This window comes from Oncorhynchus clarkii, chromosome 10 (genome assembly GCF_045791955.1).
Source record: "Oncorhynchus clarkii lewisi isolate Uvic-CL-2024 chromosome 10, UVic_Ocla_1.0, whole genome shotgun sequence".
Lineage (NCBI taxonomy): Eukaryota > Metazoa > Chordata > Actinopteri > Salmoniformes > Salmonidae > Oncorhynchus > Oncorhynchus clarkii.
In genome coordinates, this window is record NC_092156.1 from 59,934,285 (window position 1) to 60,078,463 (window position 144,179).

The following is a 144,179-nucleotide window of genomic DNA, read 5'->3' on the forward strand; positions in this document are numbered from 1 at the left end:
GGTCTGATCCCGGCCACTGAGCTCGACCCCCTCGATCTTGCTATTCTTCTGACCGCAGGTGTTACCGTAGCTGTCGTAGCCAGAGATGAGCCTGGAAGCAGCTCCCGTGGAAATGGAGAAACCAGCGATAAAGGCCTACAGGGGAAGCAGCTTCCATTAATAACGATATCATCACCATCATGACAATGCACACAAAAAAAATATTAAGGTAGCACTGAACTATGCTGGTAAATACAATAATCAGTATGTAGTGCCTTTTGCTTTAAAAAAAAACAGAAGCTTGTCTCCCACAATGCTTTGATTCCGAATTCAAGTTGCAGTTGGTGAGGACAGAGAGGAAGAGGCGAAGCGAGGGGGACCCAAAGTCTGTCTTCTCCAGCATGTAACTTGTGTCAAATGTCATTAACAAAAAATGTTATGGCTTATTTGCTACATGTGGCTTATTTGCTCAAATATACGTTTTGTAATAACTAGGTTGTTATGAATGTACTTCTATAATGAGGCCACGTTACATCCCGGCAACTATTAAGAGTTGTGCCTGGTAGTCACTAATTAACACAGACACAAAGTCATAAACCCTGCCTATTTCTACAATTTATCTTCTTCAAATGTGATTTTAAACCTCATCCTTAACCACACTGCTAACCTTATGCCCAACCCTAATCCTTAAATTAAGACCAAAATACAAAATGTTTGTTTTCATGAATTTTTACGATACACTTTGTGGCTGTGGTAACTTGTGCCCATTCACACGCGTATCTGCCCCCTCATTGGCTAGAATGGTCCCACCTGATCTCGCCTCCTCTTGACTGCTTTCCATTTTTGAAGACAAGTATTTTCATTAGAGCTGCCACTGGAGTATCTGGTCAATATAATGGATAATCTGTGGTGAGGAGAAACTGAAAAAATGGCCAGTCGACTGTAGTCGAAAGTTCATGACCTTTGATGACATGGTTGTTGTAAAAGTCATGCAGTCTACATGCAGTCCCAAATCGGACACTTTTTATAACAACGTGACCAGGGTTAGTTAACGTCTTGACAAAAGCGATCCGCTCAAACGCGCCCATGGTCATCTACAAAGAAATCACAGTCAAACTCACCATTCCGATACAGAACAATGCGAATATGATGAGCCATGGAATATCCGTGCAGCTTCGATCCTCCAATGGTTTCCACTCACGCTGCTTTTGCTAACAAATAAAAATGACAAACAATCAAAAATTGTCATCTGTGAACACCTGGTGCATGCGCGAAACTGTTTTAACCTGGCGTTCTTTCTAAAAAAATTTTTAAAAAAAACTCATCAGTTTCACACACAGCAACTACTGTACTGTAATTGAGTAAATCATTTACTTTCACCCAAATTAACACGCACGCATCTTTTTACACACGGAAGTAACCCGTTGTTTAAAACGTAAACAACTATGGCTAACTACATATAGTACAGACAACGCCTCTAACGATCTGCAGACGACAACAACGTGTACGTGTTCGTAGCTAAATTGATATCCCAAACAGATAATGTTAGCAACTTATCTGGTAAATCCAAAAATGTCTAGCTAGTTAGTTTTGGCTTAAATATCCCGAACCCCGATTACCTCTGAACTGCCACAGCATCCCATTGTTAACAGGCGATTTAGGGAGTGACTGGAACTCTCAAAACACAACAATCGTTTAAGTTTCAAGTGCCCGCCTCACTTCCTTGCCTGTATTTTACACTGCGCTTCTAAACAGATTAATTGTTTAGCAAACTCTTCCCCTCAGCTGCATCAATGGCCTCTATTGATAATATGGAATAGTTCGCAAGGATGTATATGCATATCCTACTTTTTTACTGCAGGTAAAAAAAAGCAGGAAGAGTTCAACTTTCCTTGCGACCGAGGCGGAAGTGTCGCTGCAATCACACGTTTTTTATAATATTATTTTGTGGCACTGGATACTCTTTCACTGTAGGCTATAAATTGGACGCAATGGTACCCCCACTGAAAACCCATAGACATTAAAACCGTGAAAACCCCAAAGAGCTTATTGCAGACATTCACCTTATGGAAATAAATGTTTCTATTCAAATTCATGCTCTTTTGACATGAATACAAGTTGCAGAATTTGCTAACGTGTTTTTTTAAAGTTTTTTTTTTAATGTTAGGGTGTTGGTGGCCACAGACTTTTGTTATCCAAGAAACAAATGTGCTTTTGTTAATTTTGGCAAATAAAATCTTTCAGCTACTACAGGGCATAACAAAAGCACCATAAACTTCCACCAGAACCTCAGTGACAATGGCACTGACCATCCAGAGCCATTTGTATTGAGCATATCAAAGTCAACTGACAATTCAGTGTGAAAGGGAATTCTAATCCCACTGCCCTGAGTGATGACAGCATCTCATGATTTCATTCTGAAGCATAACACTAATCGCTGATGATTCACACAGAAACATCGCCTGGTTGCTGTCTCCGTTCTGCTATTAGATAGAATGTTGATATTTGAAGATTTCCGAAAGGCCAGTCTCTTTGGCAAATGGCAGGAATGTCAAGGAGTGGAATGTTAGCTAAAAAGACTGGTATTCAGACTAAAACAAACATGGTGACATTTTTTTTTTCATTTACAACTGCAACCTGGCCAAGATAAAGCAAAGCAGTGCAACACAAACAACAATACATAGAATAAACAAACGTACAGTCGATAACACAATAGAAAAAAATGATATACAGCGTGTGCAAATGAGGTAAGATTAGGGAGGTAAGGCAATAAATAGGCTGTAGTGGCGAAGTAATTCCAATTTAGCAATTAAACACTGGAGTGATAGATGTGCATCAGATTAATGTGCAAGTAGAGATACTGGGGTGCAAAGGAGCAAAAAAATAAATAACAATATGAGGTAGTTGGATAGGCTATTTACCGATGGGCTATGTACAGGTGCAATGATCTGTGAGCTGCTCTGACAGCTGATGCTTGAAGTTAGTGAGGGAGATATGAGTCTCCAGCTTTAGTGATTTTTGCAATGGTGGGTAGTATATGGGGCTTTGGTGGCAAAACTGATGGCACTGTGATCGACTGCATCCAATTTGCTGAGTAGAGTGTTGGAGACTATTTTGTAAATTACATCGCCGAAGTCAAGAATCGGTAGGACAGTCCGTTTTATGAGGGTATGTTAAGCAGTATGAGTGAAGGATGCTTTGTCACCAAATAGAATACAAACTAACACTCAATCTACTAGCTCAATTTATCAACCTCTTATTCACAGATCTAGGACAACATATCATATTTTGCAATGACCTGTAGGCTAGTGGTAAGGCCCGCAAAATGTTTCGATTGTTTAGAAAAACAAAACACAACCACGTTTTTCACATCTATAATGTCTCTCATTTTTGAAATGGATGGTTGTATAAAAATATTAGAATGCAAGTTGTTAAATTGATAGACACTGTGAGACAGCCCTTAAACTCAAAAAGTGCAGAAAATGCCTTCCTGGGGGGGGAATGGGCCACATAAACTGATGTAATCCAATATTGCAACAAAAATGTGGAATACAAGTAGTCAGTTGTCTGCCCTACACACACAAACAAATATCATTACAATATCATAATGCATCTTGGAGACTTGTAAAGACTATACTATGGGCGTGAATAAATACTATGAATATCTATGATAAATGTACTTTCCTGGCCATAATAATGCTTTTGATGTATATAATTTGAGTAATACCTCCCCCGAGTGGTTAATTTGGAGAGCACCCCGACACCAGATAAGTTGGCTACATTTATGAGATTGTGGGTCTATTTCCCACCCAGATCAAGCCCACTCAGTAGTTTGTGTCCGGGAAACCAGCAGCAAGTAAGACTTACTCTTGACGCAAAGTCGCAGTTTAGCTGATGTTTTAAGTTTTAGTGAACTTTAAAATGCATTTTGCAACTGTCATCTGAATACAAAAAAATGTAATAAAAAAAGTACTTTTTATTCTATATGATAGTGTTGTGTAGTTGTTCCTTTCTGTTGTGTAGTTGTTCCTGCTTGGAGAGTTCTTCCCGTTGTATGGTTATATACAGTAGTGCTGTGTAGCTGTACCTGTTGGTTCTATAGCTTTCTCTGTTTTTGTTGTGGCAGCTGTTTAGCTCCTGTTATCATCCTGAAAACCTTGTGAAGACTTACAGAAAATGTTTGACCTCTGTCATTGCTAACAAAGGGTATATAACAAAGTATTGAGAAACTTTTGTTATTGACCAAATACTTATTTTCTACCATAATTTACAAATAAATTCATTTAAAATCCTACAATGCGATTTTCTGGATTTTTCTTCCTCATTTTGTCTGTCATAGTTGAAGTGTACCTATGATGAAAATTACAGGTCTCTCTCATCTTTTTAAGTGGGAGAACTTGCACAATTGGTGGCTGACTAAATACTTTTTTGCCCCACTGTATGCAAGAACACATACACAGTTCTGACCTTCACAAAACCTCACCATTCCATTGTACAATGAGCCCGTCCTCGTATAGCTCCAGCCACCATCCTCCTATGACGTACACACACGCACATACAGCACATACATACACATACGACTTTAATCAAGACATGATCAATCCAAAAAATAATATACATTTGAGTGAATTTAGGATTCTTATTGGTATGTTTATTCTCATAAACTGTACACTGTAAAGTTATTCTGAGAGAGAATAATTGACAGGTTGTATAGCAAAGTATAGCGCTTTTCAAGATGCTCAAATCACTTTACATAGTAAAATGGCAAAAGTAGTGCACTAAATAGGGAATAGGGTGCCTTTTGGGAGTCTACTCTGACTACAGTGACTTTTATTCAGGTAGGCCTAAACACTATACTGCGTCCCAAATGGCCATATTCCCATAGGGCTCTGGCCAAAAGTAGTACACTATATAGGGAATATAGTGCCATTTGGGATGCGTATTGACTGAGTGTACAAAACATTATGAACACCTGCTCTTTCCGGTGAAGCCAGGTGAAAGCTCTGATCCTGTCACTTGTTAAATCCACTTCAATCAGTGTTGATGAATGGGACGAGACAAGTTAAATAATTATTTTTAATGGAGACAGTTGAGACATGGATTGTGTATGCGTTCCATTCAGAGGGTGAATAGGCAAGACAAAAGATTTAAGTGCCTTTGAACAGTGTATGGTAGGTAGTAGGTGCCTGGCGCACTGCATTGAGTGTATCAAGAACTGCAATGCTGCAGGGTTTTTCATTCTCAACAGTTTCCTGTGTGTATCAATGGTCCACTCCCCAAAGGACATCCAGCTAACTTGACACAACTGTGGGAAGCATTGGAGTCAACATGGGCCAGCATACCTGTGGAATACTTTCGACACCTTGGGGGGGGGGGGGGGGGGGGGGGGGTGTATATCCAGTCACTGTGACAGGCTGTACTTGAAAACACACAGTCTTTTATATGAAATACTAATTCAATAGCCTAATGTATTCAAGCGGGTCGAGGCCCAGAATGGGACATTTACACTAGGAAACAGCATTGCTCTGTGAAACATCGGAAGCAAATCATATTCAATGGAGGGAAAGTGAGAGAAGTGGAATGGGCCGCTGCGAGCATGGGCAAGGGAGCAGAACAGGGCGGGGCTAAAGTTGGGGAAAGCTGAACTTTATTCGAATCCTCTGCGATTTTGTGACACGAGTGACAAATCGAAGCTCACCATAGCAGAAGACAGAGGGCACAAACATGTCATTGAAAAATACTGTCGGCTGCAACTGTGTTAAAACCCGGTTTCAAAAAGTGTACAGTAAGTGTATATTTTGCATTTGTGAAATGATTTTGATGTGATGTGAAAGTAGAGGGCTTTATGTTTCTACAACCGTACTGCATTTGGCTTTTTTTGGCTTCCAGAGCCAATTCACCTCAAAACAGAACATGCAAGGTCCTTGGACTATAAGGATTAACGTTAGGCTCCCTTAGTCCATTATTGGGCTAACAAACTCCCGGTATGAGCCGTAATAAAATGTACCTCTGCCCCGTGATGGTTGTTATGTCAGCCACGGTTCTTAGTGAATAATCAGAAAAGCTGTCTATGAACTGTTTATAATCATCTCTAAGGATAATGACAACATCAAATCAAATCATGAACACAGGCTCCTTTATGAAGGCTATCCGGAATTCCCTTTGGTGTCTCCATACAGTCAGATATCTTTCGAAAAAGCTGAGACGACATTAACTTGATGAGTTCCCTGAAACTGCACAGTGCTACAATTACATAGCAATGTTGTTACATTGCAGCAGAAAGCCTTCTGTAGCGGTCGTGGCCACGATTCTGTTTTGAACCACAAGACTGCAGCAAACATCTCTGAAACGGGAATCCAACGCTCGAGCAGGCACCTGCACTGACACCGTGATCCAAACCACGGGTCTGTGTTTCTTCAAAAGTGGAATAGATAACAGACATTGTAGCGTTTTTACATGCATGTCTTCTTCATGCATATTGTTTATCTTCTAATATAAAGTTATGTATTGGGGCAATTGGTGAACACACCTAGTGTGTGTGTCTGTGTATTAATTTGTTTACTAACACACACACGTTTATCGCTTTCCTTCGCCGGCATGCGGAAGCATTGCTTAGGCATGTTCATCCTGGAGATCCATTTTGTTATCCGTTTTCTCCCCTCTTTTGGATTTACTCTCTGTGCCAACTCAACTACCAAAGAGTTTACGGTACACACACACAGTCCCCCCCCCCCTCTCTCCCCCCCCCGCTCTCACACACACACACACACACACACTCACTCCCTCTCCTTGTCTCACACTAATGCACACCACTAGAAATCACTTGTTAGCCATCTATCCTAGTGTTTCCCCTATATTCAATTAGCAGTTTTTTTTTTTTACATATATAATTTTGGGGATAGTAAAACGTATTATGTGTCAACTTAAATGACTAATGTCAGATATAAATGACGTAGAAAAGATAAAGGAGCTATATACAGTTGAAGTTGGAAGTTTACATACACCGTAGCCAAATACATTTCAACTCGGTTTTTCACAATTCCTGACATTTAATCCTAGTAAATATTCCCTGTTTTAGGTCAGTTAGGTTCACCACTTTATTTTAAGAATGTGCAATGTCAGAATAATAGTAGAGAGAATGATTTATGTCAGCTTTTGTTTCTTTCATCACATTCCCAATGGGTCAGAAGTTTACATACACTCAATTAGTATTTGGTAGCATTGCCTTTAAATTGTTTAACTTGGGTCAAACGTTTCGGGTAGACTTCCACAAGCTTCCCACAATAACTTGGGTGAATGTTGGCCCATTCCTCGTGACAGAGCTGGTGTAACTGAGTCAGTTATGTAGGCCTCCTTGCTCCCACACACATTTTCAGTTCTGCCCACAAATTTCCGATAGGATTGAGGTCAGGGCTTTGTGATGGCCACTCCAATACCTTGACTTTGTTGTCCTTAAGCCATTTTGCCACAACTTTGGAAGTGTGTTTGGGGTTATTGTCCATTTGGAAGATCCATTTGCGACCAAGCTTTAACTTCCTTACTGAGGTCTTGAGATATTGCTTCAAAATATCCACATCATTTTCCTCCCTCATGATGCCATCTATTTTATGAAGTGCACCAGTCCCTCCTGCAGCAAAGCACCCCCACAACATGATGCTGCCACCCCCGTGCTTCCCGGTTGGGATGGTGTTCTTCGGCTTGCAAGCCTCCCCCTTTTTCCTCCAAACATAACGATGGTCATTATGGTCAAACAGTTCTATTTTTGTTTCATCAGACTAGAGGACATTTCTCCAAAAAGTACAATCTTTGTCCCTATGTGCAGTTGCAAACCGTAGTCTGGCTTTTTTTATGGCGGTTTTGGAGCAGTGGCTTCTTCCTTGCTGAGTGGCCTTTCAGGATATGTTGATTATAGGACTTGTTTTACTGTGGATATAGATACTTTTGTACCCGTTTCCGCCAGCATCTTCACAAGGTCCTTTGCTGTTGTTCTGGGATTGATTTGTACTTTTCGCACCAAAGTACGTTAATATCTAGGAGACAGAATGCGTCTACTTCCTGAGCAGTGTGACGGCTGTGCGGCTGCATGGTGTTTATACTTGCCTACTATTGTTTGTACAGATGAACGTGGTACCTTCAGGTGTTTGGATATTGCTCCCAAGGATGAACCAGACTTTTGGAGGTCTGCAATTTTTTTCTGAGTTCTTGGCTTATTTCTTTTGATTTTCCCATGATGTCAAGCAAAGAGGCACTGAGTTTGAAGGTAGGCCTTGAAATACATCCACAGGTACACCTCCAATTGACTCAAATGATGTCAATTAGCCTATCAGAAGCTTCTAAAGCCATGACATAATTTTCTGGAATTTTCCAAGCTGTTTAAAGGCACAGTCAACTATGTAAACTTCCAACCCACTGGAATTGTGGTACAGTGAATTATAAGGTAAATCATCTGTCTGTAAACAATTGTTGGAAAAAATATATGTGTCATGCACAAAGTAGATGTCCTAACCGACTTTCCAAAACTATAGTTTGTAACAAGACATTTGTGGAGTTGTTGAAAAACCAATTTTAATGACTCCAACCTAAGTGTATGTAAACTTCTGACTTCAACTGTATGTTTTAATAAGATCATATTTGATAATTAACATCCACCAAAATAAAAACTAGGCAGTCAGGGAGAATCTAAAATTCTAAAAATGTCACGGCATGGGGTCCACATTAATTTTTCCAACGTTTGAGTCACTCAGATGGCTTATGTGATGTTCTTATGCTATTGCAAAATGTGTAGAATTGCAGGAAATCGGTTTTAAAACTGCAATTTTTTTCTCTCAGCCCCATGACAAAATGTATAGAATTGCAGGAAACTAGGTTTGAAAGTAACAGTAAAGTCAAAATCACACTTTTAAAAGTTAATATTCTGTTAACTCATACAAAAATGTTGTTGTCTAGTTCTATACTTGTTTTGTGGCCAAAGCATACATTTGAGAAAAATTACTTCAAAAACCTCACATCAATTTTTTTTTAAAGTTTGCTATTTCTTCAGAGTATGATGTAATACCCCTTGACATTAAAACCAGTAGATAGTGACAGCGCTGACATCATCCACATATTCCTATGGAAAACTCCCGATGGCGCGTGAAGCTGGAAGTATTTTAATTTTAAGCGTGCCATATTGCTGAATGGGGCTGAACGGCACCAAAGCATCACTAAGGATCATGGTGAAAGTGTCCGTAACTAGCAAAGTATCATAGTTGATGTAGTCGTTTTCATCCTGCTTGAGACAGTCTTTTATTTATTTATTTTTTGCAAGTTTTTATTTATTTGTATTAATAACAAATCAATACATAAAGCACATGAGGGAACACGAGCATACATAGATTACAAACACTGCTTGAGACAGTCAACCCAATGCTGCTAGATGACATCGGTGTCAATACCGGATACCACGTGAATACCAAGTGCAAAGAGCGTGCATGAGGGTGCGAGCCTCCTCGTAGCCTGCCCATCCGTGATTGGTCTGTGTCAGGACGTGGTCCTGTAGTAGTCAGAATTATCACTATTTAATTAATTATCTCGGTTTGTAGCAAACTTTTAAATAACTCATCATGGTGATCAAATAAACACTTATTAGAGCCCAAAACAGCTGTCTAAAAAAATGTTGGGCCGATCATAATTACATAGGCCTTCTAGGGCAAACCAGGGCTTTTGGCACCGCTAGGTTGTAAGCAGTTGCTGACCAGCGGAGCTCGTGACTTCAAACTACAGACAGGACACTGGGGGCCTGGTAATCAGCATAGAGGAGGATGAGCTAGCCAATCAGCAGTCTACTTGCATTAACAGTTTTTATGATGGTATAGTCCACACCATTCTGTTGTTGGGATATGCCAACACCATTCCAACACAGAAAAGCTGCTTTTTAACTTTTCATTCCAAAAAATGGGAATTATTTGACTCTTATTGTAAGTAATTATAGGTCATATTTCATAGAAATCTGGAAACACTGGGAAGTTACTTTAAAAAAGCAATATTTTGTCTCTAAGGCAAAGAGGAGGGACCCCCCACACTAACCATGCCACCACTGCATACAAAATCCTAGGGGAAACACTGTATGCCATTGTGTGTGATTTCATTAGTGCGATTCAGATTTGTTTCATTATGTCTGGTGGTGCTGCAGCAGATGTTGGTCAACTTAGTGTATGTATGTATGTGAGCTTTGTGGGAATATGTGTGTGTGGAGAGGAGGGGTAGGGTGGGCTTATCCAAAACTCCTGCTGTCGCTTTAATCCCCCTGGCGTGTGTGTGTTTACGGGCCCTCACACACGCTGAGACAGTACACACACGCAAAACACACAGTATTTAGTATGTCAGTGTGTCAGAGGGTTTTTAAACACCCCCCTTTCAGTCAAGGCCTACCTGTCAATCATGGAGTAGGAATAGCCAGGCTGAAACCACCTACCCAATACATACCGGATTGTATTCGAGTGTTGGGAGTCAAAATATGGTTATTTATTTTGGAAGAGTATCTTGTATGGACATTGACTGACCATCATGATCAACGAAGTAAAAGCACATGACATGATGTATTGGTCTTGAGCTCTACTGATGAGTGGGCAAGTTTGTTTTGCATGGCCCGGTGTCCCCTGTGTGGAGATTTAATTTAAGGAAATGGTCTAATTAATCAATCATTTTAGGAGGTGTGGTATTTGGCCAATATGCCACTAGTGCCTGGATACAGCCCTTAGACGTGGTACATTGGCAATATACCGCAAACACCTGTGGTGCCTTACTGCTATTATAAACTAGTTACCAACATAATTAGAGCAGTAAAAATACATGTTTTGTCATACCCATGGTATAGGATCTAGCATTAAGGCACCTCTCGGGTTTGTGGTATATGGCCAATAAACCACAGCTAAGGGCTGTGTCCAGGCACTCTGCGATGCTTCGCGCCTGGATACAGCTCTTAACTGTGGCCAATGTGCCAAGAGTGCCTGGCTACAGCCCTTAGCCGCAGTGCATTGGCAATATACCACAAACACCTGAGGTGCCTTATTGCTGTTACAAACTGGTTACCAACGTAATAAGAGCAGTAAAAAATACATGTTTTGTCATACCCATGGTATAGGGTCCGTTATAAACTGGGTGGTTCGAGCCCTGCATGCTGATTGGCACACAGCTGTGGTATATCAGACCGTATACCATGGGTGTGACAAAACATTTATTTTTACTGCTCTATTTACATTGGTAACTCGTTTAAAATAGCAATAAGGCACCTCGGGGGTTTGTGGTATGGCCAATAAAGCACGGCTAAGGGCTGCGTCCAGGCACTCTGCGATGCGTCGTGCGTAAGAACAGCCCTAGCTGTATGTCGTATATTGGCCACATACCACATAATGTACACGAGAAACTCCACTTCTTGGTTGACAGATAAACTTTCCAATAGCAAGGAAGGAGGCGGGACTTCAATATCTTCTCGGAGAGAGGTTCGTGGACATCTGCGCTTGGTTGGTCCTGAAAATATGTATCGGCTTCGGGCATCTCAGTATAATCTACCTGCTGCAATCGTTCGTGTCTTCGATTAAAAAAACGCCTAGACGTTATGTAAACACATGCACCGAAGCCATCGACCAGTGTTAACGAACAGCTTTAGATACTTATCTTTTAGGCGTGTACTGTACCGTAATGGAGAAGGAAAATGTAGCTATCTAGCCAAATTGCTAACACAGTGGACCCAACACCAAACCTTCGTATGGAGATTAAAACGGGTATCATCAATCTAATCTATCAACGGGGGACATTCAACCGTTTTGGGATTTATTCACTCAAGGAGCCGGTGTGAATCCACATAGCTACAGGTAAATGGTTAGCCAGGTTTGTCAAAATGCTGTTGTGAAAATGAAACCTAGAAGCTAACTTAATGTTACTGTAGCTTTGCAGGCTAAAGGTGGTATCCAAACGTTAGCTGGCTAGGTAGCTCAAACGCTCAGGTGTTGCCACCAAGCTAGCACAGTTTCCAAGCTAGCTAGCTAGGAGATAGCCATTTCTGGTGGCTAACTGGCTTGCAAAATATCTACTCCATTCCGTACCACTGAAGCGAGCTACATTTTACGGGGGGGGGGGGGGGGGGGGCTTTAGCTAGTCATAGACTAGTAACCTTAGTCAATTCATAGTTCGCTAATGTTCCCATAACCGACTCTCACCTAGCCAGTGCTGACAGTAACGTTAATGTCTGTATTATTTTCGGGGCAAAGTTGTTGAATCGGAGTCAACGTCCATACAGCCAACCATGCCTCGCTCGATATGAGTCGAACTCATATTTATTACGCTAACCTGTAACGAGTGTGGTTTAGTGTGTCATCTCGATTCGAGCAAGGCCGGGCCGTCAGAACACATCGGGCTGTGCCGCTGCGTCGACCCCAGTTTTGAAGGTATCTTTTCTCAACGTAGACAAGAGAGTGAGTTCGGGGATGAGTTTTGAGGCCTATACAGAAGAGTGACAGAGTGGAACCGCAGCGATACACACCCAAAAATATTACAGGCGGAATGGGGTTTGTCAAAGAGAATGAGAAAGGGTTCAAATCATAACGCTTTTTTTTCACTGTACGTGACCGCAAACTAACCTTTTCGATCGATTGACCATTCTTCGGTATTACAGATTTAGTATAAAGGTAGAATTGTATATAGCCTACCTGACCATTTTAGATTATCCAACCATTTGTCAGACTACATGAATGATGTCCCCCCATAATGTCAAATCACATGCTGCACTAAGGCCTATTCCTTGGCAGACCAGACACCAACCTGTAGTTTTGGGTGAGGGTGTTGACTAGCCCTAGCAGCACATGCTTGTGTGGTAACACTTGACAGGTGATCCTGTTGAGGACTGAACACATGATTGTCATCTCAGCTTCAGCTATTTAGATGGTGTGTTTCTGCAGGCAGGGTCCACCTTGAAACCTGTGAAGTTTGCAGGATGAAGAGTGGGTGGTGAATAAGATGCAAATGAGCAGTGAGGTCACATTTAAGATCCTCCCTGTAAGGGAAGGAAAGATAATTCAGAGAGGGAATATAGAAGGTACATGAATCAAACAAAAGGAGATGATGAGAGGAAGCTATTCAGGAATATTTGGTTTCCACTAGCAGTCAGATTCCACAGCCACAACATCAAAATTGGCTACACAAATGTGTCTTAATTTAAGGTTGGGGTTAAGCATAATGTTAGCAGTGGGGTTAGGTTTAAAATATCATTTGAAGAAGATAAATTGTAGGAATGGGTGGGGTTTATGACTATGGATATAGAAGCTAATGACTTCCCTACAGCTCTGCTCATGTGTCGAACAAAAGGAAAATGGGACACATCTGATCCTCACCTCCGTTCTGATGAATGGGGACTGAATGATACACTCTCAGGGAGAGACCTCTCTGCCACCTCATTGATCATGATACGCACGCAGAGTCCATGCAGAGTCCATTTTAATGCAAATGTATGCACTCCTCCTCAGCTGTCCCCTGGTCCAGGAGAAGTTGTTAGTGGTGGTGATTTTAATGTATTACGGTAACCAGGTTTTCATCCAACCTTTTTATGCGAGTGAAGTACATGTTGGATAAAACATGTCACCACAGGCCTGATGGGAACAGCAAATATGTCTAAACTTTCCAAATGCAGACCAAAATATAATTTTGTGTAGGTAAAATGTATTATGTACGAAATGGCGGTGGAAATGCATTTACGCAGAACTATTCATATATCCATATGGAAGTAAATCTGGAGTCACGTGGTGATATTTTGTTTGATCCTCTTGCTAGGACTCGGGGAAGAATGCAGTTTATTAGGTTACAGATGAAATGAGTTATGAACTTCACAGGGTGTTGCACGTGATGAGCTTGATGCTCCTTTCCAAACTATTTTTTTTTGCTGTCTTATTCTGCTGACTTGATTGATGCTTCACTACCGTTGGAAAAATATCAATAATCTCACTATTTTGTCCAAAATAATCTCATCATGTAGACCAAGTGGTTCCCAAACTTTTTATAGTCCCGTACCCATTCAAACATTCAACCTCCAGCTGCGTACCCCCTCTAGCACCAGGGTCAGCGCACTCTCAAATGTTGTTTTTTTTGCCATCATTGTAAGCCTGCCACACACACACACACACACACACACACGATACAATACATTTATTAAACATAAGAATGAGTGTGAGGTTTTGTCACAACCCGGATCGAGGGAAGTGACAAAGAGCTCTTATAGGAACAGGGCACAAGTAATAATACAATAATAATAGTAATAATAATAATCAATCATTTTGGTCTTTATTGAACCATCTTACATATTAGTTCCTCAAAAATTGTGAATACCTCACCACAGGTTAATGAGAAGGGTGTGCTTGAAAGAATGCACATAACTCTGCATTGTTGGGTTGTATTGGAGAGTCTCCATCTGAAATCATTTTCCGCACAGTCTGTGCCTGTATTCAGCTTTCATGTTTGTGAGGGCCGAGAATCCACTCTCACATAGGTACGTGGTTGCAAAGGGAATCAGTGTCTTAACAGCACGATTTGCCAAGGCAAGAAACTTTGAGCCCAGCCCAATCCAGAAATTTGGCAGTGGCTTCTGATTAAATTCAATGTTCACAGAACCGCTTGCCTTGTTGCAATTTCGATGAGGCTCTCTTGTCTTGTAAGTGGACTGGAGGCAGGGCATGAAAGGGATAATGAATCCAGTTGTTTGTTTTGTCCGTTTCGGGAAAGTACCTGTGTAATTGCGCACCCAACTCACTCAGGTGCTTCGTTATATCACATTTGACATGATCTGTAAGCTTGAGTTCATTTGCACACAACAAAAATCATTAAATGACGGAAAGACCTGTGTGTTGTCCTTGTTAATGCAGACAGAGAAGAGCTGCAACTTCTTAATCATAGCCTCAATTTTGTCCCGCACATTGAATATAGTTGTGGAGAGTCCCTGTAATCCTAGATTCAGATCATTTAGGTGAGAAAAAACATCACCCAGATTGGCGAGTCGGGTGAAAAACACGTCATCAGGCAAGCGGTCAAACGTGAAAATTATGGTCAGTAAAGAAAACTTTAAGCTCGTCTCTCAATTCAAAAAAACGTGTCAATACTTGCCTCTTGATAACAGCGCACTTCTGTATGTTGTAAAAGCGTTACATGGTCACTGCCCATATCATTTGCGTAATGCAGAAAATACACGAGAGTTCAGGGGCCTTACTTTAACAAAGTTAACCATTATCACCGTAGTGTCCAAAACATATTTCAAGCTGTCAGGCATTCCCTTGGCAGCAAGAGCCTCTCCGTGGATGCTGCAGTGTACCCAAGTGGCGTCGGGAGCAACTGCTTGCACGCGCGTTACCACTCCACTGTGTCTTCCTGTCATGGCTTTTGCGCCATCAGTACAGATACATCTTGACCCCAAGTCCATTTGATGTCACAAAGCTGTCCAGTAATATCCTCTCATGTTGTCCTGGTTTGCAGAAGAGGATGTCTTCCTTAATTGACCCCCCCCATAAACGTAACGGACATATACCAGGAGCTGTGCCATTCCCATCACGTCTGTTGACCCTTCCAGCTGTAATGCATATAATTCACTGGCTTGTATGCAAAGCAGTAATTTCTTCAAAACATCTCCTGCCATGTCACTGATGCGTCGTGAAACAATGTTATTTGATGAAGGCATTGTCTGTATTGTTTTTTTGGGGGGGCCTTTTCCCCCCAGCCATATCTGTGGCAGCAGGAAGAATTAAGTCCTCCACAATAGTATGGGGATTGCCTGTCCTAGCCACTCGGTAGCTCACCATATACTGTTGCTTTTATACATGTCTTACTACTCGAAAGTCGTCTTTATTCTCCACAAAAAAAACTCCCGTGGCTTATTTTTCAAATTGTCATGTTTTGTTTCTAAGTGTCTGCGCAAGAGTGAAGGTTTCCCGCAAGAGAGTTACGGTTAATGTGATTGGATGTCAATTATTTGACTAGGCTACCTGTTGTTATTTTGCTGAATACTTGATGGTTTAATTTTATTTTTTGGCAGTGAAACGAGGCTACTCAGGCGCAGGGGGGGAACCTCACCCAAATGCATAGCCCCGTTGGAAAATATAAATGGACTGTTTGAAAATGTGAAGGGGAAAATACAAAATATTAACCACATTTTTATTTAGCGTACCCCCGACGTCATTGCGCGGACCCCAGTTTGGGAATACATGGGCTAATAGACAAAACCATGAGTAGAGTTGAAAATGTGATTGGAAACCCATTTCACTTGTACTTTTTATTCAGTACATGAGAATTTGACCGAAAAGTTATTTTAATGTGCACTATGGCTGGTGGGGGAAAATACGCATGTTGTTTCTATGCATATTTTTGAATATTCACATCGGTTGCCAATTGGATGGAAACCTAGCTAGTGAAGAGAGTAGCCTGTGCCAATGGTCGTGGCCAGCCGGGCGCTACTGCGGCTGATGAGGGAAGGAGGAAACACTCATTGTGTTCATGAGTGTACTCAACTGCCTTCTTTATTAGGTCTATGTGGGATACAATACACATTATACACTCATTCTTTCCACCTAACCTCAGTGTTTTGTTTGTCATCGGTCAACTTTTGTGTCGAGGCTCCCTTTCTACAGCATCCGGGTCAGCTGAGGGCAGACATCTCCATGGAAACCAATTGAAGCCAAGTTCTTTTGGGCAGGGTGGTGATCTCACTCACACCTAAGAAGTGATAGGGGAAGTAATACCTTTCTGAATGTGTTGTAGATGCAGGATAATCTCACTGTAAAATAAATATATATATATATATATATATATATATATATATATATTACAAACAGCTGACTGGAGACGAGACGGCCGGGTAGCCGTGCGACTGTCCTTTTCCTGCGGGTCACATGGACTCTTAACAACGTGATGAATCTTTGTTGCTCCTTGCTGAAACAAGCAAGAGGTGTTGTAGCAAATGAGTACACGTGGAAAGGCGCAGCAGCACACAGCAATATAACCAACGACAGTGCATGCAGTCAGGAGGAGAGGGGAAAATGTGTGTCCAAAATAATAGACATTTTAATTGTGTTATATTATTTGCTATTGGAACTGTTTTACAGAGACTGCGGTCATTTGGCTGGCCAATTACCACCATGCAAAATTCCATCACAGCCCCACTCCGATCATAAGCCTATTCTATTGCAGGAAGGAACTGTAAGGACTTTGGTTTGTCAGTTGTGTAGATGGTTTTAAGCGCCAGATGTAGTGTGAGTGTCGGTGGTGTTTTCTGAATGAATGAATGTACTTTATTGATCCCCATGGAGGGGGGGGGGTCATGTAAATGGAAAGGAATGATGGCTGAAAATGTACAGACGGAGAGCGAGGGAGTTCAATGCCTTTGAGCAATTGGGGCATGTAGCCCAGAGACAGACGCACAGCCGTTGTGCGCAAACACCTTACGGGGTGACCACACACCGCCGTAGCATCCAGTTACGTTGTTCCCCGTTGAGTGTGATGTAGGTGAGCATGCCCAACGAGGTAGGTGTCAGCTTGTTTTACCCAGCAGCCTACTGAAAAGAAGAGGAAGTGATGATGATCATCAGCTAATCCTCGTGGAATTTGACTGCGTCAGAATAGGCTCTCTCTCGCTTTCTCCCTCTCAGCTGTCATCTGTGTCTGTCTTCAGCGCATGGGATAGTCCCTCCCAGGCTCTTTCCCCAATTCGTCTTGTGTCCTCTCTCCTCAAAGAGCATTGGCGGAGAAGGCCTGAGGGGCGGTACCTTGGATCTTCTCCCCTCCTATGTGATTTGAGAGGTGAGGGAAGACGAATTTGAGGAAAAATTCCCAGATCAAGCAGCTAGTTTGTTGGTTGAGTCGGTGGGAGGTCCTCCACAGCTAGGTCAATGGTCCAGAAGTCAAGACTTCTCCTGGACAGTGGAAACCAAAGAGGGAGACTAGAGACTTGAACACAGGCCCAGTGAGGATACTACTTGTAAAATGCATCCTTCCTTCCTCCCTTGAAGTTTAATGATGACAGGTTTAACACGATTAAGGTAGAAAGATAGATAGGTGTACGCCAAGGTGTGTGTGTGTGTGTGTGTGTGTGTATATATATATATATATAGTTCCAGTCAAAAGTTTGACACACATTCTCATTCAAGGGGTTTTCTTTATTTTTACTATTTTCTACATTGTAGAATAATAGTGAAGACATCAAAACGATTATAATTACACATGGAATCATGTACTAACCAAAAAAAGTGTTCAACAAATCAAAATAATTTTATATTTGAGATTCTTCAAAGTAGCCACCCTTTGCCTTGATGACAGCTTTGCACACTGTTGGCTCAACCAGCTTCACGAGGAATGCTTTTCCAACAGTCAAAGGACTTTCCACATACTGTATGCTGAGTACTTGTTGGCTGCTTTTCCTTCACTTTGAGGTCCAACTCATCCCAAACCATCTCAATTGGGTTGAGGTTGGGTGATTGTGGAGGCCAGGTCATCTGATGCATCACTCCATCACTCTCCTTCTTGGTCAAATAGCCCTTGAGGTGTGTTTGGGATCATTGTACTGTTGAAAAACAAATGATAGTCCCACTAAGCCCAAACCAGATGGGATGGCGTATCGCTGCAGAATGCTGTGGTAGCCATGCCGGTTAAGTGTGCCTTGAATTCTAAATATCACTGACAGTGTCACCAGCAATGCACCATCACCATGATCTGAAATTTGGACTCATCATACCAAAGGACAGATTTCCACCGGTCTAATGTCCATTGCTCGTGTTTCTTGGCCCAAACAAGTCTCGTCTTCTTATTGCTGTTCTTTAGTAGTGGTTTCTTTGTAGCAGTTTGACCATGAAGGCCTGATTCACCCAGTCTCCTCTGAACAGTTGATGTTGAGATATGTCTGTTACTTGAACTCTGTGAATCATTTATTTGGGCTGCAATCTGAGGTGCAGTTAACTCTAATGAACTTATCCTCTGCAGCAGAAGTTACTCTAGGTCTTCCTTTTCCTGTTGTGGTCCTCAACCAGTTTCATCATAGGTATTTGCGGATATTTTCCATATTGACTGACCTTCATGTCTTAAAGTAATACCACCCCTACCTTGTCAACACATGATTGGCTCAAATGCATTAAGTGGGAAGAAATTCCACAAATTAACTTTTTACAAGGCACACCTGTTAATTGAAATGCAATTGAAATTGAAATGCATTTCCTCACTACCTCATGAAGCTGGTTGAGAGAATGCCAAGAGTGTGCAAAGGTGTCATCAAGGCAAAAGGTGGCTACTTTGAAGAATTTCAGATATCAAATATATTTTGATTCGTTTAACGCTTTTTTTGGTTACTACATGATTCCATATGTGTTATTTCATAGTTTAGATTTTTTCCACTATTATTCTACAATGTAGAAAATAGTAAAAATAAAGAAAAACCATGGAATGAGAAGATGTGTACTAACGTTTGACTGGTACTGAGTGTGTGTGTGTGTGTGTGTGTGTGTGTGTGTGTGTGTGTGTGTGTGTGTGTGTGTGTGTGTGTGTGTGTGTGTGTGTGTGTGTGTGTGTGTGTGTGTGTGTGTGTGTGTGTGTGTGTGTGTGTGTGTGTGTGTGTGTGTGTGTGTGTGTGTATATATATATATATAAAAAGTCCATCTGTGGTCACCTTTGAGTATCTAATCATCTCTCAGTACCTGGTACCCGCTAGTCCTTTTCAGATGATCACATACCTTTAGGCTGTAGAGGGGGAGGGGACGGATACGTATTGTTGGTCATACGTGAAATGGTTGTGATTGCATATCTCCTCGACAACCCTAAAAATGAGGTGGACGCAGGGAGGGCGTAGCACTGCGGTGAGTCATATTGTGTGTCTGTGCTTCTGTTTCCTCCCCACAGCAGTAAGACATACTCCACTGATTAGGCAATCATCCGCACTCATGTTACACACACACACACCGAGAGTGAGTGAATGTGTGTGTGCCCCCGCCCATTTTGCTCAATATGTGTAATCTCTATCTAGATCTCAGTACTATGACAGCCTAGGCAGAGACACCCTTTTCCTGGCAAGATTCTACTGCTGCAGGCTAACCATCTATTTTGCGTCCCAAATGGCTCCCTATGTAGTGCACTGCTTTTGACCAGGGCCCATAGGGCTCTGCTTTCGACCAGAGCCCATAGGGTAGTGCGCTTTCTAGGGAATAGGTTTGCCATTTGGGACACAAGCCTATATCAGTATCATGCTGTGTCCCAATACTATTAGATAGCATCTGTTTCACTCCGATAGCCATTGGTCTGAGTGATACAAGCCAGTCTTCTCTCTTACAAGTAAAGCCAGAAGTGTTCCCGACCATGTGAACTGACTAGGAAAAACGCTGGGCCTCTTTTTACATGGCTATAACTAGCTAGCACCGTGGGTTTTCCTTGGTCTGCCTAGCTACCTCCATTAGGATGAAGGAAAGGAGATGAGGATACTAGGAGGTTGCTGAATCTGATTGGGACGTAGCCCAGAGCAGAGGTCTATGTATTTCACACATTCGATTGGAACTTAGCCCAAAGCAGAAGTGTATATGTTCCAGACATACCAGGGATTGTTCTATTGTTACCATTCTGTCTTTCCCTTTTCCTTATGCTGGAGATGTAGATTCCAGAAGGAAAGGGAGAGAGGGGTCAGTCATAGGTGATAGTCGTAGACTCAAAGTCCAAAATGACCATTTTAGGGTTAGGCCAAGGAGACAGATCGGGGCTGAGGCCTTGCGACAGACCAGCGTCCTGTCTAGGGGGGTTTCTTTATTCCTCCAAGCTGCCTCCCACTACAGAGACAGGAGACAGGCCTAGGTACTATCGCCGTTCTGGCTCGGGAAGAGGCTTACTTGGGCTGTGTCCCAAATTACACCCTAGTTCCTTTATAGTGCACTACCTTGATCCAGGGCCCTATAGTAAATGGTGTGGGCCCAGGTCAAAGGTAGTGCAGAAAAAAGCAAGCGGGGTGCCAGTTGGGACGTAGACTTAGAAGAACATGGGAGATCATGTTACAAATCAAATGTTATTGGTCACATACACGTAATGTCTAACAATGAATATCTAAACAGTTTCACAACATATACCCAAAATACACAGAAACCTAAGTAAGGATTGGATTAAGAATATATACATACCCGTAAAAGCGGCATTGGACTAAGGTACAGTGCCGTGGTATGGAGTACAGTATATACATATGAGGTGGGTGATGCAATATTTACAAACAATTGAAGTGACTAAGACGCCGTGGAATGTGAGACGCTAAATACGGGTACATTACTAAAGTGGCCAGTGGTTCCTGATCTATGTCTATAGGCAGCCGCCACTGATGTGCTCCATGCTCTATTAGTGTTTGAATGATTCAGGTCACCGTCACTTCCAGTCTCTGCATAGCTGAGCCTGATACCTATAGGCATGTCCCCTGTTAGTCAGCCCGTTTTAGAACTACATCACCCTAATTACGGACCTGTCCGGCGTAAGAGGCGGCACATGGGAGAAACACTTTTTTTTTTAAAAGCGTTGTGTTTTAGAAACGTTTTTATTGGACTAGCTCAGCTAGGCCCCTCCCTCCCTCCCCCTGTCTGTCTGTTTTTCTTCTGCTTGGTGCCTGATGAATACGACCCTGGGAAGGATGTAAGGTGTTTGAGTTGACTACTTCAACTGTCGAAGGGGAGATGGCGCCTAATTGGTTGAGGAACGGACAATTCAACCCAATACAATTTTAAAGCACTTTGAGATTGAGGAAAAAGCACTAAGCCACTATAAATGCAGATTCTGTTCACGAATCATAATAACTTGCTGATGTTTGCACTCTAGTAAAGGACTTAGGAGTGAAATTCCTGAGTCTGAATGGAGCGAGACCTCAGGTGCTGCATCTTATCGCTGTCTTCTCACCTCATGTGGCGGACAATGGGCCGTGTTCTGGACAATACCTCTTTCGACAGAGGATGTAGGCCTCCTGGGGAAAAACGGCAAAATGAGCGTCGTTATTGTGCAAGTTCAGGTTGTACCCCCGGTCCCGACGAGCGCACTCTCATTTCGTGCCAACCTTGTCCTTCGCAGGCCCAGACACACAGTCACAGTCACTCACATTCACTCAGTCTCACTCGTACGTTCACGGTTCACGCCCTCTAGCATTGGTTGTGTCTGAATGGCACATGGGGCCCTGGTTATAGGGCCCAACTCCCATTTTTGAGTTGGCTAATTATGAAAAGCGTCATCTCTCAACACCTTGTCATACACTGTTTGGAGACGAGGGACAGGACACTTTGATTTGTCTTTTTTTTGTTGTTGTTCTCACACTCTTTCAGATGAATCCCTGGAGGGCTAACGGAATATCTGCCAGACCCAATCACACCTTTGTTTTTATGGATTCGTTTTTTAGGAACCAGAATGATTGCTGGCCGAGATAAAAAATATATATATATATTGCCCACAGACACACTCCCGGTTGACGGACTCACTCGCGCGTCGTACACACACACACACACACACACAGAGTGACAACAGCAGATCACTTCCACAGCAGAAGCAGGGTGAACAACCGACGCTTTCCTGCTAGACTAGTTGGTGCTCGACATTGAATGCTGTTTTGTTTACGATGACGTCCCATACATAGAGTTGGCTGTGGTTCATGATGGAGCTAAAGCTGTGTATCTCTCTCCCACGCTTTTCCTCTCCCTCGCTTTCCCCTCTCTCTTATTCCCACCCTCCCCTTTCTCTATCCCATCTGTCTCTCTCCCCACTCTCCTGCTCCTCCCTCCCTATAGGAGCTGTGTCCCAGCAGACGTCTAGAGGCCGTGCCAGACGTATCTGACTACAGAGAGGACGATCACCAGTGACACGCCAGCGGGGGGTGGAGAGAGAGACCGTGCCTGTTGGAAAACCTGTTGGATCTTTTATTACAGATTATCACACTGCTCTCCTAACTACCACTCTCCCCCTTTACACACACACACACACACACACACAGAATCACACACACTCCTCTAGAAGTAGCCCTAGAGAGTCACATAAACGTCTCGCAGTCACTCAGACACGCCCTCCGAGACCCAGAGTTGCTTCCCAGGGGTCGTAGTGGGAGGGTGTGCCCCCCCCCCCCTCTCGGTGCACTCCGCTGGGGGACGGAAGTAGAGGAATGGCCCTGGGGGAATGGGAATGGCTGGCTGGCTGCCTCGCTCAGTGAGACGGCGGCTTATGTAACTAACGGCCCTCCTCATCGTCCTCTCCTTGGCTAGCTAACGCAGCTGGGCCTTGGATGTCCACAGGCACTGGGGAGGAGCTCTTCATCAATCTCCACTAGGGAGATCCAGCTTCTAATTTTCAGGCCTCTCTTCCTCTCTGGGTTCAACTTCACATTGTTTGTTGTTGTTTTTTTATCCTTTTTTTGTTTGTTTTTCTTTAACCATTTTCCAGGAGGATCTTTCAGGGTGTTTCGGATATGTGCCCCCTCATGGACTCCTGCAGGTTACAGGGAGACACACAATTTGACCTGTGTACACGTCTTCTTCCACCCACACCTGTAGCAGGTGGGATCGACCTCTGAGACCTCCCGCTTGTCTCCCGTTGGCTCAGGGATGCCCCGACCGCCTACGAGCACATTGGCGTTTTGAAAATGCTGTTTGGACTGAAGGGACAGCCATTTTTATTTAGTGAGGAAACTAGCTGACTTCCAGTGCAACTACAGGACTGACTGCCTGATATTAGTCTCCGCTGATTTTTCGCTCTTGTTTTGATGTTGTTTTGTTTTCCCCCATCTCATCTGAGGATTGAGCCAACCAGGGAGCAAAATACACAGACACAAGAATCCCACTTGGACACAATCAAAGACCGTTTTGCTTTCCTTTTCTCTCCTCTCTCTCTCTTTCTCTCTCTGTTTACACAGTAGCCCAGCTACAGTGAGACCTTTCTACCGAGGCAGAAAATAAACTGCTATGTTGCGATCTTTTTACGTCTTGACCCGCATCAAATCAAACACCTTGCAATCAATCTCTACCTCTCGATCGCTCCATCCCCCTTTTTAAAACATCTGTGTCAGAGCCACATTCATACTCAGTCGGTCACAGACAAGAGCAGCGTACAGACGGAACCATACAATCTGCAGACGGAAGCAATCTGTCATCTTCGTCTGGAAGGGGAGAAGGTTATTGGGTCTGAATGTCATTGAACTGAACCAGAGGTCGTTAAAATATTAAGTTATTGATCCGGGCTTTCATTGAACAGGGAATGTATAGCAGGTCAACCAAAGCGATCTGCCTCATCCGCTGTACCTAACTGACCTTCTGACCCCTCAAAGTTGAGTTGTTGTTTAAAAAAAAAAAAAAAAGTTTGAGTCTTAAGGACTAGATGAGAGTGAGCTTGTAATGAATAAAGAGGAAATTTACGTTTTTAAAACGGCTTCACCAAATCATATACATTATGCTTTACTGAGACATCCTACTTCTTTTCTTTAGAAAAGGGAGGGCCCAAGATTTTTCGAAACCCCACCGAAACGATCAAGCCATATCACAGCTTTTACATTTTTTTTTTTATTGCACAATTTTATTTTTGTATCGTACAATCACTAAGCCTTCAATTAAGTTATTTACCTCTCGCACGCGCACATTTCTTGATATTCCTTTTAAAAACGTCAAGATATTTACCCAAATCCACTGTAAGGAACCATTTTTAAAGACTAAAGTGGAGAAACCAAGCAATTTAAAAGCATCAGCCTTGAGATTGACCCACATTTGAGCAGAGCTTGTCGTTGTCGTCCTCCTGTATAAAGCCAGTACTTCAAGCATAGAGCGGCAACGCCTCAATCTTACGAGAACACGTCTTTTTTTTAAATAGCGGCTCTTGTTTAGCTTCATGTTCCAGTCTACTTTTTATGTTGACCTGTGTGTTGAAACAAAAGGCCTTCTAGTGGAGTTTCTTTAAGCCTTTAGCTGTCAGAGTCCAACTCAATCAACCCCCCCCCCCCCCCCTATCTCTGTCTTATCTCCCCCGTTTCAAATACCCTCTGTCTTATCTTACCCCCTCCTCTCAGACAAGGCCGAAGGTCAACTTGAATAGACGCCCGACAACTTTAAGCAGAGGGACAGAGTTGTTTTATGAACACGCGGTTTAGGGAGGGCCGATCTATCTCCCTTTCTCTTCATCCCCCTCTTTCCGGTGAACATGCAGAGACGTGGGTCTTCTCTCGTCCTGGTCCGATTGAGAAGGGGACTCCTCTACCTCCCTCTCTAACCCCGTCAATCCCTCTCCCTCTCTCTCTCTGTGCCCTTTCTCTTAATCTCTCCCTCGCTCTTTATCTATAATCCATCCCTCCATCCACACACCCCAGACAAATCCCCCTCCCTCCCTCCCTGGGTATTCCCCTCCCCTCTCCCCCTGTGTGATGCCGGGCAGCAGTAAGAGTGGAGGTGTGGGTGGCCTCCCCTCGCCCCCCCACACCGCCTCCCCGTCCCGGCCACTTCGCCCGTCCCGCTACGTGCCCGTGTCAGCGGCGACAGCCTTCCTGGTGGGATCCACCACGCTCTTCTTCTGCTTCACGTGAGTACGACCAAACCACACACTCATACACGCGTCATACACAGACACTCAAACGCACAGCGTGTACACGTCCTACACAAGTCTGACACACACACACACAAACACACGAGACCGTCTCCTCAAACACACCCACACCTTTACATACCTTAAGGGAACATTTCGGCATTTCGTGTATGATCAGTGAGAAAGTCCATATTGCAAATGTACGGTCCCTTACTAGACGTCCGAAATCGTTTGTAAAATTCGCGGTCGGCGTCGGGCCGTGCGGTAGGGCCAGACCTACCGGGAAGTCATCAAATGAACTTTGTCGGACATTTGGTTTCCGTTTTATAAAATAAACAAGTTTTTGACCGTTTTTCCGCTATCCCGGAATTTCCCACAAGAGGGCATACGGAATCATATGGCAATTTGGCAAAACATCACGAATCACGACGGGGCCTTATCTCGAAAACGGAAAATATTTCGAAGCCGGAACTTGGTGAGCGTAGGTTTGGCATAATGGGCAGTTGGCCCCGAACAAGATGGCGTCTAGGCCTCAACGGTTTTTGAGTTATGGCCGTTTTTCTGGGATTAAAGGTCCAAAATGGAAATAGAGAAATTATTTTTCCACTTCAGGTCAAAGTCAAGGAGCCTCCGGTGTCAATAAAAAAAGAACCAGCCATTTATCTATCGTCATTTAAGAGAAACGGAACAATGACAACTTGGCGATGGTCACAAATAGGCGTTTTTTTTTTTCAACGGTTACAGATCCAGTTGCAGGGTGTTCATACGAATCTTTTTAAAGTGTGCTGCGGAGCTCTGCGAGATTTCTGTGATTTTCTATGATTTTCTGAAATAACACACACATACTAAACCCTCCGTAAATAACTCAGTTCTTAACGTAAAGACTTAAAACTCAGGATTATGTAAAAGCATACCCCAATGAGGATATGTGGTGAATTATAGCTTCCTGTGCCAACCGGAAGTGCCTTAAATGGTGTCTCAGGGGCTGTTTCGAAGGGTTAAAAAAGTCAGATCTGTCCAAAACTTCATATATGTGATTAGGCAACCCCCATGAACTGTAAATCAGTCATTTTTTCCCCAGAAAAATCAAAGGAAAAAAAAATCACACTAAAACACAAATTGGATGGAGGGACGTATTGGGGTGCGTAGAGACAGACAGTGGCTGCAATAGTTAGCTTTGTTGGAGCTAAAAAAGAACCGTCAGACCTAGAGTTCCGAAACTTTAGAAACCTGTTCTAGACCTCCGGTCGATGGTGCGTGGTGAGTTACGTGGCTCTAGACGGTTCTCGGACCGAGAAACAGCCTCGTACATTTGCAATACCTTCAATTCATTTTGACCATTACAAAAATGACGACGTTTAGAAAAGTCTCAGAGACGCAAGGCTAGGTGCATTGAAACCGGCTCGGCCCATAGAGACGGACCCCAACGTTTCTGTCCGATAGCTCGTTCAAGGACCCCGTAGCAAGGCATGGAAAAAAGTGGATTTTCAGCACCAATTAGGGTTTTTCTCGGACACCAAATGACCTATCGAGCCGAAACTCGGGATTCGGGGTCGCCTCACATAGGACTTCACATAATGTCCGAACTGGACCCGCAGCTAGAACGTAACTATGTGTTTTACCTTTTTATTATGTTTTAAACTAAAGGCGCTGTGAATTATGGGACTGCTCTGACATATGTGATAGTTGGCTTCTAAATGAGTAGGAAAAAGTGGGTTTGGTGTCATAATGACATCTAATTGACTGATGGACACTGACTTGCTAGTTGACTTTTGTGCATTTGCAATATGTTTAAACGGAGAGGGACCATCACCAAAATGGCATCTTGAAATCAACACAAAAAATGGCATCACCATAGTCTCCAGACTGTGCTGAGTTCAACGAGCTATCCCGCTTGACCGTAGCTCGCTCGGTCTAAGCGCAACGACCATTAGAAAAGTAGGCCCAAAATGAAGCCTGCCCCACAATGTCATTTGCTTTTGAGTGACAGTGAGAGAACCGTTAGGGTGAGAAGAAAAATTACACCACATGAATGTTCCTAAGGTCCTCCCGATCCGTACAAGCCTAACCTTGACCGTGTGGCATTAACCCTTAACAATAAAACAGTGTTTTTTGATCTCACAGATTAGTGTCATCTCTCCCCATAGGAATACATTGCCTGCACCCCTAATTTCAACCTGAAGTCTATATGGGTTATGAATGCCGTATGAACCTGTCTTCGGTACCAGTCCATCAGGCCACTATGAGGTCTACCTGTGTTGATTCTGAGCTTCCTGGACCAACCGGAAGTGGTTAAAATGCCCCTAAAAGTGTTTACCCATACCCTGCCTGCAGTTTGATAGACATAGTGCATTCAACCCTGTGTAGATCAGTCAATTCTTAACGTAAAGACTTAAAACTCAGGATTCTGTAAGTGGCTATGTCAATCAAGATATGTGTTGACTTATAGCTTCCTGTGCCAACCGGAAGTGCCATAATTGGTGTTTCAGGAGCTGTTTCGAGGTGTTAAAAAAGTCTGATCTCTCCAAAATGTCATATGTGTGACTAGGTAACCCTTCTGAACTGTAAATCAGTAATTTCTCCCAACAGATGTCAAAGAAAAGCTCCCTCACACACACACAGGAAGGATGGAGTGATAAAGTGCGGTGCTTAAAGACACAGAGAGCAGGAAATGGCATCACCATAGTCTCCAGACTGTGCTGAGTTCAACGAGCTATCCCGCTTGACCGTAGCCCGCTCGGTCTAGGCGCAGCGACCATTAGAATAGTAGGCCCAAAATGAAGCCTGCCCCACAACGTAATTTGATTTTGGGTGAGAGTGAGAGAACCGTTAGGGTGAGAAGAAAAATTCCACCGCAGGAATGTTCCTAAGGTCCTCCCGATCCGTGCAAGCCTAACCTTGACCGTGTGGCATTAACCCTTAACAGTAAAACAGTGTTTTTTGATCTCACAGAATGCAGTGTCATCTCTCCCCATAGGAATACATTGCCTGCACCCCTAATTTCAACCTGAAGTCTATATGGGTTATGAATGCCGTATGAACCTGTCTTCGGTACCAGTCCATCAGGCCACTATGAGGTCTACCTGTGTTGATTCTAAGCTTCCTGGACCAACCGGAAGTGGTTAAAATGCCCCTAAAAGTGTTTACCCATACCCTGCCTGCAGTTTGATAGACATAGTGCATTCAACCCTGTGTAAATCAGTCAATTCTTAACGTAAGGACTTAAAACTCAGGATTCTGTAACAGCATACCCCAATGAGGATATGTGTTGATTTGTAGCTTCCTGTGCCAACCGGAAGTGCCATAATTGGTGTCTCAGGGGCTGTTTCGAAGGGTTAAAAATGTCAGATCTGTCCAAAACTTCATATATGTGATTAGGCAACCCCCATGAACTGTAAATCAGTCATTTTTCCCCAAAAAATTCAAAGGAAAAAAAAATCACACTAAAACACAACTTGGAAGGAGGGACGTATTGGGGTGCGTAGAGACAGACAGTGGCTGCAATAGTTAGCTTTGTTCGAGCTAAAAAAGAACCGTCAGACCTAGAGTTCCGAAACTTTAGAAACCTGTTCTAGACCTCCGGTCGATGGTGCGTGGTGAGTTACGTGGCTCTAGACGGTTCTCGGACCGAGAAACAGCCTCGTACATTTGCAATACCTTCAATTCATTTTGACCATCACGAAAATGACGACGTTTAGAAAAGTCTCAGAGACGCAAGGCTAGGTGCATTGAAACCGGCTCGGCCCATAGAGACGGACCCCAACGTTTCTGTCCGATAGCTCGTTCAAGGACCCCGTAGCAAGTAATGGAAAATAGTGGATTTTCAGCACCAATTAGGGTTTTTCTCGGACACCAAATGACCTATCGAGCCGAAACTTGGGATTCGGGGTCGCCTCAGCTAGGCCAACACATAACTTAAGAAATGGACCCGCAGCTAGAACGTAACTACGTGTTTTATGGTTTTTTTATGGTTTGAACCCAAGGCGTTGTGAATTTTGGGCCAGCTCTGAAGTATGTAATAGTTGGCTACTAAACGAGTTGGAAAAAGTGGGTTTGGTGTCAGTTTGTATCAGTTTGGTGTCAGAATGATATCTAATTGACTGATGGACTCTTGTCCACTTGACTCTTGTACATTTGCAATATGTTTAAACAGTGAGGTACCATCACCAAAAGCGACATTCTGAAATCAACCCTAACGAGCGATTGAGATGAACCAGAATCACTGCAAAGCCATCCCGAGTTCATCGGGCCAGTCAATTTCACATTCCTGCAGGATTTTTATAGCATGACCAATTCGTGATGGTACCTGCCCATTGAAACATATTGCAAATGCACAGTGACTTTGAAAAAGTAAGGAAACATAAACAAAAAAAATCCAAAATTTTTATTTTTGGGTGACCAGTTGCACGTGCATTTGCAATATGATTCTATAGTGAAAAAACATCACCAAAAGCGACATTCTGAAATCAACCCAAACGAGCGATTGAGATGACCCAGAATCACTGCAAAGCCATCCCGAGTTCATCGGGCCAGTCAATTTCACATTCCTGCAGGATTTTTATAGCATGACAAATTCGTGATGGTACCTGCCCATTAAAACATATTGCAAATGCACAGTGACTTTGAAAAAGTAAGGAAACATAGAATAAAATATTTTTTTTTTGGGTTACCAGTTGCACATTTCAGATCACCAGTTGCACATTTCAGATCACCAGTTGCACATTTCAGATCACCAGTTGCACGGAGGAAAATCGTTACTTTTGACTTTGACTTTTGACTTCCTATGACATCATATTGCAAATGGACAAAACAAATGCCTTATGCACAAGTAAAACAAAAACAAATTATGATAATACAAGTTGACAAAGGTATAGTTTGAGCAAAGTATAGTTTGAATTTTGAGCATGACAAATTCGTGATGGTAAAACATATTGCAAATGCACAGTGACTTTGAAAAAGTAAGGAAACATAAACAAATGGACATAATGAAATCATCATTATTTTTTTCCCGGTTACCAGTTGCACGCGCATTTGCAATATGATTCTATAGTGAAAAAACATATTGCAAATGGACATGATGAAATCAACACAACGAGTGATGGAAATGAACAACTATCACTGCCCGGCCGTCCCGAGTTCATCAGTTCAGTCAATTTTGGCCCCCAAAAAAATTGACCTTTGACTTTGACTTCCTATGAAATCATATTGCAAATGGACAAATCATATTCCTTATGCACAAGTAAAAAAAAAAAAATTATGATAATAACATTTTACAAAAGTATATTCATACACTTCTTACACATGATTAATTGTCTTAAAATCGAAACAATTTCGAAAAACGGTCCAGAAAGCACTTTTTTTAGTTTTTAAAGTTTTAAAAAAAAATCAAATTTTCGACTTTTGACATCCTATTAAATCATATTGCAAATGGACAAAACATATGCCTTATGCACAAGTAAAAAAAAAAAAAAATTATGATAATAAAATACGAATAAAGTATGTTGATATAGTTCTTATACGTGTGTAATTGACACAAAATTCGAAAGAATTTTGAAAAACGGTCCAGAAAGCACTTTTTTAAGGGTGTGTGAAGTTTTTTATAAAATTGACATTTTTGACTTTTGACTTTTGACTTCCTATGAAATCATATTCCAAATGGAGAAAACATATGCCTTATGCACTAGTAAAAAAACAAAAAAAATGATAATAAAGTATGACTAAAGTATGTTGATAAAGTTCTTATACATGTGTAATTGACATAAAAATTGAAAGAATTTTGAAAAACGGTCCAGAAAGCACTTTTTTAAGGATGTGTGAAGTTTTTTACCAAATTTTGACATTTTTGACTTTTGACTTTTGACTTCCTATGAAATCATATTGCAAATGTACAAAACATATGCCTTATGCGCATGTAATTAAAAAAAAAAAAATTGATATCAAAATTGGACAAAAGTATATTCATACAGTTCTTACACATGTGTAATTGACAAAAAAAGCTAAAGAATTTCGAAAAAAGGCCCAGAAAGCACTTTTTTAAGGGGTGAAAAGTTTTTGAAAAAAATATCCTATTTTCAAAATTTTTCTTTTGGATGTTGACTTGGGTTGCATTTCCAATATGAAAAACCCCGGTGGAGCGCACTCGCCCCCTGTTGGATTTTTGAGGTGTTACAATTGGCAATTGCCATATGGCATTTGCCATATACTTTCCACGAATCAACTCCGCTTTGGGTGGTATTGGACATTGTGTACATGGTTTGTCCAATGCCAATATCTTGCCATTCATTTTTGTACAATTCAGGGGGGTATTCCCTCATAAACACTGCTATCACCACACACACCCTCACTTGGTTTGTTCTCTGCCTTTCTAGAAAGACACTCGCATGCACATCAGTCCTCACACACCAGTCCCCTACGGCCTGTAGTGTGACAGTTATTGAGTAGTGCACCATCAGTCAACCCCTGACAATGGGACAGAGCAGAGCAACGTCAGATGTAAAGACATGTACTCAACATGCTCCTCAGCTCTCTCTCTCTCTCTACTCAACATGCTCCTCAGCTCTCTCTCTCTCTCTCTCTACTCAACATGCTCCTCAGCTCTCTCTCTCTCTCTACTCAACATGCTCCTCAGCTCTCTCTCTCTCTCTCTCTCTACTCAACATGCTCCTCAGCTCTCTCTCTCTTTCTCTCTACTCAACATGCTCCTCAGCTCTCTCTCTCTCTCTCTTCAACATGCTCCTCAGCTCTCTCTCTCTCTTCAACATGCTCCTCAGCTCTCTCTCTCTCTCTCTCTCTCTCTCTCTCTCTACTCAACATGCTCCTCAGCTCTCTCTCTCTACTCAACATGCTCCTCAGCTCTCTCTCTACTTAATATGCTCCTTAGCTCTCTCTCTCTCTACTCAACATGCTCCTCAGCTCTCTCTCTACTCAACATGCCCCTCAGCTCTCTCTCTACTCAACATGCTCCTCAGCTCTCTTTCTCTCGCTACTCAACATGCTCCTCAGCTCTCTCTCTCTCTCTACTCAACATGCTCCTCAGCTCTCTCTCTCTCTCTCTCTCTCTCTCTCTACTCAACATGCTCCTCAGCTCTCTCTCTCTACTCAATATGCTCCTCAGCTCTCTCTCTTTCTACTCAACATGCTTCTCAGCTCTCTCTCTACTCAACATGCCCCTCAGCTCGCTCTCCTTTTCTCTCTCTACTCAACATGCTCCTCAGCTCTCTCTCTCTCTCTACTCAACATGCTCCTCAGCTCACTCTCTCTCTCTACTCAACATGCTCCTCAGCTCGCTCTCTCTCTCTACTCAACATGCTCCTCAGCTCGCTCTCTCTCTACTCAACATGTTCCTCAGCTCTCTCTACTCAACATGCTCCTCAGCTTGCTCTCTCTCTACTCAGCATGCTCCTCAGCTCGCTCGCTCTCTCTCCCTCTACTCCACATGCTCCTCAGCTTGCTCGCTCTCTCTCTCTCTACTCAACATGCTCCTCAGCTCGCTCGCTCTCTCTCTCTATACTCAGCATGCTCCTCAGCTCTCTCTCTCTCTCTACTCAACATGCTCCTCAGCTCTCTCTCTCTCTCTACTCAACATGCTCCTCAGCTCTCTCTACTCAACATGCTCCTCAGCTCTCTCTACTCAACATGCTCCTCAGCTCGCCCTCTCTCTCTACTCAACATGCTCCTCAGCGCTCTCTCTCTCTCTCTACTCAACATGTTCCTCAGCTCTCTCTACTCAACATGCTCCTCAGCTTGCTCTCTCTCTACTCAGCATGCTCCTCAGCTCGCTCGCTCTCTCTCCCTCTACTCCACATGCTCCTCAGCTCGCTCGCTCTCTCTCTCTACTCACATGCTCCTCAGCTCGCTCGCTCTCTCTCTCTACTCACATGCTCCTCAGCTCGCTCGCTCTCTCTCTCTACTCACATGCTCCTCAGCTCGCTCGCTCTCGCTCTAATCAACATGCTCCTCAGCTCGCTCGCTCGCTCTCTGTCTCTCTAATCAACATGCTCCTCAGCTCGCTCTCTCTCTCTACTCAACATGCTCCTCAGCTCTCTCTCTCTCTACTTAACATGCTCCTCAGCTCTCTCTCTCTCTACTCAACATGCTCCTCAGCTCGCTCGCTCGCTCTACAACATGCACTTCAGCGCGCTCTCTCTCTCTCCCTCTACTCCACATGCTCCTCAGCTCGCTCGCTCTCTCTCTACTCAACATGCTCCTCAGCTCGCTCGCTCTCTCTCTACTCAACATGCTCCTCAGCTCGCTCGCTCGCTCTCTCTCTCTAATCAACATGCTCCTCAGCTCGCTCTCTCTCTACTCAACATGCTTCTCAGCTCGCTCGCTCTCTCTCTCTCTCTCTACTCAACATGCTCCTCAGCTCTCTCTCTCTCTCTCTCTCTCTCTCTCTACTCAACATGCTCCTCAGCTCTCTCGCTCTACTCAATATGCTCCTCAGCTCTCTCTCTTTCTACTCAACATGCTCCTCAGCTCTCTCTCTACTCAACATGCCCCTCAGCTCGCTCTCCTTTTCTCTCTCTACTCACATGCTCCTCAGCTCGCTCGCTCTCTCTCTCTACTCACATGCTCCTCAGCTCGCTCGCTCTCGCTCTAATCAACATGCTCCTCAGCTCGCTCGCTCGCTCTCTGTCTCTCTAATCAACATGCTCCTCAGCTCGCTCTCTCTCTCTACTCAACATGCTCCTCAGCTCGCTCTCTCTCTACTTAACATGCTCCTCAGCTCTCTCTCTCTCTACTCAACATGCTCCTCAGCTCGCTCGCTCGCTCTACAACATGCACTTCAGCGCGCTCTCTCTCTCTCCCTCTACTCCACATGCTCCTCAGCTCGCTCGCTCTCTCTCTACTTAACATGCTCCTCAGCTCGCTCGCTCTCTCTCTACTCAACATGCTCCTCAGCCTGCTCGCTCGCTCTCTCTCTCTAATCAACATGCTCCTCAGCTCGCTCTCTCTCTACTCAACATGCTTCTCAGCTCGCTCGCTCTCTCTCTCTCTCTACTCAACATGCTCCTCAGCTCGCTCGCTCTCTCTACTCAACATGCACCTCAGCGCACTCTCTCTCTCTCTCTCTCTCTCTCTCTCTCTACTCAACATGCACCTCAGCGCGCTCTCTCTCTCTCAATTCAATTCAATTTGCTTTATTGGCATGACGTAACAATGTACATATTGCCAAAGTTTATTTAGGATATTTACAATATAAAAATGAGAATCAAAATTGTCAACGGGACAACAGTAACAACAATAACCAAGTGTCAAAATAACCATACATTCAACAATAACAATAAGTATACAGTAGAGGACATGTGCAGGTTGATTGGTCTGCCAGACACTGTCGCTCAACTTATGGCAGGCAGTAATGTAGTGTGCTGCCAACCCACAGCTCTCTGCGTCCTCCCCCAACAGGACGGGTAGCCTACTCTCATCAGAGAGGTCTTTGAAACCTTGAATAAGGGTTTCAAATTTGGGGAAATGACACACTCTAATTGTTTTATATTTTTGACATTTTGTCAGGAAATGCAGCTCCGTCTCAGGTTCTGCTGTTCTGCAGTGGTTGCACAGCCTTTCCTCTACAGGGAGCCAGGTTTTCCTGTGTCTACCCTTCTCAATGGCAAGGCTGTGCTCACTGAGCCTGTACTTTGTCAAGGTTTTTCTAAGGTTTTGATCAGTAACCATGGTCAAATATTTAGCCACAGTGTACTGTCGATTTAGGGCCAGATAGCACTGCATTTTGCTTTGTGTTTGTGCTTGTGTTTCCCAATAAGCAATATAGTTTTGTTTTGACTGTGTTGTAATTTGGTTTATCCTGATTGATTGGATGTTCTGGTCCTGAGTCTTCAGTGCGTTCAGTGCGCCCCAGGACCAGCTGGATGAGGGGACTCTTTTCTTTGCTCAGCTCTTGGCATTGCAGGGCTTGGTAGTGATATGAGAGGGGGTCACTGTATTTTAGATGTTTCCAAAACTTAATTTCTCTGTTTTTAGTTTTTATTATTAGTGGATATTGGCCTAATTCTGCCCTGCATGCATTGTTTGTAGTTTTCCTCTGGACATGTAGGAGAATCTTACAGAATTCTGCATGCTGGGTTTCAATGGGGTGTTTGTCCCATTTGATGAAATCTTGTTTTGCAAGTGGACCCCACACCTCGCTGCCATAGAGTGCAATTGGTTCAATGACATATTCAATTAGTTTTAGCCACATTTTAATAGGTATTTAAATTTGAATGCGCTTATTAATGGCGTAGAATGCCCTGCGTACTTTCTCTCTCAGTTCATTCACTGCCTCATTAAGGTGTCCAGTTGAGCTTATTTTTAAACCTAAGTAATTGTAGTGTGTGCAGTACTCTATATATTTTGTACCAATTGAGAACTTTGGTCTAATTTCCTGAGATCTGGATCTTCTCTGGAAAAATCATTATTTTAGTATATTTGGGGTTTACTGCCAGGGCCCAGGTCTGGCAGTACTGCGCTAGCAGGTCCAGGTTCTGCTGTAGGCCATGTGCTATGGGTGACAGCAGGCATAGGTCATCTGCAAGGAGTAGGCATTTGACTTCTGAATTGTGGAGACTAACACCAGGGGCTGAGGATTTTTCTAGAATAGTGGCCAATTCGTTGATGTAAATATTGAAGAGTGCAGGGCTCAGATTACAACCCTGACGAAGGCCCCGTCCCTGGTTAAAGAATAATGTTATTTTCTTGATAACATAATTTTAATGCTGCACATATTGCCAGTATACATTTGATTTAATTATGTCATATGTTTTACCCCCTACACCACTTTCAATAACTTTGTAGAACAGTCCTGTATGCCAAATAGAATCAAATGCTTTTTGGAAGTCGACAAAGCAAGCGTATATTTTGGTATTATTTTGGTGGACATGTTTATCTATCAGGGTGCGTAGGGTGTAAATATGATCAGTTGTGCGATGTTTTGGTATAAATCCAATTAGGCTTTTACTCAAGACATTGTGCTTATTAAGGAAGTTTAGAACTACAGAAAACCTTCCCCAGCTTACTGTTCACACAAATTCCTCTGTAATTGTTAGGGTCAAATTTGTCTCCGTTTTTAAAAATTGGGGTTATGGGTCCTTGATTCCAGATGTCAGGAAAATAACCTACACTCAGGATCAAATTAAACAGTTTTAATATAGCCAATTGAGATTTTGCACTAGTGAGTTTGAGCATCTCATTTAGGACGCCATCAGGTCCACATTGCTTTTTTAAATTTGAGAGCCTGAAGTTTCTTAGCGCTCCTGGTCAGTAATTGGGGAGTCCAATGGATTTTGATTGTCCTTTATAGCTTTTTGTAATCCATTCAACTTCTCATGAATTTGGCGTTGTTCTGCGTTTGTGTCAATTTGAACGGTGTTGTAGAGTGTTTTAAAATGAGTTGTCCATATGTCACCATTTTGTATCGCTAATTCCTCTTGTTTAGATTTTTTAAACGTTTTTTTCCAATTTTGCCAGAAGTTGTGTGTGTTTATGGACTCCTCAATTAGTGTCAGCTGCTTGCTGTTGAACTGTGCTTTTTTGGTTCTGGGTGTACGTTTTATAGTGTTTTAAAGTCTCACAGTAATGAAGGCGTAATTCACCATTATTTGGGTCTCTGTGCTTTTGGTTGGATAGTTTTTTCCTTATAATTTTACAATCTGCATCAAACCACTTGTCATCTGTGATCTTTTTTTGTTTTGTTTTTTATCCATTTCAATTGTGCTTCTTTTGCCGTTTGCCTGAATATATAGTTGATGTTTTGTACTGCCAGATTGATGCCTTCTTTACTGTGAGTGAATGTGGTATCCAGAAAGTTATCTAAGAGTGTTTGGATGTTTTGGTTCCAGGTTGCTTTCTGGTATTATTCTGTGCTGTTTTGGGCCCATCTGTATGAATTTCTGATGTTGTACAGCTTATTGGGCTGTGAATGTCTGGTTGTTTCCATGTCTGTTTTTTTGAGGAACAATGTAATTTGGCTGTGATCAGACAGAGGTGCTAGCGGCTTGACAGTGAATGAGCTGAGAGAGAAAGGGTCAATGTCTGTGATCATAGTCTACTGTACTGTGGCCAAGAGGTGAGCAGTAGGTGAATCTCCCCAAAGAGTCCCCCCCCCGTAACCTACCATTGACAAAGTACAGACCCAGGCTTCTACAGAGCTGCAACAGATCCCTTCCGTTGTTGTTGACGGTGCTGTCACTGTTGTTTCTATGGGGGAGATGAAGACAGTTAGACACTATGGCCTGTAATAAAGCTGTCCCCTCGTGTGCTCGTTAGATCATGTAGTGTTCCTGTGCGCGCATTTGTGTCCCCACAGATGAGCACATTTCTATCTCTGTCTACTCAACATATTCCTCAGCGCTCTCTCACTCACTCACTCACTCTCACACACATATTGAGTGTGTGACAGTAGTAGTGCAGAGTAGGATAGACAGGACAGATCAACGTCAGGGTGTGTGTGTGGAGGTCGTCTCCTGTCAGTTCATAGCTCTACTCCAGACAACAACAACAACCACCACCACCACCACCACCACCATGCTGGAACCGAGGGAAATAGGCCAGCATCTGTCACCCTTAATAAAGAGCTGTCCTTCTCTCTCTCTGTCCCTGTCCTTCTATATCTATCTCATCCTCTCGCTCTTTTTTCCCCCTATCCGTCTCCCTCTGAATTTGCTCAACTCAGTTTAATCCGAAAGTGCTTTATTCACTAGACAAATGCAGTCTTTGCTAAACCTAGCATGAACTCTCTCTCTCTCTTTCAGGGTGTTGTCCCGTTGTCCATGCGACATGTGGGTCACCCCATTCCCATGGCAATGAGACAAGCTGTCCTGTAGTGCCACTGCCCCCCCTGTCAAAAACACTGCTTTTAAGGGCCCACTCCTTCATTAAAACATTTCCAGAAAAGCACACCAAAAGGGCAGCCCTGCCACTTGGTTTGCTACGAAGCTGAAAGATGGGGGCAGGACAAATGTAACCCCTCTGAAATTCATAGATGGGAGCTTACTGTCAACAATGCTACCGTGATATTCCTTCCTTTAATTGAGGTGTTCAGAGGCAGCGGGGGCATTGCTGTGGTTCTTGTTATGAATAACGACAGTTGATCGAACTTCTTTAAACCCTCTCTTCTTCTTCCTCCCTCTCTCTTTCAGGTGTCCATGGCTGTCGGAGCAGTTCTCGGTTGCCGTGCCGATCTACAACGGTGTCATCTTCCTGTTCGTCCTGGCCAACTTCTGCATGGCCACCTTCATGGACCCGGGCATCTTCCCCAGAGGTGTGTGTGTGTGTGTTGCACAGGTGTATAACAACACCAGCCTCTTCCATCTCATGCTCTCTGCAAACTCTCTGTATGACTGTCTCCTGCCAATGCAGTGTAATATAGTATAATGGTGTGTGTTCATGCTGGTCTAGTAAGGGTGTGTGTGTGTTCATGCTGGTCTAGTAAGGGTGTGTGTGTGTTCATGCTGGTCTAGTAAGGGGGTGTGTGTGTGTTCATGCTGGTCTAGTAAGGGTGTGTGTGTGTGTTCATGCTGGTCTAGTTAGGGTGTGTGTGTGTGTTCATGCTGGTCTAGTTAGGGTGTGTGTGTGTGTTCATGCTGGTCTAGTAAGGGTGTGTGTGTGTGTGTGTTCATGCTGGTCTAGTAAGGGTGTGTGTGTGTTCATGCTGGTCTAGTAAGGGTGTGTGTGTGTGTTCATGCTGGTCTAGTAAGGGTGTGTGTGTGTTCATGCTGGTCTAGTAAGGGTGTGTGTGTGTGTTCATGCTGGTCTAGTAAGGGTGTGTGTGTGTGTTCATGCTGGTCTAGTAAGGGTGTGTGTGTGTGTTCATGCTGGTCTAGTAAGGGTGTGTGTGTGTGTTCATGCTGGTCTAGTAAGGGTGTGTGTGTGTGTTCATGCTGGTCTAGTAAGGGTGTGTGTGTGGGTGTTTATGCTGATCTAGTAAGGGCATGTGTGGGTGTGTTTATGCTGATCTAGTAAGGGGATGTGTGTGTGGTTTATGCTGATCTAGTAAGGGGATGTGTGTGTGTTTATGCTGATCTAGTAAGGGTGTGTGTGTGTTTATGCTGATCTAGTAAGGGGATGTGTGTGTGTTCATGCTGATCTAGTAAGGGGTGTGTGTGTTTATGCTGATCTAGTAAGGGGGGGATGTTTATGCTGATCTAGTAAGGGGGGATGTTTATGCTGATCTAGTAAGGGGGGATGTTTATACTGATCTAGTAAGGGGGGATGTTTATACTGATCTAGTAAGGGGGGATGTTTATACTGATCTAGTAAGGGGGGGGGTGTTTATACTGATCTAGTAAGGGGGGATGTTTATACTGATCTAGTAAGGGGGGATGTTTATGCTGATCTAGTAAGGGGGGGATGTTTATGCTGATCTAGTAAGGGGGGGATGTTTATGCTGATCTAGTAAGGGGGGGATGTTTATGCTGATCTAGTAAGGGGGATGTTTATGCTGATCTAGTAAGGGGGATGTTTATGCTGATCTAGTAAGGGGGATGTTCATGCTAGTGTACTAACAGTGTGTGTGTGTGGGTTGCTCCAGCGGATGAGGATGAGGACAAGGAGGATGATTTCCGCGCTCCGCTTTACAAGACGGTGGAGATCCGAGGCATCCAGGTCAGGATGAAATGGTGTTCCACCTGCCGCTTCTACAGACCGCCCCGCTGCTCACACTGCTCTGTGTGTGACAACTGTGTGGAGGTACACACACACACATTAACCTACAGGGTAGTTCTCCAGGAGCAGGGTTGGAGTTAACCTACAGGATGGTAGTTCTCCAGGAACAGGGTTGGAGTTAACCTACAGGATGGTAGTTCTCCAGGAACAGGGTTGGAGTTAACCTACAGGATGGTAGTTCTCCAGGAACAGGGTTGGAGTTAACCTACAGGAGGGTAGTTCTCCAGGAACAGGGTTGGAGTTAACCTACAGGATGGTAGTTCTCCAGGAACAGGGTTGGAGTTAACCTACAGGATGGTAGTTCTCCAGGAAATGGGTTGGAGTTAACCTACAGGAGGGTAGTTCTCCAGGAACAGGGTTGGAGTTAACCTACAGGAGGGTAGTTCTCCAGGAACAGGGTTGGAGTTAAACCTACAGGAGGGTAGTTCTCCAGGAACAGGGTTGGAGTTAACCTACAGGACGGTAGTTCTCCAGGAACAGAGTTGGAGTTAACCTACAGGAAGGTAGTTTTCCAGGAACAGGGTTGGAGTTAACCTACAGGAGGGTAGTTCTCCAGGGACAGGGTTGGAGAGATGCCTTTGAACAAACCTCTGTTGGAATGAGCCCTCAGCTCAATTCTCCTGTCAGTGTCACACACAAACATACACCAGCACCAAATCTCCCACTGTCCCTTTAACTTTGTACAAACGGCTCTAACTCGCCCTTTACTCCTGTCCCCCCCCCCCCCCCCTCCAGGACTTTGACCACCACTGCCCGTGGGTGAACAACTGTATCGGCCGGAGGAACTACCGCTACTTCTTCCTGTTCCTGCTGTCCCTGACGGTCCACATCATGGGAGTGTTTGGTTTTGGCCTGCTCTACATCCTCTACCACACACAGCAGCTGGACAGGGTCCACTCTGCCGTCACGTATCCTGTACTTAGGTGTTGGAATGTCCTGAAAGCCAGGAGTCTGGGTTCTTAGGGGGGGGGGGGGGGGGGGGGGGTTAGTGAGTGTGTGTGTGTTTTAGGAGGGGTAGGGTGTGTGTGTTTTGTTGCGAGAGGGTGTGGTTGGATGTGTAGGTTGGTTGGGATGTGTGTGTTGTTGCGAGAGGGTGTGGTTGGATGTGTAGGTTGGTTGGGGTGTGTGTGTTTTGGGGCGAGAGGGTGTGGTTGGATGTGTAGGTTGGTTGGGATGTGTGTGTTGTTGCGAGAGGGTGTGGTTGGATGTGTAGGTTGGTTGGGGTGTGTGTGTTTTGTTGCGAGAGGGTGTGGTTGGATGTGTAGGTTGGTTGGGGTGTGTGTGTTTTGTTGCAAGAGGGTGTGGTTGGATGTGTAGGTTGGTTGGTGTGTGTGTGTTTTGTTGCGAGAGGGTGTGGTTGGATGTGTAGGTTGGTTGGGGTGTGTGTGTTGTTGCGAGAGGGTGTGGTTGGATGTGTAGGTCGGTTGGGGTGTGTGTGTGTTTTGTTGCGAGAGGGTGTGGTTGGATGTGTAGGTTGGTTGGGGTGTGTGTGTTTTGGGGCCAGAGGGTGTGGGTGTGGTTGGATGTGTAGGTTGGTTGGGGTGTGTGTGTTTTGGGGCGAGAGGGTGTGGTTGGATGTGTAGGTTGGTTGGTGTGTGGTTGGATGTGTAGGTTGGTTGGTGTGTGGTTGGATGTGTAGGTCGGTTGGGGTGTGTGTGTTTTGGGGCGAGAGGGTGTGGTTGGATGTGTAGGTTGGTTGGGATGTGTGTGTTGTTGCGAGAGGGTGTGGTTGGATGTGTAGGTTGGTTGGGGTGTGTGTGTTTTGGGGCGAGAGGGTGTGGTTGGATGTGTAGGTTGGTTGGGATGTGTGTGTTGTTGCGAGAGGGTGTGGTTGGATGTGTAGGTTGGTTGGGGTGTGTGTGTTTTGGGGCCAGAGGGTGTGGGTGTGGTTGGATGTGTAGGTTGGTTGGGGTGTGTGTTTTGGGGCGAGAGGGTGTGGTTGGATGTGTAGGTTGGTTGGTGTGTGGTTGGATGTGTAGGTTGGTTGGTGTGTGGTTGGATGTGTAGGTTGGTTGGGGTGTGTGTGTTTTGTTGCAAGAGGGTGTGGTTGGATGTGTAGGTTGGTTGGTGTGTGTGTGTTTTGTTGCGAGAGGGTGTGGTTGGATGTGTAGGTTGGTTGGGGTGTGTGTGTTTTGTTGCGAGAGGGTGTGGTTGGATGTGTAGGTTGGTTGGGGTGTGTGTGTTTTGGGGCGAGAGGGTGTGGTTGGATGTGTAGGTTGGTTGGGGTGTGTGTGTTGTTGCGAGAGGGTGTGGTTGGATGTGTAGGTCGGTTGGGGTGTGTGTGTGTTTTGTTGCGAGAGGGTGTGGTTGGATGTGTAGGTTGGTTGGGGTGTGTGTGTTTTGGGGCCAGAGGGTGTGGGTGTGGTTGGATGTGTAGGTTGGTTGGGGTGTGTGTGTTTTGGGGCGAGAGGGTGTGGTTGGATGTGTAGGTTGGTTGGGGTGTGTGTGTTTTGTTGCGAGAGGGTGTGGTTGGATCTGTAGGTTGGTTGGGGTGTGTGTGTGTTGTGAGAGGGTGTGGTTGGATGTGTAGGTTGGTTGGGGTGTGTGTGTTGTTGTGAGAGGGTGTGGTTGGATGTGTAGGTTGGTTGGGGTGTGTGTGTTTTGTTGCGAGAGGGTGTGGTTGGATGTGTAGGTTGGTTGGGGTGTGTGTGTTTTGGGGCGGTAGATGACTGTGTTTCCATCTGTCGGACGGCGTGCTTCTATAGGTGTTTTAATTTTCAACACATTTGGGAAGTGTTAGCCTGGTGCACTATGTAAGGAATAGCATGCCATTTGGCACGCAGCCCCTAAGAGTGTGTTAGTTGGTTTCTCTGTTCTCTCCTCAACCGCTGGTCTCTCAGTATGGCAGTGATGTGTGTGGCTGGTCTCTTCTTCATCCCGGTGGCTGGTCTCACTGGCTTCCACATGGTACTGGTGGCCCGGGGTCGGACCACCAACGAACAGGTACCACACACACACACCAGGAATGAACCACCAACTAACAGGTACAAAACACACACACTCCAGGAATGAACTACCAACTAACAGGTACAACACACACACACACACACACACACACACACACACACACACACCAGGAATGAACCACCAACTAACAGGTACAACACACACACACACCAGGAAAGAACCACCAACTAACAGGTACAACACACACACACACACCAGGAATGAACCACCAACTAATAGGTGTAGTTGTAGTTTTCAAAGTGCTTTTACCTCTGTCAGAAATGTCCTAATGGCCAAGATGCTGGAACAAAAGCTGGCAGCCAGTGCTTAATTTGAGCCGGGTTCCTGCCGGGAAACGGGATCCAACACCTCTCTGTTTTGGACTGTTTCGGTCCGGGAACCTAATTTGGCCGGATCCGGTATCTCTTTGTGGCTCAAAAAAATAAAAGTTGCTTTTTTTTTCAATGTAAAAATGTGAATAAAAGCGGCCAAAGTGTCATTTGGAGTTGCCTCTTGGTGAATTGTCCTCCTGTAACCCGCGTTTGAGACCCAACGCGTGGCTGTATGAGTAGCACGCTTGTAACTCTCACAAGAACTAGAATGACATTCCTCTTTCCAAGATCTCTCTCTGCTCTGCTAGACGTGAGCCTGCGACTCTCGTCTCTCCAGAGTTGCACTTCATCATTCATTTATAGAACCATAGCAAAGGGTTCCGGAGGAGCTGCAACACCCTTCATAGATTGAAATACATTAGCCAAAGTTATAGTGTTACTGCTGTCTGTCAGAAATCAATGAAATCATTCAGAATAGACTACTACACCATGTTTAGGCCTAGAATTTAGCCACTGAGGGTCAGTAGCTTCTTTGAAACAATTACCTAGCTGTGGATTGAGTGTATCCCAATAACAAGACACAGCCTACAGTCGGGAACGCGCGGCAAATCGGTCGGTGAGCAGCATGCCAGACAAAACGGGTTGGAAAGCAAATGGTTCCTGCTGAAAAGACAATACTCTTGATCTCGCTTCTCTAGGCGAATAAAATGTTTGATCGGCTTCCAAATATTGTTTTACAAAACAAAACGAGTGAGATATATAGGCTTTTGGCACCAACGCATCGGCCGTCGCCGGCGAGCGAGCTGCGCGTCATCGGGTGACCACTGGAAAGCATTTTTAATATTTTTAGCATTTTTAGGTAATTTCCTCCTACAATATGCGTCTCCACACATAGACCTCTAGGCTATTGATGGATTCAAGACCAGGTTGTTTTTTATTGATCTTTAAGAGTCTCAGTTTGTGAGTGTCAAAGTAAGCCTGTCATTTCATTTGAGCGGGGTTAAAACAAATTCTGCCGGTCTCCAGTCATGTCAGATGACAGTAGAATTGCATGAAATGCGTTTTTACAAAAGGCCACATTTTCCCCCGGACCCTAGGCTACTAAATAAATGTACCCCAAAGTGGTGCACCTTCTGTAAGTGCCTCTACTCTACTGCTCTGTGCCACGGCGCAAATCAAATCACATTTTATTGGTCACATACACGTGTCTAGCAGATGTTATCGCGAGCGTAGTGAAATTCTTGTGTTTCTAGCTCCAACGGCGCAGTAATATCTAACAAGTAATGTTGTAACAATTCCACAACAATGCGACGATATGCATGCAATGCTTTTAAAAAAAAGTAGATTAATTTTGTTATCATGCTGATCTCCCCAGGTCGTCACCCCCCCCCCTCTCGCGCTCACTTTTTGTTTTGGCACCTCCCGATTTACAAATTTAAGCACGGCTGGCAGACTCCTGGACTAGAATTTGCCCTGCAATTGCAAATATTAGCTGTCATCACGTAAATAATGAGAGATGCTTACCACAAAAAAAATACTGCACACCCCTTGAGAACAGAGACTGAGCTCAACGTTAAATCAAATCAAAGTTTATTTGTCATGTACACAGGATACAGCGGGCGTAAACAGTGCAATGACATGCTTACAGAAAATGAGTTGTCTCCTTATTCCTGCCCATTCTTCTCCCTGGAGAGCCATGTAGACCCCTTGCTAGCATCAGATCCAACACTCCGCCCAACCCGTCCCAAACAATCACACCCTCTTATCTGACGTTGTTGTTGTTGTTGTTGTCTGAGATCTAAACCGTTGGCTTGTGTTGACGTCGTTCTTAAAGGCCCAAAACATTTAATCTCAACAACAGCCCCATGATCATCCTCGAAAATGTGACCCCTTCGTCCCGGTATGAAAACATACAGGTCATAATCTCATCACGGAGAGAGAATAATCCTCTGTCGTCCTCTCCCTCATCCCTCCCTCCATTTATCTCCCTCTTTTATATGACTCTCCATGTCGGATGTTTTCACTTTAAATATGTTATGTTGATGAATGGAGGATGTCTTGAGGGGAATGAATAACCTTCTCTATCGTTCTCTCTCGCTCTTTCTTTCTCCATTTGTGCTCTTTCTCTCTCTCTCTCTCTCTCTCTCTCTCTCTCCCCCCCCCCCCAGGTGACGGGGAAGTTTAGGGGAGGAGTGAACCCTTTCACTAATGGCTGTTGGAAGAACGTTTCTCACGTGCTCTGCAGCTCCCAAGCGCCCAGGTCTCTCTCTCTTTCTCTCTCTCTCATCATTGTCTATGGTTTTACAGTATGTTATTAGTGTTGCATTACTATCAGTTCAAACAGTGTTTTGAGCTGCTGTCATCCCTACATGCTATTAGGGGTTTGATTGATGACCGAGACTAGGTCCGCTTAGAGCTGGATAGAGGACTCTAGATGGATACAACCCGTTTTTAGCCTGGACATTTCCATTGAGGGCTTCTGCCTTTTTTTAAAGTAGTCAACTGGGTGGGATTTGCTATGGGTTGGGAGCAATCAGCCAAGGACCAGAGCGTTGTTTTCTTCAAATTGGGTTGCCTTTGGTTGAAAATGGGGTTAAAGATAGAACACTGCAATCTAGTGGCCACAATAACAGATTTTTTTTTCAAATCACTAATTAAGAAAAGTGACTACTTTTAAATGGAGATGCTGTCACAGGTGCCATAATGGCACAGATCCAAAGATGAGTCCTCGAACTCAATGGGTCCTCTTCATCCTCCTCATCTTCTTCTTGCTCTCCCTCATCCGTTCCTTCGCTTACTACTCTTTCTCCCTCCTGTCCCTCCCCCTCTCCATCAGCTACCCTCTTCTCCTCTTCCTCCTTGTGCTTTTAAATAACACGATTTGATTTGGTCTTCATCAGGTACCTGGGGAGGAAGAGGAAGCCTCACAGTGTGGTTGTCCAGCCTCCGTTCCTCCGGCCACAGCTCACTGACACCCAGCTGGCAGCCAAGGTCCTCGACAACGGTATCCACGGAGACCTCCACCGGGTATGACGCGACAAAGACCCATGTAGACGCATTTACACGCGTACACACACACACACACACACACGATCTGTTTGTTCATGGCTCCTTCTTGCTCTCAGCATTGTGTATAGTTAATGCTCTCCAGTTTCCACTCTGCCACTACACTGGGTTGTATAGACTTTGACATTTATTCTATTTAATGTCATTAATTTTCTCTGTTTGCTTCTCTCCCTCTTTCTCTCCCTCTCAGTCTAAGAGTAGTCTGGAGATGATGGAGAGTCAGTCGTGCGATGCGGAGCCCCCTCCTCCTCCCAAACCAGAGCTCCGGTACCCCGCCCTGTCCAGAGGCCACCAGGGACAACACACAGAGGGTACGTTCACCAGAGTTGTACTCATTACTACACACCGTAGGAAAACGTTTTGCAATGGAAAAAGGTAAGCGAGCGGTTTTCTGTTGGACATGGTCAGGTTGTCCCTCCCTGTTTGTTTCCTTCCGTTTGGTGCCTAATGAACATGACCCAGGTTGTGGCTGTGAATAAGTGTGTTATCAGTCAACTTAGCTGATAAAAGAAAATCAAGTTTTACCTATGATAACAATTATGTACCTGAGTTAATTTATTTGTCCCTCTCCCTCTCTCCCCACAGAGAGTAGTCTTCTGAACAAAGCCCCGCCCACACCCACCATGTATAAATACAGGCCGACCTATAGCAGTCCAGGAAAGAACCACACTGCCCTTACCCATGCCTACGCCAACCAGGTAACAAACACACACTGTCTTTGATGCCAACCAACCAGCTCGCGCATAAAGTGACCGTGGAAGACTGTGTGTCTCTGTGTGAAAGACTGTGTAAATGCTGTGCGAGGTAGGATGCATATCACACTACTTCGGGTGGCACACACATTGTTCTCTCTGACTCAGATTTATATTTTACATCTCCGTTGGCTGCTTGCCTGTCTGTCCTTAATCGTTTGATTTGTTATGATTTGTTAATGCATCTCTGTTTTTACTCGTGGCTTCTTTTCCTGCCTTTTGATTGGTTGTTCAGTGGCTTTCAGTTGAACAGTATCAGTAAGTGAATGTTGGACTATTTTTCTTTATTTTCTTTAGTTTGAGTGTCTGTGCTTTTTTCTTGTTACCCAACCTTGTGTGTCGTCTTTTAGCCGAACGCTTTCCCCACAGTGTTGTGTAAAAGATTCTCCCCTAGCAATTTCTTGTTGTAGAAAGGTTTTGTGGAAGTTAATTAGCATATTATTACATTTGTATTTGACCTATTTTACATGTACGGTATGCTTCCTATATGTCACACAATCTGATCATAATTCACTTAAATCAATTCTGGAATCACACAGTGGACCGTCAATGGCCCAGCTGCTGTTTGACGTTTTCTCCACAAGAGGGCATCAAGGTGCACAGTCGAACAGGCAGGGTCGCACGAGCCTCCTTTGGGCTCAATACAACCAAAACTGTGCTTGTGTCAAAAAATGGCACCCTATCCCCTATAACGGGAAAGAGCAACTGGCAGCCGCAGGCCTTTTTGAAGGGAACAATAAAATAAATATTTGTATTTGTTTTTTTGGGGAACTCTGTCTGGGTCTCAACCTACTGTTGAGAGTTAGAATAGTAAACTCAGCAAAAAAAGAAACGTCCTCTCACTGTAAACTGTGTTTATTTTCAGCAAACTTAATGTGTAGATATTTGTATGAACATAACAAGATTCAACACCTGAGACATAAACTGAACAAGTTCCACAGACATGTGATTAACAGAAATGGAATAATGTGTCCCTGAACCAAGGGGGGGTCAAAATCAAAAGTAACAGTCAGTATCTGGTGTGGCCACCAGCTGCATTAAGTACTAGAGTGCGTCTTCTCCTCATGGACTGCACCAGATTTGCCAGTTCTTGCTGTGAGATGTTACCCCACTCTTCCACCAAGGCACCTGCAAGTTCCCAGAAATTTCTGGCGGAATGGCCCTAGCCCTCACCCTCCGATCCAACAGGTCCCAGATGTGCTCAATGGGATTGAGATCCGGGCTCTTCGCTGGCCATGGCAGAACACTGACCTTCCTGTCTTGCAGGAAATCACGCACAGAACGAGCAGTATGGCTGGTGGCATTGTCATGCTGGAGGGTCATGTCAGGATGAGCCTGCAGGAAGGGTACCACATGAGGGAGGAGGATGTCTTCCCTGTAACGCCCAGTGTTGAGATTGCCTGCAATGACAACAAGCTCAGTCCGATGATGCTGTGACACACCGCCCCAGACCATGACGGACCCTCCAAATCAATCCCGCTCCAGAGTACGGGCCTCGGTGTAAAGCTCATTCCTTTGACGATGAACGCAAATCCGACCATCACCCCTGGTGAGACAAAACCGCGACTCGTCAGTGAAGAGCACTTTTTGCCAGTCCTGTCTGGTCCAGCGACGGTGGGTTTGCGCCCATAGGTGACGTTGTTGCCGGTGATGTCTGGTGAGGACCTGCCTTACAACAGGCCTACAAGCCCTCAGTCCAGCCTCTCTCAGCCTATTGCGGACAGTCTGAGCACTGATGGAGGGATTGTGTGTTCCTTGTGTAACTCGGGCAGTTGTTGTTGCCATCCTGTACAACACCTGCAATCCTGTACAGGTGTTGTTACAGTGGTCTGCCACTGCGAGGACGATCAGCTGTCCGTCCTGTCTCCCTGTAGTGCTGTCTTAGGCGTCTCACAGTACGGACATTGCAATTTATTGCCCTGGCCACATCTGCAGTCCTCATGCCTCCTTGCAGCATGCATAAGGCACGTTCACGCAGATGAGCAGGGACCCTGGGCATCTTTCTTTTGGTGTTTTTCAGAGTCAGTAGAAAGGCCTCTTTAGTGTTCTAAGTTTTTATAACTGTGACCTTAATTGTCTACCGTCTGTAATCTGTTAGTGTCTTAACTGTCGTTCACAGGTGCATGTTCATTAATTGTTTGTGGTTCATTGAACAAGCATGGGAAATGGTGTTTAAATCCTTTACAATGAAGATCTGTGAAGTTATTTGGATTTTTACGATAGGGTCCTGAAAAAGGGAGGTTTCTTTTTTGTTGTTGCTGAGTTTAGAATGCACAAGGTGCAGTTTCTAAATGTGGTTGTGCATCATCAGTTTCTCTTGTTAAGTCGGGTCACAGAGTCAGTCAATTAGCCCAACAAAAATGTTTTAGATTGCTACGTAAGTCATGCGGCCAGGTATCTAAACTTGTTATCATAGTCGAATTACCGACCGGTGGGCCCCATTTGCTTTTTGTTACTCAGATATCATATTTAAAATAGCAAAAACCTCTCTCTGCCCCATGGCAAAATAAGTAGAATTCAGTGGAGGCTGCTGAGGGGAGGACGGCTCCTAATAATGTCTGGAACGGAGCAAACGGGATGGCATAAACCACATGGAAACCATGTATTTAATACCGTTCCACTGATTCTGCACCAGTCATTACCATGAGCCCGTCCTCCCCAATTAAGGTACCACCAGCCTCCTTTAAAACTCAAGTGGGGGGGATACTAAAATGTTTTGCTCGCAACGTGGGGGGATACGCAGACCCGCGAGCCTTAGGGATGAGTTTACATTTTCTTGTGGCCCCCTCCCCCATCAAAGTTGCCCATCCCTGCCTTTATATAGTGCACTACTTTTGATCAGGTCCCAAAATGGCTCTGGTCAAAAGCAGTGCACCATATAGGGAATAGGGTGCCATTTGGGACACGGCCCATGTGTTAGAAGAGCTCTGTCAGGAGCAGGGAGAGAAGATGGTTGTTTTGCTCTATAAACTCTTTTAACTGTGTTATCTGTTAGCCCAAACAACATCCATTTCATTAACTCTCATGCTGAGCATCCCAAATGGCACTCTATTCCCTATATAGAGCCCTGTGGATCCAAAAGTAGTGCACTAAATGCGTACTAGGGTGCCATTTTTAGACACAAGCTTATTGTTTCACTGGGCACACATGTTGCCTCCCCCCCTATCCCACAGCCATCCGGCTATATATACTGTGTGTGTCTCTTCTGTCCTATGTGTTGTAAAGATAACATACTGCTACAGAAGCCATGTGGGCATTGTAAAAGTTGTAGGCCTGTATATTCTTCCCCCTGCAGCAGACCCCTTGTGTATAGTGAAGCCCATGCATCTGGCCTGAAAGAGTTGTTCCCTTCCCCTATGTCTCACCTTGTTCTTCCCACTGTGGTTTTATTGGTGCTGGTCTAGTGCTTTGTCTGTACATTTGGACATCCAATTCTCATTCCAGGTTAGAGTTAACATGGCTCTTTTCTTTTTCTCTCGCTCTCTCTCTCTCTACCCCACCCTCTCTCTCTCTCTCTCTACCCCACCCTCTCTCTCTACCCCACCCTCTCTCTCTCTCTCTCTACCCCACCCTCTCTCTCTCTCTCTCTCTCTCTACCCCACCCTCTCTCTCTCTCTCTCTACCCCACCCTCTCTCTCTACCCCACCCTTTCTCTCTCTCTACCCCACCCTCTCTCTCTCTCTCTCTCTCTACCCCACCCTCTCTCTCTACCCCACCCTTTCTCTCTCTCTACCCCACCCTCTCTCTCTCTCTCTACCCCACCCTTTCTCTCTCTCTACCCCACCCTCTCTCTCTCTCTACCCCACCCTCTCTCTCTCTACCCCACCCTCTCTCTCTCTCTCTCTCTCTCTCTACCCCACCCTCTCTCTCTCTCTCTCTCTACCCCACCCTCTCTCTCTCTCTCTCTCTACCCCACCCTCTCTCTCTCTCTCTCTCTCTCTCTCTACCCCACCCTCTCTCTCTCTCTCTCTCTACGCCACCCACCCTCTCTCTCTCTCTCTCTACCCCACCCTCTCTCTCTACCCCACCCTTTCTCTCTCTCTACCCCACCCTCTCTCTCTCTCTCTCTACCCCACCCTTTCTCTCTCTCTACCCCACCCTCTCTCTCTCTCTACCCCACCCTCTCTCTCTCTACCCCACCCTCTCTCTCTCTCTCTCTACCCCACCCTCTCTCTCTCTCTCTCTCTACCCCACCCTCTCTCTCTCTCTCTACCCCACCCTCTCTCTCTCTCTACCACACCCTCTCTCTCTCTCTACCCCTCTCTCTCGCTCTACGCCACCCTCTCTTTCTCTCTCTCTACGCCACCCTCTCTCTCTCTCTCTCTACGCCACCCTCTCTCTCTCTCTCTCTCTACGCCACCCTCTCTCTCTCTCTCTCTACACCACCCTCTCTCTCTCTCTCTACCTCACCCATCCTTTCTCTCTCTCTACCCCACCCACCCCTTCTCTCTCTCTCTCTACCCCACCCTCTCTCTCTCTCTCTACCCCACCCTCTCTCTCTCTCTCTACCCCACCCTCTCTCTCTCTCTCTACCCCACCCACCCTCTCTCTCTCTCTCTCTACCCCACCCACCCTCTCTCTCTCTCTCTCTACCCCACCCACTCTCTCTCTACCCCACCCACTCTCTCTCTCTCTACCCCACCCTCTCTCTACCCCACCCTCTCTCTCTCTCTCTCTACCCCACCCACCCACCCTCTCTCTACCCCACCCACCCTCTCTCTACCCCACCCACCCTCTCTCTACCCCACCCACCCTCTCTCTACCCCACCCACCCTCTTTCTCTCTACCCCACCCACCCTCTTTCTCTCTACCCCACCCTCTCTCTCTCTCTACCCCACCCTCTCTCTCTCTCTCTACCCCACCCTCTCTCTCTCTCTCTACCCCACCCTCTCTCTCTCTCTCTCTCTCCCCCACCCTCTCTCTCTCTCTCTCTCTCTACCCCACCCTCTCTCTCTCTCTCTCTCTCTACCCCACCCTCTCTCTCTCTCTCTCTCTACCCCACCCTCTCTCTCTCTCTCTCTACCCCACCCTCTCTCTCTCTCTCTCTCTCTCTCTCTACCCCACCCTCTCTCTCTCTCTCTCTCTCTCTCTCTACCCCACCCTCTCTCTACCCCACCCTCTCTCTCTCTCTCTCTCTACGCCACCCTCTCTCTCTCTCTCTCTACGCCACCCTCTCTCTCTCTCTACGCCACCCCCTCTCTCTCTCTCTCTACGCCACCCACCCTCTCTCTCTCTCTCTCTACGCCACCCACCCTCTCTCTCTCTCTCTCTACGCCACCCACCCTCTCTCTCTCTCTCTACGCCACCCACCCTCTCTCTCTCTCTACCCCACCCTCTCTCTCTCTCTCTACCCCACCCTCTCTCTCTCTCTCTACCCCACCCTCTCTCTCTCTCTCTCTACCCCACCCTCTCTCTCTCTCTCTCTACCCCACCCTCTCTCTCTCTCTCTCTACCCCACCCTCTCTCTCTCTCTCTCTCTACCCCACCCTCTCTCTCTCTCTCTACCCCACCCTCTCTCTCTCTCTCTCTCTCTCTCTCTACCCCACCCTCTCTCTCTCTCTCTCTACGCCACCCTCTCTCTCTCTCTCTCTCTCTCTACGCCACCCTCTCTCTCTCTCTCTCTCTACGCCACCCTCTCTCTCTCTCTCTCTCTCTACCCCACCCTCTCTCTCTCCCTCTCTCTACCCCACCCTCTCTCTCTCTCTCTCTCTCTCTACCCCACCCTCTCTCTCTCTCTCTCTACCCCACCCTCTCTCTCTCTCTCTACCCCACCCACCCACCCCCTCTCTCTCTCTTCCCCCCCCCCCCTCTCTCTCTCCCCCCACCAGATGAGTCGAGGGGACAGTCTGAAGGAGTCGTCTTCTCTGCTCCAGTCCAGCCAGCAGCCTGGCTTCCGCTCTGAACCCAGCCTGGATGGGAGAGAGGCCCCAGGGGAGAGAGGGGGAGGAGGATTGGGAGGAGGTGGAGACAGACCTGGAGGAGGGGGGGCACCAGGGTCAGGGGGTGGCGGTATCCCCGGTTACTCTCTAGGGGGACGTTCCTACCCCTCCTTTTCAGACCCAACGGTTCTATCCTCCGGTGGAGGGGGAGGTGCTTCCCATTCTTCCAGCATGCGTTCTGGCTCCGCCCACAACGCAACGCATGTCTCCGAGGCAACGACCTCCACGAGCTACAAGAGCCTGGCCAATCAGACGCCTCCTCCGCGCAACGGCAGCCTATCGTACGACAGCCTGCTCACGCCCTCCGAGAGCCCCGACTTTGAGTCGGCCGCACCCGACATGTCGCCCGGGCACCACCGTACCCCGGCACCACCCCCCATCCTGGGGTACTCCTCCCCCTACCTGTCGGCCCAGCTCAGCCAGCAGAGAGACGCAGAGCTCCACCAGCCCTCCGCCTCCTCCGTAGCCCTCCTCTCCTCCCCACACCGCGCCCACTATCTCCAGGAATCGCATCCCCACTCCCACCACTCTCAGCCCCCTCCCTCCTCCGCGGCCCCCCAGCCCCCCCACCCACACCCACACCACCACCATCATCACCACCACCACCACCACCATAGCAGCCACAGCTCCAGACCCCCCCGCTTCTCCCGGCCCCCGCTCCTGTCCGACTCTGCCGCCCCCCACCACTACCCGTACCGCACCCGGTCCACGGACACCCCCCTGGCCCCCTCCACGCACCCCCCGCGCTCCCCCCACCCCCCGCCGCTGGGGAAGTCTCTGTCGTACTCTTCGGCGGCGGCGGCGGAGATGCAGTACCGGATGGTGCGCAAGGCGTCGGCCTCGGCCGGAGGGGGAGGGGCGGGAGGGGGGATCCATGCACCTAAGTGAGTAACGGCTCTGCTCTTTACCGACTGACTGCAGCCCGCTGCCTCCTCCTTCTCCTCCTTCTCTTCCTCCTCTTCTTCTTCCTCCTCCTCCCAGGCTCCTGTGAGTTCCTTTACCTCTTTCCCCCCCCCCCCCGTTGTGTGTTTTCCACTCGTCTGTAGAGTCGGTGCTTCTCCTCATCACTGCTTCTGTTGGTTCAGCCCCGACTGTCACCCTTTTCCCTATAGAGTGCCCTACTGTTGACCACTGCTCTGGTGAAAAGTAGCGCACGGTATAGGGAATAGGGTGCCATTTGGTACGTACCCGCTGTCTGTTTTCGGCTGCTGTAGTTGTTCCATTCAGTCTTTCTCTGTCCCGAACTGTCTCTCTGTCGCCTGTCCTGGTTCCCTTCACTATGTGATGGTGTTGTTACTGTACGTGTAGGTCTTTGTTATGAGACATCACAATACATTATGTAATGGCATGCCATTCCCTATGTAGTGTACTACTGTTGACCATCTCAAAATGCATTTTGTCCACCATAGACCATGGTTGTGTTATGGATGTAGTTGTGGATATGTTTTATCCTGTTGCCCTCTGCGTGTGTCATTTTTATCCAGCATGACGTCCCTCTGTTTGACTATAGGATTACAGTAGAAGATATCTGTATGTAACAGCCCTTGGTCACCCCTGCATGATATATCCCATCGATTGATTATGAATGCTTCCACAAAGGCACACTATTCCCTAAAGTGAATAGGAGCTCTTTTGGGCCCTGGTGAAAAGTAGTACACTATTGAGGGGATAGGGTGCCATTTAGTATATACCCCGAGTGTGCGCTCTTCCTCTCCAATTTCTTAACTAATCCTTCTTTCCCTCCCTCTCTCGTTCTCTCTATCCAGGGACGAGATTCAGATGAAGTTGTTCAGCCGGACGAACGGGCAGCCCAGGTCCTCCATTTCCTCCTCAGGCTCCACCCCTTCCTCCCCCTCTCACCCAATCAGCATGTCCACTCGCCCCGGACAGGCCTATCCCAGCCCTGGAAACACCCAGAGCCCCGCCCACAAGCCGGGGGGCGGGGTGAAGAAAGTGACGGGCGTCGGCGGGACCACCTATGAGATTTCAGTCTGAGTTTGACGGGCGGCTACTCCGACTAATGGCGTCAGGGGTTGAAGGTGAAGGAGGGGTCAGAGATTGACTGATGATATTTCTGCCTCTCGGACCCTTCAGGAGAGGAAAGCTTTTAATAAACAGACGTTTTAAAAGTTGGGTGATGAGGAAGAGTGAAACGACAGACTTTTCTTGCTCTTCTTCCAAATGCGATGGACTCCGGACTTCCTCTCTCATTCAGAGACCTCCAGTCAAGGAACTACAGAACTATTTGGGAGGAAGTTGTTTAACCAATCACATTCAAGAACACAATACACCATTATGACATGGTGGGCTTACGGGCCCAGGGAGCCAATCATAAGAGGCGGGACTCTTTGACAATCCACCAATTTCTGGGCAGATTGAACGACAGTTACAACTGGGTTTGCCTTTATTGGATAAAACAAGGAAGATCAACATGGCTGCGTATACACAGGCAGCTCAATTCTGATATTTTTTTTGACCAATCAGATCAGCTCTGAGAAAGTAAAAGGATCTGATCTGATTGGGAAAAATACATCTGGATTGGGCTGCTTGTAAAAACAGCCCATATTTTAAAGAGAAATACAAAAATGTTCTTTCATTCATTCATAAATGTGTAATGATTCATTCTCTGTACAGAATTATATGGTTTGGAATTTATGGTGATTTCCTCCAATCAGTGGCATTTAAAGGTGACTGTGGCATGCACCGGCCACCATGGACCACTGTGATTGGCTAGTGATCACGCTGCCATTCTCTCTCGACCAATCAGAAATGGAGATGCTAAACTGAAGTAGACGACAGGATCATTGGTAGAGTTTGTTTTTGGCCTGGTTCCCCGAGTGGGCGGAGATTTCACTTAAGGACCAATGGAATGATAAAAAATAAGAAACTCGACCAGTGACACAATCATCGGGTCTGTACTAAAGATGGAGCAGCCTTTTCTAAACAAACTTTGGAGCAATGGCCTTGATAATCAAGGTGTTTTTTTTATTTTACTTATTTAATTTCAAAATGTTATTTTATATGAATTTTTATATAGCTGTTGATAAGATTTTTTTTTTAACGGGCTGATATAGGGTTTTTCTGGTTTGAGTTAATTTCAGAATTATAACCAAACAGGAAAGAAACTGTTGCCGCGTTCAAGTGCTAGTCGGAACTTGGGACATTTCTGACTTATTAACTGGTTTTAGTTAAACACGTGCCACGTTCAACCAGGTAGCAAGTTGAAAATGTCAGTTTCCTAGTTCCGACTAGCACTGGAATGCGGCTAATTTGGATTGATGGCTGCACCAGCCAATCAGAGGCTGAGTTTTGAGTATTCAGCCAAAGAGAGGAGCTGGACAATGATATGGTTCAGCCAATGGGAAACAATGTATTTGATAAAAGAAGGCGATGTAGCATTTTTAAAGTCCTTTGATACACAAGTAACCACTCGACTTCTCTTGGGGCATATTTCAGAAATACCCCGCTGTACTTTCTGATTGTTTACTTCTGAGCTTTGTAATGGGTGTGTCTGAAATGGAACCCTTTTCACTATATAGTGCACTACTTTTGACCAGGGCCTAAAAGACTCTGGTCAAAAGCAGTGCACTATGTAGGGAATAGAATGCCATAACACACACCCAATGTTTTGTTTTATTGGTCCGGATACTGACATCTCTGGTTGCAGTCCACTAGCTGACCTATTGAGAAACTAGCGAGGATCACATGCTTTGGCGCGACCAATCCAGAGAGAGCAAGAGATTCATATCAACCTACTCTTATATTCGTTAATGGTTTAAACCAATGATGAGCAGCTGAAAGTCAGTAACATCCTTTTTATATTTAATTTGTACTTTTCTTTTTTTTGCAAGATTTTAAGACAATTTACAGGGCATTGCTTTAGACTGACAGTTTGTTTGACCAGTCAGGAGCGTAGAATGAAACAAAATGGTCTAGGACTAAAAAAAAAGCACGTCGCCCAATATGTTTGACTGCCATCAGGAACAGCCAATGCCCTTACAGATGATGTTTAGACAAGTACAGGCCCTGGACTTGGGTGTTTTGAAATAAATAAATACAATTTAAAAAGTACTGTATAGCTCTGTATGTGTGTGGGCGTGTGCATGTGTGTATGTGCGTGTGTGTTTGAGCATTGGTAATAAAGTATTTAAAACCAAAGGCAGTGTTCTTTTTGTTTGCAGTTGAGGTCTGCCAATGCAACACATGAGAAAGGGCAGAACATAGTTTATCCCATACTTACTACACATTCAGAGTAGAACTTTTAAGTTGGACCAAAGGATTCCACATTGGCAATTAAAAGTTATGATCCAGTTACAGTAGATTTTCATGCAACTTAACAGAATTTCTTCTGTTAAGGGGCCAGAGAATCATTGTGGGGTTTACATCAGTCAGTAGTTCTCAGGTTCATATGTAGGGAGCAAACTCCTGGGGGGGGGGGGGGGGGGCTCAAAGCTTGGCTTCATGTCTCGCCTCCCTCCATAACTCTTAAATGCCGTCACTACCAGAAGGCGGTGCCAAAATGTAGGTTCAACATCCGGCGCCGACAAAGATGGCCGCCTCGCTTCGCGTTCATAGGAAACTATGCAGTATTTTTTTTTTTTTTACGTTATGCCACCAAAACATACATGTTGCTAAAAATGCTTAAATTCCCATTTATCTTTAATTGTAAACCTGGTGGGATGAGCCCTGAATGCTGATTTGCTGACAGCAGTGGTATATCAAAACATACATTTTTACTGCTCTAATGACATTGGTAACCAGTTTATAATAGCAATAAGGCATCTCGGGTTTATGGCCAATATACCATGGCTAAGGGCTGTGTCCAGGCACTCTGATGATTTGTGCCTAAGAACAGCCCTTAGTGGTATATTGGCCATATACCACACCCCTTCGTGCATGATTTCTTATAGTATAGTGCAACTTGAAATGTAAAGGCAATGTTCCTGTGGTCGGGAACATTACCAGACTCAATGTATTCATGTACACATTTTTATTGCATAAAAAACATGTCAGACACCTCAAGCGGCAGGCTCACCCATTCAATCTACACATTCTGAACGGAAGGTTGAGACAGAATTCTACAGTAACCAAGGGAATGTCAAACAGGTAGTAAAATGTTCTGTTACATCACCTAGAGATGCTGGTGTCAAAATGTTAATAGTTTAGATGGAAGCCAGCCCTGAAATGGGAGCGTTTGAAAGTAAACATGTAATTCTACCTATTCTGTCAGGGTGGAGAGGAGTGAGGGATATTCTGTCATGGAGGGGAGTGAGGGATAGAGACTACCAGTGCCTCCCTCAACCATCTCTGATATGACTATTTTGTAGATGACAAAATAACAGGTCTAGTTCTCACATGGACTTAGTGTTATTAGCCAAATGCTCTGTTCACTCCAGCATCATCTTGAACTGAAAACTATTAGGTGACAACCACTTATGGAAGAGAAAAAAAATAAAACAAGTTTCCTCTCAAAGACCTTTTGGGACAGAGGCCGTGGCTCATACACATTATCATTATCATGGACCCAGTTGAAGGTAGGTAGCTGGCGTAAAATATTTGACCATGTCTGAACCATTAAGCCATTTCAGACGAAGCCAATGTAACCTCAGTTCAATGGGTGCATGCAATTTGTCTCACCAAGCATGGACTGGACAGAGTGTAAATTCACACTATATCCCAAATGGGACACGTTTTAAATCAAGTGAAACACTAGGAATGGAGTGTATAATTGTAGTGTGCCAATATTAAAGCCTAAATAAAATGCATTCAATTGTTAAGTCATGTCACACCCCTTTTCCCTAGTGTACTATATTAGGTAATATAATGCCATTTGGGACACAACCAATGATGAGCATAGAGTTTCTCCAGGGAACTGGAGGAAAGATCGATGCAACTCATAAGTATGACGGAGACGTACAAATCTAACTGTACAGTTGAGATATTAGTTAATATTGAGTTAATCATAATCACATTTTGCAACTGAAATCGTGTTGTGCAAAATAAAAAAGGATTCGTAACAATCATGTTTGTTCCCTCGATAGAACATAACACCAGCTAGTCCCATTGTGATGTCCCAGCGTTCTTCTGAGGCCACTACCCCTGACAATTCTATTTGTCCTTCTTGGTCTCCGTCTCCTCCCCCTGGGCGTCGACCTCGGGCTCCTCCTCTTCATGCAACGGCGGGAACTGTGATTCGTTGATCTTGTCGCTCCAGTCTCCCTTGGACTTATTGAGTTTCTTGGACTTCTGGTAGAGCTCGTTCAGGTTGAACTCCCGGATGATGTTCTCCTGTTGAGAGTGAGATTGAGTGTGTGCATGTCTGGGTTTACGGACATTTGTGAAATTAAGTGGAAGTATGTGCATCCCGCAAAGGCGGAGGTGTTGCTAACATTTACGATAGCAAATTTCAATTTACAAAAAAAAAAAAAAAGACGTTTCCGTCTTTTGTGCTTCTAGTCATGAAATCTATGCAGCCTACTCAATCACTTTTTATTGCTACTGTTAACAGGCCTCCTGTTGCCATATACAGCGTTCCTCATTGAGTTCCCTGAATTCCTATCGGACCTTGTAGTCATAGCAGATACTCTAATTTTTGGTGACTTTAATATTCACATGGAAAAGTCCACAGATCCACTCCAAAAGGCTTTCGGAGCCATCATCGACTCAGTGGGTTTTGTCCAGCATGTCTCTGGACCCACTCACTGTCACAGTCATACTCTGGACCTAGTTTTGTCCCATGGAATAAATATTGTGGATCTTAATGTTTTTCCTCATAATCCTGGACTATCGGACCACCATTTTATTACGTTTGCAATTGCAACAAATAATCTGCTCAGACCCCAACCAAGGAACATCAAAAGTCGTGCTATAAATTCTCAGACAACACAAAGATTCCTTGATGTCCTTCCAGATTCCCTCTGTCTACCCAAAGACGCCAGAGGACAAAAATAAGTTAACCACCTAACTGAGTAACTCAATTTAACCTTGCGCAACACCCTAGATGCAGTTGCACCCCTAAAAACATTTCTCATAAGAAACTAGCTCCCTGGTAAACAGAAAATACCCGAGCTCTGAAGCAAAGCTTCCAAAAAATTGGAACGGAAATGGCGCCACACCAAACTGGAAGTCTTCCGACTAGCTTGGAAAGACAGTACCGTGCAGTACCGAAGAGCCGTTACTGCTGCTCGATCATCCTATTTTTCCAACTTATTTGAGGAAAATAAGAACAATCCGAAATTCCTTTTTGATACTGTCGCAAAGCTAACTAAAAAGCAGCATTCCCCAAGAGAGGATGTCTTTCACTTCAGCAGTGATAAATTCATGAACTTCTTTGAGGAAAAGATCATGATTATTAGAAAGCAAATTACGGACTCCTCTTTAAATCTGCATATTCCTTCAAAGCTCAGTTGTCCTGAGTCTGCACAACTCTGCCAGGACCTAGGATCAAGAGAGACGCTCAAGTGTTTTAGTACTATAGCTCGACACAATGATGAAAATAATCATGTTTGTCTCTGTGAATGGTTTGTCCTCTGACAAATCAACTGTAAATGTCGGTGTTCCTCAAGGTTCCGTTTTAGGACTACTATTGTTTTCACTATATATTTTACCTCTTGGGGATGTCACTCGAAAACATAATGTTAACTTTCACTGCTATGCGGATGACACACAGCTGTACATTTCAATAAAACATGGTGAAGCCCCAAAATTGCCCTCGCTAGAAGCATGTGTTTCAGACATAAGGAAGTGGATGGCTGCAAACTTTCTACTTTTAAACTCGGACAAAACAGAGATGCCTGTTCTAGGTCCCAAGAAACAAAGAGATCTTCTGTTGAATCTGACAATTAATCTTAATGGTTGTACAGTCGTCTCAAATAAAACTGTGAAGGACCTCGGCGTTACTCTGGACCCTGATCTCTCTTTTGAAGAACATATCAAGACCATTTCAAGGACAGCTTTTTTCCACCTACGTAACATTGCAAAAATCAGGAACTTTCTGAAAAAAATGCAGAAAAATTAAGCCATGCTTTTGTCACTTCTAGGTTAGACTACTGCAATGCTCTACTTTCCAGCTACCCGGATAAAGCACTAAATAAACTTCAGTTAGTGCTAAACACGGCTACTAGAACCAAAAAAATGTATCATATTACTCCAGTGCTAGCCTCCCTACACTGGCTTCCTGTCAAGGCAAGGGCTGATTTCAAGGTTTTACTGCTAACCTACAAAGCATTACATGGGCTTGCTCCGATCTCTCTGATTTGGTCCTGCCGTACATACCTACACGTACGCTACGGTCACAAGACGCAGGCCTCCTAATTGTCCCTAGAATTTATAAGCAAACAGCTGGAGGCAGGGCTTTCTCCTATAGAGCTCCATTTTTATGGAATGGTCTGCCTTCCCATGTAAGAGACGCAAACTCGGTCTCAACCTTTAAGTCTTTACTGAAGACTCATCTCTTCAGTGGGTCATATGATTGAGTGTAGTCTGGCCCAGGAGTGTGAAGGTGAACGGAAAGGCTCTGGAGCAACGAACCGCCCTTGCTGTCTCTGCCTGGCCGGTTCCCCTCTTTCCACTGGGATTCTCTGCCTCTAACCCTATTACAGGGGCTGAGTCACTGGCTTACTGGGGCTCTTTCATACCGTCCCTAAGAGGGGTGCGTCACTTGAGTGGGTTGAGTCACTGATGTGATCTTCCTGTCTGGGTTGGCGCCCCCCCTGGGTTGTGCCGTGGCGGAGATCTTTGTGGGCTATACTCGGCCTTGTCGCAGGATGGTAAGTTGGTGGTTGAAGATATCCCTCTAGTGGTGTGGGGGCTGTGCTTTGGCAAAGTGGGTGGGGTTATATCCTTCCTGTTTGGCCCTGTCCGGGGGTGTCCTCGGATGGGGCCACAGTGTCTCCTGACCCCTCCTGTGTCAGCCTCCAGTATTTATGCTGCAGTAGTTTGTGTCGGGGGGCTAGGGTCAGTTTGTTATATCTGGAGTACTTCTCCTGTCCTATTCGGTGTCCTGTGTGAATTTAAGTGTCCTCTCTCTAATTCTCTCTTTCTTTCTATCTTTCTTTCTCTCTCTCGGAAGACCTGAGCCCTAGGACCATGCCTCAGGACTACCTGACATGATGACTCCTTGCTGTCCCCAGTCCACCTGGCCGTGCTGCTGCTCCAGTTTCAACTGTTCTGCCTTATTATTATTTGACCATGCTGGTCATTTATGAACATTTGAACATCTTGGCCATGTTCTGTTATAATCTCCACCCGGCACAGCCAGAAGAGGACTGGCCACCCCACATAGCCTGGTTCCTCTCTAGGTTTCTTCCTAGGTTTTGGCCTTTCTAGGGAGTTTCTTAGCCACCGTGCTTCTACACCTGCATTGCTTGCTGTTTGGGGTTTTAGGCTGGGTTTCTGTACAGCACTTTGAGATATCAGCTGATGTACGAAGGGCTAAATAAATACATTTGATTTGATTGGGTGCGTAACCGGATTAGGGCGTCCACACACGGTGCTCAGAATGACAAATCACATTTAGATGGTAATTCATTAACAGAAGTCAAGGACACAACAATGTGAGGTCCTTCTTACCTCATTCTGATGTGCACTTTGAGGATGTTAGAATGACTGTCCACATTTACTTTTCCTCAGCCAAGACGAGTAACGAACAGCAAAATCACTTAGCCTATGTTAATCTACTGTCCCGCATAGCAGAAAAGGTTCAACTATTCTATTAAATCAGCTTGTCGAGAAAGAAATAGCCTATTCCAAACAGACTCCAGAACAGTTGGGGGACGTTAGATCCCAAATTCATACAACCAGTACTGGGCTTTATAAAAAATTAAGTTAACGCAATGAGTCTGATGCAACAGATCAGAACGTTTAACATAAAATGTTGATAAACTATTATTTCTTCACATTTTAAGAGCAGCAATGCACACAAGGCATTAGGCTACGCACAAACGTTCCTTCCATAATGAAATTAGCGGGGAAAATACCCCGCTAATTACCCCTGCCTCCAAAGATGGTCTGATTTTGGCTAGGCTACTTTGAAGCAAGGTAAGACATGCCTCAATATGTATTATTAAAGCATTCAGGTTTTCGGAAAAAATTAAGTATATATTTTCAAAATGCATACTGCCTCCAGTTCATTGCAAAGTGGTGTGTGACATGCTGAAGAGCATGCCTTCCATTGCCCTATGTATGCATGTTCTGTTTGAGATGCTGTAGCAGCTCTCACGGTGTCTGACAGATTTTTCCGCTCAAAGGCGCTGTATCCTATACGAGTGTGAGAAAATACATAGCGAATATACTGTACACTAAATGATGCTAATTAACTTAGACCGATAACTACGATTTTCCCCTCTCCCAGTCAATGGGCTGGTACAAACTCTCTCACACACACACTAAAAGTCAGCTGTTATCAGCTAACGGAAATACTGGTGTGTGCGCATTTCTATGTTCTGCTTTGAAACCACTCCTCTCACCTCAGTGAAGCTCCAGGATACGGCCCTACACTTCTTGTCCACCTGGGGGCGTCGCATCACCTCCTTGCCCCCCTGGAACAGCAGCAGCGAGGGCAGCTGCTTGGAGAGGGGCGAGGTACTCACCTTGTACCTGGAGAAGAGCGATGGAGGATGGGAAGCGATTACAATGTTTCAAAATCAGAGACGTCCAATCAGAAATCTACTTCACTTAAATATAATCCAATCTGCAGAGAGAGAGAGAGAGAAAGGAGGAAAGAGAGTGAATGAGAAAAGGGGCCTACTTCTTAGACACGTCTCCATACCGGCCGATGTCCACCTTCCCAAACTTGAGCCCAGCACAGTTATACCTGTAACCATGAGAGAGAAAACGTCAATTTCCCAACAAACTCGCAGCAATAGCAGTACCACTTCAGTCGCACCACAAACTGACAGGTGATACTAATAGGGAACACAATCCAGGAGAGGATGTTGATTGACGCTATGGGTTTATGGCGCAATGCATTAAAATGGAGACTTTCGTCGTGTATAGTGAAGATTAGTCGCCGTCTTACTTGAGGGAGAGGTCTGCGTAGACGGCGGCAAAGGACTGACACTCCGGGGACCAGTTAGCGAAGAACTCTACAATCCACGTCACCCTGTTGTCCCTCTCCAACTCGTCCTGCAACAGAGTCACAAGTCAGCCATCAGTTTCACTAAAAGTCAAATTTCAATCAATAAAAGCATCGTCTGCGTGGATCGGTTTTGAAATCACCTGATGAAAATACTTTCAACTGAAATGTCAAAAACAACCTAACTCGTGTCACCTTCGGCGATCCTGTGAAAGTATAATTTATGATACACGCATCTGTGTTGTTTTCAAACTAACATGGCAATATTGTCAGTCACAGTAGAGCCTTAGAGGAAATCTATGGTACTCACGTCTATGGTCTTGTCACTGAAGTACTTGATGTACTCTGGGCCCATGTAGAGAGGAGGCTTACAGGTCATCAGGAACACTGGAACACACAATCAGCCAATCAGAGAGCCGAATGAGGGGTCATCAGGTTATAGGTCATGTCATCTAACTAGGCATTTACCGGTATAATTAATTACCACAACAGTAGAGGAGTGCGTGTCTGTGTGTATCCATGTATGTGATTGTATGAACAAAGTGTGTATGCATGCACACATTGTGTGGCGCAAGTGTGCGTACTGACCGATGCAGAGGGTGAGGTAGAGCAGGCCCATGCGGATGTCCAGTCTGAAGAAGAGGATAACGTTGGCAACCTTACTGAACAGAATGATGTTCCCCACATGCTGTTCCACCGTTACTGAGACAATGAGAAATGGAGAGAAGGGGTTAAATCAAGTAAACAACCTTTTTTTCATCTTTAAAAAAAAAGAAACTATGGCATAGAATAAGGACAATTTGCAGGTTGAAGACAAGAGTGAACTTGGGGAGGAAACACAAAGAACAATAGCATTTAGAGCGACAGAGAAAGAACCGACGCGAATAGAAGGCAGGAACAAACTGTTTTGTAAAACGACGGGTAAAGGAGTGACACGAAGAACTATGAAGAAAAGTGTAAAAACTGAGCCTGAGAAAGAGAGACAGTTTATAGTTGAGGCCTAACAAGTGAGGGATTCACTTTAGGGAGGAGGGGGAGACAGGCCGATGAAAGACGAAGGGAGCGCCAACGACCAACAACAGAGCTACAATAACGTAAACACCACAATGACACCACAAGGTCGACAGACAACACAGCCTTATCATTTCTTCCTATGAACGATCTATTAAAACAGTCCGTTTACAACACTAAAGTATTAATTTAAGTAGGGCTGTGCAGACAAGATATTTGCCATAGTAGATTGGATGAATAATTAGAACAGTATCATGAATATACAGCAGTAACCAAGAACAAAAAAATATTTGGCTTTACAACAAACGATTTGCTCAGACAAAGTTTAAGTGTCTGAAATGTTAGCCTTGTGGATACAAAAGTGAAACTTCGCTAGCAATGTGTGTGGGTACCAATCATTTAACGGAAATGGTAGCCATGTGTTGAATGTCATGTAAAACAAACATGTCTGCCTGCTGAAGGAGACCCCTAGCTCAAACTGAGGGTGTTTCCCCTAGATACAACAGCCTCAAAATTGGCTATATCATAAACATTCATCAAAACAAAAATGTGTTTTTTTTTGTCTTCATTTAAGGTTAGGCATATGGTTGGCAGCATGGTTAAGGTTAAAATCAGACTTTTGTGTATTTATTTAACTAGGCAAGTCAGTTAATAACAAATTCTTATTTACAATGACGGCCTACCCCGGCCAAAACCTAACGACGCTGGGCCAATTGTGCGCCGCCCTATGGGACTCCCAATCACAGCCCGTTGTGATATAGCCTGGAATCGAACCAGGGTCTGTAGTGCATTAGACCGCTGCGAAGATCAATAGAAATAGGCGGGGTTTATGACCTCAGCCACAGCCTGTTCTCCCCGCTTCCAACACGTAGTCAGTACAGGACCGTCATGGCAAAAACTGACAACTGGCCAATAGCATTTACCCACAGACCACCAGTCTACTGAATAGCCACCACTAGTCAGCTGTACCCTGCAATCATGTGTGCGACCCTGTGCATGTGACTAATAAACTCTAAAATGCTATGTGGCTGTGGTAACTTGTGACGATGACCAACTGATGGGGGGGTAGGGGGTCAGTATTATAGTGTCTAAACGCAGACGGGTACAACTCTGCTGATGATTAGCCTTTGAATTTAACTCTGTATGAAACATTTACATGGAGTGAATTAGTGATAGTGAGCTGCTGTATTGGTCAAGGATTTGTGTATAACGATGTGTGCGCCTCTGTTTTTAAGTAAGTAAACAGATGAGAATGGGTCATAAAAGTATGGGTACGCTAGCTAGATCTCTGATGATGACAGGGCTCTAGTTCAGGGCTGATACTTACTAGCTCTTCTGTTTTTCATCATGACAATGGCACTGAGGAACATAAGAATCTCCACTTCTCTCTGTGGAACATGAGAATAGAATAAAACATACAGGTCAGGGCATTTCAGTCTTTTGACGTTTCATCTACTGCTTTACATTACAGGGTCGGGGCAGGCGTGCAACTAACTCCAGTTTTTGCCCGTGTACTTTTTTGGGTGGTTTTGGTGTGTGCACTCATGGTGGTAGTGGCACTTTCAGCCCGAGATAAAAAAATAAAAAACAAGGTCCTGGTAGCCTAGTATGAGAGGGGGGCACGCACCTGCAAACTCCCCAGTACACCCACCCTTTGCACGGCTCTGTCTCACATCACCTGACTGTTACTTTCCGATTTAGTTTCGGGTTACAGTCTATATAGCATCTTTCAGTGTCGAACCCAGGCCAGCTCCCACCGAATTTCAGAATGCCCATTCATGTAGCGAACTAAACTCCCACTCTGTCATCACATTTAGCATGGGATAGCTAACGTTAGCTCGTTGGCAATCTAACCAGTCTTTATCTCGGCCTAATCACGTGTATCCTTCCTACCATTTTTCAATCCCCATTTGTTACACCATTCAATACTGACCCAGTCAAAGTCGCAGGGGTTGCCATCCTCTCGTTGTGTCGAAAGATGCTCGCAGATGCCTGGCGTCTTGCGGATCATGAGAAACGCGACTGACATGAACAGAGACGCGACATAGTATGGCTTTAGCAGCCACTTGTACACCTGCGGTAAGTGGTAGAGGAATGCAAGGAGAGGTGTTAGCAACGCCATTTTCTAATTTAGATAGACAAGTAAAATAAAACTCGCTGGATAAATTTCCAGTCTGCCAATGTGTAAACTGCGAATTAAAGGGCACGAAGGATGTGGCCGAGGTCAATGCGGACGAATCCTTGGAAATAGTCCCGCCTCTTTTGTGAAATGGTGGTGATTGGCCAGTTGAAAACATATAAGGAACAATGATTGGTTACATTTTCCGAAAAAGGAAGGGCAAAAGAAAAACCAGATTCCTCCCTTTCCTTCATTTGGGAAAAAAAGTGGCGTTTTTGGAATACTTTTTAAATGCAGGGCTTGTTCGACATTGTAGCCGACAGTGCAGGCAAATCAACAGTGGTGGGGAAAATACCCAATTATCATAAAAGTATAGATACCTTTATAGAAAGTCTCTCAAATAAAAGTCAGACAGTAAAATACTACTTGAGTAAAATTATTTGATTTTAAATATACTTAAAGTATCAAAAGTAAATGTAATTGCTAAAATATACTAAAGTATTAAAAGTAAAACAATAAATCATTTCAAATTCCTTATATTAAGCAAAGCAGAAGGCACCATTTTCTTGTTTTTAAAATGTATGAATGACCAGGGTCAAACTTCAACACTCACAAAATATGCATTTGTGTTTAGTGAGTCTGCCAGGCCAGATGCAGTAGGGATGACGACATGTTTTCTTGATAAGTGCATGCATTTGACAATTGTCCTGTTCTTCTAAGGATTCAAAATGTAAGGAGTACTTTTGGTTGTCAGGGAAAATGTATGGCGTAAAAAGTACAATATTTTCTTTAGGAATGTAGTGAAGTAAAAGTAGTCAAAAATATAAATAGTAAAGTACAGATACTCCAAAAAACGACTTTAGTAGTACTTTAAAGTATTTTTACTTAAGTACTTTACACCACTGGTGGAAAGCCTTCCCAAAAGAGTGGAGGCTGTTATAGCAGCGAAGGGGGAACTCCACATTAATGCCCATGGTGTAGTTTATGCACCAGTATCAGCATACGCTACCTATAAAATCAACGTTTTCAGTGTACATGTTTACCTCCGCTTTGAGATTGTGAAACACTGCAAGTCCAATGCTGCCACCAATTGGTCAACTGTGATAGCTTAAATATGGTTTCTTCCCTGTTTGTGTAAGGAAATTCCAAAGGCCGTCATTGTAAATAAGATTTTTTTCTTAACTTAATTTCCTAGTTAAATAAAGGTTAAATAAAAATAAATAAACGTCTTCTTATTTTGCTCAGCAGTTTATGTAGAAGAGTAATTATGGAGTAACAGAGACATCTGCTGGGAGGTTTTTCTGTGTAGCTTTGGTGAAAAAACGCTAAAATGAAGTGTGAAATTGTGAAATGAAGGAAGAATAAAACACATTGGATAATTCTGAAGAGGGGTGTTATCGGTGAGAAATATAATCTTAAAACGCATCCATATTTCAATAAATGTGTATTTATTTAACCAGGCAGGTCAGTTAAGAACAAATAATTATTTACAATGACGGCCAAACCTGGACGACGCTGGGCCAATTGTGTGCTATCCTATGGGATAGCGCACAATTGGATGTGATACAGCCTGGATTCAAACCAGGGACTGCAGTGACACCTCTTGCACTGAGATGCAGTGCCTTAGACCGCTGCGTCACTCGTTAGCCCCAACTATTGTTCCGAAGTAAATGTCCAAAATGTTATTTTACATTTGAATTTAAACTATTTTCCTATTTCTTGTCAATTGAAGTTGATATACCCTGTATATCACCTGTTAAAATAATGGTTTTCCTTTTATTAAAGCATACTCCTCTGAAAAATATGTTGTCAGTGTCCATTGCAATGAATGCACCCATGACAGATTTACACTTTCTTATTAATTGCGCTACACTGATGAAATGCCAGTGAGTTAGTTTATTTGCCCAATTCTACTTTCAGTTCAGTGCTCTTTCCAAACATAAAAAGATAAGGGATTTGTACAAATACTTTAAAGGCGCCCACCAGAAGGCACATCTGCCCCTATTTCGACATCATTCCGGACCTAGAGGGGAAGTGCTTGTTTAGGTTCAACATCCAAAGAAGGATATGTAACAACACCCTGAGTGCATCACACATGAAACACCAATACAAATGTAACAGCACAACAAAATATATTAACAAGTTGCTGTTCATTATAGGATAGACACTTGTGGTTTTGCTGCACCAATCAAAGTAGTGAAGTGTGATTTTGGATTAAAAGTAGTGAAGTGTGATTTTGGATTAAAAGTAGTGAAGTGTGATTTTGAGTTTGGATTGGTGATGTTTAATATGAGTTTGGAAGGAGAGTTTACAGTCTAACCAGACACCTAGGTATTTATAGTTGTCCACATATTCTAGGTCGGAACCGTCCAGGGTGGTGATGCTAGTCGGGCAGGCGGGTGTGGGCAGCGAATGGTTGAAAAGCATGCATTTGGTTCGCCCGCAGCAAGAGCTACATCATTGATATATACAGAGAAAAGAGTTAAGGCTATTGAGTCTGCCGATAAGAATACGGTGATTGACAGAGTCGAAAGCCTTGGCCAGGTTGATGAAGACGGCTGCACAGAACTATCTTTTATCGATGGCGGTTATGATATCGTTCAGTACCTTGAGCGTGGCTGAGGAGCACCCGTGACCGGCTCGGAAACAGGATTGCACAGCGGAGAAGGTACGGTGGGATTCAAAATGGTCAGTGATCTGTTTATTAACTTGGCTTTAGAAGACTTTAGATAGGCAGGGCAGGATGGATATAGGTCTGTAACAGTTAGGTCTAGGGAGTCACCCCCTTTGAAGAGGGGGATGACTGTGGCAGCTTTCCAATCTTTAGGGATCTCGGACGATACAAAAGAGAGGTTGAACAGGCTGGTAACAGGGGTTGTTAGTTCTGCATTTTTTGAACGGGGTATGCTTATGTAAGATGGTGAGGAAATTACTTTAAAAAAATGACTAGGCATCCTTGACTGACGGGATGAGGTCAATATCCTTCCAGGATGTCCGGGCCAGGTCTATTAGAAAGAACTGCTCACAGAAGCGTTTTAGGGAGCGTTTGACAGTGATGAGGGGTGGTTGTTTGATAGCGGATACAGACAATGAGGCAGTGATCGCTGAGATCCTGATTGAAAACAGCGGAGGTGTATTTGGAGGGAAAGTTGGTCAGGATAATGTCTATGAGGGTGCCCATGTTTACAGATTTAGGGTTGTGCCTGGTGGGTTCCTTGATGATTTGTGTGAGATTGAGGGCATCTAGCTTAGATTGTAGGAGTGCCGGGGTGTTAAGCATATCCCAGTTTAGGTCACCTAACAGAATGAACTCTGAAGCTCTGAACTCAATTCACAAATAGTGTCCTGGGCACAGCTGGGAGGGGAGGGGGGTCGATAGCAGGCTACTACGCTAGCACGCGGGCGACACAGCGTTTCAAGTTAGTAGCCTGGGGCTAGTAGAAGCGTCTGCTCCGATGGAGGCCGGTTGAAGGCACAGCGGATGGAGTATTCTTCGGCAGACCAGTCGTGGTGGTGCGGCGGGGCGCCGTGTCGACAAAGGATCCAAGCTAGATGGCGAAAGAGGTATTGTAGTTGTAGTAATTTAGTTTGCTAGCCGGGAGATGCGCCTGGCTCACGGCTAACTGGTGCTAGCTTCGGGGCAGGGGTGTTAGCCACTATAGTCACTTGGTAGCAGCGGTGATCCGGTGCCAAGGTCCAGAGCTTACGGCAAGGATCCGGTGGAGTAGTGGGTTCTAGCCGTGTTTGGGTGGAGTGCGGGTGAACAACTGAGTAGGCCGGGAGGTGGGCCTCAGGGATAGCTTCGGTACTGGCTAACTCAGTGGGTGCTAGCTAGCTGTGAAGATCAGGAGTAATGGTCCAGGGATTCGGCAGGATTCCGTTGTAGTGGAGAGACAGTCCGATACTGTTAGGCTAGCGAGTATTATCCAGACTAAAAATAAAGGGATGGTATCTGTGTAGAAGGTAAAGGCCGCTAGCTGTCGCCTTGACATCTTTAGTAATGAAATGCCTTGAGAAAATTGTGAAAAGTTATATTTTCAGTGTCACCCAGAAGCTTCTCGACCCATTTCAGTTTGCCTATGAGCCTAGCAGAGTTGATGATGCCATTCTGACCCTCCTTAACATGGTCTATAGACATTTAGAGGGTGCCAAATCCCATGTCAGGGTTTTGTTTGTTGACTTTTCTTCTGCCTTCAACACAATCCAGCCTTACATTCTGGCATAGAGACTCATTCGACACTTCTCCTCAGATGGAGGGCTGGTTTTGTAGCTGTTGGACTTTGTAGCTGTTGGTCCCCACAGCTTTCTCAAAAAGCTGGGATCTTTTAATGTAGACTATACTATATTGTACTATAAGTTTTTGTATTGTTTGTTGGTTTGGCAATGCCACTGTCAGCTAGAGAAATATGTTGAGAAGGATTATTACCACAGCAAGCAAGGTACTTGGAGTCAAACAGTCAGGGCTGGATGAGATCTTTAAGGTCAGGGCCCTCCGTAAGGCTCACAAAATAATTTTAGACCCAAGCCACCCCCTCTACTTGGACTTTGAACTACTCCCCTGTGGGCGCAGGTATAGGGCACCCCTCAGCAGGAAAAACAGAACTAGACAATCATATGTGCCAGGTGTAATATCTTTAAAAAAATGTTTTATTTCTTTATTTATTGTCATGTAACTGTTATGAACGTTGTATTGTCAATTTTGTTTTGTATTTAAACGCCACTTTAAATGTGTACACGACACTGCAACAAAATTTCCCCATGGGGACAATAAAGTCAGTAAGTAAGTAGAGCCATACCCATGTACATACCCAAATTCATCTTTTCCTGTGTGTGATTAAAGTTCCTGTCTTTTGTTAACTCTTGGGCTGCTTTAACTTGGGGCGTTGTCAGTGAGTTATACACCAGTGAAATATGTAGAGCCAGGTCGCCCTCTTTCACTCACAGGGTTAGGGCCCTGATATAGACCAGACAGGGAATCATGGAGCCACCCGCTGATTCGGAGAACCACGCACATTTATGTTCATATGTGATAAATCGGAGACTTCCCATGAATGTCCTTTTCTAGCATCTTCTCCACCCTGTGACTCTTCTCCAGGTCATTGGTGCACAAGAGATGTCTTTTCTGTCAATATAACTAGTAAAATAATGGTTAGTAAAACAACTCTAAGGGGGCCCCATAAAATCATATTTAGTTTTTTCCCGAATTCTGTTTTCTCTGTTAGATTTGTCTGTTTTGGGATTTTTCTCCTGTTTATTACTCTCAATATTACACTTATAGAGAAACAACAAAAATGGACGTTCTGAGTCCATGTCAATGCTTAAATCACATCAGAATACCATTTTGAGGCCCCCCCCCCCTGCCAAAAAAACGAACACATTTAGATTTTCTTGTGTAATTCCCCATTAATTGCTCATCTAGTAAGAGCTGAATGTGTCGGTCTAGCCTACTGCTGCAGAACATGCTCATTGGTGAGTTTGCTAAACAATCGCCACCCAATTGATACAAATAATCATGAAATCATTATGTCATGTAAGCCTACTTTGCATTTAATTGAGTTTTTGGGAAAAGTCTTTCTGTCTACCCACAAGGCGGTTAGGAAGATATCCCTCTAGTGGTGTGGGGACTGCGCTTTGGCAAAGTGGGTGGGGTTATATACTGCCTGTTTGGCCCTGTCTGGGGGTATCGTCGGACGGGGCCACAGTGTCTCCTGACCCCTCCAGTCTCAGCCTCCAGTATTTATGCTGCAGTGGTTTATGTGTCGGGGGCTGGGGTCAGTTTGTTATATCTGGAGTATTTCTCCTGTCTTATCCGGTGTCCTGTGTCAATTTAAGTATGCTCTCTCTAATTCTCTCTTTCTCTCTCTCAGATTTTTGTCATTCGTCATTTTCTATATCAAAATGTGTCAAATAAGAAAAATCTGTTCTAGTGTGATAGGTAATGTAGAAATAACGTTTAAAAAAGGAGATAAGAAGTGGAAATAATGAAAATAATAGTTTTGAACCTTGAGTTTATAATCAGTTAAGTTAGCCCTGTTGACCTTTTCAATTCAATTATTATAAAATGATTGACAAACTGATTGTGATGTTATATGAGTCTCTTAGTAATGGCTAACATCCACAGACCTTACAATTGGCTGTACTATTGGTTTTCTGTAAGCAGGAGGAGGCTGAGCAACACTGTGGATCTTATAGACAACTATCACTGTTAAATGTACATCTCAAAATAATTTAAACTGACATGAGATTTTTCACTGTTTGTAAATGCTGACCAAACGGGGTTTATCCAAAAAAGAACGGACAATAAATTTGAACTATTTCATATAATTGAGACATCTAAGAAATAAAATCTGCTAATTTGTTTGAATGTAGTTCTAGTATATAATGGACACACAGTGGTGTAAAGTACTTAAGTAAAAATACTTTAAATTACTACTTAAGTTGTTTTTTGGGGTATTTATATATTTGACTACTTTTAATTTGACTTCACTACATTCCACACAAAAATATTATACTTTTTACTACATACATTTTCCTTGACACCCAAAAGTACTCATTACATTTTGGATGCTTAGCAGGACAGGAAAATGGTCCAATTCACGCAACTAATCAACAGAACGTCCCTGGTTATCCCTACTGCCTCTGATCCGGCAGTCTCACTAAATATACATGCTTCGTTTGTAAATGATGTCTGAATGTTGGAGTGTGCCTTTGGCTAATAGGGAAATTTAAAAAACAAGAAAATGGTGCCGTCTAGTTTGCTCTACAGGATCGGTGTTTGACCCCCCACCGCGGGACGGTTGAGCTAACATGCGCTAATGTGATTAGCATGATGATGTAAGTAACAAGAACATTTCCCAGGAGATAGACCTATCTGATATGGGCAGAAAGGTTAAATTCTTGTTATTCTAACTGCACTGTCCAATTTACAGCAGCTACTGCAGTGAAAGAATACTATTGTTTGAGGAGAATGCAGTTATGCACTTGAAAATGTATCAATAAACCAATTAGACACATTTGGGCAGACTTGATACAACATTTTAAACAGCAATGCAATGGTTCATTGGGTCAGTCTAAAACTTTGCACATACACTGCTGCCATCTAGTGGCCAAACTTTAAATTGCACCTAAACTGGAATAATATATTGTGGCCTTTCTCTTGCATTTCAAATTTTATGAAAAAGTTTTTTTTCTTTGTATTATCTTTTACCAGATCTAATATTCTCGTATATTAATTTCACATTTCCACAAACTTGAAAATTTAAAAAAAGGGTCCGATCCTTATAAGGAATTTTCAATTATTTATACTTTTACTTTTGATACTTAAGTATATTTTAAACCAAATACTTTTACACTTTTACTCAAGTAGAATTTTACTGGGTGACTTTTACTTTTACTTGAGTCATTTTCTATTAAGGTATCTTTACTTGACAATTTGATACTTTTTCCACCACTATGGACACATTGCATTTTCAGTTTTTACATTGGAAACAGACTGTTTAACAGATTTGCCAAATAACTTGTGGTATAATAACTTTTTCAACGTCAACTACCTCTATCTATTTTCGGGTTGTATTGTTTATGAAAATGATATTACTAGAATTATTAGTCTATAGACTTTCCCTCCATTTTCTTATTTCTAATAGGCTGAAGCTGAGTACACACCTTTGTCTGTCTGGTTCGATAATAATACCAGCATCATTTAAATAAGTGACACATTTGGCCTGACCTGGTCAGGAGTAAATCAGCGCCCTGTCCCTAACATGTTCCGCACAACACGTCATATTCTCTTCAATCATACTAAAGTGTTGTCATAACCAATATTCTACATTTGCATGTCAGGTGTGGTCCATCAAGTGAGGGAATGGGCAGCATCAGTTTACAGACGGGAGCACTGAGGTGTGTGGGTGGTTGTGTGTTGTATCCCTCAAAAATGAAATTGTATTGAATCGAATTAGTCAGATCCAATGATTTACCACTCATAGGGCAGAGTGCCACTAGTACTACAATAATATGTGAGGAGGCTACAGCTAACAAAGACTGAGCAAATGTCAGAGGACACTACATTAACCTTTGCATACACATGTTGGACTTTTTAGTAAGCCTTGTATACTACTTGAAAAATAACTAACATTTCTTCTAGCATATCATAAAAATATTATATTTTTTGTCTAGCATGTAGTAGCACCAACCAGCTCTGTGTTTAACAAGTAGGCCTACAGTAGCGATAGCAACACATCCTCATCAATCACATTTGTAGGTGTGGTTTTTGTCACACTGAGTAGGACATTTGCTTGACATGTGGTCCTTTGGTGTGTGATATGTCACACAGGTGTGTTGGCAGGTATATGATTTAGCTTAGTTCTAAGGAGAGACACAGAAAGACCGGGAAGAGAGGAAACACCAAACACAGAGTTCAGGTAGGATTACATTTTTCGATCTCTGATATTATTTGTGTAACTGAGTGAAATGTTTGTATTTAAATTCCTTTCAATGTGTTTGATGTTATTTTCACCGGGAAGTGCATACATTGCCTGACATTGTGATTTTTTTTCCCTAAGTCCCTTTGATAGTCAATAGTTAACATGGTGGTGATGTTATTGTCACCTCTCTCTCTTCCATAGCGATCGTTGGAACGTAAAAGCCGTTTACTTCCAAAATGAACTCCTCCACCAATTCCTCTGTCCCCTTTCACTATCTGGAGCATGACGCAGCTGTCACCACTGCCTGTTATGCAGTCAAACTCATCCTGAGTCTACCCACCAATGGCTACGTCCTGTGCCTGATGCTAACCGGAGCCAGAGGGACGATGACCTCAGAGTTCTTCGCTCTCAACTTGGCTGTATTCGAGATCCTCTACTGCATGTGTGCTGTCTTTGTCGTTGTCTACATACACCTCCCTATTCCCCCTATCCTAGCTCTACCTACATTCTTTAGTGGTTTTATGTTCCTAGGCCGCCCCCTGTTCCAGTGCTGTATATGTTTTGAGCGCTACCTGGCAGTTGTCCACCCTGTGGTCTTCCTGAAGTACAGACCCCTGAGATACAAGGTGGGGTGTTCTGGATTGGTTTGGCTGGTTTTGATTGGGTACTGTTTACCTTTTATGTTTGTAAAGCAACAACAATGATTTTATGTGTTTTGGGGTGGAATTCTGGTCTTAATTTCATTTATGTTATTCTGCTGCTTCTCAGTTCTCAAGGCCCTGAAGCAGCCTGGGCCAGGGGAAGGGGAGAGAGAGGGGACAAATAACATGAAGATGAGGGCGTTTAAGACCATTTTGATTATCACGGTGTCTATGATGGCAAACTACCTCCCTTGGGTAGTGGTTTTACTCTTTAATGGTATCTTAGATTTGGGTCCGTTTTTATATGCCATATCTGTGTGTCTCTTCATCAGTGTGGTTAGTTGGTTTGTGCAGCCCCTCCTCTACCTCCACCGGGCAGGGAAAATGTTTTTCAATGAAACGTCATCTAAAATTGTTGAATGACTTTCCTGTAAACAATAGATATTATATTCCTTCTCTTTTAGCCAGGTAAATACTGATCGTCTTTTCCTATTATCTGCTAAGCCATTACAATTATAACTGGCTATACTTATTTCAGCATTGACCATAATGAGATACAAGTTTAAATTATATTTATCAAAATCTATGATTGTAAACGTACCATTAAAAAGTAACATGATGATTGATTGTCTATATAGCTGTACCATGATATTTTCATTGCTACTAAGTAAACCTCCAATTGGTTCCCACTATTCCACCCGCTAAAACCCCTCCTCATCCCGAGTTGAGTTGTCATCCCAATGCCTGGCAGACCACCACCGACCCCCCGGATCCCATAGCCCCGGAGAGACCAGGACCCATCCTTCGAAAACAGCACACAGTGCCACCAACAAAACAGAAGCAGATCAACCGCCAAATGCATTTCCATCACCCTCACCTCGAATTTAAAAAATCCTCTTTCTTATTTTCCATAATTAGCTATTAATATTTGTAGTATTTGTAGTATATTTGTAGTAAATAATTTGTACCTCTCACCAGTCTTGCCATTATCAAAATTACATTATGGCAAGCAATTATTATAATAGCAAACAATTATTGTGAATCATCCTATATTGTCCCTAACAACAGTTGTGGGATACACACACAAACACACTCCCACACACACTCAACCCCTTTCCCCCATAACAACCATAGACTAAGATTCTCAACAGTTGCACCATCCCAGAGCCCAACTCAAGAAAGGTCTTGATTTATGCATATACAAAACATATACAAATATGCACATACAAAACATCAAAAAATTGGGCAGAAATTGGCATATTTGATTAACCATTGTCATGTCCTAGATGATAGAGGTCAGATATACCCCCTTCTCCTGAAACACCCACAACATGGTCCCCCGTAGTGACCATATTCCCAAGCATCTCCGTGCAGTCAAACCTTTGATTTTGTGCCACCAGGGCCATAATAATATGGCCCCTCTCCTGAATGTCCGAGTGAGACCCCCTCCCCATGGGTTACTGCAGCTAGTGTTGCCAGCACTGCCACTGCCTGGGTGGGGGCACCCCACCGGAATCCCCACCGGCTAGGTACAGATCGTCAAGGTTCTCATTAGCAGCTTTGAGAATTTCCTTGAATATTATGCTCTCCCATCAGGGGGCTTTGGCTTTGCAGGACCAACCCTGCCAAGCAGGCTCAGAATCTTGAGGAGGCGGTGCTGATCTAGTGCTGATCTCTGATCGCATTTTGGCTGCATACAGGCCGCTTACAGCAGGCCCATAAAACAGATAGTTGCAGAGTCTTGGCGAAGCTGTATTGTCTTCTCTCCCAGAAAACTGAGAATACTTTTTTTTTTTTTTACCTCAGCCATGAACTCCTGCAAGCTGAAACACACAGCAGATTGTTGTTCCCACACCGCCGTAGCACAGGCGGGAGCCCTCCCAGACAATAGCGTTATGAGATACGCTATTTTCAAATGGTCCAAGGGGAAGCTCGAAGATGAGAGAACACTGGGAGAGAAATGCCCGTCAGGTTCCTGTCCCTCCAGCAAAGCGTCCATGGGGAGGTAATCAGAGTTCCTGTGAAACCGTGGTGGCCGGGAGAGCCTGCTGATAGCAGTGTTACTGAGGGACTGGGGGGTTACTGTCATGGCCGGCTGCATCACAGATAATCCGCGGAATTGCTCCAGCAATGCATTCAAGGCATGGTCATGACGTTCTTCCAAGGTCTGGAATCCTTCCACGAGACCTCGAAGTAACTCCTCATGACTCCCAATGGTGGCTCCTTGGGAGGAGACGGCGTTGCAGAGCTGGTCCGAGTCTGCTGGGTCAGTCATGGCCAATTCTTACTATCAGACCTCAGAATAAGACCAGATGCAGACAGTTCAAAATAACAAACATTTACTTACAAAACAGGGGGCAGGCAAACGACAGGTCAAGGGCAGGCAGAAGTTAGTAATCCAGGGCAGATTCCGTAAAGTACAGAATGCTAGGCAGACTCAGGGTCTGGGCAGGCAGGGGTCAGTAATCCAAGGCAGTGTCAAAAGGTACAGAACGGCAGGCAGGCTCAGGGTGAGGGCAGTCAGAATGGTCAAAAACCGGGAGAACTAGAATACAGGAACTAATGACACACAGGAGTATGGGGAAAAACCGCTGGTAGGCTTGATAAGACAAGACCAACTGGCAACAGACAAACAGAAATCACAGGTATAGACACTTTTTTTCAAATAATGCATAATTTCTTACAGAAAACATTTTTGTATCCAGATATGTATGTATTGGGTGTGCAGTTGAACAAAACAAAAATAAATGAATAATTTACCAAGTCTTATCTTATTTCACAAAGCAATCCTAAAATGGCCCAGACAATATTCTGAACATGGAGAAAATAAAGAAAACCAGATAATTATCTGAGGAATTATCACCAGATTGTAGCCAAGCATGGACAATCTCAAGGCTATGAGTCCATCTCCTGAGACCTTGATGGTCCTATTTCCACCGTATGTAATGTTATCAAGAAGTTTAAGGCCCTCGCCACTGTTGCCAACATCCATGCACGTGGCCGCAAGAGAAAACTTGATGGAAGATTGCAGCGAAGGATTGTCCGAATGGTGTAGAAAGCACCTCGGTCAACTGCCAAACAGATTCAAGTTGACAGGCACAAGGTACGACAGTTTCAACTCGCACTGTCCATCGCCAACTTAATGCAAGGGGGTTATATGGTAGGAGCCCCGGGAGGACCCCTCTGCTGAGAGAAAGACATAAGCAAGCTCGACTGCAATTTGCCAAAATACACCTGAACATGCCGAAAACGAAAAGCGTTTCGGTTTGGCACAGCATCTCTATGTTTACAGAAAACATAATGATAGCACCTTCTCTACATTCAAACATGGAGGAGGATCAGTGATGTTTTGGGGTTGCTTTGTGACTCTAGCACTGGGTGCCTTGAACGTCTGCATGGCATCATGAAATCAGGTGAACACCAAGGCATTTTGGGGCGCAATGTGGGTCTTCCAGCAGGACAATGACCACAAACACACTGCAAAAAGCATCAAGGAATGGTTCAAGACAAAACACTGGACTGTTCTGAAGTGGCCAGAAATGAGTCCAGATATACAGTAAATCCCATTAAAAACTTGTGGCGAGACAACAACAGTTGGGAGAAGGCACCCTTCAAATCTGGGAGAACGGGAGCAGTTTGCACAGGAGGAGTGGGCCAAACTGCCAGTACAGAGGTGCAGGAAGCTCATTGATGGCTATAGGAAGCGCTTGATTGCAGTTATTTTGACCAAAGGCTATATTAAGTTGAGCGTGTCAATAATTATGTCAATGCCATTTCTGTTAATTTTCTGATTTAGATGGCTATATTAAGTTCTGAATGAAAAACAACGGTTCTGCAATATTAACAGTGAAATAAAATAGTGAGTTAAAAAAAGAGTGCAATGGTGCTAATATTTTTGACCACGACTGTAGTTCTAGTATATCATGGGTATATAGAATTTCAAGTTTTTACATTGGAAAAATATTGTTTGATAGATTTGCAGATAAACTTGTGGTATAATTACTTTTTCATAATTAAAACTACCATTCTATCTATTTTTGGTATTGTTTATGGCAAAGCTATTATTTGAAAAATTACTCTGTAGATTTTCCCTCCAATTTTTTTTTTCCAATAAAGGCAAACTGAGTTTGCCTGTCTTGTTAGATAATAATAGATGCATCATTTAAATAAGTGACACATTTGGCCTGACCTGGTTAGTAATAACTCATGGCCCTATCCATCGATAACACATTCCACACAACATGACATATTCTCTTCAATCATACTAAACTGTTGTCATAACCAATGGATTACAATTGCATGTCAGGACGATCCATCAAGTGAGGACGGGAGCGACTGAGGTGTGTGCGGGTGAGTGATTCTGTGTTGTATTCCTCCAAGATGAAATTATATTGAATCTCATTAATCAGATCCATTGATTTACCATCCATAGAGTGGGTTGCTGCTAACACTACTGTAATATGTGAGGAGGCAACAGCCAACAGCTATGCAGAAGGACGTAACATGAAAAATAACGTGAGAGAAAACAATACTACTTAGTGACTGCTGTCTACTGAGGGCTAAATAAAGGGGGAGTGTTCAAGGAGATAATGATGACCAGGTGTGTGTAATGATGAGGAGCAGGTGTACATAATTATTGTTGCCAGGGCCGGTGGTTAGTAGACACGCGACGTTGAGCACTGGAGAGAGGGAGAGGAAGTAGGAGTGACAGTACCCCCCCCCCCCCCCCGACGCGTGGCTCCAGCCACAGGACAACACCAGCAAGGAGGACAGCCCCGAGGGGGAAGAGCCGAGATGGAAATCCCAGATGATGTTCAGGGCCGGGATGTCCACCACCAGACATCCCCAGGACCTTACCCCTCCAAGTCTACCAGGTACTGGAGCCCACCCCAACAGTGTCGGGCATTGCGGAGGGACCTAACTGCATATGCAGGGATCCCCTCGATGTTCAGGGGAGGCAGAGGGGTGTCGCAGCATCCGACAGGGGACCAGGAACCACCGGCCTGAGGTGGGAGACATGAAAGGACGGTGAGATCCGGTAGTTGAAGGGGATTTGTAGACGATAAGTTACCACACCCTCCAGAGGACCTTGAAGTGCCCCACAAACTGGGCACTGAACTTTTGGCAGGGCAGACAACAAGGAGATTCCTGGTGGAGAGCCAGATGCCATCGCCAGGATGGAACACGGGATGGAACACGGTGGCGGTCAGCCTGATCCTTCTGACAGTGGACGGTACGTTGAAGCCTCACATGGGAATCGTTCCAAACCTCCTCTGTGCTGGAACTAGTCGTCCACTGCTGGGGCTTCGGTCTGGCTCGGGGTCAATGTGGCCAGGGCCAGGGCTGATGTGGCCAATGTGGCCAGGGCTGATATCCCAGGACGCACTGGGGCCACAGTGGGAGACGATGTCCTCTGTAAGGCCATACTGCTCGAAAACCTGTTAGAACAGTGCCTCAGCGACCTGGAGAGGGGTAGGGAGACCAGAGAGAGGGATAAAAAGGCGGGGTAAGATCAATCCCAAAATCTATGGACAGATAGAACCAAGGCCGCTGAGGCACGGAAAGGGGAAGGACTCTCGCTGCTGGACCATGCTAGGGAGACTTTGTTCGGGCACATATGGAGCAGAAGTTGACATAGCGGGCAATGTCGCGCACAAAGGAAAGATCGTAATCCCGACACGACGACTCTGTCTGGACCTCTTCGTGCAGTCCTCTCCGGAATAGGGTGCGGAGCGCCGGCTCATTCCATCCGCTGGAGGCTACCACAGTCCGAAAGGTGAGGGCATACTATGCAGTGGTCTGGGCACCCTGATGGAGTTGGAGAAGTTGCTCACCTCCCTCTCTGCCCTCTGGATGATGGTCGAAGCCCACCCTGAACAGAACCATGAACCTCTCGTAGGAACCCCGCTCCTCCTCTCTTCTCTCCCAGACAGCTGTAGCCCACTCCAACTCCTGCCCGGTCAGTAGGTACATGACCGTGTCAACCTTGGACCTTTCCGTGGTGGGGGCTTCCGTCTGATGGGCAAAATAGAGGGAGTACTGGAGTAAGAAGCCACAATATTTCGATGCAGTACCATCATACTCCGTAAGGGACAGTCGGGCATTGCTGACCTGGGTAAGCTGGGGGACTGGCTCACTGTGACGACTCGTGATAGGAGGCCCTCTGATAATAGTACGAATATCTTCTCTGGTCGTGTCGAGGTGGTGTCGAGGTGGTGTCGAGGTGGTGGAGAATGCGGAGGAGAATGCGGAGGACCTCCTCCATGGCCGTACCTAGTTCCGCCAGCTGGTCGTGATGTTGGTGGAGTAGATGACCATGTTTGTTGACCGTCTGGAAGATGGTTTTATCTTCTGCTGCTTCCATATGTAGAGGTAGTATTCTGTAACGTATATATGCCGGGAATAAGGAAACAGGTGCAGAAGGTGAGTTTAATAATGATAAATGTCGATAAACAAAACATAAGAAGAGTACAGTACATGAATCAAAAACAATACTACCTAGTGACTGATCAAATCAAACGTATTTTGTCACATGCGCCGAATACAACAGTGAAATGCTTACTTACACACCATTAACCAACATTGCAGCTTAAGAAAAATACCTACCTGAAATAATAAGAAATAAAACTGACTCTATATGGCAAATGGACATTTTATAACCAAATGGACATGGCCTTTTCTTGTAAATGGAACAGACTTCAAAAGATGAAACTCGGTGAGCACAGGGGTGGCCAAATGTACTTTTAGGCCAGAAGCAAGATTGCGTTGAGGCCACAACGCTCTTTGAGTTAATGCACATTTTCTGGGATTAAAGGTTGAAAATAGTAATACAGCGCTAATTTGACCGCTTCACGTCAAAGTGCATAAACCTACGGTGTAAGGAAAAATAGAACCAGCCATTTATCTATCGTAGTTTACGAGAAATCGTACAACGTCCATTTAATTATGCTTAAACAAATGTGTTTTATTTTCTCAAAAAAGTTATAGATCCAGTTGAGGTGTGTTAGGTCAAATCTGTTACGGTGGGTTTCGGAGCTCTATGTGATTTCTGTGATTTTCTGTACTCACATACACACAGCCAATATGGAGTGACACAGTGTGGGGCTTACAGACACACAGAGCCTGCAATAGTTACTGGCGTTCGAACCATTAGACCTAGAGCTCTGAAACTGTACAAACCTGTTCTAGAGCTTATATCAGTAGTGCACTGTGAGTTATGTGGCTCTAGAAGGTTCTCAGGCCGAGAAACAGCCTCTGCCATTTGCATTATCTTCAATTCATTTTTAATGTTGCGAAAATTCCATAAGTTCCATAATCACAAGACATTGATGCATTGAAACCGCCTCTGCCCATAGAAGGACCCTACACATTTCTGTTCGATAGCTCCTTCAGGGACCCCGTAGGAACATATAAATATAATTTTCAGCACTAATTAAGGTCTCTGCTCCGAATTACCTATCAAGCCGAAACTCGGGATCCGGGGTCGCCTCAGCTCAGCTCAGCTACACATAATGTCAGTATTGGACCCGCAGCTAGAACGTAACTACCCGTTATACATCTTTTAATGGTTTTAACAGAAGGCCTTGTGAATTTGGCCTGCTCTGAAATGATAGTTGGCTTCTTAATGAGTTGAACAAAGTGGGTTTGGTGTCAGTATGATATCTTATTGACTGATGGATGGCAGACTTGATGTCTGACTTATTGTCCATTTCTAATAGGTTTAAACAGTGATAAACCATCACCAAATTGAAATCAACACCGAAAGTGTTGGCACCCGGAATTTGACATGTTCCACTTGCAATATGTTTTTGACCAACTGCCACCCAATTGAGTGGTATTTGCAATTTTGTATATGGGTCACCCAATGGCAATAAGTAGCCATTTTGTCCATTTCATGGGGGTCTTCCCTTACCACCTACGGGTGGCCCGTCAGGAAGTCCAGGATCCAGTTGCAGAAGAAGGTGTTTAGTGCCCGGGTCCTTAGCTTAGTGATGAGCTTTGAGGGCGCTATGGTGTTGAACGCTGAGCTGTAGTCAATGAATAGCATTCTCACATTGGTGTTCCTTTTGTCCAGGTGGGAAAGGGCAGTGTGGAGTGCAATAGAGATTGCCTCATCTGTGGATCTGTTGCGGCGGTATTCAGATTGGAGTGGGTCTAAGGTGTCAGGGATTATAGTGTTGATATGAGCTATGACCAGCCTTTCAAAGCACTTCATGGCTACATACGTGAGTGCTACGGATCGGCAGTCATTTAGGCAGGTTACCTTAGTGTTCTTGGGCACAGGGACTATGGTGGTCTGCTTGAAACATGTTGGTATTACAGACAGACAGGGAGAGGTTGAAAATGTCAGTGAAGACACTTGCCAGTTGGTCAGCGCATGCTGGAGTACACGTCCTGGTAATCCGTCTGGCCCTGCGGCCTTGTGAATGTTGACCTCTTTTAAGGTCTTACTTACATCGGCTGCGGAGAGCGTGATCACACAGTCGTCCGCTCTCATGCATGTTTCAGTCGTACTGGCCATCGACGCGAGCATGGAAGTAATTTAGCTCGTCTGGTAGGCTCGTGTCAATGGGCAGCTCTCGGCTGTGCTTCCCTTTGGCTACTAAGGGCTAAATAAAGGGAGAGTAATAATGAAAATAATGTGGTCCAGGTGTGCGTAATGATGGTTGCTAGGGCCGTTGGTTAGTAGACTGGCGACGTCGAGCGCCAGGGCGGGGAAGATGGAGTAGGTGTGACAATATTCTTGCTAGTGTTTCACATTGCATCTTTGTGTTTAAATTTAATAAAGAGATGGGATGTTTTCAATGTTTTTAAATTCAGATTTTTTTGCATGTTTTTCTTTTTCTTTTTTGAATCCTTCATATTCAATAAATGCTTATGTTGAATTACTCATGTCTTTTACTTTTTACACAGTGGAAACAATCCGGCAATCATTAAGTCAGAAAACTTATTAAAACTATTAGCGGTCTTTGCATACACATTTGTGTCTCTTAGATGGGTTTGAGTCCAGTCAGAGTAAACAGGCTATTTACATGTCAGGTCAAGGGAAATATGAAATACTCCACGCGAATGCAGGAAGGGGGGCAGACTCTCCTCTTGTTGATGCTCAGGTCTGTGTCCAAAATAGTACCCTGTACCCTATAAAGGGCTCTGGTCAAAAGAAGTGCACTATAAAGGGAATGGGGTGTCATTTTGGACGCACTTTGAAATAAAAAATGTGACGAAACAAACAGGTGGGGCAGGAAAGGGTTGGGTAGAGCAGCGATTTGGATAAGGTCCAGCGTCTGTGACAGGCACAACCACATCACATCTCAGAGGACAGGGACGCTGCATCTATACAGGTTAGACAAATGTTTGTTTTTTATTTTAAAATGTAATTTTTTGAATTCAAACCCCAATTAATATCCAATATATATGTTTCTGAATAAAACAATAAGATGTAGAAAGATATTATTTTAAGGCCAGGCACCACTCCATAATAGGCATTTTATTTCACCTTAATCATATCACAATCAACTTTTACCGGTTGAATGTAGACACAAATATTATAATTTTTTCAATTAAAATTGTTCATCCATTTTGTTACATTCTCTATGAAATGGGCTTTAACAACTGCTTACATGTAAATTCCCCTGTTTAGGGAACCTGCATGGTTTGGTACCGGTTCTACACCGTAGATCGACATGGCTTAAATTGAGCGATAGCCCTTGTTCCCAAAAACAAAGTAATATATTTTTGCACCTGTGTGACATAAGATGTGAAATCTGAAACCACTTGAAGCTGGGATGTCCCACCTTCCATTTAATTTGATCTTCCGACTGTCCAACCCCCGGCTGAACCTTAAATCACAGCCACTGGCAAAGCACATGCCTTTCGGGCGAGAGTGGTTTCATCACTATAGCAGATTCAGGGAATGCTTCATACATTTTAAATAAAAAACACTTTCTGTTTGTCATAGATGGTCATCTCCTGATAAATAATTACTTTCGGGTATTACACAGATTACATTTTAGATTATGTGTAGTTTAATTTAGTGAGCTTTGAAATGGATGTATGGATGTATGTCCATTTTAAAGGGGTTAATATTCATGACATTTTGATGAAGGTAGTATGATAAACTAAAGAAAATATACATTTTTATCAAGATTTTGACATGAGTATATTTACTTTTCGAAAATACTAATATTAATGGACCAAAATACCAACAAACCTCAAAATTCATAGATAGATGCAATAATGTAATTTCAGCCTTAAATCTGAATATTGGAATATTCAGATGTTGACCACAGTATGACATTACATACATATATTTGTCTGTCGTGTCTTTGATAATATAGTTGGAGTAAAGGTGTTTCAAGTGACAACTTGATGATCATCTTCTCTTGATGCATTTGTGTGTTTCTGATCTGATCGTGTCTCTCTTCTCCCACAACCAGGAGGTGTCCCAAATGGCACCCTATTCCCTATATAGGGCACAGGACTCTGTTCAAAAGTAGTGCACTATGTAGGGAAAAGGGTGCCATTTGAGATCCATTCCAGGACTCAACCCAGTTGTTCACTCCTGCATCTCTGCCCACAGAAGCAGCTTCCAGAGAAGAGATGAACACTTCTGAAGAGGGGGATTCTTATTTACCATCTGTGGTCAACAACACCGGCCTTACATCTCAACAAGAGACCTTATTCGTTGTGTCCCATTCAATCAACCTCATCCTGAGTTTCCCCACCAATGTCTATGTCCTGTGGCTGATAGTGACCAGAGCCGGAGGAACGATGACCTCAGAGTTCTTCGCTCTCAACCTGACCATGTCTGAAATCATTGTCAGCCTTTTTGACGTCCTTTCTTTGATGTCTTTTTACCTCCCAAAAGTTTCTCTTTGGTCTGCTGTGCAATTTTTCTCAGGTTTCTTGATATGTGCTCGGCCCCTGTTCCAGTGCTGTGTCTGTGTGGAGCGCTACCTGGCGGTGGTCCACCCTGTGGTCTACCTGAAGTACAAACCCCTCAGATACAGGGTCGGAATCACTGGTTTAGTCTGGTTGGTTGTGATCGGGTTCTGTTTGGCCACACTTTTCATGGGTTTCTTTGCTCCTTACTTTAGACTGGCCATGAGCGCTTACATCGTGATTTTATTAGTAATGTCATTCTGCTGCCTCTCAGTTCTCTGGGCTCTGAAACGCCCCAGGCCGGGGGATGGTGAGAAGGAGGTGACAAACAACATGAAGATGAGGGCGTTTAAGATCATTTTGATCAATCTAATAGTTTTAGTGATGAACTACCTCCCAATGCTGCTGGTAGCAGCTCTTTACGGGCACTTGGGATCCAGATTAAACCAGGCTTTGATTGTGTCTCTCACCGTTGTTGTGGTGACTGGGTTCATGCAGCCCCTCCTCTACCTCCACAGGGCTGGGAAACTGCCGTGTATCAGAGGTCTCTGAGGAAGACATGACTTCCTATTACGGGGTGCTCATACTACTCACTACTTTCAGTAACTAAGCTACTAGAAATCCGTCATATCCAATGGAGGGACACATTCAGCAATTTAACAGTTGGCGACTAGAGAGATATGACCAAAGTTAAGGAAGTTTCTAAAGTCATGCAAGTGATCAGTGATGCAAACGCTTGATAGCCAATTAGAGGAAGGAGGGCTTTGACACTGTGCTGGATAGGCTAACAACCAACATGTTGTTTTACATGCAGTTCAGATGATAAACCGCTGAGGGAAGGTTTTGGCAACAACGTAGCTGAAGGTAGTGAGTAGTGTGAGTGTCCTGCTAGATGTCACTACTAAGAAGTATGGCATCGATAAGATATTTAGTTTGACTTAATTTGATTACTGTCATACATCATTTTCAATATCAAACCTTGTGAAAGTGGAAAAGGACATACTTGTGTGATATATAACGTACAAATAATATTAAGAAAGTAGATAAGTAGTAGATATACTGAAAATAATGTTATAAACTTCCGTTTATAATCAATAAGTTAGTCTTGTTGACCTTTAAATGCAGTTATTTTTAAATGATTAGAAACTGAATGTGATGTTATATGACTCTCTTAGGAATGGCTAATGTCCATAGACTTTACAACTGACGTCAGAGTTTTCTGTAAGCAGGAGGCTGAGCAACTATGTAGATCTTATAGACCACTATCACTTTTAAATTGAAAACTGATATTATATTTGTATCACTGTTTGTAAATGCTAACCCTACAGGGTTTATCCAATAGTGGAAAGATCAGAAAATAAATCTTTATTATTTCACATAATTGAGGCTAAGAAAGACAATGTACCCATTTGCATGAATAGTTCTAGTATCTCAAATTACATTTTTTTGTTTTTACTTTGGAAAATCGACTGTTTGATTGATTTGCATAAAATCTAGTGGTATAATGACTTTTTCATAATTAGTACTACTAATGCTATTCACTGTGTTCTAAACTATCATGATGTGTGAGGAATTATTGCTCTGTATAATTTTCCTCCATTTTCTCTTCTCCAATAAAGGCTCAAGTTAAAGAACACGTGTTTGTCTGTCTTGTTAAATAATAATAGACGCATCATTTAAATAAGTTAAACATTTGACCTGACCTAATCTCTCGTGGACATAATACTTAACATAAATGGTGTTGTATTAGTTGTTCCAGCTTGCAGCCCTTACAAAAAAACACATGGCAAATTTATATTTACAGATGTGAAGTAACTGTTTTCACATGCTGAACTTAAATTTCACATGGGAAACCATATGTTCATATCTAGAGTTCAAATGTTAACACCACCTTTTCAATTGTGAGCAGATTAAGCCATTTTGCCACAACTTTGGAAGTGTGCTTGGGGTCATTGTCCATCTGGAAGACCCATTTGCGACCAAGCTTTAACTTTTAACTGATGTCTTGAGATGTTGTTTAAATATATCCACATAATTTTCCTCCCTCACGAAGCCATCTATTTTGTGAAGTGCACCAGCCCCTCCTGCAGGAAAGCACCCCCACAACATGATGGTGCCACCCCCGTGCTTCACGGTTGGGATGGTGTTCTTCGGCTTGCAAGCTTCCCCCTTTTTCCTCACAACATAACAATGTTCATTATGGCCAAACAGTTCTATTTTTGTTTCATCAGACCAGAGGACATTTCTCCAAAAAGTATGATCTTTGTCCCCATGTGCAGTTGCAAACCGTAGTCTGGCTTTTTTAGGGCGGTTTTGGAGCTGTGGCTTCTTCCTTGCTGAGCGGCCTTTCAGGATATGTTGATATAGGACTCATTTTGCTGTGGATACAGATACTTTTGTACCTGTTTCTTCCAGCATCTTCACAAGGTCATTTTCTGTTGTTCTGGGATTGATTTGTACTTTTCTCACCAAAGTACGTTCATCTCTAGAAGACAGAGCGCGTCTCCTTCCTGAGCGGTGAGATGGCTGCGTGGTCCCATGGTGTTTATACTTGCGTACTACTGTTTGTACAGATGAAGGTGGTACCTTCAGGCATTTGGAAATTGCTCCCAAGGATGAAGGTAGGTAGGCCTTGAAATACATCCACAGGTGCACCTCCAATTGACTCAAATTATGTCAATTTGCCTAACAGAAGCTTCTAAAGCCATGATATAATTTTCTGGAATTTTCCAAGCTGTTTAAGGGCACAGTCAACTTAGTGTATGTGCACTTCTGACCCTCTGGAATTGTGATTTAGTGAAATAATCTGCCTGTAAACAACTTTTGGAAAAATTACTAATTTCATGCACAAATGAGATGTCTAACCGACTTGCCAAAACTATAGTTTGTTAACAAGAAATTTGTGGAGTGGTTGAAAAACAACTTTTAATGACTCCAACCTAATTGTACGTAAACTTCAGAAGTCAACTGTATATTGCACTTCTTATCCGAATGTGAGGGGGTTAGGGTGCTAAGTTTGACTATTTCCGTGAGCGTAGTTTCCAAATGTAACAACGTTAAGTTGAATCGCTTTGTCTCTTCCTTTCTCTCTCTTTCTATTGACCCCTCCCTTTTACAGCCAAGCCGTCATATCTTGTCAGTCCACTAGGGACTTTTAAATCATGTAAGTGTGTATGTGTATTCTGTGTTATTATTTAGTTGGTATATAAATAATTAAGCCAATTTGTGTATAGCTGATTCATCAATAAGGTTAGGGTTCTTGCAGAAATCAAGGAGTTTGCGACGTTCAGAATGAGACTGATGAGACGATGTAAGAGATATCTATATATCTTTAGAGTTTAAGTCGGGAGATAGTAACTCGTGAAACAACTTTTCCCGTGGTGCCCCGAATTCCTACTGAGTTAATGGTTACATGATTCATTTCATTGAGTAACAATTAAACATAATTAGTTGATAAGATAATTACAGTCATCCGATTAATCATAGTCACGTCACAACACAGAGACGGTTCGGTTAGAGCAGAGATTGGATCAGGTCCAGCATCTGTGACAGGCACAACCACACCACACCAAAGGGGACAGGGACCATGCATCAATACAGGTTATTTTAAAATTTTCAAATTTGAATTGAAACCAGAAATGTATATACAGTATGTACAGTAGCTTGTGAAAAAAACACAAAGAACCACACCATAATAGGTATTTTATTTCCCCTTAATCATATCACAATCACCTTTTACCAGTTGTATTTGTATTTATCATGTATCCCCATTAGCTGTTGCCATGGCAGCAGCAACTCTTCCTGGGGTCTGGGCACTTTCAGGCACATTCCAAAATAAACAAGCAAAAACCAAATAAAACAGTACATCACACAACATCACTACACCACTATATATCGACAACACAAAATGTACAATATCACCATACAACAACATTAAAATATACATGTGTGTAGAGTTTGAGTGTGGGTGAGTGTGTGCCTTTGTGTGTGTGTGTCTTTTCACAGTCCACGTAGTTCCATAAGGTACAGTTTTATCTGTTTTTTTAAACAGATTTTTCTGCTTGTTTGAGTTACTTGACGTGTAGTAGAGGTCCGTGTAGTCATGGCTCTGTATAGTGTCATGGCTCTGTTCTAGACTTGGGGACTGTGAAGAGATCCCTGGTGGCATGTCTTGTGGGGTATGCATGGGGGTCTGAGTGTGCGCTAGTACATGTTAACCCCGCTCACAAAGATTAGCCGTGATGCAGTCAATCTCTCCTCTATGTTGAGCCAGGAGAGATTGACGTGCATGTCAGTGATGCTAGCACTCTGTGTACATTTAAAGGTCTGCTGTGACGTTCTGTTCTGGGCAAACTGTAATTTGCCTATATCCCTCTTCGTAGCACTTGACCATTTGACTGGACAGTGGTCCAAGTGTGACAAAACCAGATTTCTTATTTAACACCACCGGCCTGACATCTTAACCGGAGACCTTATTCGTTTTGTTCCATGAAATCAACCTCGTTCTGAGATTCCCCACCAATTTTCTACATCTTGTGGCTGATAGTGACTGGAGCCGGAGGAACGATGGCCTCAGAGTTCTTCTCTCTCAACCTGACCATGTCTGAAATGATTGTCTGCCTGTTTGACATCTTTGGCGAGTTACAACTTCAAATATGTTTTTCTTTGGTCTGCTGTGCAATTTTTCTCTGGTTTCTTGATAGGTCCTCGGCCCCTGTTCCAGTGCTGTGTCTGTGTGGAGCGCTACCTTGCGGTGGTCCACCCTGTAGTCTACCTGAAGTACAAACCCCTCAGATACAGGGTCGGAATCACTGTTTTAGTCTGGTTGGTTGTGATCTGGTTCTGTTTGGACACATTTTTCATGGGTTTGCTTGCTCCCCACTTTAGACTGACCATGAGCGCTTACATCGTGATTTTATTAGGGATATCATTCTGCTACCTCTCATTTCTCTGGACTCTGAAACGCCCCAGGCCGGGGGAAGGGGAGAAGGAGGGGACAAACAACATGATGATGAAGGAATTTAAGATTATTTTGATCATTCTAATAGCTATAGTGATAAACTACCTCCCAATGCTGCAGGTAGCAGCTTTTTACGGGCACTTGGGATCCAGATTACATAAGTCTTTAATTGTGTTTCTCATCTTTGCTGGGGTGAGTGGGTTTGTGCAGCCCCTCCTCTACCACCACAGGGCTGGGAAACTGCCCTGTATCAGAGGTCTCTGCGGAAGATGAGACTTCATATTATGGGGTGCTCATACTGCTCACTACTTTCAGTAACTAAGCAACCAGAAATCAGTAATTTTCAGAGGGAGGATACTTTCAGTAATTTAACCTTTGGTGATAGAGCTGATCTAAGTTCAGGAAGTTTCCAACGTTATGCTATTTGTCTATGCTTCTAGATAGAACGTCTCCAGTCAGCTATGCTCTTGAGGTTGAGGATCTCATCCTGATGTTTATGATGTCATTTTACCGGGTCTCGGTTCTCAGGGCTTCGCCACGTTGTGGACAGGGAGAAGGAGAGAGGAAGGGGACAAATAACATGAAGAAGATCCTTTTTCTTATCCTATTGTCTACAATGGTGAACTACCTCCCTATTATTGTAATTACGTTTTTGCACAATGTCCTCTGATTGGGTTGTGGTCCATTTTTTCACTATTCATTTGCTACTCCATCAGTGCGATCTGTGAAATGTGCAGCCCCTCCTCTACCTCCAAAGGGCTGGGAAACTGCCCTTTATCAGAGGTCTCGTTGGAAGAGGAGACTTCCTACAACGGGGACCTCACACTGCTCACTACTTTCAGTGACCAAGCTATCAAAATTGAGTCAGAAACTAAGTATGTGAACAGTTGGCAACTGGAGAACCTGCAACCAAAATTGAGAAAGTTTCCAACTGCATGCAAATGGTCAGCAAGTGCGATCGCACAAAAGCCAAACAGAGGAGGCAGGGTCTCACTAGCTAGCTTTAACATTGTGGTGGTTAGGCTAACAACCAACATGTAGTTTTACATGCTGTTCTGAAGATACATCCCTGATGGGATGTTTTGCCAACAAGGTGGGTGAAGTTAGGGAGTAGCGTAAGTGTCCTGTTATATGTCATTGCGCTTAAGTATTGCAACGGCGAGATATTTAGTTTTATTTAATCTGATTTCATACATCACTTTCAATATTAAAACTTGTCAAAATGCAAAAAAATATATACTTGTGTAATATATCATGTAAGAATAGCGTTTTAAAAAAGGAGATAAGTAGTAGATAAGAAAATAATGAAAATTAAACTGTATAAACTTGTATAAAGTTAATAATTAATAAGGTTTTCCTGTAGACCTTTCAACAGGACTGTTAAATGTAGATCTCAAAATCTATTTAAAACTGATATTGGATTTTTCACTGTTTGTAAATGCTGACCAAAAAAGGTTTATTCAACAGAGCAAAGGACCAGAGAATAATTGTAAACTATTTCATATAATTGAGGCATCTAAGAAAGAACATATACCCATTTGTTTGAATGTAGTTCTCGTATATCATGGATAAATTGCATTTTCAGTTTTTACCTCGGAAACAGACTGTTTAATAGATTTGCAGATACATTTGTGGTATAATTACTTTTTCATCATTAATACTATCTCCATCTATTTTCTGTTGTATTGTTAATGGCAATGATTTTACTAGAATTATTAGTCTGTAGACTTTCCCTCCATTTTATTATTTCTAATAAAGGCTGAAGCTGAGTACACACCTTTGTCTGTCTTGTTAGATAATAATACCAGCATCATTTAAATAAGTGACAGATTTGACCTGACCTGACCTATCCATCCATAACACGTCCCACAGAGCACAGCAGATTCTCTTCAATCATACTAAAGTGTTGTCATAACTGATGGCTGACATTTGCATGTCAGGTGTGGTCCATCATGTGAGGTGATGGGCAGCATCAGTTTACAGATGGGAGCGACTGAGGTGTGTGGGTGAGGGTGAGTGGTTGTGTGTTATAGTCCTCAAAGATTAAATTGTATTGCAATTAATGAATCAGATCAAATAATTTACCGCCCATAGGGCAGAGTGCCACTAGTACTACTATAATATGGGAGCAGGCTACAGCTAACAAAGACTGAGCAAATGTCAGAGGACACTTCATTAACCTTTGCATACACATTTTGGACTTCTATATCAACAGTAAGCCTTGTGTAAATAATGTCTGTTTCTTCTAGCATGTCAAGAAAATATATTATTTTTGGCTAGCATGTAGTATCACCAACCAACTCTGTGTTGAACAAGTAGGCCTACAGTAGCGACAGCAACACATCCTCATCAATCATATTGATAGGTGTGGTTCCTGTCACACTGAGTAGGATATTTGCATGGCATGTGGTATTTGGGAGTAGCAGAGAGGTTAGCAATATGATATGCCACGTAGGTGTGCTGTCAGGAATTTGATGTGGCCTATAGATGTACCTAGCTCAGTTCTAAGGAGAGACACATTCGTAAAAAGACTGGGATTTACGAAGACAGGAATCACCAATCAGTACAGTGGCTTGCAAAACTATTCACACCCTTGGAATTTTTCTTATTTTGTTGCCTTACAACCTGGATTTTAAATGGATTTTGGGGGGGTTATATCATTTGATTTACACAACATGCCTACCACTTTGAAGATGCAAAATATTTTTTATTGCGAAACAAACGAAGAAATAACACAAAACACAGAAAACTTGAGCGTGCATAAGTATTCACACCCCCAAAGTCAATACTTTTTAGAGCCACCTTTTGCAGCAATTACAGCTGCAAGTTTCTTGGAGTATGTCTCTATAAGCTTGGTACATCTAGCCACTGGGATATTTGTCCATTCTTCAAGGCAAAACTGCTCCAGCTCCTTCAAGTTGGATCGGTTCCGCTGGTGTACAGCAATCTTTAAGTCATACCACAGAATCTCATTTAAATTGAGATCTGGGCTTTGACCAGGCCATTCCAAGACATTTAAATGTTTCTCCTTAAACCACTCGAGTGTTGCTTTATCAGTATGCTTCGGGTCATTGTCCTGCCAACAGCATGAAACAAATAGGCTTTATCGTTGGGTTTTTTCCAGAAATGTTTGTTGGCGACTAGGAATGCCTTTGAAGGTGAACCTCTGTCCCAGTCTCAAATCTCTGGAAGAGTGAAACAGGTTTCCCTCAAGAATTTCCCTGTATTTAGCGCCATCCATCATTCCTTCAATTCTGACCAGTTTCCCAGTCACTGCCGATGAAAAACATCCCCACATTATGATGCTGCCACAACCATGCTTCACTGTGGGGATGGTGTTCTCGGCGTGATGAGAGATGTTGGATTTGCACCAGACAGAGTTTTCCTTGATGGCCAAAAAGCTCAATTTTAGTCTCATTTTACCAGAGTACCTTCTTCCATATGTCTGGGGAGTCTCCCACATGCCTTTTGGTGAACATCACATGTATTTGCTTATTTCTTTCTTTAAGCAATTACTTTTTCATCGCTACTCTTCCGTAAAGCCAGACTCTGTGGAGTGTGTGGCTTAAAGTGGTCCTTTGTACAGATACTCCAATCTCCACTGTAGAGCTTTGCAGCTCCTTCAGGGTTATCTTTGGTCTCTTTGCCGTGGGCAGCGTTCGGTACACTAACACACACACACATTCATCGCTCCGTTATCAGCTACGTTAACAATGTGGGTCGACACACAAGTTAACTTGTGTTAAACATTTCACACTTTATTCTTACCTCCCATCAGTAACAGTTTATGGTGTAAATAATATACAGACAAGCATTCATGTTTAATTTAAGCAACGTTTATTGTACTTACCAATGTCATGGATGCGCGCCTTGTTTGTTTGGTTCTGTTCCTCTCTCTCCATCTCTGTAGCTTCCGGGTATGCTGGGATAAGGACCAGAGCTACAGTAATCGGGCTGGCTTTTTTTGTGCCTGTCCTGAATGGCGCATTCATGTGAATGGGCATATTGGAAGACACCATGTCAGTAGGGATGGGATTTTGTAAATGTGTTATATTGGTATATTGTATCATGAGAAACGTGTTGCAATGTATATCATTCATTATGTTTAGCTGAGTGGAAAATGTAGGCTTTGATGAAGGTAATTGCTAAATTAATTTGTGCTGGGTATGTTCTGATAGGAGGGGGGTTCAGTTCAGGGGGGGGAGGGGGCATTTTGGATTGAGCTGTTCATGGGGCAGCAATGTTTTAAAGCTATCCCCATAATGTATACTTTGGATGGCAGTACTGTTGTTTTTCTTCCTGATTCACTACGTAAATAAACACCTTTGCACAGAAGTACTTTTGCGGCTGTGCCATCTTTTTATTTGATAGAGGTTAGGTTTTTCAGTTTAGCCTTCTGGCCTACTCTATGGGACAGTCTCTTTGTTGCCTTTCTGATTAATGACCTCCTTGCCTGGTCCGTGAGTTTTGGTGGGCGGCCCTCTCTTGGCAGGTTTGTTGTGGTGCCATATTCTATAATGGATTCAATGGTGCTCCGTGGGATGTTCAAAGTTTCAGATATTTTCGTATAACCCAACCCTGATCTGTACTTCTCCACAACTTTGCCCCTGGCCTGTTTGGAGAGCTCCTTGATCTTCATGGTGCCGCTTGCTTGGATGTGCCCTTTGCTTAGTGGTGTTGCAGACTCTGGGGCCGTTCGCAACAGGTGTGTACAGTCGTGGCCAAAAGTTTTGAGAATGACACAAATATTAATTTCCACAAAGCTTGCTGCTTCAGTGTCTTTAGATATTTTTGTCAGATGTTACTATGGAATACTGAAGAATAATTACAAGCATTTCATAAGTGTCAAAACCTTTTATTGACAACTACATGAAGTTGATGCAAAGAGTCACTATTTGCAGTGATGACACTTCTTTTTCAAGACCTCTGCTATCCACTCTGGCATGCTGTCAATTAACTTCTGGGCCACATCCTGACTAATGGCAGCCCATTCTTGTATAATCAATGCTTGGAGTTTGTCAGAATTTGTGGGTTTTTGTTTGTCCACCCGCCTCTTGAGGATTGACCACAAGTTCTCAATGGGATTAAGGTCTGGGGAGTTTCCTGGCCATGGACCCAAAATATCGATGTTTTGTTCCCCGAGCCACTTAGTTATCACTTTTGCCTTATGGCAAGGTGCTCCATCATGCTGGAAAAGGCATTGTTCATCACCAAACTATTCCTGGATGGTTAGGAGAAGTTGCTTTCGGAGGATGTGGGATAATTCTTTATTCATGGCTGTGTTATTAGGCAAAATTGTGAGAGAACCCACTCCCTTGGCTGAGGAGCATCCCCACACATGGATTGTCTCAGGATGCTTTACTGTTGGCATGACACAGGACTGATGGTAGCGCTCACCTTGTCTTCTCCGGACAAGCTTTTTTCCAGATGCCCTAAACAATCAGAAAGAGGATTCGTCAGAGAAAATGACTTTACCCCAGTCCTCAGCAGTCCAATCCCTGTACCTTTTGCAGAATATCAGTCTCTCCCTGGTGTTTTTCCTGGAGAGAAGTGGCTTCTTTGCTGCCCTTCTTCACACCAGGCCATCCTCCAAAAGTCTTTGCCTCACTGTGCATGCAGATTCACTCACACCTGCCTGCTGCCATTCCTGAGCAAGCTCTGTACTGGTGGTGCCCCGATCCCGCGCTTGCTGGACATTCTTGGGCGCCCTGAAGCCTTCTTCATAACAATTGAACTGCTCTCCTTGAAGTTCTTGATGATCTGATAAATGGTTGATTTAGGTGCAATCTTACTGGCAGCAATATCCTTGCTTGTGAAGCCCTTTTTGTGCAAAGCAATGATGACGGCACGTGTTTCCTTGCAGGCAACCACAATTGACAGAGGAAGAACAATGATTCCAAGCAATACCCTCCTTTTTGAAGCTTCCAGTCTGTTATTCGAACTCAATCAGCATGACAGAGGGATCTCCAGCCTTGTCCTCGTCAACACTCACACCTGTGTTAACAAGAGAATCACTGACATGATGTTAGCTGGTCCTTTTGTGGCAGGGTTGAAATGCAGTGGAAATGTTTTTTTTGAGATTCAGATTTAGATTTTGCATGTTAAAGAGGGACTTTGCAATTAATTGCAATTCATCTGATCACGCTTCATTACATTCTGGAGTATATGCAAATGCCATCATACAAACTGAGGCAGCAGACTTTGTGAAAATTAATATTTGTGTCATTCTCAAAACTTTTGGCCACGACTGTATATATTGAGATCATGTGACACTTAGATTGTGACACTTAAAACTAATTATCTGACTTCTGAAGGTAATTGGTTGCACCAGATCTTGTTTAGGGGCTTCATAGAAAAGGGTCTGAATACATATGCACGTACCACTTTTCCGGGTTTTTTTTGTTGTGGAATTTTATGAAACAAGTTAAAAAAAAAAAAAATACTTCACCAATTTGGCCTATTTTGTGGATGTCCATTACATGAAATCCAAATAAAAATAAATTTAAAATACACCAAGGGGGGTGAATACTTTTGCAAGGCACTGTATTTAAATTACTTTCAATTCAATTAATGTTATTTTCATCGGAAAATGTGGACATTGACTGATATTATGAATCATGTTTTTCTGATGTTCCTTTCATATGAAGAGTTAACATTGTGGTGGCTACTGTCATCTCTCTCTCACGCGCTACTGTATATGTCTTTGTTAGAAATTCTGGTCATAATTTAATTTATGTTATTCTGCTGCCTCTCAGGTCTCAGGGCTCTGAAACAGCCTGGGCCGGGAGAAGGGGGGAGAGAGAGAGGGAGGGGACAAATAACATGAAGATGAGGCGTTTAAAATCATTTTGATTATCACAATGTCTATGATTTGCAAACTACATCCCATGGGTAGTGGTTTTACCTTTTATTGGAATTCTAGATTTGGGGCAGTTTGTTTATGCCAAACATTTGTCTCTTCATCAGTGTGGTCAGTGGGTTTGTGCAGCCCCTCCTCTACCTCCACAGAGCAGAGAAACTGCCCTGTATCAGTGGTCTCTGAGGGAGAGTTGATACTCACAGTTTCATCTCATACAGCGGGCCAATTGTAACCTGTTTGTTTACAACTGTTAGGTGATAGCTTGTAAAGAGGTGTAGTTGTAGATGTGCTGGCAAACAGTATGTATGTGTTTTGATTAGGGTTGCAATGTCCGGTCATTTGACCAAAAATGTTCTTCAGAAATACTGGTCAGAAGATTATTGTAATCAGGGGGAAATAACCAGGAAATTCAGAATTTTGTAACTAGAGATATCTGTTTATTAGTTTATCTGTTTATTTGCATTGGATGCGTCTCAATCCAACACATCCGCCTATGCCACGCATCTGCTGTGAAAGGTGACAGAGCTAGAGCTGTGTTTGTCAGACAATGAGACATCTTGAAAATCGGTCTTTTCACAAAATCGTCTGTAGCGTCCCAATGGTTTGGCCTAAAAACTATTATGACCTCTCTATGGAATGGTGAGACTCTCACAAGCACATACAATGTCGGTTGCTCTGGCATGTCCACAGGCCTCACAAGAGGCCTGGTACCAGTTGAAAAATGAATGGGGTATATATGGAGACTGTTTAGTGTAAAAAATAAGGGGTTAAATACATGTAAAGAAAAATAGAAAATCCTGATCTTTCTTATATCTCTCAGATATAGGACAGATACTTCAGAACAAACTTCCTTTAGATTTTTTTGGGGGGACTATCTGTTGTTCCATGAAGTGAATCTCGTATTCAATGCATTTGTATGGGCTAGTAGAAGTAGGGCCGAATCAAATGTTTCATCAAATATTTTATAAATATATTATTAGGACTTAAAATATCCAAATTATCCATGGTATGATCTTCTTAAAACAATTACATACAGCTTAGTAGAACTTTCAAATGTAGAAATCACATTTGATGTTTCACATTTAAGAAAACTCCACGTGAAAATGTGTTGTTTCATACATGAAAATCTTTTACACAATTGTTTTTCACATGTGAACTTGCAAATCCGCATGTGGAAGTGAAAACCTAATTTGTAGTTTGACATGTAAGAAAAAACACATTTACTCCAATGTTTGTAAACTAACACTGTATAGCCTAAAAACATGGTTAAAGCTATAGTTTTGATATCATGGAGGGTCCATCCTTGCATCCATATTGTAGTCTATGGATTTGAGAGTGGTTGCATTTCTCCAGCCCCATCCCTCAGTTTTTTACCAAAACTGTTTTAAACACCTTTAATAGAGTAATAGTGTTATTATCTTGTCCAATCCTTTAGTGAGCGAGTTAATTTTGTGCCATTAATATCAAGGACAACTTCTGATGTAGAGATTTTTTGTTGTATTGCAAACAAAAATAATGATCTTGAAAAGCAAAACCTGAATCCAAATTATTGATAGCAAAACTAAATATACATTTTAAAAGCAATGGTAAAATATGTTTAAATGGACGCTAAAAAAAGTTTTCAATGAAACACTGCTCATGATAATGCAATTTAAATAAAATGAAACCCTAATCAAAGCATACACATGCTTAGCAGATGTTAGCAGTAGCGAAATGCTTGTGGGAGCTAGAAGCAGAGCTGCCCTATCTGTCGGCGTCATCTTGCCATTCCTAAACTAACTAAACGCATCTTTCCTTTTTACTGCAATTCTCCTGATCTTTGTTTCCAGTTGCAAGTTTGGGCACATTCATTCCAGCAACATCGCACCCTGCATCCCACTGCTGGGATATAAAACTGTATTTTTTTGTGAAGAATCAACAACAAGTGGGACACAATCATGAAGTGGAACGACATTTTTTGGATATTTCTAACTGTTTTAACAAATCAAAAACTGAAAAATTGGGCGTGCAAAATTATTCAGCCCCCTTAAGTTAATACTTTGTAGCGCCACCTTTTGCTGCGATTACAGCTGTAAGTCGCTTGGGGTATGTCTCTATCAGTTTTGCACATCGAGAGACTGAAATTTTTTCCCATTCCTCATTGCAAAACAGCTCGAGCTCAGTGAGGTTGGATGGAGAGCATTTGTGAACAGCAGTTTTCAGTTCTTTCCACAGATTCTCGATTGGATTCAGGTCTGGACTTTGACTTGGCCATTCTAACACCTGGATATGTTTATTTTTGAACCATTCCATTGTAGATTTTGCTTTATGTTTTGGATCATTGTCTTGTTGGAAGACAAATCTCCGTCCCAGTCTCAGGTCTTTTGCAGACTCCATCAGGTTTTCTTCCAGAATGGTCCTGTATTTGGCTCCATCCATCTTCCCATCAATTTTAACCATCTTCCCTGTCCCTGCTGAAGAAAAGCAGGCCCAAACCATGATGCTGCCACCACCATGTTTGACAGTGGGGATGGTGTGTTCAGCTGTGTTGCTTTTACGCCAAACATAACGTTTTGCATTGTTGCCAAAAAGTTCAATTTTGGTTTCATCTGACCAGAGCACCTTCTTCCACATGTTTGGTGTGTCTCCCAGGTGGCTTGTGGCAAACTTTAAACAACACTTTTTATGGATATCTTTAAGAAATGGCTTTCTTCTTGCCACTCTTCCATAAAGGCCAGATTTGTGCAATATACGACTGATTGTTGTCCTATGGACAGAGTCTCCCACCTCAGCTGTAGATCTCTGCAGTTCATCCAGAGTGATCATGGGCCTCTTGGCTGCATCTCTGATCAGTCTTCTCCTTGTATGAGCTGAAAGTTTAGAGGGACGGCCAGGTCTTGGTAGATTTGCAGTGGTCTGATACTCCTTCGATTTCAATATTATCGCTTGCACAGTGCTCCTTGGGATGTTTAAAGCTTGGGAAATATTTTTGTATCCAAATCCGGCTTTAAACTTCTTCACAACAGTCTCTCGGACCTGCATGGTATGTTCCTTGTTCTTCATGATGCTCTCTGTGCTTTTAACGGACCTCTGAGACTATCACAGTGCAGGTGCATTTATACGGAGACTTGATTACACACAGGTGGATTGTATTTATCATCATTAGTCATTTAGGTCAACATTGGATCATTCAGAGATCCTCACTGAACTTCTGGAGAGAGTTTGCTGCACTGAAAGTAAAGGGGCTGAATAATTTTGCACGCCCAATTTTTCAGTTTTTGATTTGTTAAAAAAGTTTGAAATATCCAATAAATGTCGTTCCACTTCATGATTGTGTCCCACTTGTTGTTGATTCTTCACAAAAAAATACAGTTTTATATCTTTATGTTTGAAGCCTGAAATGTGGCAAAAGGTCGCAAAGTTCAAGGGGGCCGAATACTTTCGCAAGGCACTGTAAGTGACAGATTTGACCTGACCTAGTCAGGAATAACTCAGGGCCCCATCCATCCATAACACTTTCCACAGAGCCCAGCATATTGTATTGAGTCATACTAAAGTGTTGTCATTAACAATGGACTACATTTGCATGTCAGGTGTGGTCCATCAAGTGATGTGATGGGCAGCATCAGTTTACAGACGGGAGCAACTGAGGTGTGTGGGTGAGTGGTTGTGTGTTGTATTCCTCAAATATGAAATTGTATTGAATCAAATGAATCACATCCAATGACTTAACACCAATAGGGCAGAGTGCCATTAATACTACTATGTGAGGAAGCTACAGCTAATGTCAGGATTTGGCCAGGATTGTTCAGATTTTTGTCACTAGATGCCCCCATTGTGCTTTTTTGACCCTTTTGTTTTTCCCTTGTTCTAGTTATTAGTTGCACCTGTGCCTCATTTCCCTTGAATGTAATTAATAAACCCTTAGTGTTCCTCAGTTCTTTGCTCTGTGTTTGTATTTTAGCACCCAGCCATGCTGTGAACTTTTGTTTCTCTAGTTGGATTTTCTTGAGGTACTCTGGTTTTGTTCTTGTTTATTTTTGATTATTCTTTTGAGGTTTGTTTTTTCCCAGCTGTTCTTACCACTTTGTGGATTTTCCTTGTGTCTTGGAGGAGATACATTTTTTCTCTTTTAATTACTTTTGACGTTGTGGATTTATATTTTTGCCTGAAGATCTTTTCCCTTTTTCTTTATTAAATCACCGTCTCTAGCACTGCTGTGTCTGCCTCATCTTCTGGGTTCTGCCGACTATTAGTGGCTCAGTTTACTAAGTAACTGTTTCTCACACTGGAGACCCGAGTTCGTAACCTGGTCCTGACAAAAACACAGAGCCAACAAAATGAACCTAAAAGCAGCCAATACCCAGTACCTTTTTTCCATGCTGTCCCACCACGAGGGGAATGTCCCATGCCACGAAGCTGCTCTGGTTCAGCAAGAGGCCTTAATGGCTAGACATTCTCAACTTCTGTCGGAGATGCTGACTTCCATAAAGCAGATATCTGATCGACTTTCCCCGGCAACCGCTCCTGCCCCAGTACATCAGATTCAAAGTGCCCGTGGCAGTTAACCCCCTGGCTGAACCTCGTCTGCCGCCTCCCCAACAGTTCTCAGGTGATCTGAGTGCTTGTAAGGGTTTTTTCACCCAATGTTCTCTCTCCTTCGAGCTGCGTCCTTTCCCACCGACCGGTCCAAGATCGCATATATCATCACCCTGCTGTCGGAAAAAGCCTTAGCCTGGGCTACTGCTTTGTGGAATGCCCAAAGTCCCTGCTGTGCCAGCTACTCTACCTTTGCTGAAGAATTCAAGCGAGTGTTTCAAGGTCCTACCAGCGGCTCTGACTCAGCCAAACAGCTCCTGACTCTCCGCCAAGGTCGGCGCAGCGTGACGGACTATGCCATCCAGCTCCGCACGGTGGCAGCAGCGAGTGGCTGGAACGACGAGGCGCTCACAGTGTGCTTTTTGAAGGGTCTTTCCGACACCATCCAAGATGAACTGGCCACTCGGGAACCACCGGACAACCTCGAGTCCCTGATCAAGTTGGCCTCGCGCATAGACCAGCGTCTGAGAGAGAGAGAACTCAACCGTAGACCTCTCACCCTAGCTCCTTTCGGTCCCAGCTCCGAGTCTCCAACTTTATCCTCGCTGGCTCCACCGCAACCCATGCAGATTGGACACATCTCCCAGGCTGAGAGAGACCGCCGGATGAGGGAGCGATGCTGTCTATATTGCGGCAAACCGGGCCATTTCCACTCCACGTGTCCCGGGCTCCAGGGAAACGTACTGTCCCGTGCAGGCCTGGGAGGACTGTAACGGGAAACATAACCTCCTCCCATCCATCCAACTCCCGCCTGCTCATTCCAGTCACCCTTTCCTGGGACAACTACGAGCTTCCCCTTCAAGCCTTGGTAGACTCTGGAGCCGCAGGTAACTTCATGGATGGTGTCTGGGTGAAGGAGAATAGCATTCCCTCTGAACCTCTAAGTGACCCCATGAGGGTTACTACGTTGGATGGAAGCCCTTTGGGATCTGGACTTGTCACTCGTGTCACTACCCCCTTGCGACTTTCAGTTTCCCAACACCAGGAAGTGATGAACTTTCATCTGATCTCCTGTTCTGAGTTCCCTCTCGTCCTTGGATACCCCTGGCTTCACAGCCATAACCCTCACATCGACTGGTCTGTGGGCACTATCAAGCAGTGGGGTCCTACGTGCCAAACCATTTGTATCTTCCCGAGTTCTCCTCCCGAGTCTCTAGAATCCATCGACCTGTCCCGAGTTCCTGAGTGTTACCATGCCCTCCAACCGGTATTTAGCAAACAGTGGGCCACCATGCTACCACCCCATAGACCTTACGATTGCCCCATTGACCTGTTTCCGGGCACCTGCCCCCCCAGGGGTCGGATCTTTTCCCTATCTCCTCCCGAACGAGCTGCTATGGATACCTACATCAAGGACGCTCTGGCAGCAGGCCTCATGCGTCCATCCACCTTACCGGCGGGAGCAGGGTTTTTCTTTGTGGCCAAAAAAGACGGTGGATTACGTCCTTGCATCGACTACCAGGGACTCAATGCCATAACCGTCCGTAACCGCTACCCGCTACCCCTTATGGCCACAGCCTTTGAGCTGCTCCAGGAAGCAGTTGTCTTCACTAAGCTTGACCTGCGGAACGCATACCATCTTGTGCGGATCAGACCCGGTGACGAGTGGAAGACCGCTTTCAACACACCTACTGGTCACTACGAATACTTGGTGATGCCCTTCGGCCTGACCAACACCCCGGCTGTGTTCCAAGCGCTCATAAACGAGGTGCTTAGGGATATGCTTAACATCTTCATGTTCGTTTACTTGGATGACATCCTCATATTTTCGAGCTCCCTTCAAGAACACACTAAGCATGTCAGACAAGTACTCAAACGCCTCCTAGACAGCCATTTGTACGTTAAGAATGTTACGTACGTTAAAAACGTAAAAAATGTGAATTCCATTCCTCCCGAGTACAATTCCTGGGATTTGTAGTGGAACCCGGTCGAGTCCAGATGGACCCCAGGAAGGTAGGGGCGGTAGCGGATTGGCCCACCCCCAAGTCCGTTAAGGAAGTTCAGCGTTTCCTGGGCTTCACAAACTTTTACCGCAAGTTCATCAAGAACTTCAGCTTGGTGGCAGCCCCTCTCTCAGCTTTAACCAAGGGTGGCAACGCAAGGTTTCTGTGGGGTAAAGAAGCTGAGACGGCCTTCCAAGGACTCAAGCAGCGCATCCTCTCTGCTCCCTTCCTGACACTACCGACTGCGGATGAACCTTTTGTGGTGGAGGTAGACGCATCAGAGGTTGGTGTTGGAGCTGTCCTGTCTCAGAGGGGTGAAGACAAGAAGCTTCACCCTTGCGCCTTCTTCTCTCACTGGCTTACCCCGGCCGAGAGGAACTACGATGTGGGGGATCGTGAACTTCTAGCGGTTAAGATGGCATTGAAGGAATGGAGACACTGGCTCGAGGGGGCTTCTCAACCATTTCAAGTGCTTACAGACCACAAAAATCTGGAGTATATCCAGCAGGCGAAGCGGTTGAACTCCAGACAAGCTCGATGGTCTCTTTTCTTCAATCGATTCCAGTTTATCCTCATCTATAGACCCGGGTCAAAGAATCTCAAACCGGACGCCTTGTCACGAGTCTACGCTCCTGCCATTCGAGAAGATACTGACATGCCTGTCCTTCCTTGCACTAAGATCGTGGCTCCGATCTCGTGGCAAGTTGAGGATACCGTGAAACGAGCTCAAGCCATCGAACCGGATCCTAAAGGAAGTCCTGCCAATCGGTTGTTTGTTCCCAAGGCAGCGAGGACCCAGGTCCTTCTGTGAGGGCACTCCTTTCGCCTCACCTGTCACCCGGGCGTAGGTCGCACCTTGGAGTTCATCCAGTGAAAGTTCTGGTGGCCCACCATAAAAGAAGACTTTGCCACTTTCGTCAAGGCCTGTCCTGTGTGCTGCCAGGGCAAATCTTCTCACCTCCACCTTCAAGGACTCCTTTACCCTTTATCTACTCCCCACCAACACTGGTCCCTGTCAGGACCCGGTTACGAACCCGGGTCGCCGGTGTGAGAAACAGTCACTTAGCAAACTGAGCCACTAATAGTCGGCAGAACCCAGAAGATGAGGCAGACACAGCAGTACTTGAGACAGTGTTTTAATAAAGTAAAAAGGAAAGTTCTTCGGGCAAAAATATAAATCCACAACGTCAAAAGTAATTCCAAGAGAACAAAGGTAATCCTCCAAGTCAAAAAGGTAAATCCACAAGGTGGTTGGTACAGCAGAAAAAAGCCTCAAAAGATAATCAAAAATAAATAAACAAGAACAAAAACAGAGTACCACAAGAGAGTTCAACTGGAGCATTCAAACACAGAGCAAAGAACTGAGGAGAACTAAAGGGTTTAAATACAATCAAGGGAAACGAGGCACAGGTGCAAATAATAACTGGGAACAAGGGAAAACAAAAGGGTCAAAAAGCACAATGGGGGCATCTACTGACCAAAACAGGAACAACAATGGCCAAATCCTGACAGTCCCATATCTCGTTGGACTTTATTACTGGCCTTCCTCCGTCCCATGGTAATACTACTATCCTAGTCATCATCGACAGGTTTTCTAAGGCGGCCAGGTTCGTCCCCTTGACTAAGTTACCTTCTGCCAAGGAAACGGCTGAGTTGGTGATTAACCATGTGCTCCGAGTCCTTGGCATTCCTTAAGATATGGTTTCCGACAGAGGTCCCCAGTTCGCCTCAAGGTTTTGGAAGGCCTTCTGCCAACTCAAAGGGGCCACTGCCAGTCTATCTTCAGGGTACCACCCGGAGTCCAACGGCCAAACCGAGAGGAAGAATCAAGAGCTGGAAACCACCCTCAGATGTATGGTCTCCAACAACCCATCCACACGGTCGTCCTTCATTGTCTGGGCCGAGTACGCACACAACACCTTGCGCTCCTCCGCCACTGGTATGTCCCCGCACGAGTGTCAGTTTGGCTATGCCCCTCCATTGTTCCCGGACCAGGAGGCAGAAGTCAGAGTGCCTTCAGCCTTGAGGTTCATTAGACGCTGTCGGCATACGTGGAAGAAGACTGTTGCAGGAATTAAATTCCTCTATGTTTTAACACCCAATTAAAATTAAACACTGTCAATTCATAAAGATTTGTATAACCCTTATTTTATAAAAATGGACAGAGCCCAGTCTTAAAGTCAAACAGCAGATTTTATTCACGAGAGTACTGCTCCTTACACATTTTACCACAGGTTATAAACTGAAAATGACGTCAGTGTTTTCTAAATGTTCCGTCTCTTCTTGACACTGGTAGAAAGGCTCTATAGTTCTCAAGCCTTCCCACCTCGCCTAGAGCCAAGGTCAGCCAGTGTAGATAAGCATTCTAGCCAGTCTGGCGATATAGTTAATTCATTTCTACCAAGGAACAGACAGTCATTGTCCTAATTCTTGATTATATTTAAACACATTATATTCAGTCCTAGGATTAAAAAGATCATACATATACAGTAACATAATAGTATTCTGATTAGTACATATTCAGTAACATAATAGTATTCTGATTAGTCAGTCCTAATTGAAATGTATACATAAGTCATCATTGATAAAAATTCCCTTAACATATCCACCCTTTGATTAAATATTATACATCCAATCACACATGTAGTTATATTGTAATATTAAAAAGCCTATTTCTATTTTTGTTATAAATATTTATTGTCATCAAAACATCACCTAAACATAACCCACTACCTACATTCGCCATGACTGTTTCTTAGGCCTACATCAGAATCACAACTCTTCTTATCAGGATTTTCGTTACAATCTTCATTACAAAAACAGTCTAATATTGAAACAAGATACAACCTAACCTCCCTAAACATCAAAAATGGTCTCATCAAATATAAATTCCCCGCAAATGAAGGATCCAGATTCGTCCACTTGTTCTGTAGACATGCATTCAGCACTCCACGGGTCAGAACCTGGAATCCGCTGGTACCTCACCATCTATTGTCATCGATTTCTCCAGAGTCCTGGAAATAAGGCCTCGTACACAGGGAATTAGACAACAGCCCCATAAAACTAAAACAGTCACACAGGTGAATGTAGCCCATAATACAGTGATCATAATATTTTTCCATTTTCCAAACATACTGTCAAAACAATTAGTCAGAGAAGTATCCACCCCAGAGTTTTCTGCCAAACCGTGAGCCAGGGTGGTCAAACCAGCTAAAGCTTCGGGCACTGATTAGTCCGGAGCTGTGTTATTTGGGATGTAAGCACAAACATGGTCCTGAAAATCACGCATACTTCTCCTTTTTCAGCCAATAACATATCTAATGCAATTCTATTCTGCCAAGCCATCAGGTCTGCAAGACCTTTAATAGCATCTCTGGTACAATTGGTAAAACGCTGTTGATTATAATAAATATAATTAATCCAGTCCACGTTCTTATTGAAGAGTAGACCGCCTGGAAATGCTTAACTCTAATCCTGCTAGGATCTGATTTTTTTTTCTTTTTTTTTCTTCCCAATTTCATGGTATCCAATTGTTGTAGTAGCTACTATCTTGTCTCATTGCTACAACTCCCGTACGGGCTCGGGAGAGACAAAGGCTGAATGTCATGCATCCTCCGATACACAACCGTACCAGTCGTACTGCTTCTTAACACAGCGCGCCTCCAACCCGGAAGCCAGCTGCACCAATGTGTCAGAGGCTACACCGTGCACCTGGCAACCTTGGCTAGCGCACACTGCGCCCGGCCCGCCACAGGAGTCGCTGGTGCGCGATGAGACAAGGAGATCCCTACCGACCAATCCCTCCCTAACCCGGACGACGGTAGGACAATTGTGCGTCGCCCCACGGACCTCCCGGTCGCGGCCGGTTACGACAGAGCCTGGGCACGAACCAAGGGACTCTGCAGTACAGAGCCCTTAACCACTGCGCCACCCGGGAGGCCAGGATCTGATTTCTTGCTTTGAACTCATCTGGCACCCCCCCGTGGAACCCCAATGTTATCAATGTATACTTTGTCATCAAAAGACCTAGATGGAGTAGCTCTTTTCTCCCGTTTGGCAAAACTTCATGTCTTGGTGTTGAACGAGTGTGAAAGGCATTCCCAAATGTACAAGGGAGCATAATCCTGTCCAATCTGCCGGTAAAAACCTCGCCTTGACATCATTTCCCAAGAGTACTGTATCAGGCCAAACGGTAATAAACTCCTCCGGTCACTGTAAAGGGAGGAACCTGTGCATATAAATAGTGCAAATCAATGCAACTGTCATTATCTGGCATTCCTGACGTGAACAGCTTTACCATACTGGCCTAACCTCCTCTACCCGGAACCGTACTAGGGTGTTGACCAAAAACTGGTCATATCCATCATACCACAACCCTAGATCCTCCTTCATTACTGTTTAAAGGGTAAAGCGTATCTTTATGCAATACATCCCTCTCTCCGGATTACAGTCAAAAACTTTCACCTTCACTATACTCCACCTCCTTCCATACTGGGTGAGTGGATTCATATAGCCCTCTCTCTCCATATGAGCTATGACCTGTGTCCATGATCAATATGGGGACCTGCACCGATATATACCATAATGGTTTAGAGTCCTAGACTGCCATGTAGTTAGGGACCCCATTTGGTCTACATAAAACTCCATTGGGAGATCCTTCCCAACCTCTACTCTAACTTCCTGTCTACCCAGATCTAGGGATCTCTTATGCTTGTTTTGGAACAAAATCCTCATCATCTAAACCATGGGTCAAATTACCACTCTCCGCATACTCAGGTAGGACGTGCTGTATCAGGAATATGGCACCCACGATAAGACAGCTCAGACGAACAGCGCCCATGTGAAGCCCCACCCTCTCCCCGAGAACACATCACTAGCAAGAGCCAGACACACCTTCACTTCTATGAACAAAAACAGGGGTGAAAAGACAGGAATGATTTTCTTCATTCGAGAGATGGCCCCCGGAATTCTGTTAATTCCAGTTCTCCTCTCGAACACTGTTTATTGTTCGACAGTGTCAGTGTGTCTTACCCTCCCGCCGTGTGATATGAATCCGGGTAGCTCTTTCAGCTAGCTGTCACCAGGAGTCCTTGGTATGGTTCCCCCAACAAGCCTCAGGGACTGGATTGAGTGACTTCACCTGTGGTTCACCTGTAATGCATAAAATCCTGGACATACAGGCTTGGTTAACAAACAGTCTCATATGTTTTATCTGATTATATCTTTAACTTCTATGCCTATTTGTTAGCTAAACACATTTTTTTATTTTTTATTATTAGTTTATTATCCAATAGGCCACTAATTTACCCATCCCCCTTTTGATACCTGGCTCTGCCCAGGTAACAACCTTATATACCCTAAATAATGACTTAGGTAGGATTAGTAAATTATACTTATATTCTGACATGATCATGTATGTCCAATTCTCCCTTGGGCATCCATTCATCTCAATCCTGTATCAATTCTCTGTCCAGTGGCTTATCTAGTTTAAGAAGTATCTGTGCTATTTGTATATGTTCTTAAATATATATATTTACCAATTTAAACAGTAATTCCTTTCTCTCCTATCTCTCAAATGCCACTAAGCGTCTCACTGTTTGACTATCTAAAATCAGTGATTTTAGAAAAAACATGTCTTTAAGTGGCAATCTCTAAAGTCTTTACATTTCCTTAATCAATCTATCTTAATCCTTACAATAATTCTAAATCATCACAGATGTCCTATATTCCTGTTAAATTTAATACTATTTAAAAAAAACTCCTAATAGTCAAACAAAGCCAAAACAAATGCTAACCATATTCAAAATCCTTCCTACACTTACAAGCGCTTACCTTCAGAGATCCTCAGTATTCTATCTGACAATAACATTAATTTAACTTCTTGAGAATACTTGACACGCAGACGTCCCAAGTATGCCCCTGGAAATGCAAATGCGCTACGCTAAATGCTAAATGTACTCGTTACAACTCAATCTTTGATCAAAATTCACAAGCAGGGTATTGAATTAAAGCTACACTCGTTGTGAACCTAGCCAGCAAGTCAGATTTTGAAAATGCTTTTCGGCGAAAGCATCAGAAGCTATTATCTGATAGCATGCACCCCCCAAAATGCCAGCACGACACGTAAACAACAGATTTTGCGGTAGCCGGCGCTACCCAAAACGCAGAAATAAAATATAAAACATTCATTACCTTAGACGAACTTCTTTCTTGGCACTCCTATATGCCCCATAAACATCACTATTGGGTCTTTTTTTCGTTTAAATCGGTCCATATATACCCAAAATAGCTTTGTATGGAAGTTGTGTAATTCAGAAAAAATCATCGTTTTTAAACGCTGCGTAATTTTTTAAAATTAAAAAAGTCGACGATAAACTTTCACAAAACACTTCGAAATCCTTTTGTAATCCAACTTTAGGTATTAGTAAACGTTTATAATCTATCAAAATGATTACAGGGCGATGTCTCTTCAATAGGTCTTCACTTGCAAAAACAATGCCATCTGATATCTCCCACAACTGCATCCGGGTGAAGACTGGGAAAATGGAGGTCAGATGGATGGATTTTCCAACAATTAATTCAATTGAAAATTCGTGCGGAATTTGTATGAATTGCAGGCAGATTCCCATTAAATTCTGTTCTCTTTTAACAACTGGTGGAAGTGACTTATGGAAATTATTTTTTGCTTTCAGAGAGCAGTTTTTCTTGCGTTTTTCAATGAAACACACGATCTGTTATAGTCACAGCCGTGATTTAACCAGTTTTATAAACTTCAGAGTGTTTTCTATCCACACATACTAATCATATGCATATACTATATTCCTGGCATGAGTAGCAGGACGCTGAAAAGTTGCGCGATTTTTAACAGAATTTTCGAAAAAGGAAGGGGTAGAAGTAAGAGTTAATATATGTTGCATAGTGTGGAATACCTTATCTACAGTAATTTATCACCCCTAAGAACTGAAACTTATTTTTCTATGTAATTTCCTGCCCTATTGGCTTAAATACGGTGTCCTGTCCAAACCTCAAAGGACCATGTTCTATCTCCCCCTAGTTATTCTCAATGATAAATAGGATTATTTTATTTTGTAATACCAAATCAATAATAGCCAATTCAAAAACTTCACAGCTAATATTGTAAAACAGAATCCTGAAACACTTTCTCTTCAGTGATTCAAACAATAATTCTAAACCCCAAAATAAAACTCCATTATAATTAATTACTTAATTAACCTTAAAACTAGTAACCCAAAATGACCACAAATTCCTTATACAAATGGCTCTCCCCTGAGGCTGATCAGACCCAAAAGATAGCCATGATGAGGTCAATAGTAGTATATAAGGTCAATATAGTCATGTTCCATACTACATTAGACATATTAAAGAACCCTTTATCCTTAATATAAATAAAAAAAATCACTGGTGTAATTAAAACTCATAAAATAAAAACTCAAGTTCCATATGTGAGCGTCCCTCTTTAAAATACCTTTGCACTAAAACAAATAGTCCTAACAAATGTTTGATGTGTATATATTTGCAAAACTTAATGAATAAACAACTTAATAAACTTCCAGGGTCTTTTTCAATTTGGTCGTCTATTGCCTCACTCTCCCCAAGATTATAATCCCAGGAAACATCTAAAAGTGAGACACCTAAACATCAATCTTCCCAGAAGAACACAACACGCATAACTAGCATTCACTCTGCTACTTCGATTCATAAATTCAAAAGTGAACTATAAACTAAACCTAGTGATAATTCCCCTTTTTACCTCAAATCATTAATCATAAGTTTTAAACAACATCTATGTATATGTTTACTTAAATGACCATGCTACCTTTAGATACAATTAACCTGATAACATTATCATCCAATGTATTACTTTTTCCCTCTGCCGCAAATGTCGTACATTTCTCAGTGTAAGAAATCCGTAATTTAATCCCAGATATTTAATAAAAATGTAAACACATTCTCCCATGGCTCCTTCAACTTACATATTTTAGATAACTTTCATCCGTCCCGGTATAAAGAATCCTACTTAAACACACCACAACAAATGCTTCATTAGGTTAAATCATCTCCTAGAATAAACAATCAGTAACCAAATAAACAAACCACTTTTATCAGCAAAAAACAAACTATACGAAAACTCATCTACTATAATGCTTCAGATGACAAAATTACTCAGAGACTCACGTTTACATCTCAATAAAACAAATCATCATCTGCATGTTCCTCAAGAAAGAACAACTTGCCCCTGTTACAGATGTCTACGTATCAGGGGAAAAGCTCAAATAACCAAATTCAACCTAGCTAATTTCCCGCAATTATGTTTTACTATAGAGGTTTCTTTTCAACATTAATACCCTAACATTGTTCCACATAATGGAAACAGTGCTCAAATTCACTGGTGTTACATACACAATCAAACCAGGAATCAATAACCATCAGAATCCATTATCACGATGTTTTACGATTCAGACATTCAGTCTCCCTTTCTCATAGCCTAATACAGTCCAAATAAACGCCACAAATCTATGATGCCCACCTAGCGAATCAGTTGCTAGTTTTTAGCATCTTTCCTGACTATCCTGACGACTCACAAACTACTTTTAAAAATGTATTTGGAATTTTTCATCAACTTCTGAAATGTGACTCAAAACAATAATGCACGCATTTTCCTTCTAAAAGACAAACAATTTTCTCTGTTACCTTCAGTCACAACATCATTTCCGTGGCGACAAAAGTGCCTTGCGAGAGATGTCATCAACAAGCGCTCAACCTCGACCCAATCCGTAACAACTTTCAATGAATTGTAAATAATTGTTGGCTGTCTGCAGCAACAGTAGTACACGGGTTCGATAAACCAAACCTAATTTATCACATCTGTTGAATCCTGAATTAGAATTTACAACATCAATCAATATCTCTCATCTCCCAATTCGCTAAATTTATAAGGACATTTCGAGGGGCATAAATCGTAATTGTCTCTTCGTTATTATTTAGAATTCATTTTGATTTAAGTAACTGTCTCGTCTTTGATTTAGCATTTTAATTACGACTCTATTCCCAATACATTATTCAAACAGATCATTTAGTGACTCTAATCCCAATACATTATTCAAACAGATAATTTAGTGAATAGGTATCGTCTTGCATCAAAATTCGCTTCGTTATTACTTTAAGTTAAATGAATTAGTCTTTCAATTTGAACCAAATAAACTATTTAAAACGTTCAGTTTATATCTTATACCAATACTAGTGACTATAACTTTCTCTGCAAGACAATTAGTTTAATTACAACCAAAAACTCAGATTTTTTTATTTTTTTTTAGTTAATGCCTCAGCTGGGAACCAAACCCTGGACTGCAGTTTGTAAGACTGCTACGCTCACCACTATACCACCAAGGCTATGGAACTGACTGAGATTCTCCGCAAATAGACCCATTTTACAGTTGTCTGTATTTGTAACTCCGGCATCTGGACAACAGAAAATAGCCCTAATTTAACAACCCAAAGTTTTCCCTTAGTTAGGATTCTCATTAATCTCACTCTCTTTGTATCTGACCCTTCTTTTTTTTTTTACCCGATTGTCGCCTCTGTAAAATATATATTTCCTATTCAGATTGAGTTCTGCTTTAAATTCTATCAACAAAGTAAAACCAACCAAACTTCTCAACTTTCTATACCCCAACATTTAAACATACCATGTTCTGTGCTAAATTTATCGTATGTCAGTCGATTCATAAAAAAATTATAATATTCTGGTAGCACGAAATTGTATCGTATCTCTCCATTATTCCCTACATTTAACTTTAGGTGACTTTCTCTTCTATGATACATTTATTTAAATACGACTCCCATCTCAATACATTATTCCAGCAGATCATTTTGGGCAAAATAGCGTATTACATCGAAATTGTCTCGCCATTATTTTGAATGACTTATTTTTTCAATTCAATCTAAAACAACATATTAAACGTTCAGTTCATATCTTATACAAACACTAGCGACCGTATTTTTTCAGGCAAAACATACAAATAGATGAATTACAATCTAAAATCAATTTTAGTCTATCGGTTTCAAAGCTGAAATACGAACCTCGGTGTCCCGCTATTAAAATGATTGAGTTTCCCCGCCAATAACTATATTATCATAATTGTCTGTAGTAGCAAACTTCGACACCGAGAATTCTCAGAAAATCGTCCTAATTTAAAACCCTTCCTGACTATATTAGTAATATCAGCTTCTATTCAGGTTCTTTGTCTGAGTCAGATTTTGGACGCCTCCCTTCCATTCTCTTTGTTCTCCTATAACGGTAATCTCCCGTTAGTTCCGACACTTCCTTTGAGGAACTTCTACCCATCCTTAATCCTTACCGTTGCTAGTTGCTATGGTATTTAATCACTTATCTATGCCTTTCTATGTTTAATTTGACCTTCTATGTGCGTGTATTTCTATGAATCTGCTATTTACCGTTACTTAGTTACTTTAGTTGCTTTTCTGTCTGACTATGTGTGTGTCTCTTTAATGATAATCAGTATGTATTTCTCCTTTCTGGAAACCTCATCTATAGATGACTTTTGATCGGACATTACATTTCACCCGTAGGATATTCTCCTTGGGACTTTCAACGTTAATATCTCATATCTCACTACTCTAGACTAAGTTTCCCTCTCCTCCCCTTAGATATTAATTTCTTTCAACATTGTACAGGTTCAATTATTCTGTTCACCTAGAATTACCCTGCCTTCTCACCAAGCCTAATTTATCCTCACCTGTTTTAATATATCTATCTGCTACTTCTTCATAGTCAGACTACTTCCCATATACAGATAGACTACTCAGGTTAAAACTTTATTTTAGGTATGTTTTTTTTATTAATGGCCATCCTATTTGTACAGAACAAGCGTCCTATCAAACAATACGTACTATATCTCTCCTTAATAACCTTCCGGCTTGCAAAACCAGGATTTATTAAGCTCTAGTTTATTTATGGTAGTGCACCTTACCACAGGTCAATTTCAGACCTGTTTCCTTCCTATCGATTTTGGTTAAAACACAAAGTAGAAACCCATTGTATTTGTTCAGAATATTCAAGCACCTATCATTGATTAAATCCAAACTCCTTTAGAACATTCAATCAAAAATATCCCAAATAATCCCTCCCAAATTATAGAATAAAGGCTACTGACCTTGCTGCCGACTGGGAAAAGCACTGTTCGTTGGATCTAGTCACCGTCCCTGTCGGTCTGGGGTGTACATCGGCCTAGTCTTTCACTCAATTCAGAGGCCAGGTCTTAAAAACGGGACCAGACCCGCTCGTGCACGGTTTATTCGGCGTACGACCTCCAGATGGCAGGGACGGATATTTAGATCCCGGCTCGAAGGACCAATTGTTGCAGGAATTAAATTCCTCTATGTTTAAACACATAATTAAAATTAAACACTGTCAATTCATAAGGATTTGTATGACCCTTATTTTATAAAAATGGACAGAGCCCAGTCTTAAAGTCAAACAGCAGATTTTATTCACGAGAGTACTGCTCCTTACACATTTTACCACAGGTTATAAACTGAAAATGACGTCAGCGTTTTTTAAATGTTCCGTCTCTTCTGGTAGAAAGGCTCTATAGTTCTCAAGCCTTCTCACCTCGCCGAGAGCCAAGGTCAGCCAGTGTAGATAATCATTCTAGCCAGTCTGGCGATATAGTTCATTCATTTCTACCAAGGAACAGATAGTCATTGTCCTAATTCTTGATTATATTTACACACATTATATTCAGTACTAGGATTAAAAAGAAAATTCATACATATACAGTAACATAATAGTATTCTGATTAGTACATATACAGTAACATAATAGTATTCTGATTGAAATGTATACATAATTAGTCATCATTGATAAAAAGTCCCTTAACAAAGACCCGTCTTAATCTTCTGCATTCCTCACAGCAGTACCAACGACAAGCCAACAGACGTCGCCGTCCCGGGCCTACCATGCGCCTCGGCCAGAGAGTCTGGCTCTAATCTAAGAACTTACCGAGTGAATCCCGTTACTTATCGCCTGCACTTACACAGATCCCTTAAGATTAATCCCACATTTCACATTTCTTTATTAAAACCTGTTGTTTTTTCTCCCCTTATCCCAGCAGGCAGACCTCCCCTCCGCCCGTGTCATCGGAGGCCAGTCGGCTTATACCGTCCATCGGATACTGGATTCCCGCCGGGTGCAGCGGTCCTGGCAGTATCTGGTGGACTGGGAAGGCTACGGTCCCGAGGAGTGCTCCTGGGTTCCTGCCAAAGACATACTGGACCCTGACCTCATTCGTCAGTTCAGGGTCCTCCACCCTGAGAAGGCTGGTAGGAACGTCAGGAGCCGTCCTAGGGGGTGGTGGGGGGGGGGGGGGGGGATTCTGTCAGGATTTGGCCAGGATTGTTCAGGTTTTGGTCACTAGATGCCCCCATTGTGCTTTTTTGACCCTTTTGTTTTTACCTTGTTCTAGTTATTAGTTGCACCTGTGCCTCATTTCCCTTGAATGTATTTAAACCCTTAGTGTTCCTCAGCTCTTTGCTCTGTGTTTGTATGTTAGCACCCAGCCCCAGCCATGCTAGTTGGATTTTCTTGAGGTACTCTGGTTTTGTTCTTGTTTATTTTTGATTATTCTTTCGAGGTTTGTTTTTCCCCTGCTGTTCTTACCACTTTGTGGATTTTCCTTGTGTCTTGGAGGATATACATTTTTTCTCTTGTAATTACTTTTGATGTTGTGGATTTATATTTTTGCCTGAAGATCTTTTCCTTTTTTCTTTATTAAATCACCGTCCCTAGTACTGCTGTGTCTGCCTCATCTTCTGGGTTCTGCCGACTATTAGTGGCTCAGTTTACTAAGTGACTGTTTATCACACCGGAGACCCGAGATCATAACCTGGTCCTGACAGCTAACAAAGACAGAGCAAATGTCAGAGGACACAACATTGACCTTTGCATACACATGTTGCACTCCTTAGAACTCTGTATCTACAGTAAGCCTCGAATACAACTTGTGTTTCTTCTAGCATATCAAGAAAATATATTATTATCTGCTAGGATGTAGTACCACCAACCAAATCTGTGTTTAACAAATAGGCCCACAGTAGTAACAGCAACACATCATCATCAATCATATTTATATGTGTGGTTCCTGTCACGCTGAGTAGGATATTTGCATGACATGTGGTCCTTGGGTGTAGCTACAGAGGTTGTCAATGTGATATGCCACACAGGTGTGTTGGCAGGTAGTTGATACAGCCAATAGAAGTCCCTAGCTCAGTTCTAAGGAGAGACACAATCGCAAAACAACAGAGAAGAGAGGACACACCAATCACAGAGGTCAGGTTTGATGATTATTTTCAGTCACTGATATTAGCAGTGTAACTGAGTGAAATGCTTGTATTTCAATTCCTTTCAATTCAATATACGTTATTTTTGTAAGAAAATGCAGGCATTGACTGATTTTCTAAATTATGTTTTTATAACGTGCCTTTGATATGAAGACTTAACGTAGTGGTGTTTATTGTCACCTCTCTCTCTCTCTCTGTCTCTTTTGCACTGATCATTGGAATGTTAAAGCCGGTACTTCCAAACTGAAAAAACATGAACTCCTCCAACCGTTCTTCTGTCCTCTTTGGCCATCTGGAGCCTGATTATGCTTTCTCAACTCCTTGCTATGCAGTCAACCTCATCCTGAGTCTACCCACCAATGGCTACGTGCTGTGGTTGATATTGACCGGAGCCGGAGGGACGATGGCCTCAGAGGTCTTCACTCTCAACTTGGCTGTATCTGAGATCCTCTACTGCCTGTCTGCTGTCTTTGTCTTTGTCTACATACATCTCCCTATTCCTCCTCTTCTAGCTCTAGCAGCATTCTTTAGTGGTTTTATAATCCCAGGCCGCCCCCTGTTCCAGTTTTGTATATGTTTTGAGCGATACCTGGCAGTTGTCCACCCTGTGGTCTTCCTGAAGTACAGACCCCTGAGATACAAGGTGGGGTGTTCTGGATTGATTTGGCTCTATTTGATTGGATTCTGTTTTACTTCTATGTTTGTAAAAGAACAAATGGTCATATATTATGTGTATTTGTGTAAAGTTCTGGTCTTACTTTCATTTATGTTATTCTGCTGCCTCTCAGTTCTCAGGGCTCTGAAACAGCCTGGGCCGGGTGAAGGGGAGAGAGAGAAGGAGGGGACAAATAACATGAAGATGAGGGCGTTTAAGATCATTTTGATTATCATGGTGTCTATGATGGTAAACTACCTTCCATGGGTAATGGTTTTCCCTTGTATTGGAATCTTAGATCTGGGGCAGTTCCTTTATGCCACATATATTTGTCTCTTCATCAGTGTGGTCAGTGGGTTTGTGCAGCCCCTCCTCTACCTCCACAGGGCTGGGAAACTTCCCTGTATCAGAGGTCTCTGAGTGAGAGTTGATACCCCCCTAGTTTCACCTGATACAGCGGGCTAATTGTAACTTTTTTGTCTACAAATGTGAGGTGATTATTTGTAAAGATGTTGGTAGTTGTAGACAATATAGATGTGTTTTGATTAGGGTTGCAATATTCCCAGAACTTTACAAAAAAATGGTCGGATGTTTCCAGTTGTCAGTTTCGAATAATTAGGAAATCCAGAATTTTGAAACACATTGTTTGACTAATTCTGTCTTATCTGGAAATGTTCCATATCAATGTTCTTGCTAGTTCTTCACAAGTCATCTTTGTGTCTGTATTTAATATTGCGATGGGGACAATAAGACCCACATTTTTTCAAATGTAAAAAATGTGTGTATATTACATTTTCTTTCTTTTGTTATTCATCATATTCAATAAAAGCTTGATGACCTAACTCGTGTATTTTACTTTTTGGAGAGGAGAAACAATCTGGCAATCATTAAGTCTGAAAACTTTACAAAACTATTAGTAGTCTTTGCATACACATTTGAGTCTCTTAGACGGGTTTGGGTCCAGTCAGAGTAAATCGGCTATTTGCATGTCAAGTCAAGGGAAATATGGTATACTCCACATGAGTGCAGGCAGGCCGGTGGGGGAGACACTCTTTTTGTTTGTGCTCTTTGTCTGCATCCTAAATTGCTCCCTGTACTCTATATAGGGCTCTGTTCAAAAGAAGTGCACTATATAGGAAATGGGGTGCCATTTTGGATGCAGCTTGATTAAATCATCACTGTGACCAAACACACAGGGGGAGTAGAGAAGGGTCGGGTAGAGCAGAGGTCCAGCGTCTGTGACCGGCACAACCACACCACATCCAAGAGGGCAGGGACGCTCCATCCATACAAACGGTTGTTTTTTATTTAATAAACAATTTTAATTCAAACCCCAATTTAAGTAGTTTGTGAATAAAAAAAATATGTTAAGACCATGCACTGAAATGTTATTTCCCCTTAATCAAATAGCAATACACTTTTACCAGTTGACTGTAGACACAAATAATATAATTTTGTGTATATATGTTTTTTGGAAATATTAATTCAGCCTTAATATTTTGTTTTACTTTTGTTATGACACTTCAGTACGGAACTTACTCCGAGCAGATTTTGTGACAAATTTTTCTAAAGAACATTTTAATTAGAATAAAACATTTACAACATATTTGTCACACCCTGACCTTAGTGTTCTTCGTTTTCCTTGTTATTTTGGTTCGGTCAGCGTGTGACATGGGTGATGTATGTGTTTTGTCTTGTCTAGGGGTTTTGGATGTTTATGGGGCTGTTCACTTTTCTAGGTGTTTATGTAAGTCTATGGTTGCCTAGATTGGTTCTCAATTAGAGGCAGGTGCTTATCGTTGTCTCTGATTGTGAACCATATTTAGGCAGCCATGTTCTTTGGGTATTTTGTGGGTGATTGTTTCCTGTGTCAGTGCCACACGGGACTGGTTCGTTGCCAGTTCCCGTTGTTGTTTTGAAATTTGTGTTCATGTTGAGTTTTCATATTAAATACCATGGACACTTACCACGCCGCATATTGGTCTGATCCTTGTTTCACCTCTTCAGAGGAGAAAATATGCCGTGACAACATCAATAAATCCAACAAGATAACAACACAGAAGTTTTAAGTACACTGAAATGTAGACTATCAAGCGCCAGACACCCTTTTTCACCCAATCGCCATCTCTTCAAAGTAAGTTATTACATATAGTCCAGTTTGTTACATTCTATATGAAAAGGACATTTAAAACCTCTTAGTTGTAAAGTATTTTGTTTAGGGGGTCTGCATGGTTCGCTACCAGTTCTGATCAATCACTTTCGCTTAAAAAAAAGTCTGTGTACAACGTAGAGCAATATGGCCCTAGTTCCCACGGACACAGTAGTACATGTTTTGCACCTGTGGGACATAGAATTTGAAATATGAAACCACTTGACGCTGCGATGTCACTCCAACCATTTAATTCGCTCTTCCAACTGTCCATTAACTCCTGGCTGAAACCTAAATCACACCCACTGACAAAGCACATGCCTCCAATCCCTACATCGTAGCACAGCACGAGAGTATCTTCATTATTACGATAGCGCCGGAGGGTATTTGTTTTGTATTATTCCTAACTTGTTTTGTACATAATGTTGCTGCTACCGTCTCTTATGACTGAAAAGTGCTTCTGGACATCAGAACTGGGATTATTCAACTCAAATTGGATGAGGAGTTCTTCTTCAATGAGTCAGACGCGAGGGATATACTGCAGACACCCGATCAGGCCCCGATCCCCGTGATTCGCTGGAGAAGGAAACAGAGATTTTGAGGCAAAAGATCAGGGAACCTTGCGAGGATCAGGCCACAAGTGCCTAATCTGCCCTTGCCTTCCGTTCTGCTAGCTAACATTCAATCGCTGGAAAATAAATGGGACGAACTGAAAGCACATATCCTACTAACCGGACATTAAAAACTGTAATATCTTATGTTTCACCGAGTCATGGCTGAACGAAGAAATTAAGAACATACAGTTGTGGGTGTGGTTTCAACATGGCTAAGTAAAGACGTGTCCCGAGGCCTCTCCACTAAGGTCTGATACTTTTCTGTTTTAACCTTTTATCTATCAAAACGAGAACACATTTTACACACCTACTGACTCTAGCAACATTCTGGGTACATTATTGGATATGTCTGGAACCAGGAAAATGAGACAAAACGGTAAACAAGAAGACATGACAAAGACTAGAAAAATGATGGCGGATGCTAACGTTATGGAGATGCTAGTCACCATCTGTGCAGAAATGGCTACACTACGCTCTGATTTCATGATGGACTTCGCTCCTCTGTGTCAAGTCTACAAGCTGAAATTATGACAGAAGTCCAGTCAGCTATGGCAACACTACAAATAACTTTCGCAACACAAACCCCAAAAATAAAGGATATGGAAACATCGTTGACCAACATAGATAAATGGCTTACTGAATTGGAAACCAAAAATGAGGAGCTTACATCCGAGACCGTGAAGTTAAAGGTTGTCTAGATGAACAGGAAAACCGTTCTGGGAGACAGAACATACGTGCGGTCGGAATCACAGAAGGGACAGAAGGGCACAATCCTACCGAGTTCATGGCCACTTTCTTGCAAGACGTCCTCGGCGGAGAGACGTTTGACCGGCCCCCAGTCATCGACAGGGCGCATCACCCTCTAGCGGGAAAACCACAGCCCGGTTGCCCTCCCAGAGCAATGCTGGTCTGCCTACACTACTTCCAGACCAAAGATAAAATTCTTCGGACCTCCTGCGAAAGAAGACAACTGAACTACAATGGCAAGCGGATCCATTTCTTCCCAGATTACTCTGCAGATCTGGCAAGATGCAGAGCTGCATACAAAGATGTGAAAGCCCACCTTCACAAGGTAGGAGTCAGATTTGGCCTGATACACCTGGCTAAACTGAGGATTACTTTCCAGGAAGCAAGCCACACATTGAAGATCCCCCAGTCTGTGCTCACCTTCTTCGGGACAATATCACCTCTACAGTGGCACAGAACCCAGAGCCGTGAATGTTGCTAGTTGTGTTTTTCATTTTTTTTATGAATGAATAAGCCAAATCCCAATGACGTTCCTGTTAAGAATGTTAGGATTTTCTTCCTCTTGACCCACTGTCCCGTACATTCCAGGAGACTGCTTTAAATGAACTATTTATGTTACAGTAGTATTAAAGAAGAACTGAACCCAGACTAAGTAGTGCAACACAAAAACAATTGACAAGACATTTATATAACCCTAAACCAAAGTAAAACAAACAAATAAAGTTTAGAAAACCCACACTGCCGAGTCCCCAAATGAAACAACAGACCCCACAAACAGTACCTACCCTGTTTTCTGTCACTTTACTAACAGGAAGCCCATTAAGAGTTTTTAAGAAGAAAAGTGTCACTATGTCCTATGTTGAATAAAGGGAAATTAATATACATCTATGGACATGTAGAGGAAAAAGGTATAACCTAAATCTTTTATATTGTCCTAAGCATTATTGCTATTGCACTCACATGCACGTGTCCGAATAGACACACCATACAATCACATGTAGACTAGCCTATATAATGAAAAAATTACGTGCCTAAAGTAAATGAATATCGCCTAGTAAATATGCCCCTTTGCCTACCTTGAGGCCCGACTAAATTAGCAAATTAAAGCTAGTGAGGGAGATATGAGTCTCCAACTTCAGAGATTTTTGCAGTTCGTTCCCGTCATTGGCAGCAGAAAACTGGAAGGAAAGAAGACCAAATTAGGAATTGGCTTTGGGGGTGACCAGTGAGATATACAGTGCCTTGCGAAAGTATTCGGCCCCCTTGAACTTTGCGACCTTTTGCCACATTTCAGGCTTCAAACATAAAGATATAAAACTGTATTTTTTTGTGAAGAATCATCAACAAGTGGGACACAATCATGAAGTGGAATGACATTTATTGGATATTTCAAACTTTTTTAACAAATCAAAAACTGAAAAATTGGGCGTGCAAAATGATTCAGCCCCTTTACTTTCAGTGCAGCAAACTCTCTCCAGAAGTTCAGTGAGGATCTCTGAATGATCCAATGTTGACCTAAATGACTAATGATGATAAATACAATCCACCTGTGTGTAATCAAGTCTCCGTATAAATGCACCTGCACTGTGATAGTCTCAAAGGTCCGTTAAAAGCGCAGAGAGCATCATGAAGAACAAGGAACACACCAGGCAGGTCCGAGATACTGTTGTGAAGAAGTTTAAAACCGGATTTGGATACAAAAAGATTTCCCAAGCTTTAAACATCCCAAGGAGCACTCTGCAAGCGATAATATTGAAATGGAAGGAGTATCAGACCACTGCAAGTCTACCAAGACCTGGCCGTCCCTCTAAACTTTCAGCTCATACAAGGAGAAGACTGATCAGAGATGCAGCCAAGAGGCCCATGATCACTCTGGATGAACTGCAGAGATCTACAGCTGAGGTGGGAGACTCTGTCCATAGGACAACAATCAGTCGTATATTGCACAAATCTGGCCTTTATGGAAGAGTGGCAAGAAGAAAGACATTTCTTAAAGATATCCATAAAAAGTGTTGTTTAAAGTTTGCCACAAGCCACCTGGGAGACACACCAAACATGTGGAAGAAGGTGCTCTGGTCAGATGAAACCAAAATTGAACTTTTTGGCAACAATGCAAAACGTTATGTTTGGCGTAAAAGCAACACAGCTCTTCACCCTGAACACACCATCCCCACTGTCAAACATGGTGGTGGCAGCATCATGGTTTGGGTCTGCTTTTCTTCAGCAGGGACAGGGAAGATGGTTAAAATTGATGGGGAGATGGATGGAGCCAAATACTGGACCATTCTGGAAGAAAACCTGATGGAGTCTGCAAAAGACCTGAGACTGGGACGGAGATTTGTCTTCCAACAAGACAATGATCCAAAACATAAAGCAAAATCTACAATGGAATGGTTCAAAAATAAACATATCCAGGTGTTAGAATGGCCAAGTCAAAGTCCAGACCTGAATCCAATGGATAATCTGTGGAAAGAACTGAAAACTGCTGTTCACAAATGCTCTCCATCCAACCTCACTGAGCTCGAGCTGTTTTGCAAGGAGGAATGGGAAAAAATTTCAGTCTCTCGATGTGCAAAACTGATAGAGACATACCCCAAGCGACTTACAGCTGTAATCGCAGCAAAAGGTGGCGCTACAAAGTATTCACTTAAGGGGGCTGAATAATTTTGCACGCCCAATTTTTCAGTTTTTGATTTGTTAAAGTTTGAAATATCCAATAAATGTTGTTCCACTTCATGATTGTGTCCCACTTGTTGTTGATTCTTCACAAAAAAATACAGTTTTATATCTTTATGTTTGAAGCCTGAAATGTGGCAAAAGGTTGCAAAGTTCAAGGGGGCCAAATACTTTCGCAAGGCACTGTACCTGCTGGAGTGCGTGCTACGAGTGGGTGCTGCTATGGTGACCAGTGTGCTGAGATAAGGTGGGGCTTTACCTAGCAGAGACTTGTAACCTGTAGCCAGTGGGTTTGGCGACGAGTATGACGCGAGGTCCAACCAACGAGAGTGTACAGGTCGCAATGGTGGGTAGTGTATGGGGCTTTGGTGACAAAACGGATGGCACTGTGATAGACTGCATCCAGTTTGTTGAGTAGAGGGTTGGAGGCAATTTTATAGATGACATCACCGAAGTCGAGGATCGGTAGGATGGTCAGTTTTACGAGGGTATGTTTGGCAGCATGAGTGAAGGATGCTTTGTTGCAATATAGGAAGCCAGTTCTAGATTTAATTTTGGATTGGAGATGTTTGATGTGAGTCTGGAAGGAGAGTTGACAGTGTAACCAGAGAACTAGGTATTTTTTGTTGTCCACGTATTCTAAGTCAGAGCCGTCCAGAGTAGTGATGCTGGACAGGCGAGCAGGTGCGGGCAGTGATCGGTTGGACGCCACAGAAGGAGAGTTGTATGGCATTTAAGCTCGTCTGGAGGTTAGTTAACTTCTTATGGCTGCAATCCCGTTAACGGGAGCGATATGACAACAGCCAGTGAAAGTGCAGGGCGCCAATTTCAAAACATCAAAAATCAAATAATTGAAATTCCTCAAACATACATGTATCTCATACCATTTTAAAGCTAATCTGTTTGTGAATCCCACCACAGTGTCCAATTTCAAATATGCTTTACAGCAAAAGCACCACAAACGATTATGTTAGGTCACCACATAGCCACAGAAAAACACAGCCCTTTTTTTCCAGCCAAAGAGAGGAGTTTCAAAAAGCACAAAGAGATAAAATTAATCACTAACCTTTGATGATCTTCATCAGATGACACTCATAGGACTTCATGTTACACAATACGTGTATGTTTAGTTTGATAAAGGTCATATTTATCAAAATATGAGTTTACATTGGCGCGTTACATTCACTAGTTCCAAAAACATCCAGTGATTTTGCACATCCACATCATTCAACAGAAATACTCATCATAAATGTAGATGATAATACAAGTTAACACATGGCATTATGGATATACCTCTCCTTAATGCAACCGCTGAGTCTGATTTAAAAAAAACTTTACGGAATAAGCAAACCATGCAATAATCTGAGACGGCGCTCAGAAAAATAGTCAAAATAGCCGCCATGTTGAGGTTAACATAAACAAGAAATTACATGGTAAATATTCCCTTGCCTTTGATGATCTACATCAGAAAGCACTCCAGGAATCCTAGGTCCACAATAAATGTTTGTTTTGTTCGATAATGTTCGTTATTTATGTCCAAATACCTTCTTTTGTTAGCGCGTTTGGTAAACATATCCAAACGCTCATTCTGGTCAGCGTTACGTCGGACAAAAACGTAAAGTTATATTACAGGTCGAAGAAACATTTCAAACTAAGTACAGAATCAATGATTAGGATGTTTTTAACATATAGCTTCAATAAAATTCCAACCGGACTATTCCTTTGTATCTTCATGAGCAATGGAACGCAAGTGGATACCATGAGGAATGCGCGTGATCAAAAAATGTCTGACTGCCAGACACATGATTGATTCTGCTCTCATTCACTCCCACAACACAGCAGAGGTTTCATTCAAATTTCTATAGATGGTTGACATCTAGTGGAACCCCTAGGCAGTGCAACATCATTAATAACTCAAGGGGATTTCATTGGGGACTGTGGTGAATACATACAAAGCTCAGATTTCTCACTTCCTGTTTTGATTTCTCCTCAGGATTTTGAGTTCTGTTATACTCACAGACATCGTTCAAACAGTTTTAGAAACTTGAGTGTTTTCTATCAAATACTAATAATAATATACATATATTAGCAACTGAGACTGAGGAGCAGGCCGTTTACTTTGGGCAACTTATTCATCAAAGCTAGTTCTGCTCTCCTGCGTCTGACTTCACTGCCACCAGTTACGCACCCCTTACAGGTCAGGAATAACTCAGGGCCCTATCCATCCCGAACACGTTCCACACAACACAGCATATTCTCTTCAGTCATAGTAAAGCCTTGTCCTAACCAATGGATAAAATTTGCATGTCAGGTGTGGTTCATCAAGTGAGGGGAAGGGCAGAATCAATTTACAGACTGGAGCACTAAGGTGTGTGGGTGAGGATGAGTGGTTCTGTGTTGTATTCCTCAAATACTAACTTGTATTTAATCAAATTAATCAGATCCAATGAGTGCCACCAGTACTTATATAATTGATGTGAGGAGGCTACAGTCAGAGGACACTACGTTAACCTTTGCATACACATGTTGGTCTCTTTAGTAAGCCTGGAATAGTATTTGATAAATTACCTATATTTCTTTGAGCATGTCAAGGACATACTATATTATTTTTGTTGAGCATGAAGTACCACCAACCAGCTCTGTGTTTAACAAGTAGGTCTACAGTATCAATACCGATGCATGCACATCAATCACAATGGTAGGTGTGGTTCCTGTCACACTGATAGGATATCTCATGGCATGAGGTCCTTGGGTGTATCTACAGAGGATGGCTTTGTGATATGCCACACAGGTGTGTTTGCAGGTATTTGATGTAGCCTATAGATACCTAGCTCAGTTCTAAGGAGAGACACAATCGCAAAATGACCGGGAAGAGAGAAGACACTAATCACAGAGGTCAGGTTAGATTACATTTCTCAATCTCTGATCTTTGAAAAGCTATTTTGGAAAAATTGTGTTGGTCAAGAGCTTATTAAACATTCGTATAGACGTAAAGGGGAACCAATAGTATCGATTCACGTAAAAAAAAAAAATCTGACAGCGATATAATAATATAGATCTATGTAAATGAAATGATTTGGTAAAATGTAAAAGAGTAAAAGTAAGTTACCTTCGTGCAGAAATTACTTGAGCAAGAGTACAAGTACAGCCCACAGAGAGTAACTAAAAGAGTACTAGTTCCTCCAAAAATTCAAAGTGCAGCGGTGGGCTGGATTCAACCACACGCCAGCTCTGGTATATGTGTGCTGGGGTTATCTGCTGTAACCACTGGACAATACAGGCACTGAGACAACCATTAATGTATATTAATGTATATTTTGGCAAAAATGAAAAGAAATGGGATGTCCGGGGGAGGCAGGGGAGCAGGTATCTGACTAGTGGTGGATTTTCAACATCCTTATTTGTTTATTTTTAAGTTAACCAGGTAAGTTGTCTGAAAACACATTTCTCATTTACAGCAGCGACCTGGGTATTAGTTACAGGGGAGAAGAGGGGGGATGAATGAGCCGATTGGAAGCTGGGGATGATTATGCCAATTATATGCATCTAGTGTCCTCCAATTATCTCTATGATGGAAACTTGACACAAAAACACCTGTTATTTTGCCAACGTAAAGATATGTAAAGTGAGAATTTAAACATTGAACAACATAATTAGCTAGATAAGTCATTTCAGATTCATACAGTCAGCATTGAACATTTGACAGAGAACAATAGAGATTATATTTCTCTAATTTCAATGTAAAGATTTTGAAAATCATGTTTTTCTAATATATTAATTTGGTATGCAGATAAAAATGTCCACATATAATCTGTAATAGAAGTTTAATCAAAATAATCACTACTCTGCATGGTTCTCACTTTGTTGCAACTTTTTCACTATGTTTTGGTAGTGATACATTTATTTGGGTGGTAAGGAATTCAGGTGAATATATTGAAATTTACAAAACACAAAAAGTGTGTAAAGTGTTACAACTGTGACCTGGCCAAGATAAAGCAAAGCAGTGCGACACAAACAACAACAAAGAGTTACAGATGGATTAAACAAACATTCAGTCATTAACACAATAGAAAAAGTTGTGTTAATGGGGTAAGATAAGGGTGGTAAGGCAATAAATAGGCCATTGTGGCGAAATAATGACAATTTATCAATTAACTTCTTGCTCAAACGTTCATCAAAATGCACATGCAGGGTATTGAATTAAAGCTACACTCGTTGTGAACCTAGCCAACAAGTCAGATTTTTAAAATGCTTTTCGGCGAAAGCATGAGAAGCTATTATCTGATAGCATGAAACACCCCAAAATGCCTGAATAAGACGTAAACAAAGATTTAGCGTAGCCGGCACTACACAAAACGCAGAAATAAAATATAAAACATTCATTACCTTTGACGAGCTTCTTTCTTGGCACTCCTATATGCCCCATAAACATCACTATTGGGTCTTTTTTTTTGTTTAAATCGGTCCATATATACCCAAAATAGCTTTCTATGGAAGCTGTGTAATTCAGAAAAAAACATTGTTTTAAAACGCAGCGTCATTTTTTAAAATTAAAAAAGTTGACGATAAACTTTCACAAAACACTTCGAAATACTTTTGTAATCCAACTTTAGGTATTAGTAAACGTTTATAATCTATCAAAATGATTACAGGGCGATGTATATTCAATAGCTCCTCGTCTTCAAATCAATGGCTGAAAATGTGCACCTCACAACATCCTGGCGGAGACCGGAAGAAATTGAATCCAGTTAGTTGGATTTACCAACAAAAAAGTCCCTGGAAAATGGCGACAATGGCGACATCGTGTGGAATCTGTAGGAATTGCATGCAGGTCCATAATTAATTTTTAACAACCCATGAAAGTGACGCATGGAAATTATTTTTAGCTTTCAGAGAGCAGTTTTTCTTGCGCTTTTCGATGAAACACACAATCTGTTATAGTCACAGCCGTGATTTAACCAGTTTTAGAAACTTCAGAGTGTTTTCTATCCTCACATACTAATCATATGCATATACTATATTCCTGGCATGAGTAGCAGGACGCTGAAAAGTTGTGCGATTTTTAATAGAATGTTCGAAAAAGGAGGGGGTAGACTTAAGAGGTTGGAGTGATAGATGTGCAGAAGATGAATGTGCAAGTAGAGATACTGGGGTGCAAAGGAGCAAAATAGAAAATAACACTATGGGGAGAAGACGTGTGCTGAAAGTTTGGCAAAAATAGGATGCACATTTGCATATTCTTTCAACCCACCAAATTTGCACCACTTCTGTAAAAGGATAGGGTATAGGGTTCCGTTTTCGGACACAGACCAGAGCACAGACAAGAAGAGTGTCTGCCACCATGCCTGCACTAGTGTGAAGTATGTACTATTTCCCTTGACCTGACATGCAAATAGTGTGTTTTACTCTGACTGGACACAAATCCATTTAAAAGATCCAAATGTCAATAAATCTAATAGTTGTATTCATTTTTTCTGACTGCATGATTGATGGATTGTTTCTGCTCTATCAACAGTAACAGACATGAGTGGTTCAACAGAAGCATTTATTGAAAAGGATGGATTCAAAAATGAAAAGAAAACGTGCAAAAAAACACTCTTTGTACTCATTTGTTCAACCCTTGAAAACATTTGGGTCTTATCATCCAATCTCACTATTTGTCACGATTTCCACCGAAGTTGGTCCCTCTCCTTGTTTGGGTGGCATTCGGCATTCTAGCCATCGCTGATCCTTTTTTCATTTTCCTTTGGTTTTGTCTTGTCTTCCATCTCACCTGGTTCCAATCCCATCAATTACATGTTGTGTATTTAACCCTCTGTTCCCCCTCATGTCCTTGTCGGTGATTGTTTATTGTAAGTGCTTGTGCAGGTCTGTCCTGGTGTGCGTCGGGTTATGTACCCATTATTTGATTGTTCTGGTTTCCAGTGGGTTTTTTGTTATTAAACTGCGCCGTTGTAAATCAGTTTTTGCTCTCCTGCGTCTGACTTCTCTGCCGCCAGTACGCACCCCTTACACTATTAAATACTGACACAAAGATGCAATGTGAAGCACTAGCAAGAATCTTCCTAAAGGGCCTCACGGGTGGCGCAGTATCGCAGTGCTAGCTGTGCCACCAGAGATTCTGGGTTTGAGCCCAGGCCCCATGGACAGGAAGGTAAAAGGTGTGACGCACAATTGGCCCAGCGTCGTCCGGGTTAGGGAGGGGTTGGCCGGCATTGTGCACTAGCGACTCCTGTGGCGGGCCTGTGCAGTGCACGCTGACCAGGTCGCCAGGTGTACAGTGTTGCCTCCGACACATTGGTGCGGCTGGCTTCCGGGTTGGAGGTGCGTTGCGTCAAGAAGCAGTGCGGCTAGGTTGGGTTGTGTTTTGGAGGACGCATGGTTCTCGACAGTCGCCTCTCCTGAGTCTGTACGGGAGTTGCAGCGATGAGCCAAGACTGTAACTACTACCAATTGGAATACCACAAAATTGTGGCGGTTAAAGAGGCGGAGAAAGACTATGGTGGAGTGGGGTCCACGTCCCGCGCCAGAGCCGCCACCATGGACAAACACCCACCCAGAGCCTCCCCTATAGGTTCAGGTTTTGCTGGGTTGGGTGGGTTGTCTATGTTCCTTTTTCTATGATTTGGGATTTCTGTGTTTGGCCTGGTATGGTTCTCAATCAAAGGCAGCTGTCATTCGTTGTCCCTGATTGAGAACCATACTTAGGTAGCCTGGTTTCACTTTTGAGTTGTGGGTGATTATTTTCCGTGTCAGTGTTTGTTCCACACGGAACTGTTTCAGTTTTTGTTATTTCACGTTGTCGTTTATTGTTTTGTTCAGTGTTCATTATTTTTATTAAACAATATGGACACTTACCACACTGCGCATTGGTCCTCCGATCCTTCCTACTACTCCTCTTCGTCAGACCTGTGTGTGTGTGTGTGTGTGTGTGTGTGTGTGTGTGTGTGTGTGTGTGTGTGTGTGTGTGTATCCAGACAGCCAGGTAGAAAAATGGCTGAACATTTTTAAAATACGGCCATCAGAGCATTTTTTTGTACACCAAAACGCAAAGTAAGAACCCTAGTAGCCTAATATCTCTAAGACTAGTTGATAAGATGTTCATAATGGAAATGTTTCATCATAATGTCATTAGGCAGAGCAGGCAACAGATGGCACACAGACAGCAGAGATGGGGACAGATAGGCAGGGACAGACTGGCAGAGACAGGGAGTCTCAGGTAAGTTTGTTGAGTCTTTGTTTGGCAACATTATGAAAGGTTCTCTCTTTTTTAGACGTGTAAAATAGCGACATAATTGGACAACGCCATGGATACCCCCACTCTCAACTTAAAACTGGTGACTGAACCAAGATTTGTTTAAGGCAATGGTATTGCTGTTGTGATTAATTGTGTAGTTTTGGGTACCAGTAGTACCAGTAGTATTTATTTTCTAGGAGACAGACTGTGAGTCAGTGAGGGAGTTGAATGGGAAAGAGCCAGGGAGAGAAACCTCAGATGACAGTGTCACAGCCACGGCAGGACCAGGTGTCAACCTTGTTGCCAGCAGCACCAGTACAGACAGTGGCACAGCATTGTCCAGTTACCTCAGTGATGGCACAAAACCATATCAGCCACACCCACAATTTATAGAACCGCAAACTCTTGCCAACAGTGTTGATGTTTCAAGAGAAGCGGTTTCGCAATTTCTCCTGGCTACATTATAATCCATCAATAAAAGGAGTGTTTTGTTTTCACTGTAGCCAAGGGTTTTATAGCCAACCATATTTTGGCCAGAGAGCGGATGCTGCCTTCATTAGTGCAGGATTTAGGAACTAGAGAAAAGCCATTGTACAAGTCACAGCACATCAAAACTGCCAAACCCATCGCCACTTTGTAACTGTAAACAGCACACCAGATAAATCCAATCAGTGCCCAGTTATCCAGCGTGTGGGGTATACCGCAGCAGGACGCAAGGCATTGCTTGATGAAAATTGTTAGTTTGGTGCAGCATGTAGCAAGACAGCGACACGCCTTTAGAGGCGATACATGGTAACCTGATCCTCACAGGCTAGTCATGACACAGGTGTGGTCCATCAAGTGAGGTGATGGGCAGCATCAGTTTACAGACAGGAGCGACTGGGGTGTGTGGGTGAGTGGTTAAATGTTGTATTCCTCAAAAATAAAATTATATTGAATCTAATTAATCACTTCCAATGATTTACCACCCACAGGGCAGAGTGCCACTAGAACTACTATAATATGTGAGGAGGCTACAGCTAACAAAGACTGAGAAAATGTCAGAGGAAACTTCATTAACCTTTGCATACACATGTTGGTCTCTTTAGAATTTGATATCTACAGAATGCCTTGTGTACAACATGATAAAACATGTCTGTTTCTTCTAGCATGTCAAGCAAATGTATTATTTTTGGCTAGCATGCAGTAAAAAGTAGGCCTACAATAGCAACAGCAACACATCCTCATCTATCATATTTATAGGTGTGGTTCCTGTCACACTGAGTAGGATATTTGCATGGCATGAGGTCCTTGGGTGTAGCTACAGAGGTTGGCAATGTGATATGCCACACAGGTGTGTTGACAGGTATTTGATTTAGCCTATAGATGTACCTAGCTCAGTTCCAAGGAGAGACACAGTCGTAAAAAGAACTTGAAGAGACGACCCACCAATCACGGACTTCAGGTTGGTTGATGCTATTTAATCTCTGAGATATGCAGTGTAACTGAATTAAGTGCCTTAGATATGAAGAGTTCACATAGTGATGTTCTTGTCACGTATGTCTCTCTCTCTCTCTCTCTCCCTTTCTCTCTGCTGCAGTGATCATTGTAACTTTCAAACTGCGGTTTGTATAAAAGAAAATGAACTCTTCCAACCATTCCCCTGTCCTCTCTGCCTATCTGGAACTTAATATCGCTGTCACCACTGCCTGCTATGCAGTCAACCTCATCCTGAGTCTACCCACCAATGTCTATGTCCTGTGGCTGATACTGACCGGAGCCGGAGGGATGGTGGCCTCAGAGTTCTTCACTCTCAACTTGGCTGTATCTGAAATCCTCTACTGCCTGTGTGCTGTCTTTGTCTTTGTCTACATACACCTCCCTATTCCCCCTATCCTAGCTCTAATTATATTCTTCAGTGGTTTTATGTTCCACGGCCGCCCCCTGTTCCAGTGCTGTATATGTTTTGAGCGATACCTGGCAGTTGTCCACCCTGTGGTCTTCCTGAAGTACAGACCCCTGAGATACAAGGTGGGGTGTTCTGGATTGGTTTGGCTGGTTTTGATTGGGTTCTGTTTTATGTCTATGTTTGTAAATGAACACAAAATTGTTGTATTTTTTTTTTTTGCTGATATTCTGATCTTAATTACATTTATGTTATTCTGCTGCCTGTCAGTACTCAGGGCTCTGAAACAGCCTGGGCCGGGGGAGCGGGAGAGAGAGAGGGAGGGGACGAATAACATGAAGATGAGGGCATTTAAGATAATTTTGATTATCTTGGTGTCTATGATGGTAAACTACCTTCCATGGGTGGTGGTTTTACCTTTTAATGAAATCTATGATTTGCTGCAGTTAGTATATCTCACATATATGTGTCTCTTCTTCAGTATGGTCAGTGGGTTTGTGCAGCCCCTCCTCTACCTCCACCGGGCTGGGAAACTGCCCTTTATCAAAGGTCTCTGAGGGAGAGTTTATATTCCCAGTTTCATCTGATATAGAGGGTCAATTGTAACCTGTTTACAACTGTTATGTGATAGCTTGTAAAGAGGTTGGTAGTCAAAAATATGTATGTTTTTAGTTTTGCAATATTTAGGTAATTTGACCTAAAAGGTTCTCCAGAAATCCTGGTCAGAAGATTCCATTAATCAGGAGGGAATTACAAAATGTTGCATCCCTAGCTTTGATTCATTCCCTTGTACCTGACAAGATTTCTTATCAATCCTCTTGCTAGTGCTTCACATTATATTTTTGTGTTTGTATTTAATAGTGAGATGGGACTAGAGGATCTTTTGTTATTTTTTAAAACCCATCATATTCAATAAATGCTACTCATGTCTTTAAATTTTTGTTGAGCATCATTTTTTTTTACTCTTAGCTGTCTTTGCATGCACATTAGAGATTCTTAGATGGGTTTGTGTCCAGTCATAGTAAACAGGCTGTTTGCATATCAGGTCAAGGGAAATATGATACACGACTGCAGGCAGGGGGTCAGACACTCCTCTTTTTGGTGCTCTGGTCTGTGTCCAAAATGGCACCCTATACCATATAAAAGGGCTCTGGTCAAAAGATGTGCACTATATAGGGAATGTGGTGCCATTTTGGACGCACGTTGATTAAATAATCAGTGGGGCAGGGAAGGGTCGGGTAGAGTAGAGATTTGGATCAGGTCCAGCGTCTGTGACAGGCACAACCACAACACACCCCAGGGGACAGGGACGCTGCACCTATACAGGTTACCCAAAAGTTTTTTTTTTTTACATTACAATTTGAATTTAAGCCCCAATTGAATAAAAACATAATGTAGGAAAACATATTGTTAAGGATTTTATCTCCCCTGAATCACATCACAAGCAACTTTTACCAGTTGAATGTAGACAAAATATAATACTTTTCTGGACACTAGATTGTCAGATTTAATATTTTGGTTTCAATTCGTTAAGATACTCAAGGACACGAATTACTCAGAGCAAATTGTGGATTAATAAATTGTCTGTAAAATGCTAATGAATGCCTTTTTGACAAATTTTTCAAAAGAAAAGTTTATATAGAATGAAAATGTTACAACATATCAATAAATCCCTATGGACACGTCTCTGGAATATATAGAAGGATAGCCACACACAATGTTGTTTTTAAGCAGATGCTTATGAAACTGAGAAAAGTGACTTGGGCGTGTGGGAAGAGTTTGACTTTCGGGAAATGGTAGAAAAAAACGTGGACTAAATTTAGACCCAATCGCCATCTTCTCAAACTAAGTTACTACATACAGTATAGTCCAGGTTGTTACATTCTTTGAAATGGGCATTTATATTATGTGTAATTCGAAGTAGTGAGTTTGGGAATTATGGATGTATGTCCATTTTAAAGTGGTTCATAGTCATGAAAATCTTACTACGCTGGTATGATAAACGAATGAAAATATATATTTTTATCAAGATTTACATTTTTATGTTTATTGAGTCCGATACGTAAAGCTTATTAAAGAGCAGTGTGAGTGTTTCTTCTTTTTTCTCATGTTTCTTTTCGAAAATTCTAATATTAACGGACCAAAATACCAACAAACCTCAAAATGCATAGATAGATGCAAAAATGTAATTTCAGCCTCAAATCTGAATATTGGAATATTCAGATGTTGACCACAGTATGACATTACATACATGTATTTGTCTGTCGTGTCTTTGATCATATAGTTGGAGTAAAGGAGGTGATGATGATCCGTTTCTCTTGTTGCATTTGAGTGTTTCTGATCTGATCGTTTCCCAAAACCAGGATGTGTCCCAAATGGCACCCCATTCCCTATATAGTGCACAGGACTTTGGTCAAAAGTAGATCATTTGAGATCCATTCCAGGACTCAACCGTTCACTCCACCATCTGTACACACAGAAGAAGCTTCCAGAGAGGCGATGAACACTTCTGAAGAGGGATTCTTATTTCTCCTCTGTTGTCTACATCACCGGCCTTACATCTCAACCAGAGACCTTATTACTTGTTTTCCATGCAATCAATCTCATCCTGGAACCAGAGGGACAATGGCCACAGAATTATTCGCTCTCAACCTGACAATGTCTGAAATGATTGTCTGCCTGTTTGACACATTGTCTTTGAGTTTTATATAACTACCTCCCAATGCTGCTGGTAACAGCTCGTCGCGGTAAGTTGGGATCCAGATTACATCAGGCTTTGATTGTGTCTCTCATCATTGCTGTGGTGACTGGGTTTGTGCAGCTCATCCACTACCTCCACAGGGCTGAGAAACTCTGTATCAGAGGTCTCTGACTAAGAGGTGACTTGCTATACGGGATGCTGATATTGTTCACTACTTTCCGTAACTAACCTACCAGAAATACGTCATTTTCAATGGGTGGACAAATTCAGTAATTTATAACCGTTGGCGACTAGAGAGATATGACTAAAGTTCAGGAAGTTTCCAACTTTATGAAAATGATCAGTGATATGACCGCTCGATAGCCAATTGAAGGAGGGAGGGTCTTGTTGCTATATTTGACATTGTGCTGGATAGGCTAACAACATGTTATTTTACATGCTGGTCAGAAAATTCACCGCTGAGGGGAGGTTTTGGTAACAAGGTAGCTGAAGGTAGTGAGTAGTGTGAGTGTCCTGCTATATTTCACTGCTCTGAAGTCTGGCATCAACAGTATATATTTTTTATCTGATTTCTGTCATACATAATTTTCAATATTAAACTATACTTATGTAATAGAAAATTAACAAATAGTGTTATAAAAAGTTTACATTTAGTGGATATAAGGAAAATATCATGATCACATATAAGACCACTGATAATCTACCTCGATCTGGGGCTCCACGCAAGATCTCACCTATGAATGACCTGCAGAGTGAATGACCTGCAGAGAGCTGGGACCAAAGTAACCAAAGCCTACCATCAGCAAGGGCATTGAAGATGAAACGTGCCTGGGTCTTTCAGCATGACAATGATCCCAAACACACTGCCCGGGCAACGAAGGAGTGGCTTCGTAAGAAGCATTTCAAGGTCCTGGAGTGGCCTAGCCAGTCTCCAGATCTCAACCCCATAGAACATCTTTGGAGGGAGTTGAAAGTCTGTGTTGCCTAGCAACATTCCAAAACATCACTGTTCTAGAGGAGATTTGCATGGAGGAATGGGCCAAAATACCAGCAACAGTGTGTGAAAACCTTGTGAAGACTTACATTAAAAGTTTGACCTCTGTCATTGCCAACAAAGGGTATATAACAAAGTGTTGAGATAAACTTTTGTTATTGACCAACTACTTATTTTCCACCATAATTTGCAAATAAATTCATTAAAAATCCTACAATGTGATTTTCTCGATTTTATTTTTCTCATTTTGTCTGTCATAGTTGAAGTGTACCTATGATGAACATTACAGGCCTCTCTCATCTATTTAAGTGGGAGAACTTGCACAATTGGTGGCTGACTAATTACTTTTTTGCTCTAAGGAGAGACACAATCACAAAACGCCCGGGAAGAGAGGAGACACCAAACAGAGGTCAGGTTAGATTAAACTGTTCAATCTCTGATCTTTTCAATGTAACAGAGTGAAATGTTTCAATTCGATATGATATTTTCAACAGAAAGTGCAGACATTGACTGATATTTAGAATGATGTTTTTCTGATGTGCCTTTGACAGGAAGAGTTAAGATGAGAGTGTTGTTTATGTCACCTCTCTCTCTCTCTCTCTCTCTCTCTCTTCCGTGGTGTTCAATGGAACGTTAAAGCCGGTATGTCTCAAAATAAATGAACTTTTCCAACCATTCCTCTGTCCTCTCTAGCTATCTGGAGCCCAAATGCTATCTCATCCTGAGTCTACCCACCAGTGGCTACGTCCTGTGGCTAATATTGACAATAGCCAGAGGGATGATGGCCTCAGAACTCTTCGCTCTCAACTTGGCTGTATCTGAGGGCCTCTACTACCTGTGTACTGTCTTTGTTTTTGTCTACACACACCTCCCTATTCCCTTTGTCCTAGCTCTAGCAGCATTAATTCATGGTTTTATATTCCCAGCCAACCACCTATTCCAGTACCGTATATGTTTTGAGCGCTATCTGGCAGTGGTCCACCCTGTGGTCTTCCTGAAGTCTGGATTGGTTTAGCTGGTTTTGATTGGGTGAAAGAGCGGGAAGACTGAGGAACAAAGGGAAGAAGCTGTGCTATCGTAAATACAGTATCTTATGCATTCTAAATTACCGCCCATTTGAAAAAGGAAAATGCAATAAATATTTACTTTGAGCTGTGCTTCGGTAGGTTGGTGGTAAATGGGAGGCTGTGTTGCCCAACCGAGTCTTTTGAATAATGTCTCTAGTTGTCAATTGGATACGTTGTAGTAACGTCGTTTGGTGATAGACGGGATACTCTGTCTGTTCCTTCCTAACCCTCGTTTGCATCTGCTGTTGCAAACTCAATGGCTAGGAGGTATCACTTCTGTAGTAAATAAGAGTTCAAAGTTCATACCATTCGCAACCAAATCTCACGCTGATGTTGGCTTCGTTCTGTAGTTATTATCTGAACCATTCTGACATAGGACCGTCGTCCTCACGTCCTCGGATCAGGAGGTTATATTGTCGTCAAGGGCTTATATAGGAAGGGAGAGGAGGGCGTGTTTGTAAAGTTTTATAGCCCTATCTCATGAAAACACAAATCTCACATTTTAGAAGCTAAAATCACATTTCATCCATCACGAATAATTTCATATTCAAACATTTAAATTGAACAACAATTCCATGTGAATCCAATAACTCTGATGTGTAGACTTTCCACTGTAGAGTTTGTCATCTTAATTAACATTGCCTGCATCCGTAATGGGTCTGCGAGCAAACGACCACCCCTCATCACATGTCAAACGCTCCCTAAAACACTTCTGCGAGCAGGCCTTTCTAATCAAAGTTTTATAGCCCATGTACCTTCACAGAGGCGGGCCACTGATAGGGCTATGCTCGTTCTCATGAAAACACACATTTCACACTTTTCAACCAAAGCTACACAAGCATTTGTGTAAGAGTATTGATAGCCTAGCATAGCATTAAGCCTAGCATTCAGCAGGCAACAATTTCACAAAAACAAGAAAAGCATTCAAATAAAATAATTTACCTTTGAAGAACTTCGGACGAAATAGACGAAATAGCTCCGTTTTGTTCATCACGTTTGACTAAGAAAAAGACCGGAAAATGCAGTCACTACATTTATTTGGGTGGTAAGGAATTCAGGTGAATATATTGAAATTTACAAAACACAAACAGTGTGTAAAGTGTTACAACTGTGACCTGGCCAAGATAAAGCAAAGCAGTGCGACACAAACAACAACAAAGAGTTACAGATGGATTAAACAAACATACAGTCATTAACACAATAGAAAAAGTTGTGTTAATGGGGTAAGATAAGGGTGGTAAGGCAATAAATAGGCCATTGTGGCGAAATAATTACAATTTATCAATTAAACACTGGAGTGATAGATGTGCAGAAGATGAATGTGCAAGTAGAGATACTGGGGTGCAAAGGAGCAAAAAATAAAATAACACTATGGGGAGAAGACGTGTGCTGAAAGTTTGGCAAAAAAATAGGATGCACACCTTTCAACCCACCAAATTTGCACCACTTCTGTAAAAGGATAGGGTATAGGGTTCCGTTTCGGACACAGACCAGAGCACAGACAAGAAGAGTGTCTGCCACCATGCCTGCACTAGTGTGAAGTATGTACTATTTCCCTTGACCTGACATGAAAATAGTGTGTTTTACTCTGACTGGACACAAATCCATTTAAAAGATCCAAATGTCAATAAATCTAATAGTTGTATTCATTTTTTCTGACTGCATGATTGATGGATTGTTTCTGCTCTATCAACAGTAACAGACATGAGTGGTTCAACAGAAGCATTTATTGAAAAGGATGGATTCAAAAATGAAAAGAAAACGTGCAAAAAAACACTCTTTGTACTCATTTGTTCAACCCTTGAAAACATTTGGGTCTTATCATCCAATCTCACTATTTGTCACGATTTCCACCGAAGTTGGTCCCTCTCCTTGTTTGGGTGGCATTCGGCATTCTAGCCATCGCTGATCCTTTTTTCATTTTCCTTTGGTTTTGTCTTGTCTTCCATCTCACCTGGTTCCAATCCCATCAATTACATGTTGTGTATTTAACCCTCTGTTCCCCCTCATGTCCTTGTCGGTGATTGTTTATTGTAAGTGCTTGTGCAGGTCTGTCCTGGTGTGCGTCGGGTTATGTACCCATTATTTGATTGTTCTGGTTTCCAGTGGGTTTTTTGTTATTAAACTGCGCCGTTGTAAATCAGTTTTTGCTCTCCTGCGTCTGACTTCTCTGCCGCCAGTACGCACCCCTTACACTATTAAATACTGACACAAAGATGCAATGTGAAGCACTAGCAAGAATCTTCCTAAAGGGCCTCACGGGTGGCGCAGTATCGCAGTGCTAGCTGTGCCACCAGAGATTCTGGGTTTGAGCCCAGGCCCCATGGACAGGAAGGTAAAAGGTGTGACGCACAATTGGCCCAGCATCGTCCGGGTTAGGGAGGGGTTGGCCGGCATTGTGCACTAGCGACTCCTGTGGCGGGCCTGTGCAGTGCACGCTGACCAGGTCGCCAGGTGTACAGTGTTGCCTCCGACACATTGGTGCGCTGGCTTCCGGGTTGGAGGTGCGTTGCGTCAAGAAGCAGTGCGGCTAGGTTGGGTTGTGTTTTGGAGGACGCATTGTTCTCGACAGTCGCCTCTCCTGAGTCCGTACGGGAGTTGCAGCGATGAGACAAGACTGTAACTACTACCAATTGGAATACCACAAAATTGGGGAGACTAAAGGGGGTAAAAAAAAGAATCTTCCCAGATAAGAGGGAATGAATCAAATCTAGAGTTGAAAATTCAGGTTTTTCTAGTTATTCCCTCCAGATTATGGGAATCTTCCGCCCGTCAGCCAGGAGCTGCCAGAGCCGCCCGTCAGCCAGGAGCTGCCGGAGCCGTCCGTCAGCCAGGAGCTGCCGGAGCCATCCCTCAGCCTGGAGCTGCCGGAATCGCCCTTCACTGCGAAGCTGCCGAAGTCTCCCCTCTGTCCGGTGCTGCCGGAAGCTCCTGTCTGTCCCGTGCTGCCGGAATCTCCCGTCCATTCGGGACCCGTGGCTAGGGTCCCCAGTCCGAGGTCGGCGGCGAGGGTCGCCGCTCTAAACAGGCCACGGAGGCGGTTAAAGAGGCGGAGAAAGACTATGGTGGAGTGGGGTCCACGTCCCGCGCCAGAGCCGCCACCATGGACAAACACCCACCCAGAGCCTCCCCTATAGGTTCAGGTTTTGCTGGGTTGGGTGGGTTGTCTATGTTCCTTTTTCTATGATTTGGGATTTTTGTGTTTGGCCTGGTATGGTTCTCAATCAAAGGCAGCTGTCATTCGTTGTCCCTGATTGAGAACCATACTTAGGTAGCCTGGTTTCACTTTTGAGTTGTGGGTGATTATTTTCCGTTTCAGTTTTTGTTATTTCACGTTGTCGTTTATTGTTTTGTTCAGTGTTCATTATTTTTATGAAACAATATGGACACTTACCACGCTGCGCATTGGTCCTCCGATCCTTCCTACTACTCCTCTTCGTCAGACCTGTGTGTGTGTGTGTGTGTGTGTGTGTGTGTGTGTGTGTGTGTGTGTATCCAGACAGCCAGGTAGAAAAATGGCTGAACATTTTTAAAAGACGGCCATCAGAGCATTTTTTTGTACACCAAAACGCAAAGTACGAACCCTAGTGGCCTAATATCTCTAAGACTAGTTGATAAGATGTTCATAATGGAAATGTTTCATAATAATGTCATTAGGCAGAGCAGGCAACAGATGGCACACAGACAGCAGAGATGGGGACAGATAGGCAGGGACAGACTGGCAGAGACAGGGAGTCTCAGGTAAGTTTGTTGAGTCTTTGTTTGGCAACATTATGAAAGGTTCTCTCTTTTTTAGACGTGTAAAATAGCGACATAATTGGACAACGCCATGGATACCCCCACTCTCAACTTAAAACTGGTGACTGAACCAAGATTTGTTTAAGGCAATGGTATTGCTGTTGTGATTAATTGTGTAGTTTTGGGTACCAGTAGTACCAGTAGTATTTATTTTCTAGGAGACAGACTGTGAGTCAGTGAGGGAGTTGAATGGGAAAGAGCCAGGGAGAGAAACCTCAGATGACAGTGTCACAGCCACGGCAGGACCAGGTGTCAACCTTGTTGCCAGCAGCACCAGTACAGACAGTGGCACAGCATTGTCCAGTTACCTCAGTGATGGCACAAAACCATATCAGCCACACCCACAATTTATAGAACCGCAAACTCTTGCCAACAGTGTTGATGTTTCAAGAGAAGCGGTTTCGCAATTTCTCCTGGCTACATTATAATCCATCAATAAAAGGAGTGTTTTGTTTTCACTGTAGCCAAGGGTTTTATAGCCAACCATATTTTGGCCAGAGAGCGGATGCTGCCTTCATTAGTGCAGGATTTAGGAACTAGAGAAAAGCCATTGTACAAGTCACAGCA

General features: G+C 43.1%; 3 protein-coding genes across 5 annotated transcripts in view; 1 reads left to right on the forward strand and 2 right to left on the reverse strand.

Annotated features, from left to right (window-relative positions):
- Nucleotides 1–1,908, reverse strand: part of LOC139418865 (choline transporter-like protein 1) — a 17,042-nt gene extending 15,134 nt beyond the window's left edge. The window contains exons 1-3 of the mRNA XM_071168620.1: nt 1,599–1,908; nt 1,101–1,190; nt 1–135 (exon numbers count right to left, since the gene is read on the reverse strand). The exon at nt 1–135 is cut by the window's left edge and continues 8 nt beyond it. Coding sequence (XP_071024721.1) covers nt 1–135; nt 1,101–1,190; nt 1,599–1,622 — 249 coding nt within the window. The 5' untranslated portion in view covers nt 1,623–1,908. The remainder of the gene's footprint in view (nt 136–1,100; nt 1,191–1,598) is intronic.
- A 3,752-nt stretch (nt 1,909–5,660) lies between these two features.
- LOC139418864 (palmitoyltransferase ZDHHC5-A-like) lies at nt 5,661–55,227 on the forward strand. 3 transcript variants are annotated; one of them, XM_071168619.1, is made up of 12 exons: nt 5,661–5,764; nt 22,764–25,527; nt 38,664–38,785; nt 40,055–40,212; nt 40,924–41,096; nt 43,029–43,131; nt 45,635–45,726; nt 46,367–46,493; nt 46,723–46,843; nt 47,118–47,230; nt 53,113–54,107; nt 54,990–55,227. In XM_071168619.1, exons 2-12 carry the CDS (start codon nt 25,373–25,375, stop codon nt 55,216–55,218), a joined length of 2,388 nt encoding a protein of 795 aa, XP_071024720.1. In that variant the 5' UTR covers nt 5,661–5,764; nt 22,764–25,372; the 3' UTR covers nt 55,219–55,227. The 3 variants fall into 3 exon arrangements, 2 of the variants coding, with proteins under 2 accessions (XP_071024720.1, XP_071024719.1); XR_011635363.1 differs by lacking the exon at nt 5,661–5,764 and adding an exon at nt 11,425–11,831 and having other exon boundaries at nt 53,113–54,210; nt 54,990–55,222; XM_071168618.1 differs by lacking the exon at nt 5,661–5,764 and adding an exon at nt 11,425–11,831.
- A 943-nt stretch (nt 55,228–56,170) lies between these two features.
- Nucleotides 56,171–67,574, reverse strand: LOC139418867 (thioredoxin-related transmembrane protein 2-B-like). Its single transcript, XM_071168622.1, has 8 exons — nt 67,242–67,574; nt 66,636–66,696; nt 64,886–64,999; nt 64,608–64,684; nt 64,241–64,347; nt 63,971–64,036; nt 63,690–63,819; nt 56,171–59,511 (listed from the first exon to the last, which is right to left on the reverse strand). The coding sequence occupies exons 1-8, from the start codon at nt 67,428–67,430 to the stop codon at nt 59,332–59,334; spliced, it is 924 nt and encodes a 307-aa protein (XP_071024723.1). The 5' UTR covers nt 67,431–67,574; the 3' UTR covers nt 56,171–59,331.
- Nucleotides 67,575–144,179: the final 76,605 nt, after the last annotated feature.

Coding starts and splice junctions, on each gene's coding strand:
- LOC139418864 (XM_071168619.1), top strand. CDS start 25,373: ATGCCGGGCAGCAGTAAGAGTGGAGGTGTGGGTGGCCTCCCCTCGCCC. Junction 46,494..46,722: donor TCCACGGAGACCTCCACCGG/GTATGACGCGAC, acceptor TCTCCCTCTCAG/TCTAAGAGTAGTCTGGAGAT. Junction 54,108..54,989: donor GGGGGGATCCATGCACCTAA/GTGAGTAACGGC, acceptor CTCTCTATCCAG/GGACGAGATTCAGATGAAGT.
- LOC139418867 (XM_071168622.1), bottom strand. CDS start 67,430: ATGGCGTTGCTAACACCTCTCCTTGCATTCCTCTACCACTTACCGCAG. Junction 66,697..67,241: donor ACCCCTGCGACTTTGACTGG/GTCAGTATTGAA, acceptor CATGTTCCACAG/AGAGAAGTGGAGATTCTTAT. Junction 64,685..64,885: donor CTACCTCACCCTCTGCATCG/GTCAGTACGCAC, acceptor TGTGTGTTCCAG/TGTTCCTGATGACCTGTAAG.